Source organism: Equus przewalskii, chromosome 1 (genome assembly GCF_037783145.1).
Source record: "Equus przewalskii isolate Varuska chromosome 1, EquPr2, whole genome shotgun sequence".
Lineage (NCBI taxonomy): Eukaryota > Metazoa > Chordata > Mammalia > Perissodactyla > Equidae > Equus > Equus przewalskii.
The window spans coordinates 156,873,918-156,995,813 of record NC_091831.1 but is presented as its reverse complement, the minus strand read 5'-3'; the positions used below and the strand labels follow the sequence as shown (position 1 = coordinate 156,995,813).

General features: G+C 37.6%; 8 protein-coding genes, 1 long non-coding RNA gene and 2 pseudogenes across 10 annotated transcripts; 3 read left to right on the top strand and 8 right to left on the bottom strand.

Annotated features, from left to right (window-relative positions):
* Positions 1-5,901: 5,901 nt before the first annotated feature.
* Positions 5,902-79,537, top strand: LOC139077373 (uncharacterized). 2 transcript variants are annotated; one of them, XR_011529832.1, is made up of 3 exons: positions 5,902-6,008; positions 61,852-61,939; positions 77,505-79,537. It is a non-coding gene; the product is annotated as an uncharacterized lncRNA (long non-coding RNA). The 2 variants fall into 2 exon arrangements; XR_011529833.1 differs by lacking the exon at positions 77,505-79,537 and adding an exon at positions 65,862-66,466.
* Positions 13,030-14,111, top strand: LOC103559525 (olfactory receptor 11H6-like). The gene has a single exon (XM_008533166.2). It carries the CDS (start codon positions 13,045-13,047, stop codon positions 13,987-13,989), a length of 945 nt encoding a protein of 314 aa, XP_008531388.1. The 5' UTR covers positions 13,030-13,044; the 3' UTR covers positions 13,990-14,111.
* LOC139082797 (olfactory receptor 11H7-like) lies at positions 32,923-33,879 on the bottom strand. Its single transcript, XM_070615775.1, has one exon. The coding sequence runs from the start codon at positions 33,865-33,867 to the stop codon at positions 32,923-32,925; it is 945 nt and encodes a 314-aa protein (XP_070471876.1). The 5' UTR covers positions 33,868-33,879.
* Positions 37,987-38,910, bottom strand: LOC103559548 (olfactory receptor 11H6). Its single transcript, XM_070615858.1, has one exon. It carries the CDS (start codon positions 38,908-38,910, stop codon positions 37,987-37,989), a length of 924 nt encoding a protein of 307 aa, XP_070471959.1.
* On the bottom strand, positions 46,430-47,374 carry LOC103559524 (olfactory receptor 11H6-like). The gene has a single exon (XM_008533165.2). The coding sequence runs from the start codon at positions 47,372-47,374 to the stop codon at positions 46,430-46,432; it is 945 nt and encodes a 314-aa protein (XP_008531387.2).
* LOC103562235 (olfactory receptor 11H12-like) lies at positions 56,134-57,034 on the bottom strand (annotated as a pseudogene).
* LOC103559546 (olfactory receptor 11H6-like) lies at positions 58,184-59,152 on the bottom strand. The gene has a single exon (XM_008533189.2). The coding sequence runs from the start codon at positions 59,150-59,152 to the stop codon at positions 58,184-58,186; it is 969 nt and encodes a 322-aa protein (XP_008531411.2).
* LOC103559545 (olfactory receptor 11H4-like) lies at positions 77,717-85,034 on the bottom strand. The gene is made up of 2 exons (XM_008533188.2): positions 84,077-85,034; positions 77,717-77,727 (listed from the first exon to the last, which is right to left on the bottom strand). The coding sequence occupies exons 1-2, from the start codon at positions 85,032-85,034 to the stop codon at positions 77,717-77,719; spliced, it is 969 nt and encodes a 322-aa protein (XP_008531410.2).
* A 14,840-nt stretch (positions 85,035-99,874) lies between these two features.
* LOC103559544 (olfactory receptor 11G2-like) lies at positions 99,875-105,684 on the top strand (annotated as a pseudogene).
* A 4,818-nt stretch (positions 105,685-110,502) lies between these two features.
* On the bottom strand, positions 110,503-113,298 carry LOC103559543 (olfactory receptor 11H7). Its single transcript, XM_070584835.1, has one exon. It carries the CDS (start codon positions 113,284-113,286, stop codon positions 112,342-112,344), a length of 945 nt encoding a protein of 314 aa, XP_070440936.1. The 5' UTR covers positions 113,287-113,298; the 3' UTR covers positions 110,503-112,341.
* Positions 113,299-117,288: 3,990 nt separating this feature from the next.
* Positions 117,289-118,155, bottom strand: LOC103559542 (olfactory receptor 11H6-like). Its single transcript, XM_070615567.1, has one exon. It carries the CDS (start codon positions 118,153-118,155, stop codon positions 117,289-117,291), a length of 867 nt encoding a protein of 288 aa, XP_070471668.1.
* Between the last annotated feature and the right edge of the window lie 3,741 nt (positions 118,156-121,896).

The window sequence follows — 121,896 nt, the reverse complement described above, 5'->3', positions numbered from 1 at the left end:
AAATATTTCCTCTGTAACTTAAATTAAGAGCTACAACACAGAGATCAGGAAACTATGTTCTGTTGATCCCTTTAAAACTAAATCCACTAAATTTTCCTGCAGTCTTTCAGTGCAATGACCAGATGGTTGGTACTATGAAGGAAATGCCTTACATGACCTGATCATGATATGGAGTGACCTTAATTGATGTGGAAGGAAATCCAAGATAGCAGAAGTCATTTATTTGACTAATCTAGTCAAATTGTCCATTTCCATTCTGATTTCATTTTCTAAGACTGGGGAATTTAAAACCAGTGCAAATGTGAGAAGAGATTTTTTTATCATTAGTCTTTTGTTTTTCTTCTAAAAAAATTGGGATTTCTTGTGAGGAACCTCTTAAACCATTTCTTTAAACTATGACTCCTAGGGAAAGGTGACAGTGACCAATGAGAAAATCTTCACTGATGGCTACTGGGGCAGCTTGTAAGTGAACCTGATATTCAATGACACTTTATGCCATTTCCCCATTGAGCACTCTTGGCTCCCTTGTCAAATATTTGTTGACCATATACGTGAGGATTTATTTCTGAGCTGTTCATTCTGCTCCATTAGTCAAGCTGTCTGTTTTTATAGCAATACCATTCTGTTTTGATTGCTATAACTTTGTAGTATAGTTTGAAATCAGGAAGTGTGATGCTTCCAGCTTTGTTCTTCTTTCTCAGGATTGTTGCCTATTCAGGGTCTTTTGTGGTTCCATACAAATTTTAGGGTTTTTTTTTTCTATTTCTGTGAAAAATGCCATTGGAATTTTGATAGGAATTGCATTGAATCTATTAATAGCTTTGGGTAGTATGGACATTTTTACAATATTACCTTTTCTAATCCATGAGTACAGACTATCTTTACATTTATTGGTGTCTTCTTCAACTTCTTCCATCAAAGTCCTATAGTTTTCAGGGTACAGATCTTTCACCTCCTTGGTTAAATTTATTTCTAAATTTTTTCTTGTTTTTGATGCTATTGTGAATGGGATGGTTTTCTTTATTTGTTTTTCAGATGTTTCATCGTTAATGTATATAAATGCAACTGATTTCTGTATGTTGATTTTGTATCCTGCAACTTTACTGAATTTTTTGATAGTTCTAACAGTTTTTTTGGTGGAGTCTTTAGGATTTCCTTTATATAAGATCATGTCATTTGCAAAGATAATTTACTTTCTTTTCTTAAAAAAATTATTTATTCATTTGTTTATTTGCTAAGGAAGATTAGCCCTCAGCTAACATCTGTTGCCAACAATACCCATTTTTTGCTTGAGGAAGATAGCCCTGAGCTAGCATCTGTGCCAGTCTTCCTCTACTTTATATGTGGGTTGCCACCACAGTGTGGCTGGCAAGTGGTGTAGGTCCATGCCTGGGATCTGAACCCACGAACCTGGGCCACTGAAGCAGAATGTACCAAAGTTAACCACTACATCATGGAGCAGGCCCCCAATTTTCCCTGTATTCTGATTTGAATGCCTTTTATTTCTTTTTCTTGGCTGATTGCTCTGGCTAGGACTTCCAGTACTGTGTTGAAAGAAATGGCGAGCATAGACACCCTTGTCTTCTTTCTGATCTTAGAGAAAAAGCTTTCAACCTTTCACCCTTGAGTATGATTTTAGCTACGGGCTTGTCATACAAGGCCTTTATCATGTTGATGTATGCCTCTTCTGTACCCAATTTGTTAAGAATTTTTTTTTTATGAAAGGATGTTGTATTTTGTCAAATGCTTTTTATTCATCTGTTGAGATAATCACGATTTTTATCCTTCATTTTGTTAATGTATTCTTGAGGAAGATTAGCCTTGAGCTAACATCTACCACCAACCCTCCTCTTTTCGCTGAGGAAGATTGGCCCTGAGCTAATATCTGTGCCCATCTTCCTCTACTTTATATGTGGGATGCCTGCCACAGCATGGCTTGACAAGTGGTGTGTAGGTCTGCACCTGGGATCCGAACTGGTGAACCCTGGGCTGCTGAAGTGGAATGTGTGACCTTAATTGCTGCACCACTAGCCTGGCCCCTGATCCTTTTAATATATTGTTGAATTTGGTTTGCTAATATTTTGTTGAGAATTTCTGTATGTATGTTCATTAGGAATATTGGTAGTAGTTTTCTTTTTTTGCAGTGTCCTTATTTGGCTTTAGTGTTCAGGTAATGCTGGCTTTGTATGTCCCCTCAGCAACAATAATTTGGCAGCCATTCATGAGCAAAAGTGCCTTTTAGGGAGCTTTGGGATCCAGATGAGAGATTGTGAAACCCCAGTGGACCCCATGACCACGGAGGGCTGTTTTGAGAAGGCTGGCCCATGCTCAGGTGGCAGATTCACTGACCAAGGTCCTGCATGCAGATTCACAAACAGCCCCATCTGCCTGTGGACTTGGCTAAACCACATTTGGCATTGGTTCCACCACAAGCACCATCCACATAAGACCTAGCAGGAGTCATGCCCGTGTGTGCCCCAGGTAACAGTCCCGCCAACCTCAGTCCTGCTTTGGACCCTGAAGTCACCTGTGACCCAGCTCTAGCTCCTTTTAGGCATGAGTTGTGCCTGCCCAGGGACTGGGCAGTGGACAAACCTGTCCATGTCCCTGAGGCAGGCCTTCTGACCTTGGTCCAACTGCAGATCCTGAAATGGCCCCTAGCCCTTCTAGGCTATGGGCCAGGAGCACTCCTGCTGTCAGGTATCAAAAAGTAAAAATACTTAGGAGTAAATTTAACCAAGGAGGTGAAAGATCTGTATACTGAAAACTATATGGCATTGACGAAAGAAATTGAAGATGACACAAATAAATGGAAAGGTATGCTGTGTTCGTGGATTGGAAGAATTAATATTGTGAAAAAGTCCATACTACTCAAAGCCATCTATAGATTCAATGCAATCTCTATCAAACTTCCAGTGGCATTTTTCACAGAAATTGAAAAAATAATCCTAAACTTTTTATGAAACCACAGAAGACCCTAATAGCCAAAGCTATGCAATACTGTTCAGCCATAAAAAAGAGGGAAATTCTGTCATTTGAAACAAGAAGGATGAGCCTGGAGGACATTATGCTAAGTGAAATAAGTCAAACATGGAAAGAAAAATACTGTATAATCTCACTTATATATGGAATATAAAAAAGTTGAACTCATCAAACAACACAGTAGAATGGTGATTGCCATGGGCTAGAAGGTGGGGGAAATGGGGAGATGTTGGTCAAAGCGTACAAATTTTCAGTTATGAGGTGAGTATGTTCAGGGGGTCTAATGTACAGCATAGTGACTATAATTAAGAACACTATATTACACACTTGAAATTTGCTAAAAGAGTAGATCTTAAGTGTTCTCACCACATAAAAAAGGCAGCTATGTGAGATGACAGGTGTGTTAATTGACTTGAAGTGGCAATCATTTCACAATGTATACATATATTATCATCATGTTGTATATCTTAAAAAACTTGTACAAGTTAAATATGTATTGTTTTTATTTGTCAATCACACCTTGCTAAAGCTGGAAAAAAATGAAGGAGAAACATATACTTTATTATACAAGGAAAACTGAGAAAATTCACTGCCAGTAGACCTGTACTATGAATAGTGTTTAATTTTTTTCAAGCAGAAGGAATATGATACCAGGCACATAGATCCATGAAAGAAATGAAAAGCATTGGAAATGGAATAAAAGAAATATATATACAGTAGGAATATTTGGTGTGTTTATAGCATATGTAAAAGTAAAATCTATGAAAAAAATTGCCCAAAGGATGAGAGTGAGGGATTGGGAATATACAGGTGTAAATCCCTTACACACACACAAGGTAGTATAATATCATCTTAAGTTAGACTCTGATTAAATAAAGATGTATATTGCAAACCCTAGGATAACCATTTAAAATTTCTTAAAAAGAAATACAAATAATAAGGCAATAATGGAGTTAAAAGTAACTCATAAAACACAAACCAAAAGAAGACAGTAAAAGAGGGAAAAAAGAACCATATAGAATAAATAGAATCCAGTTAGCAGAATTGTAGATTTTAATCCAACCACATCAGAAATTAGGTTAAATATAAATGGTCTAAAGAAACCAATTAAAAGACTGAGAGTGTAAATTGAGGAAAAAAGCAAGACTCAACAATATGCCATCAACTAGAAACCCACTTTAATTGAAAATAATAGATTATAAGTAAAATACCAGAAAAAGATATACCATGAAAACATTAATCAAAAGAAAGTTGGAGTAGCAATATTAATATCAGACAAAGCAGACTTCAGAATGAGGAACTTCAGCAGGAATAAATAAGGACATTACATAACTTAAAAGGAGTCATGTTTTCCACGAAAATATAACAATACCAAATGTAGGAGGTACCTAACAACAGAGCTTAACTGATCAGAGTTAGTTAATTCCAGGAGTGAATTTTACTGTATATAAAGTAAAAATAAATAAATAAATTTCACTTCTGTAAAGTTTTAAAACATGTAAATCTAAACTATTTTTTAGTAGGTGAATAAAATTATAAAGCAAAGAAGTTTACAATAGAAGTTAGAGGGAGAAATGGGTATGATCAAAACCAAAAGGGACTTCCAGAGTTCTTGCAACACCCTGTTTCTTGTCTTCAGTAGTGGCTAAGGGGAGTTTGCTTTATAATTATTCATTATACTTTTCATTTATGTTTTATGCATTTTCTGCCATGTATCGTATTTTATAAGAAAATTGTAAAAAAAAAAATATTTTTTTGCTGAAGATTAGCCCTGAGCTAACATCTGTGCCAGTCTTCCCCTATTTCGTATGTGGGTGGCCACCACAGCATGGCTGATGAGTGGTGTAGGTCTGCACCTGGGATCAGAACCCATGAACCCTGGCCACGGAAGCAGAGTGTGCCAAACTTAATCACTATTCAACAGGCCAGTCCCTACAAATTTTAAAATAAAATCCTGGGGCAACCTAATTTAATAAATTTTTTGAAGTATCATGCTATGTAAAAGTTTGCTTCTCTGATTTATAGTGTCTCTATATAATCAGAACAATATAATTTATTTTGCTTTCTTTTTTGCCTTGGATTCTAGGATGCTCAGAGATGTGTTATTCTGAAATTGAAAGTTTTATGTATTCATCTGATGTGTTTCTTTCACTCACAGCATCTTGTTTCTTATATGTCATGAGCGTGCTCTGGTGTATTATATATTTTACTAAGCTTTTTAGTTCTTTATTGGGGAGTTCATGTATATCTACTATATTTTCTGACAGAAGTTTCAAAGCTTTTTTTTTTTTCGTAAAGACTTCATTTTTTTAGAGCAGTTTTAGATGTATAACAAACTTGAAAGGAAGGCAAAGATTTCCCATGTACGCCCTGCCCACACACAGCCATGGCCTCCTCCATTATCCATATCACTTACCAGATTTGTACATTTTTTACCAAGGATGAACCTACATTAACACATCATAATCACCCAAAGTCCATAGTTTACCTCAGGGTTCACACTTGGTGGTGTACATTCTACGGTTTTGGACAAATGTATAATAACATATATCCATTATCACGATAGCATACAGAGTATTCTCATTGCTCTAAAAAAATGCTCTCTTCTCTGTCTACTCATCTCCACCTCCCTCCTCCCGCCCCCAACACCTGGCAAGCATTAATTTTCTTTTCCGCTGGGTCTCCAAATCGGATTTACCAATGCAGGGGAAAAAAAGGAGGAGAAAAATGCAGACTCTTCAGGGCTGTAAATCACAGCGCCGCGCAACAAACACACAAGGAGCGCAGCGGCCTGGCGGTCTCCCCGGACCTCAGAGCAGCGGCGCTGAGAAGAGACGCCAACCTGCGGGCTGAGGCCCGCGCTCCCGAAGCCCCCGCCCCAGCAGAGCGCACGCCCACGCACGGGGACGTCAGCGTGCCCAGCTGGGCGCTCGCGTGGCGGCCTCGCGCCGGTGCCTGGGTCTGCGGCAGGAAGGTTGCGCTCTGCGCGCCGTTTGGGAGAGACGCCAGTGAGCCCGAGGTGTCAGGTGGGGCCGTCCGCGTCAACTCGGTGTTTACACTGACGATCTAGCGGTTTGAACACTTTAACGTTTCTTTGTCTCTCAGTCCGTAACATTCTCCTGAAGGGGACGTGGCAAACCCTGAGCCTTAGAGTTTCAATCCTGGGAAACCCCGCGGAACCAGTCCCTGAAGGGGTAGTTTTGCGCCTCCCCCCCCCCCCCCCCATTCATCTTTTTGTCTCCATAGTTTTGCCCTTCCAGAATGTGTATAGTTGGAATCGAACAGCCTGTAGGCTTTTCAGATTGCCTTGTTTCACTTAGTAATATGCATTTAAAGGTTCTCCATGTCTTATCAGGGTTTGATAGCTCATTTCTTTTTAGCACTGAATAATATCCCGTTGTCTGAAGGTACCACAGTTTACCTGTTCACCTGCTGAAGGGCATCTTGGTTGCTTCCAAGTTTGGCAATTAGGAATAAAGCTGCTATAAACCTCCATGTGCAGGTTTTTGTGTGGACATATGTCTTCAACTCCTTTGGGTAAATACCAAGGAATGCCATTGCTCGGTGGTGTGGTAAGACTGTGCTTACCAGAAATGGGTGAGAGTTCCTTTTGCTCCGCATCCTCACCAGCATTTGGTCTTGTCAGTGTTCTGGATTTTGACCATTCCAATAGGTGTGGGGGTATCTCATGATTGTTAATTTGTGTTTCTCTGATTACTTACGTCGTGGAACATCTTTTCATATGCTTATTTGCCATCTGTATGTCTTCTTTGGTGAGGTGTCTGTTAAGGTCTTTGGCCCATTTTTTTGTTGAGGTTATTTGCTTGTTGTTGCATTTTTAAGAGTTCTTCGTATGTTTTGGATAACTGTTCTTTATCAGATATGTCTTTTACAAATATTTTCTCCTAGTTTGTGGCTTGTCTTCTCATTCTTTTTATTTTTTTTATTTTTTAAGATTTTATTTTTTTCCTTTTTCTCCCCAAAGCCCCCTGGTACACAGTCGTATATTCTTAGTTGTGGGTCCTTCTAGTTGTGGTATATGGGGTGCCGCCTCAGCATGGCCTGATGAGTGGTGCCATGTCCACGCCCAGGATTCGAACTGGCGAAACCCTGGGCTGCCGCAGCAGAGCACGCGAACTTAACCACTCAGCCACGGGGCTGGCCCCTCATTCTCTTGACATTGTCTTTCACAGAGCAGAAGTGTTTAATTTTAAGGAGGTCCAGCTTACCAATTATTTCTTTCATGGATTGTGTTTGGTGTTGTATCTAAAAAGGCATCACCATACCCAAGGTCATCTAGGTTTTTTCCTATGTTATCTTCTAGGAATTTTATGGTTTTTCACTTTATACTTAGGTCTGTGATCTATTTTGAGTTCATTTTTGTGAAGGGTGAAAGGTTTTAATCTAGATTCATTTTTTTGCATGTGAATGAACGTTCAGTTGTTACAGCATCATTTGTTGAAGAGACTGTCTTTGCTCCATTATATTGCATTTACTCATTTGTCAAAGATCAGTTCACTATATTTCTGGGAGTCTATTTCTGGGCTCTCTATTCTGTTCCATTGATCTATTTGTCTCTTCTTTTTTTGTGTGTGAGGAAGATTGGCCCTGAGCTAACATCTGTTGCCAATCTTCCTCTTTTTCTTTTTTTTTCTGGTAAGGAAGATTGTTGCTGAGCTAACGTCCTTGCCGTTCTTCCTCTATTTTGTATGTGGGATGCATCCACAGCATGACTTGATGAGAGGTGTGTAGGTTTATGCCTGGGATCTGAACCCCTGAACCCTGGGCTGCCACAGCAGAGCATGTGAACTTAACCACTACCCCACTGGCCTGGCCCTAGTTTGTCTATTCTTTTGCCAGTACCACACTGTCTTAATTGCTGTAGCTTTATAGTAGGTGTTGAAGTCAGATAGTATCAGTGCTCCAACTTTGTTCTTCTCCTTCAATATTGTATTGGCTATTCTAGGTCTTTTTCCTCTCCATATAGACTTTAGAATCAATTTGGTGCTGCCCATAAAATAATTTCTGGTATTTTAATTATGATTGCATTGAATCTGTAAGTCAAATTGGGAAGAATTGACATCTTGATAATATTGAATCTTCCTATCCATGAACTTGGAATATCTCTCCATTCATTTAGTTTTTCTTTGATTTTGTTCATCAAAGTTTTGTGGTTTTCCTCATATAGATCTTGTGCATATTTATTAGATTTATACCCAAGTATTTCATTTTTTGAGTTGCTAATGTAAATGGTATTGTATTTTTAATTTCAAAATCTACTTGTTCATTATTGGTATATAGGAAAGCAGTTGACTTTTGTGTATTAAACTTGTATCGTGCAGCCTTGTTATAACTGTTTATTAGTTCCAGGAGGTTTTTTGTTGATTCTTTCAGATTTTCTACATAGATGATCATGTCATCTGCAAAAAACAAGTTTTATATCTTCCTTCTCAATATGTATACCTTTTCTTGTCTTATTGCATTAGCAAGGACTTCCAGTTTGATCTTGAAAATGAGTGGTGAGAGGGAACATTGTTGCCTTGTACCTGGTCTTAGTGGGAAAGCTTTAAGTTTCTCACCATTAAGTGTGATGTTAGCTGTGATAGCTTTCTTTAACTTAGGTTTTCTGACACAGTTCTATCTCCTTCTCCTATAGTTACTCCTAGCTTTGTTCATTTAGATTTAAATTTTTTGTTTACATAATTTGTATCATTTTTCAGAAAGGGTAGAGTATAAATGCGTATGTATATGCATGAATTGTTTTATTCATATATCTAAGAAATTGCAAAACAGAATAACAGAAATATTTCTTCCAGAGGAAATTTTGCATGAAGTTTAACGCAAAAGAAGGGAAAAAGAGAGGACTCACTTTTACTGAGTACTTACCATATTTTAGGTATTTTACATACATTATTATTTAGTTTTCACAACTTTATCTATTAGGATAGAACTAGTATATTTATAGATGAGATATCTGGAGCTTTATAAGGTTAAACAACATATCAAAGATCATACAGTTTAGTATATGACACAGCTATAATACAAATAGAGATCAGTCTGAGAAATGAACCAATGCTGTTTTCATACAACACATCATATTAATGAATTTAGCATAATTCTCAATAGTAATCAGGACCATTTAATCCCACATACATAACAAGATTATACTTGCTATTTATCTTCCTTATTACTACTTTATCAGTTTTTATTAAAATAAAATGAGGGGGTATTTCACAAGTTTCTTTCCTCATTAGGGAAATGCAAATCAAAACCACACTGGGATATCACCTCATATCTGTTAGAATGGCTATCATCAAAATGACAAGAAATAGCAAGTGCTGGCGAGAGTGTGGAGAAAAGGGAACTTTTGTATACTGTTGGTGGAAATATAAATTGGTACAGCCACTATAGAAGGCAGTATCGAAATTCCTCAAAAAATTAAAAATAGAACTATTATATGACCCAACAATTCCATTTCTGGGTATATATATATGAAGGAAACAAAATCACTATGTTGAAGAGATATCTGCACTACCATGTTCATTACAGCATTATTTACAATAGCTAAGACATGGAAACAACCTAAGTGTCCACTGATGGATGAATAGATAAAGAAAATGTGAGATATATATATATATGTGTGTGTGTGTATAATAAAATATTATTCAGCTGTAAAAAAGGAGCAAATCCTGCCATTTGTGACAACATGGTTGAACGTTGAGGTCATTATGCTAAGTGAAATAAGTCAGACACAGAAAGACAACTACTGTATGATCTCACTTATATGTGGAATCTTAAAAAAATGAATTCATCAAAACAGGGAACAGATTGGTGGTTAGTAGGGGAAAAGCAGGGGAAATGGGAGAAAACTAGTCAAAAAATGTATAAACTTCCAATTTTAAGATAAATAAGTTCTGGAGATGTGATATACAGCATGATGACTATAGCTAATAATACTGTATTGCAGATTTGAAAGTTGCTAAAAGAATAGATCTTAAAAGTTCTCAGCACAAGAAGAAAATTTTGTACTATGTATGGGGACAGATGTTAAGTAGACTTATTGTGGTGATCATTTTGCAATATATACAACTATCAAATCACTATGTTGTACACCTGAAACTAATATAATGTTATATGTCAATTATATCTCAATCAAAAAAAAAAGAAAACAAAAGGATACAAAAGTTTGAGTCATCTCTCTCAGCAATGCCTTACTTAAAAGAAGCAAGATCATGCCAACTTTTAGGGACATCGGCTAAAAACAATTTGGAATACCTAAAAGGGCTAGATGAGGAGGTATCTGCTAGACCTTTGACATTTCACCACATGCCCCATGGTTTCCCCTACTTGGAGCTGTTCACCATGAAATGGTATTTACTTACCAGTGTCATACTAGAATCACAGAGCTGGCCTGGGGGGAGAGAAAGCTTTTAACTAAAAAAGGGAGTAACCCTTTTCAAGCTATTTAGTGAGTCAATAGGAAAGAAAATGAGAAATCTGATGACATAACTCTGATATTGACAAATAAGAGAGTCCAGAACTTGCAGACGGACTGAAAAATGAATAAAATTGAATGGAAGGGAATAAGAAGAAAAACAATAATCTCATGTTCCAGCTAAGCTGGTGTTCATGCTGTACTGATTGCACCATAACAGAAACCTTTCTAGAGAACAAAATAAACACCTGCTCTAAGAGTAGTTGAGATGATCATTCACTGCTGGAGAAACTTCGTCCCAGAGGCCAACTAATGGGCTCCTGAGGAAAGAGAATATTTGGGATATGATTGACAATCTTCCCTCATAAATCCTCACTTTTTGAATTCACAGGAGACTGTATCCCTTAGGAGGAGGATAGGTTTCAGACAGCATAGGTAAGTCTCTCTTGTGCACCAAGTATGCCAATTTCTCTCCAAACCTTATTGGTGTTCAGCAGTGTAAGCCCCGTCTCTAGACTGGTGGCTACCAAGGATGCCATTCCCTCATCTTGCCTGCCTTTTGCTGTAGTGAAATTAGAGATTACAAGTCAAATCTGCCAGTTCTATGAGGAGATGGGTTCAGAAGAGATACAAGTAAAGGACTGTTGTTAGGTGTGCTTTTTAGCTTTGCCTTCTTTTGGATGGCTGTAGAAATAATAGCACCTGAAGTTACATGAATGAATGTAGAGAGACTCATCTTTACAGCTAAGAGCGCTGGGAATCAGGGAAGTGAGAGAGACGAGAGGAGGAAGGAGCCTCAATAGTATGTAAATTTTGTCCTTATTAACCAGGAGGTGCACCCAGTCAGAACCAGTTCTTTGGGGGAACAGTATGTTAGCAAAGTGACATCTGGAAATGACTGACAAAGTGGCTATGAGGAACAAGGCAGGAAAAAAACTTCAGCTCTTCCTGTTTTTAGCCACGTTTGGCTCTGCCACAGAGCAGATTGTGAGGAGGCAGAACGACAAGATGATTGAGCACTCCAGATTGGTGAGTTCACTCCCACATAGTTTACAAAGCCACTGACATCCTCATACACATTAGTCACCAGATATTTCTTGCTGCTTTCACTCTTTTCTCATGCTTTCTTTGGCTTCTGAGTTACTCTCAGTTCCTGATACAGAGGAATTATTCACAGCTTTGCTGTGCCAAACATGATCTATTCACAGACTGAAGAGGCTTACAGTTAAGTGTGATGTGGAAAATTCTGAATTTCTCTCATCTCTTGTTTCACTAATTGCAGTTGTCAAGATCATCCTTAAAGTAATGAAATGAAGTGATCTGAAAAGTAACACATTTTGTAAATAATAAATTAATAAATATTCTTAGCTAGAATCCTTAAGAAAAATATCTGGGTCTGTATTCTGTACTTATATTTTCCTGAATAAATATCATCACTCAGTCATGTCATTTTGGGTCACTTAGGTCCAAATGATGACTGTTGATCACTAATGGAGGGGATCCTAAAATAAATTGATACCAAATGACTGACAACAGGAGCTCAGGCTATTTCAATGGTTTTATTTTGCTTTTCTCACCATGGAAGTCACACAAGATCCAAGACTAAGTCTAACTCAGAGAAGGCAGTTTTCACAAAGATTCTCCATCCCCTTCCCAAAACAACTCCAGCCTTCCACATCTATAAAGGAAGGAGGCGACAGAGGAGTGGAGAAATAAAAGAGGAATCCTTGTTCAGAGAGACTCTTTCTGGCTCTCACTGTTTTCCTTGGTTCCCAGAGATTTCTGCTTGGGAGTATCTGACATTTGTAATCCTCTGCATCTATCCATAAACCAAAAGTGTAGAGGCCTTTCTAGGAATCTTGACACCTTGGGTAAAAATCTTGAGCTCCTTACATAATATACCAGATTCATTGATCACTTTTTCTACCTATAAGTAGAGTTTTAACCTAGACCAAGGCTTTAAAGAAGTGTTTTAATTCAACAGGTAAAAGATGGGGCCAAATTGAAAGCCATTATGTAGGTGTCTGGATGTTCAAACTTTTCTTGAGTTAACAAACTTTGATGAATACTGAAGAAAGGATGGCAAATTTGACATTTTTTGTCTCGGTTATCAGATGAGTTTAAGATGCCAACACTTATAGTTTCAATACCGATCCAGAATAAAAGTGAAATGCATAAAGGTTTCAGTGTATTATTTGTTACCTTTCTCCCTCTCCTCCTATGATGCCTAATATTTGTGTTCATGATTCCAAAGATCCAAGTATTTGATATTCTGTGTTCAATATTAAGAGTATTTTGTATCTTATTCTGTAGATACAAATAGATGGTTTTCATATGTATTTATACTTAAGTACCATTATTAATCTTCTCCAAGTTGCTTATTGCATAAGATCCTGCTTTTTACTGTGAGAAAATTCTGAAAGAGAAATGAGAGAGCCCAAAATTCAAAGTCTGATCATATCAAGCACTCTCAAAATTTTACAGTTTTCAATAGTATAGTTAATCATTATTATATAATAGAATAATAGGATCTGAGGGACTTAGGGATTTCTAAAAAGGAAATAGTCCTGAATTTTAGGAAATAAGGTAAGCTTTGTCATTTTTTCCTCTCCACCCTTTAGGAAACCATGAATATGTCAGGAGTCAACACGGTGACTGAATTCATACTCCTGAGTTTTCCCTGCTCCAGAGAGGTTCAGGTCCTCCTCTTCATGCTGTTCTCTGTGTCCTACATCCTGACTCTAGTGGGGAATGGGGCAATCGTCTGTGTGGTGAGGCTGGATCACAGGATTCACACTCCCATGTATATTCTGCTGGCCAACTTCTCATTCCTGGAGATCTGTTACATCAATACCACTGTTCCCAATATGTTAAAGAACTTCCTTTCTGAGACCAAAACCATCTCTTTCACTGCCTGCTTCCTCCAGTTCTACTTCTTCTTTTCCATGGGCACCACTGAGACCTTCTTACTGCCCCTCATGGCTTTTGATCGGTACTTGGCCATCTGTCGGCCTCTCCACTATCCTACCATCATGAGCATTCCTCTCTGCATGAACTTGGTGGCCCTCTGCTGGGTAACCGGCTTCCTCTGCTATCCGGTCCCTATCTATTTTATCACACAACTCCCCTTTTGTGGCCCCAATACCATTGACCACTTTGTTTGTGACCCTGGTCCTCTTCTGGCCCTGTCCTGCATCCCTGCTCCTGGAATTGAGCTTTCCTGTTCTATTTTGAGCTCTCTTATTATCTTCATCACCTTCTTTTTCATCCTTGGGTCTTATACTCTGGTTCTCAGAGCAGTGTTGCATGTCCCTTCAGCAGCTGGCAGACGTAAGGCCTTCTCCACCTGTGGTTCCCACCTGGCTGTAGTGTCACTGTTCTATGGAACCCTCATGGTCATGTACATCAGCCCAACCTCTGGAAATCCAGCTGGCATACAGAAGATTGTAACCTTGTTGTACTCATCAGTGACCCCACTTGTAAACCCACTGATCTACAGTCTCCGGAACACGGACATGAAGGCTGCCTTAAGAAAAATTCAAATGTGCACAAAAATTAGTCAAAGTGAATGAGAACTCATCAGTGCAAGATCAGAATGATTATTTTTTCCCTATCTGTATTCCTAGTTTAAAAGTAGGTCTTCATTCATTTGCAGCTAGAAATGCAGACACAAATTCATCTATTTCTGCCTAGTCAAGTAATGGACAAGAGTTCACCCAGTTAAAACAGACCTTGTCTTCAAATAAAGATTTGGTAGATGGTAACTTGAGTTAAATGACCTGGATGTCTGAACTTTAGCCTCTTTTCCTACCCTGACCTTCAAAAACTGCCTAGCCTTTTATCTGTGATCACTTACCTGGTCCCTGACCTTATGCTTTGTTGACCTCTATTAGGTGCATCCATTCTTACACTTGGTCTTTTTGGCATAAAGATCTCTGCTCTGCTCCTGCAGAAGAGTGGAGTTTTCACACTTGTTAAGCTCAGAAAAAAGGGAAATTAGTGCCAATCAAAATTGAGCCAAAATTTTTATTTAATTGGCATCCAAAAGACTAATAATGATCTAAAGCACTGTCTCTCAAAATTGTCTGTTTCATAATTATTTGGGGAGCTTTTTAAAAGAGCAGATCCCTGGACTTTTCTCCAAATCTCCTAGATCACAGTCTTTGAAGTGGACCTCAGAAATTTCTATTTTAATGTTAATCAGGTGATTCTGATGCACCTTGACCTTATAGAGCCACTGTTTTAAATAAATATGTGACATGGGCAGAGAAATGAAAATCTGATGTTAGTCAGGAAAAGTGAAAGAAGTTACAATGAGCACTACAAGTGACTGAAAAACTCATGACAATAGCAGTAGAAGTTTCGTTTCCTGCCTTGATTTCCAAGTCTTCCATTTATTAAACAAGGAATAGATTATATTCTTCCTACCTTTTCCTACCTGTGCAAGATAATTAAGATATCTGGAAATAGGTTTACATTTTAAAAGAAGTTTAGCATGTAGTGGCATTAGAATTTGGGTTAGTTTCATGTGAAGGAAGGTTGAGTTGAACACATAGCCCTAAAGAGGTAAAAGCAGACAGAGAGCAAAAGTCAGTGATTCTAAGATGCTGAGATTAAGACAGGTTCAGAGGCATTTGATGATAGCTTCAGGTTATTGGGCCAAACAATTGGTCAAATGTAAATTGATCAGTTGGTATGTGGGATTGGTGCATTTCATTCATTCAATAAACAATTATTTACCTGTTTGATGTGCCCTGAATTACATTTATGTAGAAGACAAAGTCCCTGCCTCTGTAAAACTTACATTCTAGTGAGGGAGACAGATAATAAGCACATGAATGCATAAACATATAATTCCCGAAGTTGTAAGTAATATAAAAAGAATAAAAGAGAATATAAATATAAAAGTTGTTGGGGTAGGATAGGGCATAATTTAGACCGGATGGTCAGAGAATGTTTTTGTGAGGAGGTGATATTTCAAAGTAAGAGTATAAGCCATTCAACAATCTAAGGGAATTAATTTCCATGTAAGTGCAGGTATAATTATGGGGTTTTCAAAGATAATAGAAGTTAATTTTGGCTATCCAGAGGAAAATGGTTTATGAGGGTGGAGAGGTAAGCATTATCAGATCATCTGGAACTTACTAGGACACAATAAAGTGTGTTTTATCTCAATGCTGAGGAAGCGTGTTCAATACTGGGTACTAAGGGGAAGTCAGTAAAAATTCCACCTTAATAAATCCCATCTTAGTAAATTCCGTACCTTCTAAGTAGTTCTTAACTTGGAATTACTTATTCACCAACATGTTTAACTAAAAATGCCTTTACTGTATTCTTCCTTGTTCCATCAAGGATTTGAAATATCCAACAAGCAACATAGAAAAAAAGAGAAAAATGAATTTAAGAAGAAAAAAGTAGAATGAAGGTTTGTGAATCATAAGATCCTGTGCTGGTAAAAAGTCAAGTCCCTGAATGTGTTATGAACTCCCTGTAAAGCAAAGTGAGGAATGGGAAAACATTATGTGTTGTATGATTTTAATTATCTGTGAAAACAAGACAAAACAAACCACAGGATCCTCAGGGGAAGCTAAATTACTGGCTCCTAGTTTTAAAATAATTTCTTTCATGGGGATTCATATATGAGGGAGTCAGAGATATATGAACAGTGGTCTCCCAAATAGTGTTTTATATATATATATATATATATCTGGTTCAGTAGAGCTGCTGCTTATGGCATTCCTCAATAAAATTCAAAAGCATTATGTAGAAGTATAACTCAATAGAAGAAATTCATCCCAGACCTAAGAATTATGGTCTAAATATCACCTTTCTGATGATCTCTCTTAACCCAAAAGTCTGACGCAAAATAACCTAAGAATAAAATTGAGTTAATTACATGCCTACCCAAGTCAAAGATTAATAACTCTTAAATTTGGATACCAAAGTTCTCTTCTGTCATGTAGAAGGTAACTTTGGAAGCGTTTTCACAAGAATGAAAGGAAATGTTGATATGATATATTTGCCTCAAGAAGTTTATTAGATTTCTTTCTCCACTGGAGGTAATTTTCCTATACAGGGCTCTCACACCTGTTTTTTCAAGAAGAGTGAGGGGTTGAAGGAAAGGGTGACCTAGAAATGAAAAAGAGGCAGGAAGTTTTGGGAAGAGTTATTTTTGACGTGATTGAAAGTTAAGGGCAAACCTTTCTCAGTACTGAATTGTTTGAAATTTGATATTAGTTTTCCCATTTACACCCTGTTAGATAGTGTAGTTAAAAGATCAAGTTGGCACATAAATATCGAGGTAATACATAATGTACCTGTACATATTAAACTATATTCTAACCAACATCCATTCCTGATGAAAGTTCTTATCAAACTGAGGATAGATAGAAACTTCTTTGATCTATAAAGAACATTTTAAAAAACCTATAGCTAATATCATATTTAATGGTGAAAGTGAATGCTTTCCCCCTAAAATCAGAGACAAGACAAGAATGTTTGCCCTCACCACTTCCATTCAACCTTGTACTGGAAGTGATAGTGCAAGCAGGCAAAGAAAATAAATAAATGGCACCCAGATTGCTAGAAAGAAGTAAGATTATGTTTCATTAGATGTGAAATGATCGTCTGTGTAGGATATTCAAAGAGATCTACAAATAGGCTGCTAGAACTAATAAGTGCGTTTTGCAAGATTTCAAGATACAAGAACCATACACAACTGTCTCATGTATTTCTATATGCTTGTACTAGTAACAATCAGAAACAGATATAAAAATAATGCCATTTACAATAGCTTCAAAAGTATTAGAGATAAATCTGATAAAAGATGTGTAAGACCTGTGCAATGAAAACTATAAAACTTGACTGAGAAATTAAAGATGTAAATAAATGTAAACATATAACTTGTTCATGGGTTGGAAAACCCAGTATTCTTAAGATATCAGATCTTACCAAAATCATCTGTGGATTCAATGCCATGCTAAGCAAACTCTCAGGAGGCCTTTTTGGTAGAAATTGGCAAGCTAATTTTCAAGTCCATAAGGAAATGCAAAGAACTTAGAGAAAATAAAGTTGGAGGAGTACCAGTACCTCACTTTAAGACTTATTATAAAGCCACAATAATCAAACCAAGGTGGCATTGGCATTAAGTTAAACAAATTGATCAATAGAACAAAATAGAGAGTCCAGATATAGACCAATATATATGGAATATTGATTTTCAACAAAGGTGCAAAAGCAATTCAGTGTAGAAAGGAGGGTCTCTTTAATAAATGGTTCTGGAATAATTGTATATCTATGTCCAAAAATTGAAATCAATATTTCAGTACTTCACAAAGTTCAGAGAAATTAACTCAAAATGGGCCATGGTCCTAAATATAAATCCTAAAACTTTAAAACACCTAAAAGAAAATATAGGGTAAAATCCTTGTGACCCTGACTTAGGCAAAGATTTCTTAAATATGCACAATCCATAAAAGAACAGTTTAATAAATTGGACTCCATTTATATTAAAAATATTTGCTCTTGGAAAGAGGACTATTAAGAAAATGAAAAGACAAGCCACAGAATGGAAGAAATATTTGCAAATCATTTATCTGTTGAATTTGCTTCAGAATATATAAAGAACACTCAAAAATCAATAATAGGAAAACAAATGACCCAATAAAAAATAGAAAAAAGATTTGAACAGACATTGAACAGAATGTATACATATGGCGGATAAGGAAATGAAAATATATTCAACATTGTTAGTCATTAGAGAAATACATGTTAAAACACAGTGAACTGTCAAATTATCAGTATATAAATAGAAGAATGACTAAAATTAAAATGACTGACCATACAAGTGTTGGTGATATAAAGGATATAAAGATGATATAAAGGAACCAGAGCTCTCACACACTGCTAGTGTGAATGTAAAATGTTATAAGCTCTTTGGAAAACAGTTTGGCAGTTTCTTAAAAAGTTAAGCATGCATCTATCATTTGACAAAGCCATTTCACCTCTAGCTATTTACCTAAGAGAAAAAAATGCATGTGCCAAAGACTTGTAGACAAATGCTCCTAGCAGGTTTATTTATAAGAACACAAAACTGGAAACAACCGGAATGTCCATCAACAGATGAGTGGATAAATTCCTCTTTGAGTTGAATCTGTTTGGGGATCCATTAGGTTCATGTACCTGGATGACCATACTTCTCCCAGATTTGGGAATTTTTCAGTCATTATTTCTTTAAATTAGATTTCTGCTCCTTTCTCTACTCCTCTGGGACTCCCATAATGTGCAAGTTGTTTTACTTGATGGAGTTCCATAATCCATATAGGCTTTCTTCATTCTTTTCCATTCTTTTCTCTTTGTCCTCCTCTTACTGGATAATTTCAAATGACATGTTTTTGAGTTCACGATTTCTTTTTTCTGCTTGATCTAGTTTGTTATTGATTCTCTATATTGAGTTTTTAATTTTATTCATTGCACTCTTCAGCTCCAGAATTTGTTTAGTTTCTTTTTGTGATTTCTATCTCTCTGTTGTACTTATTTTGTTTATGTATTGTTTTTCTGTTTTCATTGAGTGGTCCATCCATGTTCTCTTATAGCTTGCTGAGCTCCTTTAAGACAATTATTTTGAATTCTTTATCATGCAGTTCATGGGTCTCCATTTCTTTGGGGTCAGTTACTGGAAAATTATTGTATTCCTTTGAGGTTGTCATGTTTCCTTGATTTGCATTTTCCTTGGAGACTTGTATTACTTTCTTCACATTTGAAGGGGCAGTCACTTCCTTCAGTCTCTCCTGACTGGTTTCAGGAGAGTAATACCTCCGCTAATCAGTCTGACTAGGTATTCTGAGTCTAGCTAGGGATCCATTTTCTATGGATATGCCTTCTCCACCCTTCTTATTCTTTCTTGTGGGAGAATTCTTAAGATGGTATGCCTTTTCTCTATCCTGCACGGGCAGCCAGGTGCTGACAGCCTCCCTTTTTTCTCTAGGGCAGTGCCTTGAAATGCTCAAGTTGTGAGCCTTCTCCCAATTCCACAAAGTTGGGCTGGCTTTCTACATGTGCTTTCTAGCTGTCTGTAAATGTTCACCGTTCCCTGCAGAAGCACATGCCAGGAGCTGGACTTGGGGTTGAGAATGGAAGTGCGTGAAGTGTGTGGAGCATTGGAGGTCTCTGTGGGCTAGATGGGGGGGTGGGGTCTGTAGCTGAGGTGTTCTTAGAGGCTTGTGGGTGGGCTTCTTGAGGGAGTCCTTGATGCGATTAGTTGGGTGAATCATGAAGTGATTAGTAGTGTCCTTTTGATGAGTTCCAAGCCCTGGTTGCTGTGTTCCCATCCTCTCCATGAGTCCTTAGTTTTGCAGATCACCTCAGTATTCTGGGTGGGGTGAGAGAGAATTGGACCTCTTGGACAGTGCCCGACACAGCTTGGGGAGCTGGGCTGTCACTTTCCCCTTGCAGGCTGAGGGGCTGTCTCTTGACACTAAGCTGTGCTGCCTTGGGTGATAAGGGTAAAGTGAAACTGTTTTTCCTACCCTCTTCAATAGTCTGTTCTTGTTTTTTTTTGCTTCAGTGGTGTGCTGGAACTTCTCTGCTGGACTCTTGAACTCCCACAAAGGTACTTTTGTCTGTGAGTGACTGTCAAAAATCATTTTCTGTGAGATTATGATGGAGAAAACTCCTATTATTCCATCCTGCTGAATCATTTCCAATTTATCTATTTTTTATTTTTTACTTATTTATTTTTTTGGTGAGGAAGGTGGGGCTGCCGAAGTAGAGCTTACAAATTTAACCACTATGCCTCTGGGCCAGCCCCTGTCTATTTTTTACTTTATTGCTTGAGTTTTGGTGTCATATCTAAAAGTCATTGCCTAATCCAAGGTCACAAAGATTGAAATCTATTTTCTTCAAAGAGTTTCATAGTTTTAGGTCTTACATTTAGGTCTTTATTCCATTTTGAGTTAGTTTTTTTATTTCGAGTGAGGTAAGGATCAAATTATATTCTTTTGCATGTGATATCCAGTTGTCCCAGCACCATTTTTTGAGGAGACTATTCTTTCTCCATTGAATCATCATGGCACGTTGTTAAAAATTAATTGATTGTAGATATACAGGTTTATTTCTGGATTTTCAATTCTATTCCATTGATCTGTATGTCTGTACTCTACCTCTACTATCTTGACTACCGTAGTGTTGTAATAAGTTCTGAAATTGGAAAGTATGAGTCTTTTAACTTTATTCTTCTCTTTTCAAGGTTGTTTTGGCTTTTTTGGGTCTCTTCAGATTCCCTGTGAATTTTAAAATCAGCTTTTCCATTTCTGTAAAATAGGCCACTGGAATTTTGATAGGGATTTCACTGAATCTGTAAATCACTTAGAGGAATATTGCCATTTTAACAATATTAAGATTTCCAATCTATGAACATATGATCTTTCCTTTTGTTTAGATGTTAAATTTCTTTCACAATCTTATATAGTTATCAGTGTATAAGTCTTACATCATCTTGATTAAATTCAATCCTAAGTATTTAATTATTTTTGATGCTGTTGTAAATGGATTTGGTTACTTAATTTTCTTCTCTGGTTTTTCATTGCTAGTGTATAGAAATACAACTGATTTTTGTATATTGATCTTGTACCCTGCAATTTTGCTAAATTCATTTATTAGTTCTAGTGGGTTTTTTTTTGTGGATTCTTTGTGATTTTCTATATATAATTTCACGTTATCTGTGAATAGAGATGACTTTACTTCCTTCTGGTTTGGATGACTTTTATTGTTTTTACTGCCATATTGTACTCGCTAGAACTTCTAGTGCAATGTTAAATAGTCACTACTCAGCATTGTTGATGGAGTTCTTTAAGCAATTAGGGTGAATTGTGAAGTGGTTAGTAGTGTCCCTTTGATGAGTTCCAAGCCCTGGTTGCTCTGCTCCCAGCCTCTCCAACATCCCCCAGTCATGCAGGTCAGCTCAGTATTCTGGGTGGAACAAGAAAGTAGTAGGCCTCTTGGGCAGCATGCCACACAGCTGTGGAAACTGGGAAGCTTTCACATTGTTGTGAAAGCAAGCATCCTTATCCTGTTCCTGATCTTAGGGGGAAAGCTTTCAGTCTTTTACTGGGGAATATGATTTTAGCTGTGGGTTGTTTAATACATGTCCTTTATCATGTTGAGGAAGTTTCCTTATAATCTTAATTTGTTGGGTGTTTTTTATCGTGGAAGGGCGTTGGATTTATCGATTGATTTTTCTGCATGAATTGGGATGATCATGTTTTTTCCCCCTTCATTCTGTTAATGTAGTGTGTTACATTGAATGATTTTCTTATGTTGAATCACTCTTGTATTATTTGGATTTCCTATGTTGAACTGCGCTTGCATCGCACTTGGTGATGATGTCCTTTTATATACTACTGGATTCAATTTGGTAGTGTTTTGTTGAGGATTTTTGTATATATCTTTATTAGTGATATTGATCTGTGGTTTTAATTCCTTTTGATGTCTTTATCTGGTTTGGTATCAGGGTAATGCTGGCCTAAATGAGTTAGGAAGTTTTCTCTCTCTTTATTTTTTAGAAGAATCTAAGAAAGACTGGTGTTAATCTTAAGTGTTTGATAGAGTACATCACTGAAATGATATGTCCCTGGGTTTTCCTTGTTGGGAAGATTTTGATTCCTGATTTGATCTCTCAGCTTATTATAGGTGTATTCAGATTTTCTATTTCTTTTTGAGTGAGTTTTGGTATTTTGTGTGTTTCTAGGAATTTGTGCATTTTGTCTAGGTTATCTAAATTTGTTGGCAAATTGTTCATAGTATTTTTTTATAATCTTTTTTATTTCTCTAAGGTCAATAGTAATGTCCCCACTGTCATTTCTTTCTTTCTCTTTTTCAGTAATTTGAGCATTCTTTCCTTTTTTCTTAGTTCTGCTAAAGGTTTGTCATTTTTGTTGATTTTTTTTCAAAGCGCCAACTTTTGATTTCATTTTCTCCATTATTTCTCTTTTCTCTATTTTGTTTATCTTTGCTGTAATCTTTATTATATTCTTCCTTCTATTAGATTTCAGTTTACTTTGCTTTTCTTCTTCTAGTTATTTGATGTGTAAAGTTAGGTTATTGATTTCTGATCTTTCATTTTTTTATTATAGATATTTGCTGGTATAAATTTTCCTCTGAGAACTGCTCTCACTGCATTCTTTTCTCATTAACATAGATTTAAAATTATTGTTTTATGCATTTGCTTTTTACATCACATAGAAAAAAAGAAGAGTTACAAACCCAAAATGCAAGAATAATGGCTTTTATATTTATTTATGTGATTACTTTTGTCAATGTTTTTTATATCCTCATATGGCCTCAAGTTACTGTCTATTGTCCTTTCATTTTAGGGTTTAGGACTACCGTTAGCATTTTTTTTTGTAGGGCAAGTTTGGCAGAATTCTTGGTTGTTTTTATTTTTAGTTTTAGCACCCTAAATATGTCATCCCACTGCCTGCTGGCCTCTCTGGTTTCTTTTGAGAAATTTGCTGTTAATCTTATTTAGTATCCCTTGTTCATAATGAGTCACTTCTGTTTTTTCTGCTTTCAAGATTCTTTTGCTGTCTTTGTATTTGACAGCTTGATTATAATGTGTCTCAGTGTGGATCTCTTTGGGTTTATTCTACTTGGAATTCATTGAGCTTCTTGGTAGATTCATGTCTCTCATCACTGGGCAGTTTTCGATCATTATGTCTCCAAATATTCATTCCCTCCATTTCTTTCTCTGTCCTCTTCTTCTGGACTCCCATTGTGTGTATATTGATATATTTGATGGTGTCCCACAGGTCTCTTAGATTCTGTTTGTTTTTCGTAATTCTTTTTGTTTCTGTTTCTCAGACGGTAATCTCAATTGACCTGTCTTCAAGTTCAGTGATTCTTCTGCTTGCTCAAATCTATTGTTAAACCCCTCTAGTGAATTTTTCACTTTTGTTATTGTACTTTTTAGCTCTAGATTTTTTATTCTCTTGTATAATTTCTATCTCTTCATTGATGTTCTCTGCTTGGGGAGATTCCCTGGAATATATGGAAGCTCTCAGAGTCCTTATTCTTCAAAGTAACTCACTCTCCAGCTTTTCCTCCCAGGATTTTCAGTGTGTTTCTTGTTTGTCTCAATTCATATCCTTTGCCCTAGATGTCAGTGGCTGGTTCGTTTGCCTTTTAATGTTTTTGAGGAATTCCTTCCACCTAGCTGTTACTTTGCACTGAGATAGTTCCAAGTTAGATGAAATAAAGACATGCCCTCTGTTGTAGTCCTCCAGGGAGCCCTTAAACAGGTCAAAACTGAAAAACACCTTTTGAGAACAAGGTCAATTCTTCTTTCTCTGGAACCAGGAACATTTACTAGGAATATAGAGTGATATCTTTAAGACTGAGGCTGAACTAAGGAGGAGGGGATGTGGCAAGGGTAAGCTAAAATGCCACAAATCTCTCCTACCATGTTGTATTTGCCTTTTTCTTGATGAAACATTCACTTGGTTGCTTTAAATCTTTGATTATTTTCCAGAGTCCTCCTAAAGCTGATTCTGACAATTTTGGCCAGTTTTTTTTCAGCATTTCTGTAGAGTAATGGGTCTTTGGAGTTCCCTACTCCATCATTCTTATTTAGAGATAAATAAGTGGTAAAGCTGAAGAAAACCAAGGGAATGACTGACACTAAATTCCCCTTTCCCCTTTACTGCATAGAGAGACTGATGTATTTGGGGATAAGCTCACAGGAGGCTTCTAAAGTGTTGGTAATATTCCATATTCTTTATTTGGGTGAAGACAGGCACAGGCATTTCTTTATTTTCTTTAAACTTGCATATACTTTATGTAGACTTTTATGTATGTGTGGTATATTATATAATTTAAAAAAAGATTTGTGATAGATTATTATTATTATTATTATTATTATTATTATTATTTGTGAGGAAGATTGTTGCTGAGCTAACATCTTTGCCAACCTTCCTCTTTTTTTCTTGAGACTTTTTTTTTGAGGAAGATTAGCCCTGAGCTAACATCTGCCACCAATCCTTCTCTTTTTGCTGAGGAGGACTGGCCCTGAGCTAACATCCAGGCCCATCTTCCTCTACTTTATATGTGGGATGCCTGCCACAGCATGGCTTGCCAAGAAGTGTGTAGGTCCACAAGTGGAATCCGAACTGGTGAACCCTGAGCCACTGAAGCAGAATGTGCGAACTTAACTGCTGTGCCACCAGGCTGGCCCCACCAATCTTCCTCTTTTTGCTTGAAGACGGTTGTTGTTGAGCTAACATCTTTGCCAACATTCCTCTATTTTATGTGGGGGTGCTGCCACAGTGTGGCTTGATGAGCAGTGCTAGGTTGGTGCTCAGAATCCGAACCTGCAAACCCTGGTCCACCAAAGTGAAGCACGTGAACTCAACCACTACACCACTGAGCTGGACCCTTATTTTTGTTGTTAACGAGACCCTTCCCAGAACTTTTTTTAAATAGATTGCGCTATGTGAGAACAAGACACTTTAAAACAAGTGTATCTAGCAATAAGGGAAAAATTAAATAATGATTCATTTACACAAGAGGACAGTACTAAACTGTGACAAAGAATGAAGCATATCTATTTGTATTGACCTGGACAGAAAGCTACAAAATTTTAAGAGAATAAAAAACAAATATGAAATAGTTTGTATAATATAATCAGTTTAAAGAAATCAAAACCATGATATATGTATGCATTTACATGCTTGAATATGTATAGAAACTTTGACTGGTACTACACTTGTTATTGGTGGGAAGTGGAACTCTGAAGATGGAGGGTGGGAATATTTACCCTTACCTTTATACTCTTATGTATTGTTTGAAAATTTCATGGCAAGACTATTATTTTATAATAACACCACCTATCAAAATGTAGTTTTAAAAACAGATGTTGTCCTTAAATATTAAAAAATGTGAACAATCATTTAGTGGTTTTTTGACTAAAATATGTTTAATTCTAGTAAGGGCTGATTCAAGAACTAGCTCATTCATCCAATTGTAAAAACTATTCCTTTCCCCACATGCTTACTATGAGTCAGTCAGTTATCATGCTTGATGCTGGGGATAAAAAGATAAGGTACTGTCCTTGTCCTCAAACGCTTATAATCCAGGGGAAGAGACAGACACATAATAGACTAACCTCAAAGAGTCTGTGAGTACAATGATGGAATTTGACCTGGTGTATTCTAGATGCGTTACAGAGGGATACACAGTCCAGCCTGGGGATGTTTGGAAGGCTCTCTGGTGGGCGTGATGTCTGAGTTGAATCTTAATGAAAGAATATGTGTTTGACAGGTGTAGCTACATATTCAACATCTGGTAAATTTCAGCAGTAGGATACTTGTGAGCTGTGGAGTTTTATACCAAATATTGTCTGTTCCTCTTTCAGCTAATTAGTTTAGCTGAATCACTAAAATATTAGTGCTTGATTAAGGCCAAACTATGATGGATAGGTGAAGCTTGTCTTTAGTAGCTTCCTAAGCAGATTTTCTGATTCCTTTTCACCTTTTTTTAGGTCCCTTTACCTACCGTGAAGCATTGTGCTCTTTAGTTGTCCAAGAGGACTTTCAAAGAGATAACTTTTGGTCTTCAGGGGAGGGATTTCTTCTTTCTTAGACTACAGCAATGTTTAAACATTTGTACTTGTAACTGTTTAATTGGATGATTTGGACTTGGTAGGTTGTAAACACAAAGAAATTTTATTTTTTCTCATCATGTCTACTTAAGACACTTTCTGATGTTCTCTTTGTCTCCACCTGTGGATAATATCTTGGGGCAATATTATAGCTTCTCTAATTACTTTTAATATTAATACATTGTCTCCTTATCCAGGTATTGGAAATTCTAGTGCAATCTAGAACCAAAATTTTAATTTTTTTAAAGATTTTATTTTTTTCTTTTTCTCCCCAAAGCCCCCTGGTACATAGTTGTATATTCTTAGTTGTGGGTCCTTCTAGTTGTGGCATATGGGACGCCACCTCAGCGTGGCTCAATGAGTGGTGCCATGTCCGTGCCCAGGATTTGAACTGATGAAACACTGGGCCACCTGCAGCAGAGTGTGCGAACTTAACCACTCGGCCACGGGGCCAGCCCCCAAAATTTTAATTTTTTTATCCAAGTTAAAACATTCCTCAAGACTGAGTCTGACTCAGGCTTGATCTACTTCTTTCCTCTGCCCTTTCACTCCTCCTTTTCCACATAACTACAGTGCTTCTGGTTACTCTAAGTTTGAGGTGGGAGAGAAGTAAAGGAAGAAAGGCTTTTTCTTGAGTGGTATGTTGCCTTACGGGTTAGACAAAAGTTTGTATGTTGATTTTTCTCTCATGGAGTGCTATCTATTTTGGGGGACGGGGAGCTCCCTAAACTTCAAATGATATGATAAACTTCAAACTGATATGAACAATGCTTCATTGACTGGCAACTTATGACTTCTTTCATCCTTGGATTCTGGTGACAAACTCCATACAGGCTCACTTTTGGGCTCGCCTTATCTCTCCAAGTTGTACTTTTGGGTGGAATCCCTTTCAAGATGGTCCAAGTTGATTACCTTCCATGAGCTCTAACAAGAGTAAATGTGAATATTCTAAATTTGCTCTATTATTGGTGGGAATTCAGTTTGTTCCTGTATATCCCATTTCTTTCTGCTCTGCTCTCAGAGCTAGCTCTTTCACAATATTTACATTTTTTCCCAGTTATGAATCAGGGACAGTGCAGGTGTCCCTCAAACTCTAGAGGACAAGGTCGAGTTTTCAGAGTAGTTCTCTTGATATGATCACAATTCTTCTGATGGGGATTCTATACTAACAGCTCATCAAAGATATTCTTACTCAGGACTTCAATCAAACTCCCAGCCTCCCGTTGTACACTGTTGATGAGCATGATGAGCTAAGACTTGTGAAACTGACTTTACATTCTCTCAGTGTATCCAACATTGATGTGTGTGGTTTCTGCCAAAAATTCAGGAAGACAGGTATTTTATGTATGTCTCTTTCTAAGAAAGTGTTGGACAGCCATGTAAGACAATATCAATTTGATTCATATCTCTTAGAGTTGTGTGGACAGAGATTGTACACTGAAAAGTCAAAACCTACCTGGAGGTAAATATTAAGGTATTTCTTTTAACATTTACCTAATTTATTCTTTCAATATTTTAAAAAATTTTAAATTTATTTTTTATTGTGGTAACATTGGTTTATAACATTATCCAATTTTCAGGTGTACATCATTATATTTCAATTTCTGTGTAGATTACATCATGTTCACTACCCAAAGACTAATTACAATCCACCACCACACACCTGTGCCTAATCACACCTTTTGCCCTCCTCCCTCCCCATTTTCTCCTCAGGTAACCACCAATCTAGTCTCTCTCTCTATGTGATTGTTTGTTGTTGTTTTTATCTTCCACTTATAAATGAGATCATATGGTATTTGACTTTCTCCCTCTGATTAATTTCACTTAGCATAAAACCCTCAAGGTCCATCCTTGTTGTCACAAATGGCTGGATTTAATCGTTTCTTAGGCTGAGTAGTATTCCATTCTGTATCTATACCATATCTTCTTTATCCATTCATCCCTTGATGTGGCCACCTACGTTGCTTCCAAGTCTTGGCTATTGTGAATAATACTGCAGTGAACATAGGGGTGCACGTATCTTTATGCATTCACGTTTTCATGTTCTTTGGATAAATACCCAGCAGTAGAATAACTGGATCTTATAGTAGTTCTATCCTTAATTTTTTGAGGAATCTCCATACTGTTTTCCATAGTGGCTGCACCACTTTGCACTCCCACCAGCAGTGTATGAGAATTCCCTTTTCCCAACATCTTCTCCAACACTTGTTTCCTGTCTTATGGCCATTCAGATGGGAGTAAGGTGATAGCTCACTGTAGTTCTGATTTGGGTTTCCCTGATAGTTAATGATGTTGAACATCCTTTCATGTGTGCCTGTTGGCCATCTGTATATCTTCTTGGAAGAAAAGTCTGTTCATGTCTTTTGCCCATTTTTTAATTGGGTTGTTAGTTTCTTTGTTGTTGAGTTGTATGAGTTCTTTATGTATTTTGGATATTAACCCCTTTCAGATATGTGGTCTGCAAATATCTTGTCCCAATTGTTAGATTGTCTTTTTGTTTTGTTGATGGGTTCCTTTGCTATACAGAAGTTTTTAGTTTGATGTAGTCCCATTTGCTTACTTTTTCTGTTGTTTCCCTTGCCCAGTCAGACATGGTACTTGAAAATGTGCTGCTAAGACCGATGTCAAAGAGTATACTACCTATGTTTTCTTCTAGAAAGTTTCATGGTTTCATGTCTTACATTCAAGCCTTTAATCCACTTTGAGTTAGTTTTTGTGTATGGTGTAAGATAATGGTCTACTTTCATTCTTTTGTATGTGGCTGTCCAGTTTTCCAAACACCATATATTGAAGAGACTTTCTTTTCTCCATTGTATGTTCTTGGCTCCCTTGTTGAAAATTAACTGTCCATAGATGTGTGGGTTTATTTGTGGGGTCTTGATTCTGTTCCATTTATCTGTGTGTGTTTCTGTTTTGGTGCCAATACCATGCTGTTTTGGTTACTATAGCTTTGTAGTATATTTTGAAATCAGGGTGTGTGATACCTCCACTTTATTATTTTTTATCAAGGTTCATTTAGCTATTCGGAGTCTTTTGTTGTTCTATATAAATCTTAGGATTCTTTGTTTTATTTCTGTGAAAAACATTGTTGGAACTTTGATTGGGAGTGCATTGAATCTGTAGATTGCTTTAGGAAGTATGGACATTTCAACTATGTTAATTCTTCCAATCCAGGAGCACAGAATGCTTTCCATTTCTTTGTGTCTTCTTCGATTTCTTTCAATCATGTTTTATAGTTTTCAACGTACAGATCTTTCACCTCTTTGGTTAAATTTATTCCTAGGTATTTTATTCTTTTTGCTGCCATAGTAAATGGGATTGTATTCTTAATTTCTCTTTCTGCCACTTCGTTGTTAGTCTATAGAAATGCAACTGATTTTTGTATGTTGATTTTGTATCCTGCAACTTGACTGTATTCATTTATTGTTTCTAAAAGTTTTCGGTGGGTTATTTGTGTTTTTTGTATATAAAATCATGTCATCTGCAAATAGTGACAGTTTCACTTCTTCCTTTCCAATTGGGATCTCTTTTATTTCTTTTCTTGCCTGATTGCTCTGGCTAGAACTTCCAATACTATGTTAAATAAGAGTGGTGCAAGTGGGCATCCTTATCTGGTTCCTATTCTTAGAAGGATAGCTTTCAGTTTTTCTCCATTGAGAATGATATTAGCTATGGGTTTGTCATATATGGCCTTTATTATGTTGAGGTATTTTCCTTATACTCATTTTATTCAGAGTTTTTATCATAAATGGATGCTGTATCTTGTCACATGGTTTCTCTGCATCTATTGAGAAGATCATGTGATTTTTATGCTTCATTTTGTTACTGTGGTGTATCAGGTTGATTCATTTGTGGGGGTTGAACCATCCCTGCATTCCTGGAATGAATCCCACTTGATCATGGTGTATGATCTTTTTAATGTATTGTTATATTCGATTTGCTAGTATTTTTTTTGAGGAGTTTTGCATTGATGTTCATCAGTGACATTGGCCTGTAATTTTCTTTTTTTGTGTTTTCCTTGTCTGGCTTTGGTATCAGGGTAATGTTGGCTTCATAGAATGAATTAGGAAGCTTACCCTCCTCTTCAATTTTTTGGAGGAGTTTGAGAAGTGTAGGTATTAAATCTTCATGAATGTTTGAAAGAATTAACCAGAGAAGCCATCTGCTCCTGGACTTTTATTTTTTGGAAGGTGTTTGATTACTCTTTCTATCTCCTTACTGGTGATTGGTCTATTCAAATTCTCTATTTCCTCTTCATTCAATTTTGGTAGGTTGTATGATTCTGAGAATGTATCCATTTCCTCTAGATTATCCAATTTGTTGGCGTATACCTTTTCATAGTATTCTCTTTTAATCCTTTTGAATTTCTAAGATGTCCATTGTAATTTCTCCTCTTTCTTTTTTCTTTCTTTTGTTCAGTGAGAAAGATTGGCCCTGAACTTACATCTGTTGCCGATTTTCTCTCTTTCTTTTTCTCCCCAGATCCCCAGTACGTAGTTGTATATCCTAGTTGTAAGTCATTCTAGTTGTTCTATGTGGGATGTCACCCAGCATGGTTTGGTATTTATTATGGATTTCTGGTTTGTGATTACCATGAAGTTCATATATATTAATGTATGTGTATAGCAATCTTTATTAAGTTGATGGTCTCTTTGGTTTGACCTCTTTCTAAAAGCTCTACTTTTTTATTCCCCTCCTCCTACGTTTTATGTTTTTGATATCATATCTAACCTGTTTGTGTGTGTGTGTGTGTGTATTCTTTACCCTCTTTTCATTGAAATAGGTAATTTTAGTCTTTTGGCATTCATTTTATCTTCATAGGTGATTGATCTGCTACCTTTACTGTATTTTTGTCTTTACCAGTGATTTTATGACTTTTTTTTTGGGATAATTTTCTTATTCCCATTTGTGGTTTTCTCTTTCCCATTAAATAAGTCCCTTTAGCATTTCTTGTAAAACTGTTTTATTGTTGATAAACCCTTTAATTTTTGCTTGTCTGGGAAACTCTTTTCTCTCTCCTTCCTTTCTGAATGATAATCTTGCTGGGATAATCTTGAGTATTCTCGGCTGTAGGTCTTTTCCTTTCATCACTTATATCTATGTATTACATGGGTCAGCTTCTGATCTTGGAGAGGTGGCCTTATGTAAGAGATGCCTTATGAGGCCTGGCAGTATGCTTCCCTCTTGTCACCAGTTCCAAATATTCCAGGAGTGACCCCTGTGTGGGCTCTCTGTGTCCTTCTGTTGTGACAGGATTGCTCTTGCTGCAGGTGCCCAGGAAGTCTAGGCTGTCCCCCTGGTTGGCTGGTTGTAATACTTAACTGTATGTGGCTGCTATGGACCCTTCAATCCTTTTATTGGACATGGGGAGTCCAAGCACAGCTGGCTGCAAGGTCGAATAGCACATTCTTGTTGCAGTTTTTCTGTTAAGTGAGTAGGCCCCCAGTGTGGCTGATTGCTAGGTTCAGGGGCTTACAATTGCTGTAGGCCTCCAGCTTTCAAGGCTCTTGTCAGCTTTCTCAGGATTGTAGCTGAGTAGGCCTGGCCCCAGACATGGGAAGCACCCAATTGTTTCAGGCTTTGGAAGGTGGGGCCAATCCCTATGTGGCTGTTTGAGAAACACAAGACTTCTTCAGCTGACAAGTCTCACCACCCATAGGGCCACACACAGCATCAACACATTCCTGCCTCATGCACACATCCCTACCCCTGAAGCAGACCCAGTTGCCCCACTGCAGAGGTTCCACATACTCCACCAACTCCCCCATACACTTCACCTGCTCCTCGTGCATGCCCTGCCCTGCAGAGGCAGACTCCCTGGCCTGGCTGTAGAGGTTCTAGGCACCTTGCCTCTGCAGGCACAGAAGTTGCCAAGGGCTTGTTTTGGTGGGGCCAGTCCCTAGGGCAGAGTGCCTGGCCTGGCTGAGCTGGATTAAATTGGTGCTTTAGTTGAGTGGGGAAGACCCTGGGCTAACAGATCGAAGGAAGCATTCCAGTGGCTTCTGCCAGCCTCTGTGTCAGCACACCTGTACTAGGTCACAATAATTGCTGCTACCAATGTCTCAGTCCCTGGAGCAGTCTCACCACTCACTGATATGCACCCAGAGCCTATCAGGTGAGTCTCTTTTCACCAAAGGACTATGTACCTTTGTTTCTCGTGATTTTAGATTGCTTTCCAAAATGGGTACATTTATGTGTGGGCCCTTCAAGAGCCAGCTTTTTTCCCCTTATGTTGGATAGCTTTTCTGGTGGTATTCCCTGTTGTTATTAGTAGCCAGCAAAACCAGATATTGTGAGACTCATCTCAGTTGAGACAATGCTTATGCTTATAGTGGTGACACTCCCCTGCTCAGGTTCCTCACTCCTCCAGGGAAGGCTGCATATCTTAGTATTGCTCTCAGCCAGTCATGAAGTGCTGTGGCTTGTGAAGGTGGCTTTTTTCTCTACAGAAGGAATTTATGCCTCTTCCATCTCAGTCAGGACTGTTCCTTGTTGTGGGGGATTCTTTTTATCCAGTTTTAAGTCCTCTCTCAGGGGTAATTGTTCCCAGAGTAGTTGCAAATTGCTTGTGTCTGTGGGAGGATATGAGTTCAGAGTCTGCCTACACTGCCATCTTGACAACCCTCCAATATTAAGATTTTTATGAGTTATTTTTACCATGTGTTCAGTGGCAATCTCTTTCCACTGAAGCACATTTATGAAACTAAAACCACATTAAAATATGATCAAATACATGATGAATTTTGCTTTGCAGAAAAGGTCCATGAGATTCTGAATAAAACCAAGTCAGTTTGAGTTGGAAGATTATTCTTCCACTTGCATAAAGAGAGTCCTTGGGTTTTACAAAACCCATTCACAAGGTTTGGATCATTCTCATTCTACAAAAGAAATGACAGAGGGCAAATTTCATGTCCCTGTTGCGTAGGCTGTAGATGAGGGGGTTTAAAACTGGTGTCACTACAGAGTATATCAGTGTGATGATCTTATGCATAGCAACTGAGTTGCCAGAGGTGGGACTCACATACATCACCATTATGGTTCCATAGAATAGAGACACCACAACTAAGTGGGATCCACAGGTACAGAAGGCCTTTTGCCGCCCAGATGAAGAAGGAACCTGAAGCACAGCTCTGAGCACCAGCATATAGGACCCAAGGATGTACAAAATGGTGAGGATGATGATAAGAGAGCTCACAGAATGGAATACGTGCTCTATAATGGGTGTAGGTTCACAGGACAATGCCATGAGTGGGTCCACATCACACAGAAAGTGATCAATGATGTTGGGACCACAAAAGGGTAGTTGTGAAATGAATAAAATAGGAATTGAATGTCCAAGGAAACCAAGGAGCCAGCAAAGAGACACCAGAATGGCGCAGAGCTGCCCAGTCATGATGGAGGGATAGTGCAGTGGACGGCAGATGGCTAGGTACCGATCGTAAGCCATGACACAGAGGAAGAAGCATTCTGTTGTGCCCAGGGAAAAGAAGAAGTAGAATTGTGTGAAGCAACCAGAGAATGATATGGTCTTGGTTTTGGAAAGAAAATTGACCAGCATGTTGGGGACTGTACAGGTCACATACCAGATCTCCAGAAAGGAGAAGTTGGCCAGGAGCATGTACATAGGGGTATGGAGTCGGTGTTCCCACCTCACGGCACAAATGATGGCCATATTCCCAGTCAGAGTCAAGATGTAGACCAACAAAATCATTGAGAAAAGAATGATCTGCATTTTCCAAGGACCAGGAAAGCCCAACAAAACAAACTGTGTCACAGTAGATATCCTTGACTTATTCATGGTCTCCAGACTGTGGAGAGAAAACAGATATATAATGACAAGTCACTTTGCTTCCAAGGCATGTAGACATTTTTTTAAGACAAGGAGTTTGATTCATGTAGGCAAAAGTGTTGAATATACTAAAACAAGACTGAATATATCCTGCCCTATTCTGGATAACCCATTTGCCCCTGGTTCTTTGTAAATGTACTATTCCAGGCAGCTTGACTTTGTCAGTGGACAAAATCAGTTAAATTTTATCTTCATTTGATATAAAGAATTCTTGAAATAGAGGCACAAATACGTTGTCTTATATCTAATTTTTTTTCAGCGAAAGCTGTTCATATATAGCAGTTAGCGCTATTCACTTCAAAATGTGAGGATACCCATGCTATTATTTTAAAATAGATTTGAATCTGACACTTTTTACCAATTTGAATGTTTTGAGCTTTGACATTAAATCCGATTCTCTCCCTTTCTTTCTCTCTCTCTTGAGGTATTTCCATTAGGATGATTTATTTTCTATCATTTTTTTTCCCCAGGATACCAGAAGAAAGTCAACAAAGATGTTAAGATAATAACTCCTTTATATATTTTCCTATTTCCTATTTAAAGACATTCATATTGCACTACAACTGATTTACAATTTTTTTTAATCCTTTGTTTATAGTAATGAAACGTCACTATTATTCACTCCCTAATGATTAATTCACAATTATGATGCTGGCAATTTATAATGCTGCATATACATTTAAAATATATGTCATCAAGGATGAATATAATGTGAGATACCTATTGGAAAAGGAAATTAAAATCACCAAGCGATTCTCTTCTAAAGGTCTTCTTACTGCTGCCACAAGTTTCCCTTAAAATCCACTATTTGGAAGATTTTACTTTATCAATTTAAGAAATAGCCCAAGTTTTAAAAATAACAGAAAGCAAGGGAATCAAAGATGTTTCCAATATAATTATTTACCCATATTCCAAAATTTGCTCTTATTCTCCAAAGAAGATGTCTTTTTAAGAATCAAATACAACTCAGAGAAAAGAGCCCAATGATAGCTTTAACCTATTAGAATCTGCAGAAATTTTTTAACAAGATGCTTTTAAATTTTTTGACTAAGAGGAGAATTTTCCTTAAAAATATTTTAAATATAAATGGTATGTATAAAATATTTATAGTATTTACTGAACATAATCAAGTAGGAAAAAAGAAGCTTATATTCAGTGAGGTCATATTAAATAAGATAAATATATTTCTAATGATGCAGCTACTTTACAGACTCACTAAATTAGTAATGCATAAAGTGAATTATGAACCTACTCACCTGGAAGCAAATATAACCTTTCTATTGGGCTGGTTATGTTAAGGCAGGTTATAATCTTGTGAACAAAAAACCAAAAGACAAGGAAACTGAAAGATGAGGATAAATTCTTTTTAACTTTTAAAACTAGGATGATTATGAAGAGCTAATTAGCTTGCATTGATGATCATTTTGGTGAGACATTATGAAAAAATGGTTCCCCACTATGGGAACTCTGGCTTTCCAAGAAAAATGATGCAGAGATGCACTTACCCCTGGAATAGCAGCAATGACTTGAACTGAGATTCACAGACTTTGACTCAAAATCACAATGCACAAGATTTAGGTACATGTATTTGAGGTATAGACTACTCTCTTTTTTTGCTGAGGAAGATTTGCCCTGTGCTAACATCCATTGCCAATCTTCTTCTTTTTTTTGCTTGAGAAAGATTAGCCCTGAGCTGTCATCTGTGCCAGTACTCCTCTATTTTTATATAGGTCACCACCACAGCATGGCTGATGAGTTGTGTAGGTCTGCATCCAGGATTCAAACCCTTGAACCCAGCCCGCCAAAGCGGAGTGAGTGAAACTGAATCACTACGTCATGGGGTCAGCTTCTAGACTACTCTTTTTGATATTAAAATAAAAAAAAAAAACCGTCACAGGAAACCTCTTAGTCAGCTGTAGGGAAAGCATGGTAAATGAATTTCACAGATAATTTCCAAAATAATTGTAAGAAGCAGTTCCTAATGTATTCAATATTAAAACTCCATGTGAATCTTATTCCTTATACAGACCAATTTGATTTTACCCTTAAATTTTTTTTAATACCACCTCTTCTGAAGGTGCAGATGAGTAATGGAATGGAGAAAGAGAGGAGGGCTGAAAGAGGAGGGTAAAAAACCAAAAATCCCTATTTCCTTTCGGTTTCAGTCCTAGTGGATAGAGCTAGTTCCATACTGTTCTGTTCAAAATATCTATAAAAGTCATATAATTTCTGGTGCCCCAGCCACTTCCTGAGAAGGGAAAGACCTGTGGATGACTTTGGCACCATTTATTGTACTTATTTTGGAGAGACATGAGTGATCTAAATACTCTGAAAGATTTTCTTTTTGGTTCTTGAACTGAAAGAGAAACGAATATTCTTGGATGATCTCTTAAATATATTGAATGAACAAATGTATAGTTGAATAGGCCCACCTGTAGTGTATAATAGCAGCAATGTCCATCAGAGAAGATGTCTCCTGTATATCATGAAGCTTTCCTAGGACATCCTGGCGAGACCTATGATGGTCACAAAGGGGAGCTGGCAAAAATTCTCTCCTCCACTTGCTTTAATGTAGAAGCCCTGAGTGAGAGCCTCCTGCATGGCTTGTTTCACTTCCCCTGCACCGTAAGATTCTAGTGGCCTATTTCCTACAGTGTGTGTTGAAATTATGTGCTGGTCTTAATTTATGTGTCATTTTAACCACTGCTGAGAATTCTTATGTATCTCTTCATATGATCCTATAAGTTTCCATGCTTTCTGTAGGGATCTTCTTACTTCTTGCCTGGGGATTTCATTAATATTTCTGATAAGTTGGCCCAAAGGGATTATTAGAAATAATGTGTGCCATCAACGGGACTCTATGGTCACTGTAAGCTTGTGTTTCTCAAACAGGGTATGTGATTTTGTGGCATGGGATACACAAATACCCTAATTAAATGTCTTCCTGAAGGGACAGTCGTACTCAGAGAAGATAATTTTTTATTACAGTGAGTATGTATGTACTATGGACCAGAAAGTATAATTTGTGATATTTTTAAAAATAATACTTTGAATTTCAAAGAGACACTGTCCCCAGATGCTTCAGATTTTCTGACCACTGTTGACAACATGTTTTGGTGGTAGAAACGTTTGAGAAACACTGTGCTAGATTACTTCATCACCTAGCACCAGCAGGCCTATCTTCCTGGTATACCTAATTTCATTCTCAGTATGGCTATAACTGAAAGATTGTACTCTCATTTTAAGTAGATTGGCCTCTCAGCTTATGGCTTTCCTGTTTCAGCATGGAGTTTGGGCACAAAAATGGGATTTGTTCTTAGTATAATTTTCTCTGAATATTTTTCTGACTAAGACTTTGCCTATAGCCTTCTGAGAGGCATAAAATATGTTTAGGGCATTGTTATTCTACATTACAAGTGGTACTGGGGATGTCACAATTGATTTGGGGAGGAAGCGCTATGAGTAAAGATGCTCACTTAGGAGAAGGTAAAAGAAGAAGCTTGGTCATTGTGAAGTGCAGGGCTTAGACAGTGGGTCAGTTGGAGAGAAGGCTGAATGGAGCAGTCCACTGAGTGGGGGCTTTGAATGGTAAGAAGTGTTTGTACTTTATCTCTAAGTGCTAGAAGTCTGAATCATACTCTGTTTTTGATGTGAAAGCCTCAAACAATGGAAGATGTCCACTTCTAGGTGCTTTTTTTGGTGGCCTCTTGATTCATTGCCTTTCAGAATATTTATTTTCTGAATTTAGAAGATTGCACCCTCCCTTGAAAGGCTTCAGGTACATATGTACTGGATTCCTTCCACCAGCTAAGATTAAGCCAGCAAAGATAAATCACAGAAACAGAACATATATATAATAACACCATATAATTATTCAGTGAGATCACACATGTTTAAAATATTTTATTGAGGATTTATCATCAATGAGCTGAACTTGAACTGCTAAGGAACTGTGAGAAATAAGTCTGTCTTTACCTAAGTATGAGGCAGAACATGACTAATTCTCTATTGTTGTTATAAATAACTAAAGTCAGAAGTGACAAATTCTGCTTCTATTTCAAAGATGTCTCAATTTTGGTTAATTTTTAATCCCAGGACTTTCTTTAGGGCATCTTTCATATCTTTGTTTCGCAGACTATAGATTAGGGGATTTAAGAGCAGAGTCACTGCTGAGTATACCAAAGTGATTATCTTTTGCATTCCTGCTGGGTTCCCTGATGTTGGGCTCACGTACATCACCATAAGGGTTCCATAGAATAGAGACACCACCATGAGGTGGGACCCGCATGTGGAGAAAGCTTTAGTTCGACCAGCACCAGAGGGAACACGAAGCACAGCTCTCAGTACTAGAGTGTAAGATCCCAAAATGGAAAGGAAGGGTCCAAAGATAATGATTGAGTTGAAAGTGTAACGCATAAGCTCAGTGAAAGGAGCATGAATGCAGGCTAGTGCAAACAATGGGCCTGGGTCACACACGAAATGGTCAATGATGTTGGGTCCACAGAAGGGAAGTTGGGAGATAAGAACAATGGGGACTGGATAGCAGAGAAATCCACTCACCCAGCAAACACAGACCAGCATCACACAGAACTTCCCAGTCATGATGGAGGGGTAATTTAATGGGCGACAGATGGCCAGGTACCGATCATAAGCCATAACTGACAAGAAGAAACACTCTGTTGTACCCAGTGAAAAAAAGAAATAGAATTGGATGAAGCAACCAGTGAAGGAGATGGTCTTGGTCTCAGAGAGGATGTTGACCAGCATATTTGGGACAGTGGAGGAAATATACCAGATCTCTAGGAAGGCAAAATTTCCCAAGAAGATGTACATGGGCGTGTGAAGCCGCCTGTCCCATTTCACTGCACAGACAATAGCTCCATTCCCCAGCAGCGTCAGGAGATAGACCACCAGGATTAATGAGAAGAAGAAGTTCTGCATCTTCCTTTGACCAGGGAAACCCAGGAGGACAAACTCAGACACAAAATGCATTGTTGTGTTCTGGGATCCCAAAGCTGTTAGAGAAACAGAAGGAACCAAGGAGTGAATAATAACATTTGTAGGTTTAGTAATAAATTGCTTAAAAACGTACAAAGTATTTTTACGTACATTATCGCATTTAGTATTCCTAATAACCCTTTGATCTGTAGGGCGGTGTGCTTTATCCTTCTCCTTTACAGATAAGGAAATTGAAGTTAAGAGAGATTTAAGGGTTTACTTAAATGTGCAGTGCCATTAACTCCTAGATACCCTGGCCCATTTGGAGATCAGTTTGAACTAACTCCACTTCTTTTCAAATATTCTAAATTTGAATATGTTTTCTTTTGGAGACTGCTATTTTCTCTGGCTTGTTTCCCCCTAAGCTGCACTTGGGGGTGCTTTACATCATGACCGGGCTCTTGAGGTACTTTCCAGCTAGGTATTTCAATTTCTCTAGTATGTAAAACCATGTGCTATCGTTTTTGCTAGGAATTAAGCCCTGAACACCATAACTTCGCCATTCATCATCTTGCTGTTACCTAAATTAAATAATGAGTAGAAGGGTCACCTTAGGATAGCCTGAGACCAGAAAGATCTTTCTCATAGTGGCTGAATTAGGAGTTGAGAGTTGAGATGGGACTATAAACTTGGACATTTTGCCAACAACTTTCCTAAGGCTATTGGCCCATGCTTATTTCTATGTCCTAAAGTTTCCTGGGTAAATTTCAAGATACTTGGTTTGGTAAGCCACCATCAATATTTTAAATTTAGTAATATATTGACTACAAATGAAGGATAATTGACCATATTATTTATTGATGTCACTGTTAAGATACTCACAAAATTGCATCCTTATGCCATTTATACAGTCTTCAGAATGACAGAGGCCTGCTTCTCAGTATTTGATCAGACCTGGAGCAAACTCAGGATAAATCTTTTATTGTCAAGGTAACTTTGGGTATTTGTATTAACTAACAGTATTTTTAGAATGATGAAAAAGTTCTGTCTAATAAACACGATTTTTATGAAAATCTAAATTTTGTCCGTTATTTAGTTCAAAGAACTGTAATTATGATGACCATATGTATAAAAATTTCTCTGACAGTTGTAATTTCAAATACAATTCCCATAACTATACTTGTATTTGCCAGACCATGTGCTGTAATTCTTGGTTGGAAAATGTAGTTACTGGGCTTGCATTAAAAAAAAATTCAATTCTGAATTTAAATTGCAGCACATTATCCATTTACTTATTCATTTAGACATTTAGCAAATGTTTATTCACTGTTTGTTAAATTCCTTGTAGAGTACAAAGTTCTGGAGTACAATGGTAAACATGAAAAATAAAATTTCTTCCCTTTGGAACTTCTTGTTTATAAAAGCAACCAGGACTGCTACCTACATCTGTACAGTCATGTTTCTATGTGATGGGGGCTTCCGTGAACTATATGCTGTGGGCCTGAAAAAAGATATTTATTCCAGTTAGGAATAACTTAGATAAATCTATGTAGTGAGATTAGTAGCATGTAGCAAACTTTATTTGACATAAATGAGATATTTTGGGCTTTTCAAAACAGTAGACAGAGACATGAGACATGACTTATTCTACCCCCAGGTCAGGAAGTTCTTGGCACCAAGAAGAGAAATACAATTCCAATTCTTCGTTTTTGACCTGGACCCAGACCTCATAAGTCTTAACTCCCGCTTGGTCACTTGACTTCATAATGTCCATGACCTTTTTACATTTATGTTTCAGTGAAATTTTAGTTAGCCTTATAATACATAATCAGAAAAAAATGGATAAATGAACTTCACAGGTAATTTGAAATCTCACTGCATACCTTTCTATTGCTTCTCCCTCCAAAGTACATCTATTAGTAGCTCAAATGGTGAATTTAAATCCACCCTTTTCATCTTTCTCTTCACTTTAAGTGTTATAATAAATTAGTTGGAGAGAAGAAGAGGAACGAGGAGCCTGGATAATCCATTCTGTAGGAACTGAAAAGGAAGCCAGATCTTCCTCCATAACCACAACCACTTGCTTGGGATTTAAAGCCACTTTCCCAGGAAAGAGCACTTTTAAAATTATAAGTGCAGAGATTCTTCTTCTTATAAATGCTTATATTTTTAAGGTTAACCTGCAGATGAATCCAAGGGACAACAGAATCTGCTGGCCTACTTCTTTCTTAGTTTCCACTTGCCACTTGTCACTTTCCAACAACTGTGAAAAAATAAGAACAGCCTGCTTTAATTGCTCTTGCTGAAGGATATTTGCCAATCAAAACTTAGATATCAGAAGCAAAGTGGCACAAGACTCAGGTTGCATTCTAACTGAAGGAAATTTAATGCTCCCCCTTCCCCCAATATCCAAGACATTTGAGCACTATTTTCCCTAAGTGAGTTGTATACTGAGAGCTCTGTGATACCAAAGTGAGTCCTTATTGGGACTATATTACCCCTAGCACTCTTCTGAGTGTGTTGAGAGAAAAGAACTGCAGGGCTAACATATTGTTCGTACAAAGAACAAAGGAACATAGAATTAATGAATTTACAGAAGAACCAGCATGCTCTTAGTAGCTGACAGCAGTGGATGTACAGAGGCAGTGATGCACTGATGCAGGCAGAGTTTCTGTACATACCTGATGGTGTTTCTGGCTCCAGAAGGAAGATGTGAGTGAAACTCCAGTTACAAGACTGTTCTCATAATACAATCTAAAAGATCATTTGTGGATGGAGAGCAGTATTTGTGGCTCCAGAGTCTTGCTTCCTTTAGTATTCTGAACAAAATGAAATGTATCTTTCATGTCAGTGATTATTAAGAGTTTACAAGTCTCTCCTGACTAGGATCCACAGCTCCCCAGTGTGTTCACTGGGAGGCACCAATTCCTTGTGCACGTGTTTGTGTGTGTGCATCTAATCCTACTTATATTTGTTTATATTTCCTCCATCGGTTTGACTGTTGAGACACAGTGGTCAGGATAAATATCCAAGAGGGGCTAGGAAATGTTTCCTCTTTGTGGAGGGATCCTTCCTTTAAGGAAGTGATCTGCCTGGGGAGCAGGGTAGTTTAGAAGAGTGAGAGGGACATGTTAATGGGAGAGAAGAGAAGGAGAAAGAACGTGTGTGTTTGATCTTCTCTCCAAAATAGACCTGGTTTATTCTTGGTCCCATATATGTAAGCACTTAAATTAAACAAAATTGTCGTCTATACATATTTTACTTAATTTTATTATATTCAGCATAAGGCAAAGAATCTACTTTTTCAATTTTAAGTATAGCTTGAACACATTTAGTTGAAAAAATATAGTCTTCTATAAAAGTAGATTTGTAATGTTGTTGACTTACATGATGCAATATTAGTGAAAGTGAAAGTTTTGCACTGAAGTCGCTCAGAGGTGGGAAGTATGAAGTTTTTTCATTGATTTCAGGGGCAGGAGAACAAAGAAGATGAGGAAGAGAATTTGAGGGGGAGATGAATTCAATCATGGCAAGAGTTAAAGTAGAGAATATTACTGAGTTTAGGAGTGAGACTGTATAAGGACAGAGCAGGTTCTCAAAAATGTAGTCCCTGTCCTAGCAGTATTAACATCACTTAAGCACTTGTTAAATTGCAAGTTCCCAGGCTCCACCCTGACCTAGTGAGTCAGAAACTCTGAGTGTGGGGCCCAGCGATCTGCTTTAACAAACTTTCTGTGTGTTTCTGATGCGTGCAGAAATCCGAGAACCACTATGTAGATGATAGAGCATTAGAGTCTGGGTTAAGGATGGGTATGTTTGAAACAGCTTCTAAGTTTGAGGGGATTTCATTAAGGTCAGAAACTAATTGAGGATGGTTGGAGACAGGGTTAAAAATGGTATTTGTATGGAAAATTGGAACTTGAGGCTGAGTTATAGGTGATGTTGTATCTGTAAAAGCAGGATTGGATTCAAGAATCTGGGAGGCTTTGGGGGGCCGGCTCCGTGGCCGAGTGGTTAAGTTCGTGCGCTGCGCTGCGGCCGCTCAGGGTTCGGATCCTGGGCGTGGACATGGCACCGCTTGTCAGGCCACGTTGAGGTGGAGTCCTACATCCCACAACTAGAAGGACGTACAACTAAGATATACAGCTGTGTACGGGGGGGGTTTGGGGAGATAAAGCAGAAAAAAAAATAGATTGGCAACAGTTGTTAGCCCAGGTGCCAATCTTTGGAAAAAAAAAGGAAGATTGGCAACAGTTGTTAGCCCAGGTGCCAATCTTTAAAAAAAAAAAAAGAATCTGGAAGGCTTTGGAAAGAGGCCTGGAATAGGTAGGGAAATGGTTGAGGAGATTATTCAGACATATATGAAAGTGAGTGACCTGCTATAAAAAGAGAGCACTGGGTGTTGGCAGAGTTGAACCTAAAGAGGAAGAGTTGGGATAATAGATAGACAAGTAGGACACAGAAAATCTAGGTCCTAGCTTGAGTGTTTTCACTTATTAGCCATAAGAGATTGGTGGAGCTAATTTCTTTAAATATTAGCTACATACTCACCTTGCTTGTGTACTCCATAGGGCTGATAGAATGAGATGAGATAATAGTTATGAACATATTTTGTACATGTCTATATAGTCATAATATGATTAAATGTGGTTTAAGAGCCCCAGAAGTGGATCCTGACTTTCCTTTATCTCTTAAGTTTGTCATTGAAAACATCATTCTAGAATTAGAGTTTCTTTTATTAGGGTCTAAGAGGACTTTCCATTTGTTTTGGACAAGTGAGCTCCCTGGTTTGTCCCCTCCCCAAACATATATCCTCAAGGACAGATTACAAAGATACAAATTCCTTTAAAAAGAAACTTTTTTTTTTGGTACGCTAACATTGGTTTATAACATTATATAAATTTCAGGTGTACATGATTATATATTTCGACTTCTGGGTAGATTACATCATGTTCACCACCCAAAGACTAATTATAATCAATCACCACACACCTGTGCCTAACCACATGCAACCACCAATCTAGTCTCTGTTGCTATGTGTTTGTTTGTCGTTGTTTTTAGCTTCTACTTATGAGTGAGATCATATTGTATTTGACTTTCTCCCTCTGACTTATTTCTCTTAGGATAATACCCTCAAGATCCATCCATGTTGCCACAAATAGCTGGATTTCATAATTTCTTATGGCTGAGTGTTATTCCGTTGTGTATATACCACATCTTCTTTATCCATTTGTCCCTTGATGGGCATCTCGGTTGCTTCTGAGTCTTGGCTATTGTGAATAATGCTGCGACGGTTATAGGGATGCATGTATCTTTATGCATACTTGTTTTCAGGTTCTTTGGATAAATACCCAGCAGAGGAATAGCTGGATCATGTGGTAGATCTATTCTTAATTTTTTGGAGACTCTCCATACTGTTTGCCATAGTGGCTGCACCAGTTTGCACTTCCACCAGCAGTGTATGAGGATTCTAAGGTGAGATTTTTTATTAAGACTTCTTCTTAGTATATGGTATTGGGCAGGCTTCCCCAGAAATTCAGATAAAATATTATTTTTCTTTTTCCTATATATATTTATTTTTGATTGCAGTAACATTGGTTCATAACATTATATAAATTTCAGGTGTACATCATTATATTTCAATTTCTGTGCAGATCACATCAGGTTCACCACTCAAAGACTAATTACAATCCATCACCACACTCATGTGCCTAGTCACCTCTTTCACCCTCCTCCCACCCCTTTTCCCCTCTGGTAACCACCAATCCAATCTCTGTTTCTATGTGTATGTTTGTCATTGTGAAGCATTCTTTATTGTGGCCTAGAAGGTTCTAGGTGATCTGATCCTGCCTACCTCTTGAGCTTCATATATAATTTTCCTTCTGGATAGCGCAGTCAACCTTTTCCTGTTCTTTGAAAACCCCAAACTTTTACCTGTATTTACATGGGATTTATTCCCCTAGATCTTGGCATGGCACATTCTCTTGCTTTGAAATATCACCTCCTTACAAAGGCATTCTATGACCATCTGTCTAAATTATTCCTTATCTTACCACAACATTTTCTATATTCATACTCTTAATTTTTTGTTTTATTGAGATAAATTGACAGCTAACTTTATATTAGTTTCAGATGTGCAACATAATGATTTGATATATGTATATATTGCAAAATGATCACATCCTTCGCATCTAGTTAACATGCATCACCACACATGGTTAGAATTTCTTTCTTTCTCCTTTATTCTCTTTAGACTACTCATGACTACTGGAATTATAGATTTATGTGTTTACCTGCTTATTATCTGCCTCCCTCACTAGAATGTAAGTTTCACAGAGGCAGGGACTTTATCTTTTACATTAATGTAATTCAGGGCACATCATAGAGGTGAAAAGTGTTTATTGAATGAATGAATGAAATGTATTCACTTCAGATGCCAACCAACCAATTTACTTTTGAGCAAATTGTTGGGCCCATCACCTGGGCTGCCATCAAATTCCTCTGCGTCTGTCTTCATCTCAGTATATTAGAATCACCAGCGATTGCCCTCTGTCTGTTTTTACCTCTGTGGGGCTGTGTGCTCAACTCAATCTTCCCTCATGTAAAACTAAATCCAAATTTTAGTGCCACTACATGCCAATATTCTTTCAAAATGTAAACCTATTTCCAAGTATCTTAATTATCTTTCACAAGTAGGAAAAGTTAAGATGAATGTAATCTATTTCTTATTTTATAAGTGTAGAATTTGAAAACAGGAAAAAAAGAAACTTCTGCTGTTCTCGTGAGTTTTTCAGTCACTTATAGTACTCACTGTAACTTCTTTCACTTTTCTTAACTAATATAAGATTTTTATTTCTTTGTTTATGTCATATATCTATTTAAAATAGTGACTCTATAAGATCAGTCTGTGGACTGGTGCTGGTCTTGATGCATCAGAATTACCTGAGTAACATTAAAATAGAAATTTCTGGAGTCTACTTCAAAGATTGTGATTTAGGAGATTTGGAGAAAGGCCTAGGAATCTGCTTTTTTTAAGAGCTCCTCAAATAATTATGAAACAGAAAGTTTTGAGAGACAGTGTTTTAGATCATTATTAGTCATTTGGATACCAATTAAATAAAAATTTTGGCTCAGTTATGATTTATTAATTGGCACTAATTTCTTTTAATATGAGCTAGAAAGGGATGAATATTCTTCTTTTCTACCAGGAGCAGAGCAGAGATCATTTGGTCAGAAAAACCAAGGGTGAGAATGGAGATACTTAGTAGAGGTCAAAAAAGCGTGAATTCAGGGAACACGTAAGTGATCACAGAAAAAAGGATAAGCAGTTATTGGAGGTCAAGGTAGGCTAAAATTCAGAAATCGGGGGCATTCAATTCAAGTTACTATCTATTAAGTCCCGACTGAAGGCAAGGTCTAGTTTAATTGATGTACTGTTGTTCATTATTGACCTGGCATAAATGGATGAATTTGGGTCTGCATGTCAGGGTGCAAATGAATAAAGACCTATTGTTTAAGTGGGAATAGAAATGGGGAAAAATAATAATTCTAATCTTGGCCGATTCATAAGCTCTCATTTACTTTGACTAATTTTTGTGCACACCTGAATTTTTCTCAAGGCAGCCTTCATGTCCTTGTTTCGGAGACTGTAGATCAGTGGGTTTACAAGTGGGGTCACTGATGAGTACAACAAGGTTACAATCTTCTGTATGCCAGCTGGATTTCCAGAGGTTGGGCTGATGTACATGATCATGATGGTTCCATAGAATAGAGACACTACAGCCAGGTGGGAACCACAAGTGGAGAAGGCCTTACGTCTGCCAGCTGCTGAAGGAGCATGCAACACTGCCCTGAGGACCAGGATGTAGGACCAAAGGATGAAAAAGAAGGTGATGAAGATAATAAGAGAGCTCAGTATAGAACAGGAAAGCTCAATTCCAGGGGCAGGGATGCAGGACAGGGCCAGAAGAGGACCAGGGTCACAAACAAAGTGGTCAATGGTATTGGGGCCACAAAAGGGGAGTTGTGTGATAAAATAGATAGGGACCGGATAGCAGAGAAAGCCCATTACCCAGCAGAGGACCACCAAGTTTGTGCAGAGATGACTGCTCATGATAGTAGGATAGTAAAGAGGCTGACAGATGGCCAAGTACCGATCAAAAGCCATGAGGGGCAGTAAAAAGGTCTCAGTAATGCCCATGGAAAAGAAGAAGTAGAACTGGAGGAAGCAGGCAGTGAAAGAGATGGTTTTGGTCTCAGATAGGAAGTTCCTTAACATATTGGGAACAGTGGTGTTGATGTAACAGATCTCCAGGAATGAGAAGTTGGCCAGCAGAATATACATGGGGGTGTGGAGTCTGCGATCCAGCTTCACTGCACAGACAATGGCCCCATTCCCCATCAGTGTCAGGATGTAGGACACAGAGAAAAGCACGAAGAGGAGGACCTGAACCTCTCTGGAGCAGGGAAAACTCAGGAGTATGAATTCAGTCACCGTATTGACTCCTGACACATTCATAGCTTCCTAAGGGGTGAAGAGGAAAAAATGACAAAGACAAAAATGACGTTATTCCCTAATGCTCAGGAATATTTTTATTTAGAGATGCCTAAGTCCCTCAGATTCTATTATTCTATTAAATAAATAATGTAACTATATTGCTGAAGATTGCCAAACTTTGAGAGTGCTGGATGTTATCAGACTTTGAATCTTCGTACTCTCTCTTTCCTCTTTCAGTATTTTCTCCAATCCAGTAAAAGACAGGCTCTTATGTAATAAGCAATTGGAGAAAGTTAATGGCAGTACTTACAAATGTAAGTAGATATGAAAATCGTGTATTTGCATCTGTGGAATAAGATACAGAGAACCTTAATATTGAACACAGAGTTTCAAATACTTGTATCTTTGGAATTAGAGACACAAATATTAGGCATCTGAAGAGGAGAGGGAGGAAGGTAACAAATAACACACTGAAACGTTTATGCATTTCACTTTTATTCTACATCAGTGTTGGAATTATAAGTATTGGTGTCTTAAGGTCGTCTGATAATCTAGACAAAAAGTGTCAAATGTGCCATAATTTCTTCAGTGTTCATTATGGTTTGTTAACTCAAGGAAACTTTAAAAGTCCGGATATCTACATAATGGCTTTCAATTTGGTTCTGTCTTTTACCAGTTGGATTAAAATACTTCTGTAAAATCTTGGTCTAGGTTAATACTAGAAAAATACAGAAAAAGTGAGCAGTGGGTCTGGCATATTAATTAAGGACTTTTGCCTGAGATGTCAGGATTCCTAGAAAGGCCTCTATTCTTCTGGTTTATGGGTGTTGCCCCCATCCTGTTATAGATGTGGAAGATTGGAGTAGGTTTGGGAAGTGGACAGAGAATATTTGTGAAAACTTCCTTCTCTGAGTTAGACTTAGTCTTGGACATTGTGTGACTTCCATGGTGAGAAAAGCAAAACAAAGACAATAAAGTAACCTACAATTCTGTTGTCAGTAATTTGGTCTTAATTTAGTAATTTATTTTAGGACCTCCTCCATTAGTGAGGAACAGTCATCATTTGGACCTAAATGACCCAAAGTGACATGATCGAGTGACAGAATTTATTCAGGAAAATATAAGTGCAGAATGCAGACTCAGACACTTTTAATAAAAGTATTCTAGCTAAGAATATTCATTAATTTATTGAAAATGTGTTACTGTCCAGATCACATGATGTCATAGATTTAAGGATGCTCTTGATAATTGCAATTAGTGACACGAAAGATGAAAGAAATTCACAATTTTCCATGTCACACTTAACTGTAAGCCTCCTCTTCAGTCTATGAATAGATCATGTTTGGCACAGCAAAGCTGTGAGTAATCTTTCTGTAGCAGGAGTTCAGTGTAACCCAGAAGCCCAAGAAACCGTGAGGAAAGAGTGAAAACAGCAAGAAATATTTGGGGACTAATGTATATGAAGATGCAAATGGTTTTGTAAACCACGTGGGAGTGAACTCACCAATCTGGAGTGCTCTGTCATCTTGTTGTTCTCCCTCTTTGGAATGGCCGATCGTCTGCTCTGTGGCAGAGCCAAACATGGCTAAAAATAGGGAGAGCTGAAGTTTTTTTCTGCCCTGCTCCTCATAGCCGCTTTTTCAGCCATTTCTAGATGTCACTTCGCTAACATACTGTTCCCCCAAAGACCTGGTTCTGACTGGGTGCACCTCCTGATTAACAAGGACAGAATTTACGTACTACTGGGGCTCCTTCCTCATCTTCCTCTCTCTCATTTCCCTGATTCCTAGCCCTCCTAGTTGTAAAATGAATCTTCTTACATTAATTCATGTAAGATGAAGTGCTATTGTATTTATAGCCGCACAAAATAAGGCAAAGCAAACAGGCACACCTCAGAGCTGTCCTATACTTGTATCTCTTCTGAATCCATCTCCTCATAAAACTGGTAGGTCTGACATGTAATCTTCGGTTTTCACTGCAACAAAAGGCAGGCAAGATGGAGGGCATGGCATCCTTGGCAGCCAGCAACCCAGAGGGGGGCTTACATTTGGACACTGATATTGGCTTGGAGAGAAATTGGTGTATTTGCTGCATAACAGAGACATATGTTTGTTGCTTTGTAACCTATGTCTTGTTTTTCCAAAGGTATATAGTCTCCTAAGAATTCCAAAAGTGGGAATTCATGAGGGAAGATTGTCCATCATATCCCAAGTGGTTCGTTCCCTCAGGAGCCCATTAATTGGCCTTTGGGACCCAGTTTCTACAGTGGTGATCAGATTAGCTCATGCTAATTCTTAGAGCAGATGTTAATTTTGTTCTATAGACAGGTTACTGTTATGATGGTGCAAACACTACAGCAACACCAGCTTAGCTGAAGCATGAGGTTTTTGCTTTTCTTCATATTCCTTTCATTCAATTTTATTCATTTTTTTTTGTCTGTCTGCAAGTTTTGGACTCTCTTATCTATCAGTATCAGAGTTATGACATCTGAATTCTCATTCTCTTTCCTATTGACTCATTCAATGGCTTGAAAAGGGTTCTTCCCTTTTTTTTTTGTAAAAAGATTTCTCTCCTGGGTCAGCTCTGTGCTTTTAGTATGACAGTGATAAATAAATTACCATTTCATGGTGAAGAGGTCCTGGAGCAGAGATGGTGGGGCATTTGGCGAAATGCCAAAGTTCTAGAAGCTACCTTCCCATCTTCAGGTTATTTCAAACTGTTTTTAGCAGATGTCCCTGGAAGTTGACATGATGGTTGAAATTTTCTTGCTTCTAAGTAAGGCGTTGCTGAGAGAGATGACAAACTCTTGGACTCCTTTGTTTTTATTACTTATATGTGCATGTGGGTGCACATGCATATGAGTATCTATGTACTTAGATCAGATATTTAACAACATTTTTCTTCTATTATTGGTTTAGAGCCATCTCTAATGAGACTTAACTCTTGTTCATAACTTACTATTCCCTATGTCCATAGCACTCAGTGCGCAAAAAGAATTTTTTGGGTTATGACCTGAACTTGCTTATTTTATAATCATTGTTTCTGTAAAGTAGAAATGTTTTTGTTTTTTAAATGGTAGCAGCACTTTTTCAGTCATGAATATTGATATCTTAAGATGCACAATCATCCAGAATTATTTATTCATTGCAAGCTTTTGGTGTTTGAAGGCGTGAAGAGAATTTTCTTCACACTAAGTTCTCCCAAAATTATGATTAGACAGAAAGAATTTATATAACTTTCGTAAGGTGGATGGTGCTGTGCCAGATACTTGAACTGAAGTATTAAGCTACAGAATTTAACAGGAGGGAGTTGAGGAGCGCTTTTGATCTTTTAAAAAAATCTATGTATATGTTCAAATACATAGTAAAGTTCTCCCTCTTGGTGAGGAAAGAGATTTGTGAAATATTCCCTTATTTTATTTTTTCCAGTTTTATTTAAGTATAATTATCATATTACATTGTGTAAGTTTAAGGTGTAAAACATAATGATTTGGTATACGTATATATTGTGAAATTATTACCATGCTAAGTTTAATTCACATCCATAACCTCACATAGTTACAAAATTTTCTTTTTCTTGTGATGAGAACTTTTAAGATATACTCTCTTAGCAATTTTCAAATATGCAATTAAAATATATTGTTAACTATAGTCATCATGCTGTACTTTACATCCACAGAACTTATATGTCTTATAACTGGAAGCTTGCATATTTTGACTACCTTCACTCATTTCCCCCACCCTCCACCCCTGGTAACCACCAATCTGTTCTCTGTTTCTATAACTTCTTTTTTTTTAAGATTCCACATATAAGTGAACTTCGTTTTTTTTAAGATTCCACATATAAGTGAGAGTGTACAGTATTTGTCTTTCTCTGTCTGACATATTTCACTTAGCATAATGCCCTTAATGTTCAACCATTTTGTCGCAAACAGCAGGATTTCCTTCTTTTTCATGGCTGAATAATATTTTATTATATATATACACATCACATTTTCTTTATCTATTCATCCATCAATAAACACTTAGGTTGTTTCCATGTCATTATGTTACATTACACTATTTCCATTGTAAATAATGCTGCAATGAACTGGTGGTGCAAATATGTTTTTTTCCCATATACCCCCAGAAGTGGAATTGCTGGATCATATGGTAGTTTTACTTTTAATTCTTTGAAGAACTTCCATACTGTTTTTCATAGTGTTTGTACCAATTTACATTCCCATCAACAGGGAAATGTACATTGCATTCCCTTTTCTCCACATTTTCATCAGCACTTATCTCTTGTCTATTTTATTATTATTATTATTTCAAGGAAGATTAGCCCTGAGCTAACATCTGCCACCAATCCTCCTCTTTTTGCTGAGCAAGACTGGCCTTGAGCTAACATCCATGCCCATCTTCCTCTACTTTATATGTGTGGTGCCTGCCACAGCATAGCTTGCCAAACAATGCCATGTCCTCACTTGGGATCCAAACCGGCGAACTCCAGGCCGCTGAAGTGGAATGTGTGAACTTAACTGCTGCACCACAGGGCCAGCCCCTGTCTCTTGTCTTTTTGATAAAAGCCATTCTATCTGGTGTGAGGTAATATCTCATTGTGGTTTTGATTTGCATTTCCCTGGTGATTAGTGATGTTGAGTATCTTTTCTTGTACCTGTTGGCTATTCATATGTCTTTCTTGGAAAAATGTCTCTTCAGGTCATTTGCTCCTTATTAATAAGGTTATTTGTTTATTTTTCTATTGAGTTATAGGGGTTCTTTATATATTTTAGATATTAATCCTTTATCAGATATATGGTTTGCAAATACTTTCTCCCATTCCATAGGTTGCCTTTTCATTTTGCTTATGATTTCCTTTGTTCTACAGAAGCTCTTTAGCTTGATGTAGTTCCACTTGTTCTTTTAGTTTTTGTCTTGGTTTTGTTGCTTGTAGTTTTGGTATCATATCCAAAAAAATCATTCCCAGTATTACTCTGAAACCAAAACCAGACAGAGATATCACAAGGAAAGAAAACTACAGAGCAATATTCCTTATGAACATAGACAAAAAAATTTTTCAAAAAAATGCTAGCAAACTGAATCCAGTAATACATAAAAAGGTTTATATATCGTGATCATGTGGGTTCTATCACAGAAATGCAAGGGTGGTTTTGACTTGAAAATCATTGTGTGTGTTATTTAATATATGAATAGAATAAAGGACAAAAATATTTTATTATCTCAATAGATAAAGAAAAAAGATTTTACAAAATCCAACATTCTTTCATGATAAAAATCCTAAAAAGAGAAAGAAAACTAGGAATAGGAGGGAACTTCCTCAACCTGATAAAGAGCATCCATAAAATACCCACAGTTAACCTTACACTTAGTGGTGAGGTAGTCAAGGCTTACCCTCTAAGATCCGGAACAAGACAAGGATGCCTGCTTTTGACACTTATGTAGAGCATTGTACTGAATGTTCTAATACACAGCAAGAAAAATAAATACAAGGCATCCTGATGCCATTTACAAATAGCATTAAAAGAATAAAAATATGATAAATTAATTTAACAAAAGAAATGCAAGACTTGAGTACTGACAACTGCAAAACATTGTTGCAAGAAGTTACAATAAGGCTAAATGAATAGAATGAGATCCCATGTTATTGGATTGGAAGATTTAATATTATTCAAGTCTCAGTTCTCCTCAAACTGATCAACGGTGCAATTCCCAGTGCAATCCCTAGCAAGTACCAGCTGCTTTTTTTTTTTTTTTTTGCAGAAATGAACGAATTGATTCTAAAGTTTACAAGGAAATGCAAGAGAACCAGAATAGCCAAAACAGTCTCAAAAAAAAAAAAAAAGAACAAAGTTGGAGGATTCCCATTCTTCGATTTCAAAACTTATCAGAAAGATACAGTAATCAAGACCGTGTGATACTAGCATAAGGATAGATATGCAGGTTTCGAATTGAGAGTCCAGAAGTGAATCCTTATATTTAAGGTTTTATTTTCAACAAAGGTGTCAAGATAATTCAATAGGGAAAGAGCAGTCTCAACAGTGAGACAACCGTGTATCCACATGCAACTGTGTATCCACATGCAAAAGAATGAAGTTGGATCCTTATCTCCCACCATATACAAAAATTATCTCAAAATGGGCCATATACTTAAATGTAAGAGATAAAACTATACAACTCTCTGAAGAAAGCACAGGCATATACATTTGTGATATTGGCTTAGGCAATGGTTTCTTAGATATGGCACCAAAAGAACAAGAGACACAAACATAAAAATAAATTGGACTTCATCAAAATAAACAATGTCCATGCTGCAAATGTCACCAAGAAAAGGGAAAAGCAACCCAGAGAATGGCAGAATGGGAGAAATTATTTGCAAATCATATATCTGATAAAAGACTTGTATCCAGAATATTTTAAAAACTCTTAAAACTCAACAACAATGAAAAATAAGGAACTAAGCCAATGAAAAATAGGGCAAAGAATTTGAATAGACATTTATTCAAAGATGATTCATGAATGGTCAATAATTACATGAAAAAATGCTTAATATTATTAATCATTAGAAAAATGCAAACCAAAACCACAGTGAGATACTACTTTGTACTGTCTAGAATGGCTAATAAATAAATATATAGAGAGAATAACAAGTGTGGCCAGAATGTGGGGAATTTGAAACCCACGTAATTGTAGGTAGCATTATAAAACAGCGCAGCAACTTTGGAAAACAGTCTAGCAGTTCTTTGAAAGAGTTACCATATGACCTAGCAAGTTCACTCAGGTATTGTTATGGACTGAATTGCATCCCTCCAAAATTCATATGTTGAAAGCCTGACCTCCAATGTAACTGTATTTGGAGACGGCCTTTAAAGAGGTAATTGAGGTTAAATGAAGTTACAAAGGTGGGACCGTAATCCAATAGGACTGTTGTCCTTAAAAGAAAAGGAAGAAACACCCCTGTTCTCTCTGTCTCTCTTTCTCTCTCTCTGTCTCTCTGTCTCTCTCTCTCTCCCTCTCCCTGCAACATAGAGGAAACACTATGTAAAGACACAGTGAGAAGGCAGATATCTGTAAGACAAGAAGTGAGGCTTCACCAGACACCCACTCTGCTGGCACCTAGATCTTGGACTTCCAGCCCCCCAGAACTGTGATAAAATAAATTTCTATTGTTTAAGCCACCAAGCCTGTGGTATGTTGTTATGGTAGCCTCTATGGACTAATATGGGTATATATCCAAGAGAAATGAATACATGTGTTCACATTAAAATGTGTACATGAATATTCATAGTATCAATGTTCATAGTAGCCAAAAAGTGGAAACAACCCAAGTGTCCACCAATTGATTGGTGCATAAACAAAATGTGGTATTTCCATACAAAAGAATATTATTTGACAATAAAAGGAATGAAGTACTCACACATGCTACAACATAGATGAGTTGTTCATGGATGAACAGTATGCAAAGTGAAAGAAGCTAGCACAAAAGGCCACACATTGTATGATTTTATTTATATGAAATTCCCAGAATAGACAAAATCCATAGGGACCGAAAGTAGATTAGTGGTTGTCAGGGGCTGAAGGGAGACGGGAGTAGGGAGTGACTGATAATGGGAATGGGATTTCTTTTTGAGGTGATAGAAAATATTCTAAAATTTGTTAGCAGTGATGATTGCACAACTATGTAATAAACTAAAAAATGCTGCATTGTCCACTTTTGAAAGGGTGAATTTTATGGTATTTTTATGGTATATTTCAGTCAAGCTGTTACAGAGCGAAAAAAAAAAAAAGGATTAGAAAAGTTTAGTTCCATCACTGGGTTGTGGTCTTTTTGAGGATAGGAAAGAAATATTGCTAATCTGGGTCACTCCAAAGGCTAGTACAGTGCCAGGTAATATCTTAGACTTTACCTTTCATCTGAGGAGATTTTTCCATTGATTTGATTTATCATTTAATGATTGGTCCAACCAGTTCAAGAAAACCTCATATTTGTCTAGGAAAATTCTTTTCATTTCATTCATAGCACATATAAAATACAGATTGTTACAGAGTTTGTATAATTTCTTTAGACACTGTTCTGGCTGTCAAGAATGATAGAATCTGGGGACTGGCCTGGTTGCATAGTGGTTAAGTTCATGCACTCCGCTTTGGTGGCCCAGGGTTCGTGGGTTGAGATCCTGGGTACGGACCTACACACAGCTCATCAAGCCATGCTGTGACGGCATCCCACATATGAGAAATAGAGGAAGATTGGCACAGCTGTTAGCTCAGGGACAATTTTCCTCAAGCAAAAGAAGAGGAAGACTGGCAACAGATATTAGTTAAGGGCCAATCTTCCTCACTACCCCCCAAAAAAGATAGAATATAGTGAGGAAATATGAACAAATATATTTGTTTTATTTAAATTGACATTATGGATGTTTTTGTGTTAGGCATTGTGTTGGGTTATGGAGTTACAGAAATTAATAAAGCACAGAATGCTACTCTTAAAAAATTCACAATCTAATAAGTATGGGGAGGCATGTGGAGAAAGATTTGTGAACAGCTAACTGTAATACAAGAAAAAAATGAATGACATATTAAATAGAAGTACAAGTAATGTGCTATGGAAGAGGCAATTAATTGTGCCTGGGGAAAGTCTTCACTGATGATCTGGCATTTAGGATTTTGAACTGCCTTCTTCAAAAAATTCACATCTACTTGCTAGTTTCCCAGCTGTTCATTAACAGGAAGGTCACAGTCTAAACGCATCTGGGAATAACTCACCAACATCACAGAGCAGTTTTAGGAACCTCCTAGAACTTTCTTCAAGGCATTCTTCATTTCTTTATTCTGTAGTCTATAGATCATGGAGTTGAAAAGAGGGGTCAAAACTGAGTAGAACAGAGTTGTGAGCTTCTGCATGTCCTCCTCTTGTCCTGACCTTGGGATCACATGTGTCATCATGACAGAGCCATAGAATGGAAACACGATGGCCAGATGTGAGGAGCAGGTGAAGAAGGCCTTCTTCTGGCCAGTAACTGAGGGCACCTGCATCATGACCCTCAGCACCAGGGTGTAGGAACCAATACTGTAGAAAAAAGTGGCAAAGATGAGGAGGGAGCTCGTGGTGCCACATATAAGAACAGTCCCTGGGATTGGGATGCAGGCTGAAGCCAGGGCCAGCAGAGGACCTAGGTATGCAGAACGTCATCAATCACATTTGGATCACAAAATGGTAGCTGGGTAATGAGTATCACTGGGATCAGAAACCAGAGAAAACCCAGCAAAAGATGACCAGGCTGCTACAGAACTTAGTAGTCATGATAGCTGGGTAGTGTAGGGGTTGGCAGGTTGCCAGGAACCCGTCATAGGCCATGATGGAGAGAAATAAGCATTCGGTTGTGTCCAGTGAGAAAAAGAAGTACAGCTGGAGCAGGCACCAAGCAAAGGAGATGGTTTTGGTCTGGGAGAGGAAGTTGGTCAGCATGTTGGGCATGTCAGAGTTGACATAGCAGATCTCCAGGAAGGAGAAGTTGGCATGCACAAGTGAATCTTGTTTTTTGTGCTCCTATGGAACTGTGCACAATTTCATTAGTAGATGAGATTGTGCCCTCTTAGAGTAAGACTTATTTACTAAGATGCAATATGATAATTTCAGGCCACTTTGAAAATTTACTGGAGTAACATACTTCATTTCAGACATTGGCCATACTATCTTATTTCTATCCTCAGACTCACACACACTGTCCTCTCTACATCGCTAGTATTCGTTCTAATACGTACAGGGAGAAAAGCATTTTAAAAATAATAAAGCACTTAAAATATGAGTTATTGTTGTTTCATTAAGTTTTTTCCAGGTAATCTAGTTTCCAGGTTTCACCTCTGTTCTGTTTCAGTAATTTATTCTTTTGCATTAAGTGCTCCTGTGGTACAAAGATAAAGAAGGAATATATTAAGTTATAAGAACCTAACGCAACCCAAAAAGTAACCAGTTGGAGAAAGCTATTTTCTCCAGATAAGATCCTGTTTGAGAATTAGGTTGGCTGAGAAGAAATTTTTTGACAAGCCCACTTGAGGAAGAATCTCAAACCCCAAAGGGCCTTCATATGGTCAAAATTATTCTGAATAAGAAAGGAAAGATGTTCTGGTCACTCTTGTGGGTAGTGGAAAGAAGATGAGGAAGGAAGAAAAAGAGGCAGAACCAGGTATAATATGAGAGATTGAAAGGGTGTTCAGCACGGTGGCCTTTCCTCTGATTTTCCCTAACTCTGACCTGTAGTCAAGTTAATAAACCTACACTAAGCTGGATTGAGTTTGGTTTTGGGTAAAATATTGAAAGGAATGGCTCTCACATCCAGATTGTTGTGATCAAAATAAGACAGCTGGTGGATTCACGATTGGGAGAGGAGAAGCATTCATGAACATGTTTGTATGGTGTGTGCGTGTGTGTGTGTTTATGTATGTGTGTGTGTAGGGAGACAGTGGTGGGGACTCCCGACATCTAATTACTATGAAACAGGGACTCAGAGGCAAATTTACCTAAATTTGCAAAGGATAGGAGCTGACCAGTTGACTTCTGGGTTATTTATGTTTTTTCCTTCAAAATGCCCGAGAATGTCTGACATTTTCCTGTTTCCATGCTATACACACAGGAATATTAATATAATAAAGCCTAGTATGAATGATTTATGCAAGTTATGGTAAGATCTTATTTACTATTTGCTTCACTGAAATGCATCCTTAAAAATATTCCGGGGAATATAGGGAACAAATTTACTTACTTTCAAATTTACTTAAGAACATTAACCTCCTATAATTTTATATCTCTGTATGTCATACGTATCTGTGGATTCTAGTTCTTCAGAGGCTGTCTTTGACCCAATCTTATAACCCTAAAAAGTTTTCTCAGGGCCTCCTTCATCTCCTTATTCCGAAGGCTGTAGATCAAGGGATTGAAAAGTGGAGTCATCACAGAATAAAATAAAGTTACAATTTTCTGAATCCCTGCTGAATTGCCTGCTGTTGGGCTCACATACATCACCATGATGGAGCCATAGAACAGGGACACCACGGCTAGATGGGAGCCACATGTGGAGAATGTCTTACGCCGGCCTTCTGCTGAGGGGACCCTCAACACAGCTCTGATCACCAGGGTGTAGGAGCTGGTAATGAAGAGGAAAGTGGAGAAAATTAGGACTGAGTTAAAGATGGCACAGGTGATCTCAGTGGCAGGAGCTGGCACACAGGAAAGCTTCATAAGGGGTCCTGGGTCACATAAAAAGTGATCAATAGTATTAGGGCCACAAAAAGGAAGCTGAGAGATGAGATAAACTGGGAGGAGAAAACAGGAGAAGCCACATATCCAGCAGTAGGCTCCCATTCTGATGCAGCGTTGAACTGTCATGACAGTGGGGTAGTGCAGGGGCCTGCAGATAGCGAGGTACCTGTCAAAGGCCATGGCAGACAAGAAGAAGGTCTCAGTGGTGCCCATGGAGAAGAAGAAGTAAAACTGGAGGAAGCAGCCAGAGAAGGAAATGGAGTTTCTCTCAGAGAGAAAATTGGCTAGCATATTGGGGACAGTAGAAGTAACATAGCAAATCTCTAGGAAGGAAAAATTGGCCAGCAGGATGTACATGGGGGTGTGGAGATGGTGGACACACCACACTGTACAGATAATGCACAGGTTTCCCGTTACCGTCAGGAAATAGATCACAGAGAAGAGTGAGAAGAGGAGGATCTGAGTCTCCCAGGTACAAGGGAATCCGAGAAGAATGAATTCAGTCACAGGGTCAGAGTGATTATTCCCTCCTGGGCTTTTCATTTCTTCTTTCCTGAAACTGCAATAACAAGACATTACCATGTTACAAATGACTCTACAGAAGTTTTCTCATTAAGATATTCTCTCAATTTCTTTACAATTCAGTTAGCAGCATAGTTTTAGATTACTTAAAGATTTTCAGCATTATCATTAAATGACACCTCCGTTTACTCAGTTGCACAGGCCACAAACTTCGGCCACACCTTACCACCCTTCTCAGTACTCTACATCCAAACCATCAACAAAGCCTCCAGGCATCATGTTCCAAACATTCGGAATCTGAACAATTTTTGGCATTCCCATCAGCTTTCACCTTGGTCAATGCTACCATGAAATTCTCACTTAAACTACTACAGAAACCTCTTAAATTGCCTGTTTCCGTTTTTTATAGGTTAGAGACTATTACCCACCCGTTAGCTAGACTGATAGTTTTTCAAAAATCTGATCATCTCATCTACCTGTTCTCAATCCTTTAAACATGCAAAGTAAACCCCAAATTCCTTACCACAACTTATATGGCCAATGAGGCCTTCCCCCATGCCCACATTTCCCACCATTCTTCCCTCTACTAACGCCACTCCAGCTGTGCTGATAAAGTAGTCCCCCCTTATCTGCAATTTCACTTTTGTGGTTTCAATTACCCACAGTAAACCACAATCTGAAAATATTAAATGGAAAATTCCAGAAATAAACAATTTATAAGTTTAAATTGCATGCCATTCTGAGTAGCATGATGAAATCTTGCCCCATCCTGATCTGTCCTGCCTGGGGCATGAATCTTCCTTTTGTCCAGCAAATCCATGCTGTGTCTGCTACCTGCCTTTTAGTCACTTAGTAGCCCTCTCTGTTGCTGGATCGCCTCTTGGGGTATGGCAGTGCATGTGTTCAAGAAACCTTTATTTTACTTAATAATGGTGCCAAAGCACAAGACGAGTAATGCTGGCAATTGGATATGCTAAAGAGAAGTCATAAAGTGCTTTCTTTAAGAGAAGAGGTGAAAATTCTTGATTTAAGAAGGAAAGAAAAAAAATTGTATGCTGAGCTTGCTAAGATCTACAGAAACTTTTTGTATGGTATGTTGTTAATAATTGTCCTATTTTTTTTATTAGTTGTTGTTAAACTCTTACACTGCCTAATTTATAAATTAAACTATCATAGGTATATATGTATAGAAAAAAAATAGTGTATATATGATTCAGTGCCATCTTTGGTTTCAGGCATCCACTGGGAGTCTTGGAATGTAGCCCCCCAGGATAAGAGGGGAACACTGTACTAGATGCCAAGTGTGGCTCTCATCAAGGCCTGGAATGTCCCTCTCCTTCCCTTGACAGTATTCACATCCCTTAATTTGTCACTTCTTTCAGATTTCTGGTAAAAATCAGAGACTCAGAGAGGCCTTCCCTAATTTAGTCCATCTTTGCGACTCTGTTTCCCAATCCTGCTTCAGTTTTCTTTGAAGCACATGCCACTACCTGGCATTGTATTATAAACTTAGTACGTATTTTCTATCTCAACCACCTGAATATAAGAGGAGGACATTATTTTGCTCACTGATGTGTTCCAAGAATCTAGGATGATGTCTAGTATATTATTTGTGCTCATTAAATATTTATTGTTTCAATTAATGGACATGCCCTAATAGTAACCAATTAGGAAACAATTGCTTGTAGTCAGGGAAAACAGTGAAAAAAAATGCAAAGACTAGAATCTCCAGTTTGCTGAAAACAAAAGCAGGGCAACAAGGAATTTATTTGTTATGGGGATACACCCTCTGTCCAAGCAAACAGGAGGATCTCCATGACAGGAGCCTCCTCAGGACGACTGCGTCGAAGCTGCCTCTCTCTTTGAATCATTTCATTTATCTTTCTTTATGTCTCCTTCATCCACTCTGCTTTGTTCCCTGTGCTTTGTTAGTGTTGTTAAATTTGTATCACACTTGAAGGGTGTGTGTGTGTTTATGTGTGTATGTGTGGACACACGCTGCTTTTTACTGTCTTCTCTCTCAGTCTGTTTCTGTACCTAATGGTCCATATCCTTAAATGATTTTATGGAATGGCTTTTATAATCTCTTCCTCTTACTTTAAAATAGGTAAGTGAGCTGTTTTAGATTTCTCCCTCTTAAAGAAAATGTGTCTATTGTCTGTAACTGACATTTTTTTCCTATGTTGTTGCCAAATGTTCTTTAGTAGAAAAATGTTCTTCTCTTACTGCCTGATATTTTCTTCTGTTCCACATTCAGGGTCAGGAAATCTGGTATATGTCACTTGAATAAGTAATAAGGTATAGAATAGATTTTTTCCCAGCCCATGTGGTTTTGTGGTTCAGCAAACATCTCAATTTCAGTAAAAAATTATTATTCTTATTAAATATATTTACTTATATATTTATAAATAAAATACATATAACCTAACATTTATTTAGACCAGTTCTGATGCTGGAGACTATGTTATATAATCAAGAATCTAACCAATTTCCCTTATGAGGAAGCTATTCTAATTTACATTTACTTATGGAGAAAATACAATATACGATTAGATGAGTGAAAAAGAAGTAAAAAATACATCTCAAAGAAATCTGAACTGCACTTTACCTGAAGCTGTGGTATGAGAATTACAGAATCTGGTGGAGGGCAGATGTCCAAATTTAGGTCTCTCTCTCCTGGAGTATGCAGTCAGCCTCAACTCCTTGTTCTCTCATTTCAGCAGGAGCAAGTATGCAGCAAAGCCAAACACAGTGATGCTCACGTCCAAGCATCTCAGAAGGCCTCTAAAATGGGATGAGTGTTGGAAGGTAATTTTATCAAGTATAGCAGTTATTTGAAGCCCACACAATGGCCATAACACTTAAACAGCTTGAAAAGTAGTTACATGCAGTTATAAAGGGCACTATGGTCTTTCCTGATTTGAGAAGGACCAACTACACTCCTGTCTCTAAAGGAGAGTATATAGCAAACACATTCTGAGCTGTGGCTATTCTGTCGACAACCCATCTTGGGGATGGTGATCCAGAGCACTCTGTGTGTGCGCTCAGGCCTTACCACTGAGCTACAGTCCCGTGTACACTTTTTAATAAACAAGCCAAGGTTTGTTTCTGACCCTGTTGGATTACCCTGTTTTTCCCAGTGGCCTCATCTAGGGATAACAATAAGAAAGTTTTGGCCAGATCTCAGAAAGTATTTCTTTAACTGAGGTCTAAATTGGTTCAACCTCTAGGGGAAAAGGGAAAGATGTTGAGGCCTGGGTCTAAGCTGAAGAATAAGTTGGCCTTAAGCCTTGGATCAGAATATTAAATACAGCATATCTTGTAGATATTGTGGGTTCAGTTCCAGGCCACTGCAAAAAGGGAATATTGCAATAAAGCAAGTCACACAAAATTTTTGGTTTCCCAGTTTACATAAAAGTTATGTTTACACTATACTGTAGTCTATTAGGTGTGCCATAGCATTATGTCTAAAAAACAATGCACATACCTTAATTAAAAAATACTTTATTGCCAAAAATGCTAAACATCATCTGTGCCTTTAGCGAGTCATAATTTTTGGCTGGTGGAGGGTCTTGCCTTGATGTTGATGGCTGCTGACTGATCAGAGTGGTTGTTGCTGAAGGTTGGAGTGGCTGTGGCAATGTCTTAAAATAAGGCAACAGTGAGGTCTGCTGCATCTATTGACTCTTCCTTTCATGAACGATTTCTCTGTGGCATGCGATGCTGTTTAATAGTTTTACCCACAGTAGAATTTCTTTCAAAACTGAAGTCAATCCTCTCAAACCCTCCTGCTACTCCTTTATCAACTAAGTTTATGCAATATTCTAAATCCATTATTGTCCTTTCAATAGTCTTCACAGCATCTTCACCAAGAGTAGTTTCCATCATAAGGAACCACTTCCTTTGCTCATCCATAAGAAGCAACTCCTCATCCATGAAAGTTTTATCATGAAATTGCAGCAAATCAATCACATCTTTTGGCTCTACTTCTAATCCTAGTTCTCTTGATGTTTCTACCAGATCTGTAATTACTTCATCCACTGAAGTCTTGATGCCTCAAAGTCAACCATGAGGTTGGAATCAATTTCTTCTTCCAAACTCCTGTTGATGTTGATATTTTGACCTCTTCCCATGAATCTCTAATGTTCTTAATGGCATCTAGAATGGTGAATCCTTTCCAGAAGGGTTTCAATTTCCTTTGCCCAGATCCATCAGAGGAATCAAAATCTATGGCAGCTATAACCTTACAAAATATATATCTTAAATAATAAGACTTGAAGGTCAAAATTACTCCTTGATCCATGGGCTGCAGAATGGACGTTGTGTCAGCAGGCATGAAAAGATTAACCTTGTACATCTTGATCAGAGCTCTCGGGTGACCAAATGCATTGTCAATGAGCAGTAATATTTTGAAAGGAATTTTTTTTCTGGGAAGTAAATCTCAACAGTGGGCTTAAAATATTCAGTAAACCATCTTTTAAACAGATGTGCTGTCATCCAGGCTTTGTTGTTTCATTTATAGAGCACAGGCAGGGTAGATTTAGCATAATTCTTAAGGGCTCTAGGATTTTCAAAATGGTAAATGAGCATTGGCTTCAACTTAAAGTCACCAGTTGCATTAGCCCTAACAAGAGAGTAAGCCTGTCCTTTGAAGCTTTGAAGCCAGGCATTGACTTCTCTCTAGCTATGAATATATAAATAGAGGTAATGATAAAATCTTGTTTGAGTCTAAAGAGATCAGACAGAGAACTCTTCATAAGTTCTGGGTCTCATAATTTAAGAAGTACATGGGCAAATTGCAGTGAATTTTGAGGAAAACAACTTAGAGGGGCTTAGAAGTATGGAAAATGAGTAACAGAGGATGGAGCTGAGATATTGAAACTGGAGAACAAAAGACTATCAGAGGAAAGGAAGGGTGATGATTCAACAGAAGAAATCACTTTGTCCCATTTAATCATTTAATTGGAGGAGGAATACAATTTTCAGAGTTGGGAAGAGGAGACTTGGGGGAGTAATTATAACACAATAGATATTCTTTTAAAATCCTTTCTGGGTCATTTTAAACTCAGGATTCCCTGATTCCCATGGCATGAGGGATGCTTGGAGTCAATAAAATGTCCACAGGTCTGCCAGACTCTATTTTAATATGTATGACTAGAACCTATTTAGTGGACTGCACAGTTGGTGGGGGAAAAAAAGCTAGGAACCTACGTTATGAACTTGCTTTTCCTATATGTCTTTTTCTTTTCTGCTTCTATAGTCATTTGTCTAGGACCCAGTAAATTTCTGAGACCACGTATTTATATTTCATAAAGGGGAGTTGAAAGCAGACAGTAGAAGAGCCTAACATTTTTTTAAAGGTCCCTCCGTATCAAGTTCACTCATGAACAAGGACATTAGGCATTTAGCCTCTTTTGCAGCATATCCTGGCCTTTGAAGTGTGTTTTCAGTCATGTTGGAGTCACATGAGCTGATTGATTGCTAATGTATAAAAACAAGGACACAAAGGAAGAATTCTGCTATGTGTAAAGTTCCTTGATGGATTCCCCAAAAGATTAAGTCTATAAATCTAGTACCAACTCATGATCAATTAGCAACAATTGTTACGAATAATTATTAGGTATTTTTGACCAGGGTTGTTTTGCTGGTGTTGTTGAAATTTCGTTTTAGGCGTAATCATCTGCTCGACAATCTAACAATTGACCCCTTGGATTATATGTTAAGAATGTTTTTCTTTTCTTTCTTTTTCTTTTTTTTCCGGTGGAACTTATGTCAGTGTCATATTTCCTCCCTTTCCTTTACCCTCACATCTAATTCATCACAATTTCTGTTAGTTTGTCTCCAAAATAAGTCTCATGACCACTCACTTCTCTCTAGTTCAAGCTGTTATCTTTTCTCTCCTGGACCACTGTGATACTGTCCTAATTGGTTCATGTTTCCACCCTGGCCTCTGCAACCTGTTATCCATGCCACAGCCAGAGAGACTCTTCAAAAGAGAAAATCTGATCAGTCCCTACCCTTGAACACAGACTTTAATTAGCTTTCCAATAGACTTAGAATAGAATAAAATCTCCAAACTACAGTCTTTGATTTGACCCCTCTTAACTTCTCCAACATCATCTCATGATTCTATTAATCAAATACACACACAAACTCTTTCTGTCTCTCACACACACACATATGCACATATACACACAAATATACATTCTGTTGTGCAAAGGAGGCATACATTCCACTAACATAAGCACTGCAAATATAAAATAAGGTTTCACAAGCAATGGATAGTAGGGTGTACACTATCCTCTGTGCTCTCCTGATCCCACTGGGAGCTGTGTGTATTTGGACTATACCCCACTAGCCAGCATTTTAGCAGAGAGGGACCTGCTTCTGTAATGCTCTACACCAGGGGTCAGCAAACTTTTTCTTAAATATTTTATGTTTACAGGACATATAGTCTCTCTCACAATTACTCACTTCTGCTGTTCTGTGAAAGCACCCATATACAATACCTAAATGAATGCACATTTCTGTATTCCAATAATACTTCATATCCCCTGAAATTTAAATTTCATGTAACTTTCATGTGTCACAGAATGTGATTCTTATATTGATTTTAAATTTATATTAAAAAATCTAAAAATTCTTAGCTCACTGCCATACAAAACCAGGCAGCAGGCCAGATTTGGCCCATTAGTCATAGTTTGCTGAACCTAGCTCTATGCATTTACAGGGACAGGAAAGCAAGGACCATCCATTTGACTGTGGAACAATGGAAGCTTCTTGGTCCAGCAAGGAGAGGACCTCTATAAGTCAGCGCCTGGAATCAGCACCTGGAATCAGCTTGTTCTTCTGCTGACCTAACTGATCTGTTGGGCCAGCTTTCAGCTAAATTACAAAATGAGTATCCAAAACCCTTAGGTTTGCCTCTCTCTCTCTCTGTCTCAACACACACACACATAGACACACACACACACACACACACACACACACACACACACACACACATCATGCATGCAAACCTTCCTTTCTCCACACAACAGTTCAGTAATATAACATTGGCCTTCTTTTAGTTCCTAGTTCACCTATTTATGATAAAAACTTGTTTCCTTGTTTCCTTTTTTTCTGTCAATCTTCTCTTCATTACCTAAATTAACTACTTGTGCTAGAATCCTAGTCTCAGGATTTACTTCTGAGGAGACCAACAAAGACTCAGGGGCAGGTACATTATGGCCTAACCACCATTTGTAACTGTTTAGATTAGCAAATTTTTCAAGTTTAAAACAACCAGTTAAACATTTTTTTTCCAATTAAACATTTTTGCATCTTAAATATTAATTCTGTCAGATGGGTGCTCTTTGTTATAATGGTTTCTTGAAGAGTATTATTCACTTTGTTCGGAAAGGTGAATTGTGCAAGTTTGTGAAACAGAAACATCAACAACAATTTAACACTTCAAAATGTCTGTAAATATCTCATCTACCTGAGATATTTTTTCATATTTCCTACCCCACCACTTTTTAGAAGAAAGTACAAAACATTGCTGCTTTACCTAATTCTGCTGTTTCCTTTTCATTGCTTATAATATTCTGGAAAAGATTAGATTGTGGGCAAGTATTCTGTTTTCCTTTACGCTAATTATGAAACTAAACTAGTACAGCTCCTCAGTTTAGTGTTCACGAATGAGCTCTGGTCAACACCTTAAAATAGTTTGTTTTATTTTCCTTATAAAACAAACAAACAAGAACTTTGAGTAGACTCAGATGAGTACTTGACAGTTTGGATTCAGTTTCCTCCTGTGTTCTGCAGCTCATTCATGTTCCACAGCAGCCAGTTTTATTTTCAGATATCAATGTTATTTTTAAAGCAGAAGTTTACTTTTTTATAGAATTCTGATGGCTTTACATGTTCTTAAAGGAATGACTTGTCTTTTGGGAATCTATTTATATTTAGCCCATTGAGTTTGTCACTTTACTGTCATATAAAAGCCTATTAGGCATAAAAAATGGTCAGAATACTTATATTTATGAAGAGGTTAAGACGCTTTTGTTTTTAGTGCCTCAAGATCACTTTTAAAATCTGCTTTTATTTTATTGCTTTTCTTTTTTAAAAAAATTATTTTATTGAGGCCATATTGGCTTATAACATTGTGTACATTTCAGGTCTACATCTTGTATATTAATTTCTGTATAGGCTGCATCTTGCTCATTACCAATTGTCTAGGTTATATCAGTCACCATATATATGTGTCCCCTTACCCCTTTTGCCCTCCTCCCCATTCTTCCCCTCCGGCAACCATTAATCTGTTCTCCTTAGCTATGTGTTTGTTTATTTTCCACATATGATTGAATCATACGATGTTTATCTTTCTCTATCTGGCTTACTTCACTCAGCATAATAGCTTAGAGGTCTGTCCATGTTGTTGCAAATGGCACGATTTTGTCTTTTTTATGGCTGAGTAGTATTCTGCTGTTTATATATATATATATATATATATATACACACACCACATCTTCTTTATCCATTTATTCATTGATGGGCACTTGGGTTGCTTCCAAGTCTTGGCTATTGCAAATAATGCTGTGATGAACATAGAGATCCATAAACCTCTGTGAATTGTTGATTTCTTGTTCTTTGGATAAATACCCAATAGTGGAATAGCTGGATTGTATGGTATTTCTATTTTTAATTTTTTGAGAAATCTCCATACTGTTTTCCATAGTGGCTGCACCAGTTTCCATTCCCACCAGCAGTGTATGAGGGTTCCCTTTTCTCCACATCCTCTTCAACATTTGTTATTTCTCGTCTTGTTAATTATAGCCATTCTTTATGTTTGATTTTTTTCCAAAGGTTGGCCCTGAGCTGACATCTGTTGCCAATCTTCTTTTTTTTCTTTTTCTTCTTCTCCCCAAAGCCTCCCAGTACATAGTTGTTTATTCTAGTTGTAGGTCCTTCTAGTTCTGCTATGTGGGATGCCAGCTCATAGTAGAACTAGAACAGTGCTAGGTCTGCCCCCAGGATCCAAACTGGTGAAACCTTGGGCTGCCAAAGTGGAGCGCATGAACTTACCTACTCAGCCAGGGGGTCGGCCCAATTATAGCCATTCTGATGGGTGTAAGGTGAAATTTCATTGTAGTTTTGATTTGCATTTTCTTAATAATCAGTGATGTTGAACATCTTTTCATGTACCTTTTGGCCATCTGTATATCTTCTTTGGAAAAATGTCTGTTCATATCCTCTGCCCATTTGTTGATCGTTTGTTTTTTTGTTATTGTGTTGTATGAGTTCTTTATATATTTTGACAATAGCCCCCTTGTTAGATATATGATTTGCAAATACTTTCTCCCAGTTGATTTTTTCTTCATTTAAGTTTATGGTTTCCTTTGCCTTGCAGAAGATTTTTAGTCTGATGTAGTCCTGTTTGTTTATTTTTTCTTTTCTTTCCCTTGTTTGAGTGGACGTGGTATTCAAAAAGATACTGCTAAGACCGATGTCAAAGAGCGTACTGTATATGTTTTCTTTTAGGAGTTTTATGGTTTCAGGTCTTACATTCAAATATTTAATGTATTTGAGTTGATTTTGTGTATGGTGCAAGAAAATGGTCTACTTTCATTCTTTTGCATGTGGCTGTCCAGTTTTCCCAACAGTATTTATTGAAGAGACTTTCCTTTCTCCAGTGTATGTTTTTGGCTCCTTTGTTGAAGATTAGTGTCCATAGATGTGTGGTTTTATTTCTTGGCTTTCAATTCTGTTCACTTGACTGTGTGTCTGTTATCCTGCCAGTGCAATGCTGTTTTAACTACTATACGTTTGTAGTATATTTTGAAGTCAGGGATTGTGATGCCTCCAGCTTTGTTCTTTTTTCTCAGGATTGCTTTGGCTATTCAGGATTTTTTGTTGTTGTTTTATATAAATTTTAGTGTTCTTTGTTCTATTTCCATGAAGAGTGTCATTAGGATTCTGACAGGGACTGTATTGAATCTGTAGATCTCTTTAGGTAATATGGAATTTTAACTATGTTTATTCTTCCAATCTACGAGCATGGGATATCTTTCCATGTCTTTATGTCTTGGATTTCTTTCAATAATGTCATAGTTTTCATTGTGTAGGTCTTTCACCTCTTTGGTTAAACTTATTCCTAGATATTTTATTCTTTTTGTTGGGATTTTATTTTTGACTTCTCTTCCTGCTGGTTAATTATTATTGTATAGAAATGCAACTGATTTTTGTATGTTGATTTTGTACCCTGCAACTTTGCTGTAGTTGTTGATTATTTCTAATAGTTTTTTGGTGGATTTTTTAGGATTTTCTTTATTTAGAATCATGTCGTATGCAAAGAGCAAGAAATTTACTTCTTGCATTCCAATTTGGGTTCTTTTTATTTCTTTTTCTTGCCTAATTGCTCTGCCCAAAACTTCCAGTACTGTGTTGAATAAGAGTGGCGAGAGTGGGCACCTTTGTCTTGTTCCTGTTGTCAGAGGAATGGCTTTCAGTTTTTCACTGTTAAATATGATATTGGCTGTCGGTTTGTCATATATGGCCTTTATGATGTTGAGGAACATTCCTTCTGTACCCATTTTATTGAGAGTTTTTATCATAAATAGGTGTTGGATCTTGTTGAATGCTTTCTCTGCCTCTATTGAGAGGATCATGTGATTTTTACTCTTCATTTTGTTAATGTGGTGTATCACATTGATTGATTTGCAGATGTTGAACCATTCCTGCATCCCTGTAATAAATCCCACTTGATTGTGGTGTATGATCCTTTTACTGACTTGTATTCGATTTGTGAATATTTTGTTGAGGATTTTTGCATTGATATTCATCAGCAGTGTTGGCCTATAATTTTCCTTTTTTGTATTGTCCTTTCTGCTTTTGGTATCAGGATAATGTTGCCCTCATAGAAGGAGTTAATAAGCTTCCTGTCTTCTTCAATTTTCTGGAATATTTTGAGGAGGATATGTATTAGGTCTTCTTTGAACGTTTGGTAGAATTCACCAGGGAAGCTGTCTGGCCCTGGATTTTTATTTTTGGGGAGGTATTTTATTACTGTTTCAGTCTCCTTAGTGGTGATTGATCTATTCAAATTCTGTATTTTGTCTTGATTAAGTTTTGGGAGATTTTATGATTTTAAGAATTTTGTTCTAGGTTATCCAATTTTTTGGTATATGGCTTCTCATAGTATGTTCTCTTATAATCCTTTGTATTTCGGTGGTATCAATTGTAATTTCTCCTTTTTCATTTCTGGTTTCATTTATTCAAATCTTCTTTATTTTTATCTGAGTGTGTCTGGCTAAGTGCTTTTCTTTTCTTTTTTCTTTTTTAAAGATTTTATTTTTTTCCCTTTTTCTCCCCAAAGCCCCCTGGTACGTAGTTGTATATTCTTAGTTGTGGGTCCTTCTAGTTGTGGCATGTGGGATGCTGCCTCAGCGTGGCTCGATGAGCAATACCCTGTCCGCGCCCAGGATTCAAACTGACGAAACACTGGGCTGCCTGCTGCGGAGCGCGTGAACTTAACCACTCGGCCACAGGGCCGGCCCCCAGTGTTTTTCAGTTTTGTTTATCTCTCAAAGAACTAGCTCTTAGTTTCATTCATCCTCTCTACTTTTTAAAAATTTTGTCTCTACTTAATTTATTTGTGCTCTGATACTTATTATTTCCCTCCTTCTACTGACTTTGGGCTTTGTTTGTTCTTCTTCTTCTAGTTCTTTTAGCTGTAGTTTAAGATTACTTATTTGAGTTTTTTTTGTGGTAGGTCTGTATTGCTATAAATTTCCCTCTTAGTACCACTTTCTCTTCATCCCGTAAGAGTTGGTATGTTGTGTTATCATTTCCATTTGTCTCTAGGTATTTTTTGATTTTTCCTTTGATTTCTTCATTGATTCAGTGGTTGTTCAGTAGCATGTTGTCTAGTCTCCACATATTTGTGACTTTCCCATCTTGTTTTTGCAGTTGATTTCTAGTTTCATAGCATTGTAGTTGGAAAAGATGCTTGATACAATTTCAGTTTTCTTAAATTTATTGAGGCTTGCCTTGTTTTCCAAAGTATGGTCTGTCTTTGAGAATGGTCCATGTGCACTTGAGAAGAATGTGTATTCTGCTGTATTTGGAAGGAATGTTCTCTATATATTCATTAAGTCCACCTGGTCTAGTGTTTCATTTAAGGCTACTGTTTCCTTGTTGACTTTCTATCTTGATGATCTATCCATTGATGTTCTTGGGGTGTTGAGGTCCCCTATTATTATTGTATTGCTGTCAATTTCTCCTGTTAGGTCTGTAATAGTTGCTTTATAGACTTTGGTTCTCCTGTGTTAAGTGCATATGCATTCATAAGTGTTATATCTTCTTGGTGGAATGTCCCTTTTATCATTATTTACTGCTCCTCTGAGTCTCTCATTATCTTTTTTACCTTGAATTCTGCTTTGTCTGATACAACTATGGCAACACCTGCTTTCTTTTGCTTGCCATTTGCTTGGAGGGTCATCATCTGCCCCTTCACTCTGAGTTTCTGTTTGTCCTTAGAGCTATGTTTCTTGCAGGCAGCATATTTTTGGGTCTTGTTTTTAACTCTATCCAACTGCCCTGTGTCTTTTGATTAGTGAATCCTATCCATTTACATTTAGAGTGATTATTGATATATAAGGGCTTAATACCACCATTTTATCTTTTGTTTTCTGGTTGTTCTATAATATATATTTTCTTTTTCCTTGTGTTTTTGACTTCCACTTCAGTTTGGTGGTTTTCTGTAATCTTTTTCTTAGTTTTCTCTTTATTTATAATTTGTGACTCTGCTCTTATTTTTTGTTTTGTGATTACCATGTAGTCTGTATAAAAGATCTCATAGATGAGATAGTCCTTTTCTGAAAGCCTCTTATCTCCATTAACCTATGCAGATTCCATTTTCTCTTCCCATTTTATGAGTTTATTATCGCAGACTATTCTTTTCTGTGTTGTGAGTTTGTGACCAAATTGATGTGATTATAGTTAATTTTGATGTCTTCTTACCCTTTATCCATTATATTATAATTGTTTACTATCCTATTCTGATATAGAACTGCAATTGTCTGATTCTGTCTGTATGTTTATTTCCTTGCTCAAAGCTTTTACACTTGTGCCTTTTTGTTTTTTGGTGGATAGAGTATTCTTGGCTGATAGTGTTTGTCTTTCAGTATTTTAAATATATCATTACACTCTCTCTTAGCCTGTAAGGTTTCTGCTGAGAAGTCTACTGAAAGCCTCATGAGGGTTCCTTTGTAGACTATTATCTTCCCTCAGGTTGCCCTTAATGTTCTTTCTTTGTCATTGACTTTTGATAGTTTTAATATTATATGCTTTGGAGAAGATCTTTTTGCATTGACGTAATTAGGAATTCTATTAGCCTCATGTACTTGCATGTCCAGTTTTTTTCCCCAGGTTTGGGAAGTTCTACGCTATTATTTCTTTGAATAAACTCTCTGCTCCTTTCTCCCTCTCTTCTCCTTCTTGAATACCTATTATCCTTATGTTACTTTTCCTAATTGTGTCAGGCATTTCTTGTAGAATTTCTTCATTTTTTAAAAAAAGCTTAGTTCTGGTGCTGGCCTGTTGGTACAACACTTAAGTTTGTATGTTCTGCTTTGGCAGCTCAGGGTTTGCCAGTTCAGATCCTAGGTGCAGACCTATGAACTGCTTGTCAAGCCATACTGTGGCAGGCGTCCCACATATAAAGTAGAGGAAGATGGGCACAGATGTTAGCTCAGGGCCAGTCTTCCTCAGCAAAAAAGAGGAATATTGGTGGCAGATGTTAACTCAGGGCTAATCTTTCTCAAAAAACATCTTAGTCCTCTCTTCTCCTCCACCTCAATCATTTCTAGATTTCTATCTTCAAACTCACTAATTCTCTCTTCAATATGGTCTGCTCTGTTTTTAATGCTTTCTACTTTACTTTTCACCTCATTAATTGTGTTCTTTATCTCCTCAGTGTTTCTGTTTTTTTTCTTAGAGTTTCAGTGTTTTTGGTAAAGTCGTCCTTCTGTTTGTTAATTTTATTCCTGTGCTTGTTGAACTGTCTTTCTGAGTTTTCTTGTAACTTGTTGGGTTTCTTCATGACAGCTGTTTTGAATTCTCTGTCAGTTAGATTGTAGTCTTCTGTGACTTCAGGTTTGGTTTCTGGAGAGTTGTCATTCTCCTGTTCTCTTGTGTTACTGTAGTTATTCATGGTACTTGATGAATTGATCCTCTGCCAGTGCATTTGTGGTAGTAAACACCTTTCTTATTTGGGTACGGCTTTGGTTATTTTGCTTCTAAAATGCTTCTGGTTACATTTGAGGGCCTACACATTCCACCTTCCACTGCCTCTGTTAGAGGCATTGTCAATGTCATCCTTGTGCCACTTGTGCTCTAAGGTTGCTGGTCCCTTGCTGCTTTCAATGTCTCTGCAGACTTAGATGTTGCCACTGGGGTCACCAGGCTGCGAGCACATCTGCTGCTTCTGGGGTTGCCTGGGTCTTGTGTTCCCCCGCTGGCTTTCTTGGGCTAAGGTGCTGCTGCCATGTGTACCTCCTGTGCTGCTCCTCCTGGGTTATCTGGGCATGCTGGTCACACCACTGCCAGGTGTGCTGGTCTTACAGGTGTCCATATTGCTGTTGGGGGTCTGGGTTCTTGTATGCAGCTCCTGTTACTGGTAGAGCTGATGTTGGGAATGCCACCACTGGGGGCTGGGTCTCAGGTCCCACTGTGGTTCCTCGAGCCTTAGTTAACAGGTGCCACCTGCCACTGCTGGGGGAGGGGCTGGGGCTAAGCCGCAAGTGTTGCAGCTGGTTGTATAGACTGATGTGCACCAGTGTGATTTTTGAGACTTTAGTTCAGGGCAGCCTGCTTCTGTCAGGGAAATCCATGTTTCGATTTCTGTCCCCACTACTGGAAAGACTGGTTCCACTGCTAGGGGAGGAGGAAGAGTCTGGGTTGCCAACACCACTCTGTGTCCTGAAGCCTCAGGATGTGTGCACCACCTGCTACCCCTGAGGGAGCAGGGGCCTAGCCCCAAGTAAGTGTTGCCATTGTTCATGCAGCTCTGGTTTCTGGCATGCTCAGTGTGCTTTGAAACGTCAGGTCAGGGCACCTTGCCCCTGCCAGAGAAATTCTTGCCTTGGATGTTTTCTCCACTTCTGGAAAGACCAGCACCACGGCTGGGGGAGGAGGTGGAAGGTGGATTGCTGGCTCTCTTCTGTGTCCTGAAGCCTCAGGATTCTTATGCCACCCACCACCACTGAGGGCATAGGGTCTACAGCCTCTGGTTGCTGGAGGTGGCATGTGCTGGTGTGCTCTAAAACCTCAGATCAAGGCATCTCACCCCCACTGGAGAAATTCATGTTTAGGATGCTTTCCACACTCTTAGAAAGACTGGTGCCACTGCTGAGGGAAGGGGATGGGGTGGGTCACCAGCTCAGTTCTGTGTTCTGAATGCTCAGAACACGTGTGCTACCTGCCACCACTTGGTAGGTGGCAGGGTCAAAGTCATGAGTGCCATGTTTGCCTGCAGCTTGTGTTTGCTGGTGTGCACAGAGTGTGAGTATCCACATTTGGATTGCCACTGCCAGAAGAGGTGAGGGGGCTGCTACCCTAGTTCCACTGTCTCCTGAAGGTTCAGTCCACCCACCTTCAGATATATAGATGCATGGATCACTTAGACATTCTGGTGTGCTGTGCAGGGAGTCCTTTGTTGGTCACTGAATGTCTGACTGGTTGTAACTTGGAGGGGAGAGACAAAGGGAATGACTCACTCTGTCATGATGCTGACATAACTCTCCCAGAATATATATATTTTAAAATATAAAAAATGCTTCTCGACTCACTCCTGTTAAATTCTGTAGTTTAATACTTAAGTTCAAGTATCTGGCACAGCACTATCCACCCAGTGATAAATACATGAAAAACTATAGAATATATTGGAGTATTTGAGGAAGTCATTTGTTTTAAAACTAATTCAGCCTGACCTTGTTTTCCCAAAATGGCCTGATGTGGCCAATTGAGCATGCATTGCATATCTATTTTAAATATTTACTGTGTCCCAAAGACAAGAAAAATGCCCTTAAAGATAAGAATATAACTTCCCCCACATTTGTATTTCTTTAATGATAAGTATCTCTCCCTAAACTAAGAATTAATTTTTGACCTGCTGCGCTCACTTTGTGACCACCCACCTTGTGACCACAGACCTGCTGTGTTCACTGGATTGCTGTGCCGGCAAAGAAATCTCATGACTATTGTAAAAGGGACATTCCTATCATATGTGATAAAGGCTCTTTGATGGTATATAACTGCACTGTACACCCTACTTCTTTGGAGTGCTCCCTTCCTTTGTGAAAGGACATTCTGGGACATATGGTCCTCAGAGTTGGCTCAAAGTAAACTCACCCCAATTTTGATTTATAGATTGGTTACAGATTATTTGCATTGACACCACTGAAAGTTAGAAGCTTGCTTCCTAATCATAATTCTGGCAAAGACTTAGTGTCAAGAAAATTCTCTATTGTGCCCCCAAAGACAAAAGCTTTCAATGAACAAACTGGATGATGGCACATCCTAGGAAATCAATTTTCATGACTGAAAAAGTGCTGCTACCATTTAAAATACAAAAAAATTTCTACCTTACAGGAAAACAAGGAATAACCCCCCAAATTTTTGCTCATTGAATGCTATATACTCTATGCCTCTACTTTGTCATGTAAGCCCTGACAGTTGGATTTTCTTTTTGTAATGCAAGTACCTGACTTAAGCTTTGATTGCCAAGGCATCTATTTTAAAAAGGCATCCACCTCAAAGAGGTCTATTTGAAATAAATACACTATTAGCCATACACTAGATAAATCTCCAGGTTGCCTCCCCACACTGAGGCTCCTATGCTATGGAGATCTTGGTTGATTTTAATAACTGATATTTGGGCTTCTTTTTTCTGTTCCTGTACTTTAAATTCCCACTCTTATGTTTTATATTTCCCAATAAAGAATGAGCCCACAAATCCCTACACCCTCACCCTCAAACCGATAAAAGCCATCCCCAGGCCCATGTCCTTTCTCTCTCTACTTGTGACCTCACTGTGTGGACCAACGTGTGCCTTGTTCAATCCAGGGCCTGTAAGTAAGTTTCCTAATGGTTGTTGTTGAAGGGCATCTTGTACTCATAAGAAGAACCAAAAGGGTCAGTTCAGTCTAAACATTGGTTTGGAAAGGGGAGATGTCTGTGATAAGCTCACTAGGGCCCAGGTGAATGCACCCAATAGCATTACTATTGATATGCTGAGACTGACACAAATAAGTAGTCAGTAATAGTAGTCAATTATAAATTATTAATAAGAGTCCAATCTCACTAGAGATGGCTACAAACCAATCATAGAAGAAAAACCTTGTTAAATACCTGATCTAAGTGCATGCAAACCAGTGTGCCCATGCACACACACACACACAAGTAGTGAAAACCAATGGTTCCATGTTATCTACTTAAAATAGACTGTTACAAATATGTTGTTATATGGAAGCCTCATGGTAACCATAAAGCCAAAACCTAATAGATACACAAAAGAGAAAGAGAAAGGAATCTAATCATGCCACTAAAGAAAGTCATCAAACCACAAAGGAAGAGACCAAGAGAAGAAGAAAGGAACAGAGAGGAAATATAAAACAGCCAGAAATCAATTAACAAAATGGAAATAAGTACATACCCATCAGTAATTACTTTAAATGCAAACACACTAAATTCTCCAATAAAAAGACATAGAGTAGCTGAATGGATGAAAAAGCAAGACCCACTTATATGCTGCCTACAAGAGACTCACTTCAGGGGCTGGCCCCGTGGCCGAGTGGTTAAGTTCGTGCGCTGCGCTGCAGGCAGCCCAGTGTTTCGTTGGTTCGAATCCTGGGCGCGGACATGGCACTGCTCATCAGACCACGCTGAGGCAGCATCCCACATGCCACAGCTAGAAGGACCCACAACGAAGAATATACAACTATGTACCGGGGGGCTTTGGGGAGAAAAAGGAAATAATAAAATCTTTAAAAAAAAAAAAAAAAAAAAAAAAAAGAGACTCACTTCAGATGTAAAGACAGACTGAAAATGAAGGGATGGAAAAAGATAGTGTATGAAAATGGAAACCAAAAGAAAGCTGGTGTAGCTATAATTAGACAAAATAGACTTTAAACAAATACTGTAATCAGATACAAAGAAGGGCATTACATAATGATAAAGGGGTCAATCCAACAAGAGGATGTAACATTTGTACATATTTGTGTGCTAACATAGGAAAACCTAATGTATAAAGAAAATATTAACAGACTTAAAAGGAAAAGCAGACTGCAGTACAATAATGTAGGTAATTTTAATACCCCACTTTCATCAATAGATAGATCATCTACACGGAAAATCAAGAAGGAAACATTGGCCTTAAAAGGCAAATTGGACCGGATGGATTTAACAGATATGTGCAGAATATTCCTTCCAAGAGCAACAGAATACGCATTTTTGTGAAGTGCACGTGGAACATCCTTTTACTTTGAAACAAAGTTGAACATAAATCTGAAGCAAAAAGAGCTGTTCAAGTGTTTTCTTAGAGTTTCATGTGTAGAAGTCCAATAAAAAGCAGGTAAGAATGGAACTGTGGGGTGAGGTTCTTGAGCCTGTCTGCTTTTGCTGCTTTCAGGGAAGTGCTGCAGAACTCTCAGGATTCTGTGAAATGTTTTGAAAACCATCACCTAGCTCCTTCTAGAACACATTCTGCTAGGTGACATCTAGATTTGCTGAACAATTCAGCCCTTTCCCCGCTTGAGGAACTCTGGTTCACTCAAAGTAGTTTTTTTTTTTTTTTTGATGAGGAAGATTCACCCTGAGCTGACATCTGTTGCCAATCCTCCTCTTTTTTTTGCTCGAGGAAGACTAGCTTGAGCTAACATTTGTGCCAGTCTTCCTCTACTTTGTATGTGGGATGCCTGCACAGCATGGCCAATGAGTGGAGTGGGCCTGCACCCGGGGTCTGAACCTGCAAACCCGGGACACTGAAGCGGAGTCCACTTGGCCCCAGGGCTGGCCCCTCAGAGTATTTCTAAATGTTGAGCAAATCTGTCTCCTTTATTACTTCTGCACATTGATCTTGAGATTCCTCTTTGTTGAAACTACCCCAAATAAGTCAAATTCCACTTCCATTATGGTGATGGTGGGGCACCTAAATAACTGTTAGCAGCCATAGATCATTTATCAAAACCTATACATGTTTTTTTTTGGAGGCCTCCATTTTCTCTGGTGTGTTTCTCTCTAGGCTGCACTTAGTGGGGCTTTACATCATGGCCAGGCTCTTGGGGTACCTTGTAGCTGGGTATGTCAATTTCCCTAGTATATAAAAGCATGTACCTTCATTTTTGCTAGGAATTAAGCCCTAAACACCGTAACTTGTCCATTCATCATCTTGCTTTTACCTAAATTAAATAATGAATAGAAGGGTCACCTTAGGATGTATTGAGACCAGAAAGATCTTTCTCAGATTGCCTGAATTAGGAATTGAGCATTGAAACAGAACTAATAAACTTGGATATTTTGAGGCAAGACTATAAACTTGGATTTTTTTTTTGAGGAAGATTAGCCGTAAGCTAACATCCACCGCCCATCCTCCTCTTTTTTTTTTTTCTGAGGAAGATTGGCCCTGAGCTAACATCCTTGCCCATGTTCCTCTACCTTATACATGGGACACCTACCTCAACATGACTTGATAAGCAGTGCATAGGTCCACACCTGGGATCCGTACTGGCAAACCCTGGGCCACAGAAGTGGAACATGCGAGCTTAAACGCTGCACCACCGGCCCAGACCCTTGGATATTTTTGCTGATAACCTTTCTGAAACTGTTGGTCCAGGCTTATTTCTATGTCCTGTAGTTTCCTGGTTAAAGTTCAAGATATTTGTGTAAGTCACTCTCGAGATTTTAAATTTAGTAATACATTGACTACAAAAGTAGGATAGTTGACCATATTATTTATTAATGTCACCATTAAGATACTCACAAAATTGTATCCTTATGCTATTTATACAATCTTCTGAGAACAGGAGGCCTGCTTCTCAGTATTTGATCAAACCTGTAGCAAACTCAGAAGATAAATGTTTGATTGCTGAAGTAAATTTGGAAATTTGTATCGATTAACAATAGTTTTAAAATGAGGAAAAAGAGTCTAACAAACATGATTTCTATGAAAATCTAAATTTTGTCCAAGTGATTTAGCTCAATTGACTATAATTATGACCATATGTATTCAAATTTCTAGGAGAGTTGTAATTTCAAATATACTTCCCAGAACTATACCTGTATCTGCCAGACCACATGCTGTCGTTTTTGGTTGGAGAATATAGTGCCTGGGCTTGCAATAATAAAAAGTTGAATGCTGAATTTAAATTGTAGCACATTATTCATTTAGTTATTCATTTAACTTAGCAAATGTTTACTCACCATTTATTATATTCCTAGCAGTGTGCTAAGTTCTGGTGCACAATGGTCAACATGAAAAATAAAATTCTCCCCCTTTTGGAACTCCTGGTTTATAAAAGCAATCAGGACTGCCACCTACATCTGTACAGTCATGTCTGTATGTGACAGGGGCTTCCTTGAACTGTATGTTTCACAGCATGCCCACCTATATGCTGTGGGCCTGAAAAAGATGTTTATTCCAGTTAGGAATAACTTAGATAAATCTATGTAGTGAGGGCATGATAACAAACTTTATTTGCCAGCATCGACATATTTTGGGCTTTTTAAGACAGTAGGCAGAGACATGAGACATGAATTGACTTAGTCTAGTCCCAGGCCAGGAAGTTGTTGGCACCAAGAAGAGAAATATAATTCCAATTCATGGATTTTGATCTGGATCCAGGCCTCATTAGTCTTAACTCCCACTTGTTCATTTGTCTTCATAATTCCACGACCTTTTGACATTTATGCTGCAGTGAAGTTTTAGTTATTTGTGGAATACAGGATCAGAGAAAATGGATAAATGAACTTCACAGGAAATTTGAAATCCCGCTGCATGCATTTCTACTGCCTCCACCTCCAAAGTAAATCTATTAGTAGCTCACATGGTGAATTTATATCCACCTTTCTCATCATTCTATTCACCTCAGTGAGTAACAGAGGAGCAATTGGAGAAAAGAAGAGGAATGAGGAGCTTCAGCAATCCGTTCTGTATGAACTGATAAGGAAGCAGGATCCTCTTCAATCCCAATCACTTGCTTGAGATGTAAGCCACTTGCTCAGGAAAGAGCACTTTTAAAATTATAAGTGCAGAGATTCTTCTTCCTATAAATATTTATATTTTGAAGGTTAACCTGTAGATGAATCCAAAGGACAAGAGAATCTTCTGGCTTACTTCTTTCTCAGTTTCCACTTGCCTCTTCTCACTGGCCAACAACTCTGAAAAAATAAGGACAGCTTGCTTTAATTGCTCTTGCTGAAGGATATTTGTCAATCAAAACTTAGATATTAGAAACAACGTGGCACAAGACTCCGGCTGCATTCTAACTGAAGGAAATTTAAAGTTCCCCCAAAATATCCAAGATGCTTGAGCACTATTTTCCCTAAGTGAGTTGTACAGTGGGGGCTCTGTGATACCACAGTGAGTCCTTAACGTGATTATATCACCCCTGAGCACTCTTTGCAGTATGTTGTGAGAAGAGAATGTCAGGCCCTAATACATTGTTCCTACCAAGAACAAAGGAACCCAGAATGAACGGATTTAAAGAAGAACCAACATGCTCTTGGTATCCGACAGCAGTGGGTGTACAGAAGCAGTGAGGCAGGCACACTTTCCTTACGTACTGGTGGTGTTTCTGGCTCCTGGTGGTGTTTGTGGCTCCTGGTGTTTCTAGCCATAACACAGTCCTCATTACACAGTCTAAAAGCTCATTCATGGATGGAGAGCAGGGTTGGTGCCTCTGAGACTTGCTTCCTTTATTATTCCTAACCAAATGAAATGAGTATATCATGTCAGTGATTATTAAGAGTTTACAAGTGTCTCCTGAATAGGATCCACAGCTCCCCAATGTGCTCACTGGGAGGGACCTAGTTCCCTGTGCATATATCTCTGAGTATGCATATAATACTGCCTATATTTAATTATATTTCCTCCAGTGGTCTGACTAGTGGGCCACAGAGGTCAAGATAAATATTCAAGAGAGGCTAGGAAAGGTTTCCTCTTTGTGGAGATATCCTTCCTCTAAGAAACTGATCTGCCTGGGGAGTGGGGTTGGGCAGAGGAGTGAGTGGGACAGGTTAATGGGAGAGAAGAGAATGAGAAGGAATGTGTGTGTGTGTGTGTGTGTGTATGAGAGAGAGTGTGCATGTGTGTGTTTGATATTCTCTCCCAAGTAGACCTGCTTTATTGTTAGTCCCAAACCTGTAAGCACTTGAATTAAAAAAATTCTTTGTCTATACGTATTTTACTTAATTTTGTGATATTCAACATATGGCAAAGAATCTCCTCTTTTCAATTTTAAGTATGGCTTGAACACATTTCTTTGAAAAAATTTAGTCTTCTGTAAAAGCAGATTTATAATGTTGTTGACTTACATGATGCAATATTAGTGAAAATGAAAGTTTAGCACTGTAAATGGCTCATCAGTGGGAAATATGAAGTTTTTTCATTGATATCAGGGCAGGAGAACAAACAAGATGTGGCAGAGAACCTGAGGGGGAAATAAATTCAATCACAGCAGGAACTCAAGTAGAGAACACTACTGAGTTTACGAGTGAGGCTGTGTAAGGACAGAGCAGGTTCCCGAAAATGTACTCCCTGTACTGGCAGTATTAACATCACTTGAGAACTTGTTAAAATGCAAGTTCTCAGGCCCCACCCTGACCCACTGAGTGAGAAACTCTGAGTGTGGGGCCCAGCAATCTGTTTGAACAAACTTTGAGTTTGTTTCTGATGCATGCTGATATTTGAGAACCACTGTCTAGATGATAGAACATTAGTGTCTTGGTTAGGAGGGGTGTGTTTGAAACAGCTTCTAAGTTTGGAAGGGATGTCTTTAGCATCAGGAATTAATTGAGCATGGTTTGGAGACAGGGTTAAGAATGATATTTGTAAGGATAATTGGCACTTGAGGCTGAGTTATAGGTGGTGTTGTACCTGTAAAAGCAGGATTGGATTTAAGCATCTGGAAGGCCTTTGAAAGAGGCCTGGGATAGGCAGGGAAATGGTGAAGATTATTCAGGCATCATATGAAAGTGAGTGACCTGGGTGGTAGCAGAGTTGAACCTAAAGAGAAGGAATTGAGGTCGTAAATAGAAAACTAGGACACAAAAAATCTAGGTCCTAGCCTGAGTATTTTCACTTATTAGGCATTAGAGTTTGGCAAGCTAATTTCTTTAAATATTAGCTACATACTCACCTTTCTGTGTGCCCATAGAGCTATATGAGAATGAAATGAGATAATAGATATGAAAATATTCTGTAAATGTCTATATAGTCATAATATGATGAAATGTGGCTCAAGAACCTCAGGAGTGGATTCCTAACTTTCCATTATCTCTTTTCATGAAAACATCATCCTAGAATTAAAATTTCCTTTATCAGGGTCTAAGAGGACTATCCATTCCTCTTGGGCAAAGGAGCTCCCTAACTTTTCCCCTTCCCCAGATATATAGTCTCAAGGACAGATTACAAACATACAACTTCCTTTAAAAATAAACAAATTTTTTTATTTGACAACCAGAAATAAGAGTTTTAAAATGCCCATTCCTCTCTCTAGTCCATTGTCGACGAAAGAATCCTGTGGATGGCCCTTTTATAATACAAATGGGACCATGTTACTCCCCTGCTCAAAACTTTCCAAAGGTTTCCCATCTCATGCAGAATTAAATGTCCTTTCTATGGCTTACAAGATCCTGCACAATTTGGCCCTCTGTTCGTTCTCTTTGACTTCATTTACAATACTCTTCCCCTTAATCTCTATACTCCAGCAAACCAACCTTGCTGTTCTTTGATCACGATCCTGCCTTCGGATCTTAGAGAAAACTTTCTTTCTTCTGTCTGAAATGCTCTTCCCTGACCCATCTACATGGCTCGTTCCCTCATCTCCTTCAAGCTTTTCCTCAAAAGATGCCTTTTCAGTGTGTCCTTCCCTTATCCTCCTATTTAAAATTTCTGCTCTTTTTCCTACATTTCCTGTCCTTTTCCCCCTTTCTCCATAGTGCTTATCATTCTCTGATGTGCTATATATTTTACTTATTTTTCTATTGTCTATCCCCCACTAGAAAGTAAACTGCACATGGACAGTGGTTTTTGATCGTTTTGGTTACAGTGTATCTCTAGTACCTAGAAGAGTGCCTAGAACATAGCAAATGCTCAATGAATCTTTGTGGAAGGAGTTAATACTATTTTATATGATGTTAAAACACATATCACTTACATAAGCAAGAAATTTTGTCTGTCCCTAATCTGGAGTATACTCAACCATGAAGACCCAAGGGGATAGGAAGGTTGTTGCTACTAAAACATTTAGGTATGTATCCATTAGGCCTTTAAGTTAGATTCTTTATTCACTTTTAAGAATATTGGACTGTCTTAAGAAACGCCTTGAGTACACCAATGATGATTCACCTGAGATTACTGCTCTTGTTCTACCTTCCACCCCATCCCCCCAAAATCAGAATGAAAACCATGTGAAATAGCACAGATATAATGCCCTCATATCACTGTCTACTGGAGTTATTCATGTTGAAAATATTGTTAGTACCTTTGGAATGTAATATGACTCAACTATAGTTTAACTCTGCGCGGGTTAGTTGAGGAATAACACATTGAGCGACCCCACTGAAAAATATCTTCTTTAAAGTCCACATTGGAGAATTACAGCACTGAATCAAGTTTTTATTGATTAATCTTTTATGTCTAGACAATGATTTGCTTAGTGTCATGTAAATTCATTTATGCTCATTTTATCTTCAGAACTTTCTTCAGTGCAGCCTTCATTTCCTTGTTTCGTAAGCTGTAAATCAGAGGGTTTAAGAAGGGAGTTACCACGGAATAGAACAAAGTCACGATCTTCTGCATTTCAGCTGGGTTATCAGTTGTGGGGCTCACATACATTGCCATAAGGGCCCCAAAGAATAAGCACACCACTGTCAGATGTGATCCACAGGTGGAAAAAGCCTTCTGTTGACCAGCTGCTGAAGGGATTTTTAACACAGCTATCAGTAAAAGGGAATAGGAGCTAAGGATGTACAGAAGAGTGAGGATGATAATGAGGGAGTTCAGGACATAGAAGATGATCTCAGTGACAGGAGCTGGGGCACAGGATAGAGCAATCAATGGGTCCATGTCACACACAAAATGATCAATGGTGTTGGGCCCACAGAAAGGTAATTGAGAGAGCTGCACAGTGGAGACAGAGTAACTAAGGAACCCAAATACCCAGCAAAGAGACATCAAGATATAGCAGAGTCGTTGGGTCATGACCGTTGTGTAGTGCAATGGGCGGCAGATAGCGAGGTACCGATCATACGCCATGATGCAGAGGAAATATGTCTCAGTTGTGCCAAGGGAAGTAAAAAAATATAACTGGAGGAAGCAGCCAACAAAAGAGATGGATTTTGTCACTGAGAAGATGTTGACTAACATACTGGGCACAGTGGAGGTAATGTACCATATTTCAAGGAAAGCAAAGTTCCCTAGGAGAAGATACATTGGGGTGTGGAGCCCTTGGTCCAACCTCACAGCACAGACAATGGCCCCATTTCCCATCATGGTAAATATATAGATCCCAAAGAACAGTGAAAAGAGGAAACTCTGCATCTCCTGACAACCAGGGAAGCCTAGGAGGACAAACTCTGTCACAGTTCTTGTCGTTGACTTGTTCATGCATCCCAGGGCTGCAGAGAAGACAGAAAACATCATTATATGAACTATTTTGTTTCCTGAAAAACTTGTAGGAAACCTATGCAATGTACATATCATGGAAATTTTGCAATTAGTTTGTAATAACCCATCCATTAACTCCTAGGTCTTATTTAAAAGCCACCAATCAACAATCCTGGTGATCCCAAATTGCAAAACTTGGATTCATAACAATGGAATCTGTACATTATTTTGATTTTCTGTATCAGTGGATTAGGTTAAAAGAATTCTCTCTTTCCTTTGAAATTTTGGAACCTCAGAAGCACTACCCTCTATGAAAGGCAGCAAAGTGGTTATCAGTTTGTATTTCTTTTTCTCACCCATGGTGGAATTATTTCTAATAGAACAGATTTTTGTCTGAGTAAATTTTTTAGCTGAGTATTAGGAGTGGAATAACTATTTTTTTGAAATCTCTCCCCAAGTAGAAAGTACTTGGCATACTTCTCAGACACTATAGAGCTGTATGTGTCCATTCTTCACTCTGAGCTGTTCACATCAGAATAATTTTCTCTCATAACGTATCAGTGCATTATAAGTCTTATCATAGAAACCAAGAGTACATTTTTTTTCTAGGGAATATTTTTCTAGGGAATAGAGAGTTAATAATTAGCTCCGAATATTCCTTGAATTGACTTTATGCTGTTATTTTAAACTCCCCTAATTTGTCAATTGAATCTCTACCATGCTAACCAAATGAGGAATTTTAAATCGTTATACCGTAAATCTCTCTCTAAAACAAACAATTTGTTTAAAAAATATACGGTTCAGCTACTTAAAAGGATTCACTTTTATGTTGTCCACATATCGCAGATGATGGGTTTCAACATTTCTGACTTCAATCTCACCTGCCCACCAGCAGGAAACTCAGAATCTTAGTAAGCTCAATTACCAAAAATCAGATAGAAAAACAAAAAAGAAGACATTACGTAGATCTAAATTTTGCAAAAGTGCAATTCTTGCTGGACACAAGTGTTTTCTTTCATTTTGGTTGTACATAACCGTATGTAAAAAATATTCAGTAAGCCTTCTCCAAATGCAAGGATAAATTTTAACATTAGGTTATTAAGTACAACATTTCAAATAATCTAAAGTGTTTATGTCTTATTACAGTTATTAAATGTTTCAAATTCCATATACTACATTTGCCTTTTAAAAATAAAATTTACTTCAAAATAAAAATACGCTTTTTGGTTTTTATAATGAAGAACATGAAAAATATAGAAACAGACAAAAAATCTCACTTCGCAGAATAAACAAATTTTAACTCTCTGGGGAATTGCATTCCTCTCTTCTTTAAAAGTTAAAATAAGATTTTTCAACATACGTTGTTTTATAACCTGTTTTTTAACTTAACATATTTTAGTCTTTTTTCCATGTCAAAAATATAGCTCTACACTATCAATTCAATGACTGCATTGCCTTCCACAATTTAATCAATTCCCTGGTGATAGATTTAGACTGTTATCAATGTTTTGTATTATAATAAGCACTGTTTTAATATTTTTAAGCATACATCTTAATATACTTGACCCAAAAGTAAGCTAAATGATTTAAAAAATTAGATGAAGCAATGTATTATGTCCTAGCTTTTGATGGTGAAGATTTTAGATATCCTTTTGATACCTATTTTTCACTAAAGTCATCAAGTCAAACCCTGTTACATATAGGATAAACTCCTGCTTAATATTTCCATAGCATTTTATATATGTATCTACTAGAGCATGTGCCATACTGACTAAATCATGTGTTTCCCTGTGGACTGAAAACTACATAGCTCTTGAATGATGTTAAATTTACCTTTCTAATCTCAGTTGACTGAGTTTCTGGTGCATGTTAGGCACTAGTTGAATGAGTTAATGTTGGAATGACTTTCAACTTGCCAATGCCGTCACCGAAAAGCTAATCTGCTGAGTTTATGAACATCACCACCACTGAGCACTCAATCAGAACATCACTTGGCAGAGTGTTATGTGACTCTGACCAAGCTTGTAGCAAGGTCCCTTTAAACCCATGGCCCACAATCTCTCCTTGCCTCATATCCCTGTCATGCTTTAGTGTCTATTCTAAATATAAGCTTCTCTAGTCATTTACCTTTCTTTACATTTTCAAACCTATAATCACCATTGTGCTCAGTACTCTGATTCCATCTTTTCATTCTTAAGAGCTCTCTCCCCTGTTGTACTTGCTTCTTGGTGAATGGCTCCACTCTCCATTTACCAATCCATTTAGCATTTGCTAAAGCCAGAAACTCGAGAGTCATTCAAGACACTTCCTAATTCTGTCACTTCCCATATGTAATCAATCACCAAATCCTGTTGATTTTCTCTCCCGAATGTTTTTCAGATCTCTCCTGGGCACATAGGAGATTAACATAAATGCTTTCTTTATTTGGATGGTCCATTAGTGGAATGCAGCAGCTACACATATAACCTGGAAAGAAAAATGGCCCTCTTTAGGAAGGGCTGGGAATGTAGTTTTAGGAGGAAAGCATGTGGTTTGGTGAGGAAGGAAGAGATCACCCACTCTGGCAAACTATGTGTTGACATACCACAGCTGGATCAGGTTCACAAATGATTGACTCAATCCAATAATACATAGCTCAGTAGTCCTGTTATATCACTGTATTTAAAGGAAAATAAATGATAACATCACATTGATTTGGATTCAAATACCACATGACATACTGTGTACTCTTGGGCAAGTTAACACCTATTTTTCAGAGCTCTTGTGAAATTACTGTTGAATACATATGCCTAGTATAGTTTCTGGAATATACTAGTACCTGAAAAATTTATAGCGGTTGTTGTTAATAATGATCATACCGACAAATATGATTACCAAGTAACTAGGATAAATTTTTTCAGTGTAATTGTTTACAAACCTAAATGAAAGACAATAAATTTAAGTGAATGTGAGAGACTAGATTAAAAAGTCACTCAGTTCCAAAGTATCATACAAAAAGCTATGGGAAGCTCTCTTTGGTTGCTCAGGTTTATTTTGCTGACTTTCTTATACATTCTGGCGCTTAAAAATACACAGCTTTGTCTGATATAAAGGAAGGAAACATTAAAGCATAGTTGTGTTGATTCAAGATACGGAAAGTAAATGATTAAAGGAAGGGTATTACATTACTTCTGATGTACATAAGAGTAAGTGGGAATAAGTTATATTAATTGGGGGCATTGTGGAAAATGAGTTATGGAGCGCAACGCTAAGCAGTCTTCTAATAACAAATTATGTAATTTATCAAATTTCTGGATAATGAGGCATTACTTTGTGAATCATTAGGCAAGAAAGTTTCAGGGATCATTAATCTGAAGGAGATCTGAGTAGCTGGGCACTGGAGACAACAGTTCATATAACGTAACTTATTATGTTACTAGAGATACTGTGGATGAAATCACATATCGAGAAACATAAAACCCAGAGAAGTTTCAAAAATATATAAATATTAAAATGGGATCCCATTGGAGCTATTGTCCATTTGTAGATGTCTTAGAAAAAATGCAGTGAGCCTAGACAGAGAGAAAATTGACTTACCCTTCATGATATGGTAAGTGGACAAAGCTGTCAATAAACACTGAATCTATATCTTCTCATTGATGCTTCTCTTTCCTTTATATGGAATCAAAACCCAGGGGCCTGACCCTGAGAATTCTGGCATTTATAAAGTAAGCTGCTGAAACTCTCTTTCTTGCCTTCCTGAAGTGCCCAAAAGAAACAGTTACAGCAATAAGGTACTTCTGTTGGGCAGTAGGATAACCAGTGAAAAGAAGCACAGCCTTATAATCAGTCCTTGAGGTGTGGGCCTCAATTGACATATTGGTGTTCTCATCAAGGGCAATATAAGAGACCTCAATCAACCCCAGGCACCCAGATCTTTCACTTGCCTCGGTCAGCCGAGGAAATCCAACAGGTGAATTTTATATCTTGATTATTTTTGCTGTAGAGCAGCTGAAAGCAGTGAGGTATGAACCTCATGAGGAGACTTCAAAAAAGGGGTACAAGTGAATGAAGGGGAAGGGAGTATGTTGAGACTCCCAAGGGTGCAATTTAAGTTTCATCTTAGAGATTATTGTGAAGTCTTCAGTCTCCCCTTGGGCTGGTTTATAACTCCCTCAAGACTTCTTGGTGTAACGTCCTTTCCTTATCCATGGTTTTCAAATCTTTTAGGTTAAATTGGCTCCCAGAGCGAAGGCAGGAATAATATCTTAAAGGCAATGGGGAGATGTCTCTGTGGATTTCCAGAGATTTTTTTTTTTTCCAGGAAAATCTTTTTCACTGTGAAATATAGAGAATGTTCACAAGGTACTCTGTTTATACTCTGTGTTTTCTTCACAGATTTGGTATCTGTAAACCTTTGCTTCCAGTCCTTAATTACTGATAGACTATATGTTTCCTATTTGTCGTTTCTGTTCTTTGTTCCTTTATTTCTTCTTGTTTTCTTTTGGGTTATTCAAGTATTTTGATTTTGATTTTTCTCTATTATCTTTTTTTGATGGTTTTAAAATAGTTTTTTATTGTGGTAAAATATACATAACATAAAAATGACCATTTTAACTATTTTTAAATGTTCAGTTCTGTGGCATTAAGTACATTTACATTGTTGTGCAACCATCATTACCGTCCACTCCCAGAAATTTTTCATTGCCCCACACTGAAACTCTGTACCCATTAAACAATAATTTCCCATTCCAGTCTTCCTCTGACTCTGGAAACCACCATTCTACTTTCCATCTCTGTGAATTTAACTACTCTAAGTACCTTATAGAAGTGGAATCACACAAATTTTGGCCTTTTGTAGTTGGCTTATTTCACCTAGCATAATGTCTCCAAGGTTCATCGATGTTGTAGTCTCTGTCAGAATTTCCTCCTTTTTTAAGGCTGAATAAGATTCCGTTGTTGGTGTTCACAGCATTCTGTTTATCCATTGTTGTGTTGAAGGATACTTGGATTGCTTCCACCTTTTGGCTATTGTGAATAATGCTGCTATGAACTTGGGTGTTCAAATATCTGTTTGATTTCCTGCATTGAGTTCTTTTGGGTCTACACCCAGAAGTGGAATTGCTGGATTATGTGGATTATAATTCTACACTTAATTTTTTTTTTTAAAGATTTTATTTTTTTTCCTTTTTCTCCCCAAAGCCCCCTGGTACATAGTTGTATATTCTTCATTGTGGGTCCTTCTTGTTGTGGCATGTGGGACGCTGCCTCAGCATGGTTTGATGAGCGGTGTCATGTCCGCGCCCAGGATTCGAACCAGGAAACACTGGGCCGCCTGCAGCAGAGTGCGCAAACTCAACCACTCGGCCACGGGGTCAGCCCTACACTTAATTTTTTTGAGGAAGTGCCATACCATTTTACATAGCGACTGCACCATTAGCATTTCTACAAGCAATGCACAAGTGCTCCAATTTCTCCACATCCTTGCTATTTCTCACTTTCTGTTTTTGTTTTTGTTTGTTTTGATAATAGCAATTCTAATGGGTGTGAAATGGTATCTCATTATAGTTTTGAATTCCATTTCCCTAATAATTAGTGATCTTGAGAGTCTTTTCATGTGTTTATTGGCCATTTGTATATCTTTTTTGGAGAAGTCCTTTGCCTCATTCAAGTTTTGCATATTTTTAAATTGTTGTTCTTTTATTATTATTATTATTATTTACTATGGTAGCATTGGCTTATAACATATAAATTTCAGGTATACATCGTAATGTATTTTGATTTCTGTGTAGATTACATCGTGTTCACAACCCAAAGACTAATTACCATCCATTGCGACACACATATGTGCCTAATCACTCTTTTCGCCCTCCTTCCTCCCCACTTCCCCTCTGGTAACCAACAATCCAATCTCTGTTTCTATGTGTTTGTTTGTCATCATTTTTATCTTCTACTTATGGTTAAGATGATACAGTATGTGACTTTCTCCCTCTGACTTATGTCGCTTAGCATAATACCCTCAAGGGCCATCCATGTTGTCACAAATGGCTGGATTTCATCATTTCTTATGTCTGAGTAGTAGTCCATTGTGTATATATACCACATCTTCTTTATCCATTCGTCTCTTGATGGGCACCTAGGTTGCTTCCAAGTCTTAGCTATTGTGAATAATGCTGCAATGAACATAGGGGTGCATGTATCTTTACGCTTTCGTGTTTTCATGTTCTTTGTATAAGTGCCCAGCAGTGGAATAGCTGGATCATATGGTAGTTCTAGTCTTAATTTTTTGAGGAATCTCCATACTCTTTTCCATAGTGGCTGCACCAGTTTGTACTCCCACCAGCAGTGTATGAAAGTTCTCTTCTCTCCACACCCTCTCCAACACTAGCTGTTTCCTGTCTTGTTAATTATACTTATTCTGATGGGAGTGAGGTGATATCTCATTGTACTTTTGATTTGCATTTCCCTGATAGTTAGTGATGTTGAACATCTTTTCATGTACCTGATGGCCATCTTGATATCTTCTTTGGAGAAATGTCTGTTCAGATCTTTTGCCCATTTTTGAATTGGGTTGTGGGTTTTTTTGTTGTTGAGATGTATGAGTTATTTATGTATTTTGGGTATTAACTCCTTATCAGATATATGGCTTGCAAATATCTTCTCCCAATTGTTAGGCTGTCTTTTTGTTTTGTTTATGGTTTCTTTTACTGTGCAGAAGCTTTTCAGTTTGATGCAGGCCAATTTTTTAATTTTTTTCTGTTGTTTCCCTTGCCTGGTCAGACATGGTATTTGAAAATGTGCTGTTAAGACTGATATTGAAGAGCATACTGCCTATGATTTCTTCTAGAATTTTCATGGTTTCAGGTCTTACATTCAAGTCTTTAATCTATTTTCAGTTAATTTTTGTGTATGGTGTAAGATAAGGGTCTACTTTCATTCTTTTGCATGTAGCTGTCCAGTTTTCCCAACACCACTTATTGAAGAAACTTTCCTTTGTCCATTGTATGTTCTTGGCTCCTCTGTGGTAAATTAGCTGTCCATAAATGTGTGGGTTTATTTATGGGCTTGCAATTCTGTTCCATTGATCTGTGTGTCTGGTTTTGTGCCAGCATTAAGCTATTTTGGTTACTATGGCTTTGTAGTATACTTTGAAATCAGGGAGTGTGATACCTCTAGATTTGTTCTTTTTTCTCAGGAATCCTTTGGCTATTCAGGGTCTTTTGTTCCATATCAATTTTAGGATTCTGTATTCTATTTCTGTGAAAAATGTTGTTGGAACTTTGATGGGGATTTCACTGAATCTATGGATTTCTTTAGGAAGTATGGACATTTTAACTATGCTAATTCTTCCAACCCAAGAGCATGGAATATCTTTCCATTTCTTTGTGTCTTCTTCAATTCTTTCAACAATGTTTTATAGTGTTTGCTGTACAGATCTTTAACCTCTTTGGTTAAGTTTATTCCTAGTTATTTTATTCTTTTTGTTGCAATTGTAATGGAATTGTATTCTTAATTTCCCTTTCTGCTACTTAGTTGCTAGTGTATAGAAACACAATTGATTTTTGTATGTTGATTTTGTATCCTGAGACTTGACTGTATTCATTTATTATTTTTAACAGTTTTTTAGTGGATTCCTGAGGGTTTTCTATATATAAAATGATGTTGTTTGCAAAGAGTGACAGTTTCACTTCTTCTTTTTCAATGTGGATCTCTTTTATTTCTTTTTCTTGCCTGATTGCTCTGGCTAGGGCTTCCAATACTGTGTTAAGTAAGAGTGGTGACAATGGGCATCCTTGTCTGGTTCCTATTCTTCGAGGGATAGCTCTCACTTTTTCTCCATTGAGAATGATATTTGCTGTGGGTTTGTCACATATGGGCTTTATTACGTTGAGGTATTTTCCTTCTATACCCATTTTATTTAGAGGTTTTATCATAAGTGGATGCTGTATCTTGTCGAGTGCTTTCTCTGCAGCTGTTGAGATGATCATGTGATTTTTATTCTTCATTTTGTTAATGTGGTGTATCACATTGATAGATTTGCAGGTGTTGAACCGTCCCTGCATCCCTGGAATGAAACCCGCTTGATCATGTTGTATGATCTTTTAAACATATTGTTGTATTCAATTACCCCCACCTTAAGACATATGGCTATGTGGGTCTCTCAGACGTCCTATTGTGCTGTGTAGGTATACTCTGTTGGTTAATTAATGTCTTTTAGGTTGTATTCTATGGAGGAGAGACCAAGGGAATAGTTTACTCTGCCATGATGCTGACATCACCCCTGAGATAGTCATTTTTCTAAAACCTCTTATCTCCATTAACCTAAGCAGCTTCCATCCCTTTCCTCTTCCCATTCTATGTTTTTTAAATCACAGATTATTCTTTTTTGTCTTGTGAACAAATTGGTGTGGTTATCATTATTTTTGATACTTTCTTTCCCTTTATCCCTTATGTTATAAGTAAGAGTTTACTAGCCTGTTCAGATAGAGAATTGCAATTTTCTGATTTTTTCTGTCTATCTATCTCCTTGCTCACAGCTTTGTATACCTTTGCCTTTTTGTTTCAGGTAGAAGAGCTTCTTTCAACATTTTTTGTGAGCTGGTCATGGTGATGAATTCCCTCAGGTTTTGTTTGTCTGGGGAAGGTTTTAATGCTCTGTCTGATCTGAAGGATAATGTTTCTGGACATAGTATTCTTTGCTAGTAGTTTTTGTCTTTCTGTGTTTTGAATGTATCATTGCACTCGCTCCTAGCATGTAAGTTTTCAGTGGAGAAATCCACTGAAAGCCTGATGGAGGTTCCTTTGTAGTTATTTTCTTCTCTCTGGCTGTCCTTAATATTCTTTCTTTATCATTGACTTTGATAGTTTTAATATTATATGCCTTGGAGAATGTCTTTTTGCATTGAGTTTATTAGGAGTTGTATTAGCTTCATGTGCTTGCATGCCCAGTTTTCCCTAGGATTGGGAAGTTCTCAGATATATTTCCTTTGAAGAAGTTCTCTGCTCCTTTCTCTCTCTCTTCTCCTTCACAAATACCTATTATCCTTATGTAACTTTTCCTAATTGAGTCAGTATTTCTCATAGAATTTCTTTGTTTTTATAAAATCTTAGTTCTCTCTCCTCCTCTGCCTGAATCATTTCTAGATTTCTGTCTTTGAACTCACTAATTCTCTCTTTCACATGGTCTACTCTTCTACCTGAAACAAAAAGGCAAAGGTATACAAAGCTGTGAGCAAGGAGATAGATAGACAGAAGAAATCAGAAAATTGCAAATGCTTTTTACTTTATTTTCACTCTCATTAATTGTATTCTTCATCTCCAGTATTTCTGTTTGTTTGTTTGTTTTTTGGATTTCAATCTCTTTGGTGAAGTACTCCTCCAGTTTGTTAATTTTATTCCTGTGCTCACTGAGCTGTCTTTCTGAGTTTTCTTGTAACTCACTGAGTTTCTTCATGACAGCTATTTTCAATTCTCTGTCAGTTAGATTGTAATCCTGCCATGTCAGGTTTGGTTTCTGGAGAGTTGTCATTCTCCCTTTATCCTGCTGTGTAACTATAGTTCTTCATGGTACTGATGAACTGATCCTCGCTGGTGCATTTGTCATGGTAACCATCTTTCTTATTTGGGTATGGCTTTGGTTACTTTTGTTGTAAGCTACTTCTGGTTGTATTTGAGATCCTGCACCTTCCACCCACCTCTACCTCTGCTAGAGGCATCATCAGTGCCCTCTTTGTGCCACTAAGGTTGCTGGTCCCTTGTTACTTTCAGTGTCTGTTCAGACTCACGTTTTGCCACTGGGGTCACCAGGCTGCAAGAACATCTGCCCCTTCTGGGGTTATCTGGGTCTCATGTTCCCCCACAAGCTCACTGTGTACTCTCCCTGGTCTGAGGTGCTGCTCCCCTGTGCACCATCTGTGCTGCTCCTGCTGGGTTATCTGGGGGTTCTGGCAGCATGACTGCCAGGTTCACTGGGTTCATGAGTGTCAGTGTTAGTTCAGGGGCCTGGGTTCATGTATGCAGTCCATACTGCTGGTAGAGCCGGTGTCAGGGATGCCGCCACTTGAGGCTGGGTCTCAGGTTACATATTGGTTACTGAAGCCTCAGGTAACAGGTGCCATTTGCCACTGCTGGGGAAGAGGTAGAGACTAAGCTGCAAGTGTTGCTGCTGGTCCTACAGTCTCTGGTCACTGGTGTGCACCAGTGTGCTTTTTGAGTCCTCTGGTCAGGACGCCCTGCTTCTGTTGGGGAAATACATGTTTTGATTGCCAACCCAGTGCTGGAGAGACTGGCACCACAGCCAGGAGATGAGAAGAGGGCTGGACTGCCAGCACTTTTTGTGTCCTGAAGCCTCAGGATGTTTGTGCCACCTGCCACCACTGGGGAGGGGGCAGGGACCTAGCCACAAGTGCCATGTTTGCCTTTGCAGCCTGTGTTCACTGTATACATGCTGGCGTGAGTGTCTCAGTTTTGGATCACCTCTGCTGGATGAGGGGGAGGGGGCTGCACCCCTTGTTCCACTGACTCCTGGAGGTCCAGTCCACCCACCTTCAGAAGTACAGATCTGTGGATTACTCAGGCATTCAGATGTGCTGTGCAGGGAGTCCTTTTTTGGTTATTGGATGTTTGATTGCTTGTATCTTAGAGGGGAAAGACAGTGGGAATGACTCACTCCACGATGATGCTGATGTCACTCTTCTTCAATATATTATTTTTCAGAAGATCAAAAAGGTCTCCCAACCCACTTCTGTTAAATTCTGTAGTTTAATACCTAAGTTCAAGCGTCTGGCACAGCACCATCCACCCACTGAAAGTTAGACACTTGCTTGCTAATCATAATTCTGACAGAGATTTGGTTTCAATAAAATTCTCTATTGTGCTCTCAAATACCAAAAGTTTTCAGTGAATAAACTGGATGATTGCACCTCTCAGGAAATAAATTTTTCAACTGAAAACATGTTGCTACCATTTAAAAGATGAAAACATTTTTCCTTAGAGGATAAATGCTGAGAAAATGAGCAAGTTCAAGGAATAACCCCCCAAAGCTTTTTTGCTCATTGAATGCTATGTAGTTGTCATGTAAGCCCTGACAATTGGCTTTTCTTTTTGTAATGCAAGTACCTGACTTAAGCTTTGATTGCCTAGGCGTCTATTTCAAAGAGGCATCCAACTCAAAGAGGGCTATTTGAAATAAACACATTGCCAGTCCTACACTAGATAAATCTCCAGGTTGTCTCCCCACAGTGAGCCGCCTTTGTTTTAGAGATCTTAGTTGATTTCAATATTTGGGCTGCTTTTTTTTCTGTTCCTATGCTTTAAGTTCCCACTCTTCCATTTTAAATTTACCAGTAATGAGGGAGCCCACGAATCCCTAGACCTTCACTCTGAAATCAGTAAAAACCATCCCCAAGCCCAAGCTCTTTCTCTCCCTACTGTGACCTCACTGTGTGGACCCATGTGTGCTTGCCCACTCCAGGGCCTGTAAGTGAGTTTCCTAATGGTTGTTGTTGAAGGGTGTCTTCTAACCAGAAAAAGAACTGAAAGGGTCAGTCCAGTCTTAACATTGGTTTGGAAAGGGGAAATGTCTTTGAGAATCTCATCAGGTTCCAGGTGAATGCACCCAGGCATTTCTAGCTGAAAGGATTACTATTGATATGCTGAGACTGACACAAATAAGTAGTCAATAATAGTAGTCAATTATAAATTATTAATAAGAGTTCAGTCTCACTAGAGATAGCTACAAACCAACAGTAGAAGAAGAACCTTGTTAAATATCTAATCTAAGTGTGTGCATACAAATGTTCCCATGCACACACACACAGGCACACACAAAAGTAATGAAAACTAAGGTTCCACATTATCTTCTTAAAATTGACTGTTATAAATATAAGTTGTTATATGTAAGCCTCCTGGTAACCATAAAGCAAAACCTATAGTAGATACACAAAGGATAAAAAGAAAGAAATCAAAGAACTGAATAAAGTCACCAAACCACAAAGGAAGAGACCAAGAGAAGAAGAAAGGAATAGAGAGGAAATGTAAAACAGCCAGAAAACAGTCAATACAATGGCACTAAGTACATACCTATCAATAATTTCCTTAAATGTAAATGAGCTAAATTCTCCAATCAAAAAACACATAGTGGGTGAATGGATAAAAAGCAAGACCTGTTTATATGCTGCCTACAAGAGACTCACTTCAGCTGTATGGACAAACACAGACTGAAAATGAAGGGATGGAAAAAGATATTCCATGAAAATGGAAACCAACAGAAAGCTGGAGTAACTCTACCTATATCAGAGAAAATAGACTTTAAACAAAGGTGGTAATCAGAGACAAAGAAGGGCATTACATAATGATAAAGGGGTCAATCCAACAAAAGGATATAACATCTGTAAATATTTGTTCTCCCAACACAGAAGCACCTAATATATAAAGAAAATACTAACAGACCTAAAGAGAGAAATAGATTGCAAAATAACAATAGTAGGAAATCTTAATATGCAACTTTCATCAATAGATTATCTAGACAGAAAATCAATAAGGATACATTGGCCTTAAATGGCAAATTGGACCAGATGGATTTAACAGATATGTACAGTATATTCCTTCCAAGAGCAACAGAATACACATTTTTCTCAAGTGCATGTGGAATATTCTCCAGGATAGATCATAGGTTTGCCCAAAAAGCAAGTCTTAGTAAATTTAAGAAGATTGCAATCATATCAGCATCTTTTCTAACCACAACAGTATGAAACTAAAAATCAATTACAAGAATAAAATTGGAAAATTCACAAATATGTGGAGATTACACAGCAGGCTACTGAGTAACCAACAGGTCAAAGAAGAAATCAAAAGAGAAAAAAATTCCTTGAGAGAAATGAAAATGGAAATACAACATACCAAAACTTTGGGAAGCAGCAAATGCAGTTCTAAGAGGGAAGTTTATAGCAATAAATACATCAAGAAACAAGAAAAAACTGAAGCAAATAACCTAACCATATGCCTCAAGGAACTAGAAAGAGAAGAACAAATGAAACCCAAAGTTTGTAGAAGGAAGGACATAACAAATATCAGAGTGGAAATAAATGAAATAGAGACAAAAAGACAATAGAAAACATCATAGAAACTGAGAGTCAGTTTCTTGAAGAGATAGACAGAATTGACAAAACTTTAGTTAGGCTCACCAAGAAAAGAAAAGAGAGGACTCAAATAAAATTAGAATTAAATGAGGAGACGTTACAACTGATACCACAGAAATACAAGGGATCATAAGCTACCTCTATAAACATTTATTTACAAACGAATTTGACAACCTAGAAGAAATGGATGCATTCCTGGAGACATACAACCTACCAAGACTGAATCACGAAGAATCAGAAAATCTAAACGATCAATTACTAGTAAGGAGATTGAATCAATAATCAAAAACCTCCCAAGAAACAAAAGTCCAGGACCACATGGCTTCACTAGTGAATTCTACTAAACATTTCAAGAAGAATTAATAAAAATCCTTTTCAAACTCTTCCTAAAAGTAGAAGAGAACACTTCTAAACTCATTTTACAAGGTCAGCATTACCCTAAAATGAAAACCAGATAAGGATACTGCAAGAAGAGAAAATTACAGGCCAATATCCCTGATGAACATAGATGCAAAAATCTACAACAATACCTTAAAAGGATCATACACTGTGACCAAGTGTGATTTATTTCAGGGATCTAAGTGTGGTTCAACACCTACAAATAAGTCAATGTAATATGCCACAGTAACAAAATGAAGGATAAAAATCGTATGATCATCTCAATGTATGCAGAGAAAACATTTGATAAAATTCAGCTCCCATTTGTGATAAAAAAATCTCAACAACTGGGTATAGAGGGAATGTATCTCACCATAACAAAGGCCATATAAGACAAGGCCACAGCTAACATTATAGTCAGTTGTGAAAAGCTGAACACTTTTCTTCTAAGGTCAAGAACAAGACAAGGATGCCCACTCTCACCACTCTTATTCACCGTCGTATTGGAAATCCTGTCCAGAGCAATTAGGCAAGAAAAAGTAGTAAAAGGCATTCACATTAGAAAGGAAGAAGTAAAAACTGTCACTGTTTGCAGATGAGATGATACTATATGTAGAAAACTCTGAAGACTCCACTGAAAAACTGTTAGAACTAATAAACAAATTCAATAAATTTGCAGGATACAAAATAAATATACAAAAATCTGTTGCATTACTGTATGCTAATAATGAACTAATAATACTAGAAAGAGCAATTAAGAAAGAAATCCCATTTACGATTTTAGCAAAAAGAATAAAATACCTCAGTATAAAGACCTCAGTATGAAGACCTATACACTGAAAATTTTAAGACATTAATTAAAGAAATTGAAGACACAAATAAATGGAAAGATATCACGTGTTCATGGACTAGAAGAATTCATATTGTGAAATGTCTATACTACCCAAAGCAATCTACAGATTCAATGCAACCCTAGCAAAAGTCCAATGGTATTTTTCATACAAATAGAACAAGCAATCCTAAAATTTGTATAGAACTGCACAAGACCCTGAATAGCCAAAGCAATCTTGAGAAAGAAGAACAAAGCTGGAGTCATCACACTTCCTGTTTTCAACTATATTATATTATATATAATAATATATATATTATATATATTATTATATCATATTATATTTCAACTATATTCCTGTTTTCAACTACAGTAATCAAAACAATATGGTATTGGTATGAAAACATACACACAGATCAATGGAACAGAATAGAGAGTCCAGAAATAAACCCACACATATAGGGTCAATTAATTTATGACAAAGGACTCAAGAATATGCAATGGGGGAAGGACAGTCTCTTCAATAAATGGTGTTGAGAAAACTGACAGCCATGCACAAAAGAATGAAACTGGACCACTATCTTACACCGTACACAAAAATTAACTCAAAATGGATTAAAGACTTGAATGTAAGACCTGAAATTACGAAACTTCTGGGAGAAAACATGTACAGTAAGCCTCTTGACGTCAGTCTTGGTGTTGATTATTTTGGATCAAACACCAAAAGAAAAGCCAACAAAAGCAAAAATAAACAAGTAGGACTACATAAAACTAAAAAGCTTGGAGATATAGGAGAAAATATTTGCAAATCATATACTGTTGACCCCCTTTATCTGCAGGGGATACATTCCAAAGCTCCAAGTGGATGCGTGAAACCACAGACAGTACTGAACTTTATTCTGAACCTGATACCATTAGCAGTTTAACTGATCATTGAGATGGATATTTAGGGCTGGCCCTGTGGTGCAGTGGTTAAGTTCACCTGTTATGCTTTGGCGGCCCTGGGTTTGCTGGTTCAGATCCCTGGTGAGGACATGGTATGGCTTGGCAAGCCATGCTGTGGTAGGCATCCCACATATAAAGTAGAGGAAGATGGGCATGGCTGTTAGCTCAGGGCCAGTCTTCCTCAGCAAAAAGAGGAGGATTGGCAGCAGTTAGTTCAGGGCTAATCTTCCTCAAAAAAAAGAAAAGATATTTAGTGACTTGTGGGTGGACAGCATATACTTTGTGGATACATTGGACAATAGTAAGATTCAGTCCCAGGTGGGATGTAGCAGGATGGCATGAGATTTTGTTACCCTACTCAGGACTCTGTGCAATTTAAAACTTATAAATTGTTAATTTCTGTAATTTTCCATTCAATATTTTTGGGCCGTGCTTGATGGTGGGCAACTGAAACTGTGGACTGAAGAACTGCAGATTAGGGGAGGCTAATGCATCTGGTAAGGAGTTAATATCCAAAATATAAAGTCGTCATACAACTTCATAGCAAAAAATAATCCTATTATAACTGGGCAGAGATCTGAGTAGACATTTTCCCAAAGAATACGTACAGATGGCCAACAGATACATGAAAAAAATGGTCAACATCACTAATCATCAGGAAAATTCAAATCAAAACCACGAGATATCATCTCACATCTGTTAGAATGGTTATTATTAAAAAGTTTTGTATAACAAGTGTTGGCAAGGATGTGGAGAAAAGGGAGCTTGTGTTCACTATTAGTGGGAAGGTAAATTCATGCAGCCATTATGGAAAACAGTATGGAAGTTCCTCAGAAAAATTAAAAATAGAACTGCCATATGATCCATCAATTGAACTCCTGAGTATTTATCTGAAGAAAATGCAAAACTAACTTGAAAAGACATATTCATCCCCATATTCTTTGCAGCGTTATTTACAATAGCCAATTTATGACAACAACCTAAGTGTCCATTAATAGATGAATGGATTAAGAAAATTTGGTTATATAAACAATAGAATATTATTTTGCCACAAAAAAGAATGAAATCTTGCCATTTGTGACAACCTGGATACACTTGAGGGCATTATGCTAAGTGAAATAAGTCAGACAGAGAAAGACAAATACTGTATGATCTCACTTTTTGTGGAATTTAAAAAGAAAAACAAAACACCTGCCTCCCCTCAAAAAAACCCCAGGGAACAGAATAATGGTTGCCAGAGTTGGGTGATGGCGGGGAGGTGCATGAAATGGGTAAATGGAGATCAAAATGTACAAACTTGCAGTCATAATATGAATATGTCCTGGAGATGTAATGTATAGCATCATGACTATAGTCAATAATATTGTATTGCACATTCAAAAGTTGCTAAGAGAACAGATCTTAAAAGATCTCATCACAAGAAAAAAATTTTGTATGATGTATGTGACAGATGTTAATTAGACTTATTGTGGTGATGATTCTGTGATATATACAACTATCAAATCATTATGTTGTATACTTGAAACTGATATAATATTACATGTCAACTGTACTTCAATCAAAATAAAGAAAACAAAATAGTCCAAAAGTCTGTATCATCTTTCTCAGCAATGCCTTACTTAAAAGCAGCAAGAAAATTTCAGGGATATTTGCTAAAAATGGCTAGGAATAACCTAAAGGGCTAGATGGGGAGGTATCTTCTAGAACTTTGACATTTTACCACATGCCCCATGGTTTCTGCTCATGCAAGTTGTTCACCATGAAACGATATTTACTTATCAGTATCATACGAGAAGCACAGAGATGACCCGGGAGAGAAAGGTTTTAACCAAAAAAAGGAGCAATATTTTCAAGGAAAGAAAATGAGAAATCTGATGACATAACTCTGTTGGTAAATAAGACAAATAAGAGTCTCAAACTTGCAGACAGACTCAAAAGGTGAATAAAATTCTGTGTAGAGAAAAAAGAAGAAAAACAAAAACCTGAGGTTCCAGCTAAGGTGGTGTTGCTGTAGTGATTGCACCATAACAGAAATCCAGCTATAGAAAAAATAAACATCTGCTCTAAGAGTAGCGTGAGATGATGACCTACCACTGGAGAAACTGAGTCCCAAATGTTAATGTGCTCCTGAAGGAAGAGAACATTTGGGATATGATTGACAATCTTCCCTCATAAATTCTCACTTTTGAAATTTACAGGAGATTATATCCCTTAGAAGGAATAAGATGTAGATTTCACAGCAACATAGATAAATCTCTCCTGCGCACCAATTTATCAATTTCTCTCCAAACCAATATTGATGTCCAAATGTAAACCCTCTCTCTGGGCTGCTGGCTGCCAAGGATGCCATGCCCTCCATCTTGCCTGCCATTTGTTGCAGTGGAAACAGAATGTTACAAGTTAGACATGCCAGTTCTATGAGGAGATGGATTCAGAAGAGATACAAGTATAGGACTTGTATACAAGTACAGTTCTTAGGTATGCTTTTTAGTTCTACCTTCTTTTGTATGGCTGTAAAAACAGTAGCACCCGCAAGTTGCATGAATTAACGTAACGAGATTCATCTTTACAACTAAGAGGGCTGTGACTCAGGGAATTGAGAGAGATGAAGATGAGGAAGGAGCCTCAATACTATGTATATTTGTCCTTATTAACCAGGAGGTGTGCCCATTAGAATTAGGTCTTTGGGGGAACAGAATGTTAGCAAAGTGACATCTGGAAATGGCTGACAAAGTGGCTATGAGGAACAGGGCAGAAAAAACTTCAGCTTTCCCTGTTTTTAGCCATGTTTGGCTCTGCCACACAGCAGATAATCAGCCATTGCAAGGAGTGGGAACAACAAGATGATTGAGCACTCCAGATTGGTAAATTCAATCCCACATGATTTACAAAGTTATTGGCATCCTCATAGACATTAGTCACCAAATATTTCTTGCTGTTTTCACACTTCCCTCATAGTTTCTTGGGCTTCTGGGTAACCTCAAATTCCTGCTAAAGGAGAATTATTCACAGCTTTGCTGTGCCAAACGTGAACTAGTCACAGACGGAAGAGGAGCCTTACAGTGAAGTGTGATGTGGAAAATTCTGAAGTTCTCCCTTCTCTTGTGTCGCTAACTGAAATCATCAAGATTAACTTCAAAGCTATGAAATTATGCTACCTGGAAAGAAACACATTTTATAACTAATAAATTAATAAATATTCTTATATAGAATCCTTTTAAGAAAGTGTCTGGGAATGTATTCTGCACTTACATTTTCCTGAATAAATATCATCCCTCAATTATGTCACCTTGGGTCATTTAGGTCCAAATGATGATCGACCCTCATTAACGGAGGGGATCCTAAAATAAATTAATACGTTGAGACTAAACTATTGACAACAGAATCATAGGTGGTCTTATTGTCTTAGTTTTTCTTTTCTCACCATGGAAGTGACATAACATCCAAGACTGTCTACCTCGGAGAAGGAAGTTTTCATGAAGATTCTCTGTCCACTTCTCCAAAACAACTCCAACCTTCTACATCTATAATAGGATGGGGGCGACAATGGATGTGCGGTTGTAGGAGAGGAATCCTTGTCCAGAGAGATAATTTATGACTATCACCATTGTCCTTGGTTCCCAGAGGTCTCTGTTTGGGAGTATCTGACATTTGTAATCCTCTGCATCTATCCACGAACCAGAAGAATAGAGGTCTTTCTAGGAATCCTGACACCTCAGGTGAAAACCTCAAAATCCTTACATAGTATACCAGACACACTGATCACTTTTCTACCTATAAGTAGAGTTTTAACCTAAACCAAGGTTTTAAAGGTGTATTTTAATTCAGCAGGTAATAGATGAGGCCAAATTGAAAGCCATTAGGTAGGTGTCTGGATGTTCAAACTTTTATTGAATTAACAGGCTTTGATGAACACTGAAGAAAGGATGGCACATTTGACACTTTTGTCTCACTTATCAGAACACTTTAAGACACCAACACTTAGAGTTTGAACACTGATCCAGAATAAAAATGTAATGCATGAAGATTTCTGTGTTTTGTGTTACCTTTCTTCCACTCATCTTCAGATACCTAACATTTGTGTCTCTAATTCCAAAGATCCAAATATTTGAAATTCTGTGTCCAATATTAAGGGTCTTTTATACCTTATTCTATAGATACAAATACATGGTTTTCATATCTGCTTACACTTGTAAGTACCATTATTAACCTTCTTCATGCTGATTACTGCGTGAGTTCCTGTCTTTTACTGTGAGAAAATTCTGAAAGAGGAATGAGAGAGCACAAAATTCAAAGTCTCATCACATCAAGCACTTTCAAAATTTGTCAGTCTTCAGCAATATAGTTAGATTATTATTACTTAGTAAAATAATAGAATCTGAGGGATTTAGGGATTTCTAAAAAGGATTCCATTCCTGGAGACTAAAGAATAAGGTCATCTTTGTCATTGTCATTTTTCCCTCTCTACCCTTAGGAAGCCGTGAATATGTCAGGAGTCAACACAATGACTGAATTCATACTCTTGAGTTTTCCATGCTCCAGAGAGGTCAGGTCCTCCTCTTCATGCTGTTCTCTGTGTCCTACATCTTGACACTGATGGAGAATGGGGGTGTCGTCTGTGCAGTGAAGCTTATCACAGGCTTCACACCCCAATGTATATTCTACTGGACAGCTTCTCATTCCTAGAGATCTGTTACATCAACCCCACTGTTCCCAAATGTTAAAGAACTTCCTATCTGAGACCAAAATGATCTCTTTTACTGTCTGCCTCCTCCAGTCTACTTCTTCTGCTCCATGAGCACCACTGAGACCTTCTTACTGCCCCTCATGGCGTTTGATTCGTACATAGCCATGGCCTCTCCAGTATTCTACCATCAGGAGCATTCCTCTCTGCATGAACTTGGTGGCCGTCTGCTTGGTAATAGCCTTGCTCTGCTATCTTGCCCCTGTCTATTTTATCACACAGCTCCTCTTTTGTGGCTCCAATACCATTGACCACTTTTTCTGTGACTCTAGTCCTTTTCTGGCTCTGTCCTGTATCCCTGCCCATGGAATTGAGCTTTTCTATTCTATATTGAGCTCTCTTATTATCTTCATCATCTTCTTCTTTATCCTTGGATCCTATACCCTGGTTCTCAGAGCAGCTTTTTGTGTCCCTTCAGCAGCTGGCAGACATAAGGCCTTCTCCACCTGTGGTTTCCACTTGGTTGTAGTGTCAATGTTCTATGGACCCCTCCTGGTCATGTATCATCAGTCTGGAAATCCAGCTGGGATACGAAAATTTGTAACTTTTTTCTACTCCTCAGTGACCCCACTTGTAAACCCTCTGATCAACAGTCTCTGGAACAAGGCCATGAATGTTGCCTTGAGAAAAATTCAAATGTGCATGAAAATTAGAGTGAATGAGAGTTTGTGAGTGCATAAAGATCAGAAATATTATTTTTTCCCCATTTATATTCCCACTTTAAAAGTAGGTCTTTAGTCACCTCTACTATCTTGATTACTGTAGCATTGTAGTACGTTCTGAAATTGGAAAGTAGAAATCTTTTGACATTGCTCTCCTTTTTGCATGATTGTTTTGGCTTTTTTGAGTCTCTTCAGATTCCTTATGAATTTTAAAATCAGATTTTCCATGCCTATAAAAAAACCACTGGAATTTTGGTAAGGATTTCATTGAATCTATAGATCACTTTGAGGAATATTGCTATTTTAGCAGTATTGACTTACAATCTATGAACATATCTTTCCGTTTAGATCTTACATTTCTTTCACAATGTTTTATAGTTATCAGTGTATAAGTCTGTATCATCTTGATTAAATTCAATCCTAGGTATTTAATTATTTTTGATGCTATTGTAAATGGATTTGCCTTAATTCCCTTTTCTGATTATTCACTGTTTGAGTATAGAAATACAACTGATTTTTGTACATTGATCTTGTACCTTGCAACATTGCTAAATTCATTTATTAGTCTGTTTTTTTTTTTTTTTGGTGTGGATTTTTTGTTATTTTCTATATAAAGTTTCACGTTATCTGTGAATAGAAACAACTTTACTTCTCTCTTTCCAGTTTGAATGACTTTTGGGTCTGTTTTATTGGCAAATTATACTGGCTAGAACTTCCAGTGCAATGTTGAATACTCACTGCTCAACACTGCTGATGAATTCGTTTAAGCAATTAGGGTGCATCATGAAGTGGTTAGCAGTGTCCCTTTCATAATTTCCAAGTCCTGGTTGTGCTCCCTGCCTCTCCATAGTCCCTTAGTAATGCAGATCACCTCAGTATGCTGGGTGGGACAAGAACGAACTAGGTCTTGTGGGCAGCAATCCACACAGCTGGGGAACTGGGAAGCTTCCACATTGTTGTGAAAGCAAGCATTATCTTTTTCTTTATCCTGGGGGAGAGCCTTCAGTCTTTCACTGTTGAGTGTGATGTTAGCTGTGGGTTGTTTATAAATGGCCTTTATCACGTTGAGGAAGTTTCCTTCTAATCTTAATTTGTTGAGTGTTTTTAGAATGGAAGGGCATTGGATTTGTCTATTGATTTTTCTACATCAATTGAAGAGGTCATGTTTTTACTTCCTCATTCTATTAGTGTAGGGTATTACATTGATTGATTTTCTTACGTTAAACCACTCTTGCATTACTTGGATTTCTTATGTTGAACCATTCTTGCATCCCACTTGGTCATGGTGTATAAGCCTTTTAATATGCTGCTGGATTCAATTTGGTAGTGTTTTATTGAAGATTTTTGTATATGTATTCATTAGAGTTATTGGTCTGTAGTTTTATTTTCCTGTGATGTCTTCTTGTTGTTGGTTTCAGCGTAATGCTAGATTCATGAAATGAGTTAGGAAGTGTCCTCTTTTTTATTTTTGGAAGAATTTGAGAAAGATTGGTGTTAATTCTTCTTGAATGTTTGGTAGAGTACATTACTGAAGTGATATGGCCCTGAGTTTTCCTTTTTGGGCAGATTTTGATCACTGATTTGATCTTTCTAAATATTATAGGTATATTCAGGTTTTCTATTCTTTTTGAGTCAGTTTTGGTAGTTTCTGTGTTTCCAGGAATTCATGCAATTTTCTTTGGTTATCTATCATTTTGACATATAATTGTCCATAGTATTCTCTTATAATCCTTTTGTATTCTGTAAGGTCAATAGTAATGTCCCCACTGTCAGTCCTTTCTTTCTTTTTCAGTAATTTGAGTATTCTCTGTTTTTTTACTAGTTCTGCTAAAGGATCTTTTCAAAGAACTAACTTTTGCTATCATTTATTTTCTCTATTATTTTTCTCTTCTCTGTTTCACTTATCTTTGCTCTAATCTTTACTATTTTCTTCTTTCAATAGGTTTCAGTTTACTTTTATTTTTTCTAGTTATTTGAAGTGTAAAGTTAGATTATTGATTTCAGATCTTTCTTTTTTTTAATGTAGATGCTTACTGGTATTAATTTTCCTCTGAGAACTACTCTCACTGCATTGTTTTCCCATTAACATAGATTTAAAATTATTGTTTTAAGCATTTGTGTTTTACATCACATAGAAGAAAAAAGAGTTACAAACCAAAAATACAAGAATACTGGATTTTATATTATTTTATATAGTTACCTTTACCAGTGGTTTTTATATCTTCATATGGCTTCAAGTTACTGTCTATTGTCCTTTATTTCAGCCCTTAGAACTCCCCTTAGATTTTTTTGTAGGGAGCCTTGCCAGAATTCTTGGTTGAATGTTTTTTCTTTTAGCATCCATAAATATGTCATCCCACTGTCTTCTAGCCTCTCTAGTTTCTGATGAGAAATTGATTGTTAATCTTATTTAGTATCCCTCATTCATAATGAGCCACTTCTCTTTTTTGGTGCTTTCAAGATTCTTTTGATGTCTTTGTATTTGACAGTTTGATTATAATGTGTCTCAGTGTGTATCTCTTTGAGTTTATTCTACTTGGAGTTTATGGAGCTTCTTGGATATGTAGATTAATGTCTCTCATCATTGGGCAGTTTTTAACCATTATTTCCTCAAATATTCATTCTGTCCCTTTCTTTCTCTTTCCTCTTCTTTTGGACTCCCATTGTGTGTATATTGATATATTTGATGGTGTCCCACAGGTCTCTTAGACTCTGTTGGTTTTACTTAATTCTTTTTCTTTCTGTTTCTCAGACAGGATAATCTCAATTGACCTGTCTTCAAGTTCAGTGATTCTTCTGCTTGCTCAAATCTATTGTTGAACCCCTCTAGTGAATTTTTCCCTTTTGTTATTATATTTTTTAGCTCTAGAATTTTTACTTAGTTCTTTTGTATAATTCTATCTCTTTATTGATAGTCTCTGTTTGGGGAGATTCCCAGGAATATGTGGATGCTCTTCAGAGTCCTTATTCTCCAAAGTAACTCACTCCCCAGCTTTTCCTCCCTGGATTTTCAGTGTGTTTCTTGTTTGCCTCAATTGATATCTTTTGCCCTGGGTGGCAGAGGCTGGTTCATTTGCCTTTTAATGTTTTTGAGGAATGCCCTTCACCTAGCTGTTTCTCTGGCCTTGAGAGAGTTCCAAATTAGGTGAAATAAAGACAAGTCCTCTGTTGTAGTCTTTCAGGGAGCCCCTAGACAAGTCAAAACAGATAACTTTTGAGAATAAGGTCCATTCTGCTTTATCTGGAAGCAGGAAAACCAACTAGGAACATAGACTGGCATCTTTAAGAATGCTGCTGAGCTGAGGAGGAGGGGATGTGGCAAGGTAAGTAAAAATGCCACAAAAATCTCCTAACATGTTTTATTGGTTGGTTGCCGTAAATCTTTGATTATTTTCCAGAGTTCTCATAAAGCTGATTCTGATAACTTTGGCCATTTTTAAGTGTTTCTGTAGAAGAATGGGTCTTTGGAGTTCCATACTCCATCATTTTAATTTAGAGATGAATAAGTGGTAAAGCTGGAGGAAAGCAATGGAATGATTACTACAAAATCCCCCATTTCTCTTTGCTGCATAGAGAGACTTATGTGGTTGAGGCTAGGCTCATACGATGCTTCTAAAGTATTTGTAGTATTCTAAATTTTTTATTTGGGTGAAGACAGGCACAAATATTTCTAAGTTTTATATTCTTTAAACTTACCTATATACTATATAGACTTTTATGAATGTATGGCAAATTATATAATTAAAAATATTTGCAATACATTTGTTATTGTCTTTAACATGATCCTTCCTACAACTGGTTTTTTTAATAGCTTGAACCAATGTGAGAAAACACTTTAAAGCAATGTGTATCCAGAAATAGGGGAAAAATCAAATAGTAATTCATTTACACAAGAGGACAGTATTAAACAATGAAAAAGGGATGACATATATCTATTTATATTGACCAGGATAGAAAGTTACAAAATTTTTAGAAAATAAAAAGCAACCATGCAATAATCTGTAGAACATAATCAATTTAAGGAAGTTAAAACAGTTATATATATGTATATACATTTGCATGCTTGAATGTGTGTAGAAATTTTATCAATACTAAACTTGTTATTTGTGGGAAGTGGTACTGTGAAGATGGAGGGTGGGAACCTTTACCGTTAACTATACTCTTATGCATTGTCTGAACATTTTGTGACAGGCATATATAATTTTGTAATAAAACACATATTAAAATGTAGCTTTAAAGACAGATAAATTCCTTAAATACTAAAAAATGTAAACAGTTAGTGGTTTTGTGACTAAAATATATTTAATTCTAGCGAGGGTTGATTCAAGAACTAGCTCATTCACCCAATTCTAAAAACTGTTCCTTTTCCCATACTTATTATGAGTTAGCTAGACGTTATCATGCTAGATGCTGGGGATAAAAGATAAGATACTGTTCTTGTCCCCAAAAGGCTTATAATCTAGGGAAAGAGACAAAGACACATAATAGACTCACCTCAAAGGGTCTGTGAGTACAATGATGGAATATGATCCGGTGTATTCTAGATGCACTATGGAGGGACACATAGTCTGGCCTGCGGATGTTTGGAAGGCTCTTTGGTAGAAGTGACATGTGAGTTGAACCTTAATGAAAAAATAGGTGTTTGACAGGTGTAGCTACATATTCAACATCTAGTAAGTTGCAGAAGTAGGATACTTGTGAGCTATGGAGTTTTATACAAAATGTTTTCTGTTCCTCTTTCAGCTAATGAGTTCAGTTGAATCACTAAAATATTAGTGCTGAATTATGGGAAAACTGTGGTGGATCATTGAAGCTTGTCTGTAGTAACTTTTTTTTTTTTTAAAGATTTTATTTTTTCCTTTTTCTCCCCAAAGCCCCCCGGTACATAGTTGTATATTCTTCGTTGTGGGTCCTTCTAGTTGTGGCATGTGGGACGCTGCCTCAGCGTGGTTTGATGAGCAGTGTCATGTCCGCGCCCAGAATTCGAACCAACGAAACACTGGGCCGCCTGCAGCAGAGCGCGCGAACATAACCACTCGGCCACGGGGCCAGCCCCTGTAGTAACTTCTTAATCAGATTTCCTGATTCCTTTTCCCACCCTTTTTAGGTCCCTTTACCCATCCTGAAGCATTGTGTTCTCCAGTTGTCCAAGAGGACTTTCAAAGAGATACCTTTTGGTCTTCAGGTGAGGGTTTTTTCCTTTCTTAGGCTACAGCAATGTTTAAAAATTTGTACTTGTAACTATTTAACTAGATAATTTGGACTTGGTAGGGTGCAAACACAAAGGGACTTTACTTTTTTCTCACTATGTCTACTTCAGACACTTTCTGACGTTCTGTTTGTCTCCACCTATGGATAATGTTTTGGGCCAATATGATAGCTTTTCTAATAACTTTTAGTATTAATACATGGTCTCCTTATCCAGATATTGGAAATTCTAGTGCAATCTAAAACAAAAATTTTAATTTTTTATCCAAATTAAAACTTATTCCTCAAGACTGGGTCTGACTCAGGTTTGATCTACTTCTTTCCTCTGCCCTTTCACTCCTCCTCTTCCACATTACTACATTGCCTCTGGTTACTCTAGGTTTGAGCTGGGAGAAAAGTAAAGGCAGAAAGGCTTTTCCTTGACTTTTGCCTTATGGGTTTGACAAAAGTCTGTATGTTGAATTTTCTCTCATGGAATGCTTTATATTTTTGGAAAAGGGGAATTGCCTAAACTTCAGTTCTCTGATGTGAGCAATGCTTCATTGGCTGGCTACTATGACTTCATTCTTCCTCTATTCTGGTGACTCACTCCATATAGACTCACTTTTGTGGTTGCCTTACCTCTTCAAGTAGTATTCTTGGGTAGAATCCCTTTCAAGATGGTCCAAGTTGGTTGCCTTCCATGAGCTCTAACTAGGCAAAATGAGGGTATTCTAAATTTGTTCTATTATTAGTGGGAATTCAGTTTGCTCCTGTTATAGCCTATTTCTTCTGGTCTGCTATCAGAGCCAGCTCAGCTACTGGATTTACATTATTTTCTATGTATGAATCAGGGACAGAGAAAGTGTCCCTCAAGCTCCAGGCAACAAGGTTATGATTCTGAGTGGTTCTCTTGATATGATCATCATTTTTCTTATGGGATTGCGTACTAACAATGCACCAAAGATATTCTTACTCATGGCTTCTATCAAACTTCCAGCCTTCCCTTGTACACTGTTGTTGAGGATGAGCTAAGAATTGTGAAACTGGGTTTACAATCTCTTAGTGTATCCAACATTGATGTGTGGAGTTTCTGTCAAAAATGCAAGACAGCAAGCATTTTATGTGTTATGTGTCTTGTTAACAAAGTGTTAGACAGCCATGTAAGCAAATAACCAATTTGATTCATATCTCTTAGAGTTGTGTGAACAGAGATTGTACATTGCAAAAGTTAAAACCTTTGTGGAAGTAAATATTAGATTCTTAAGAGTTATTTTTACCATGTGTTGGGTGGCAATCTCTTCCTATGGGAACAGATTTATGAAACTAAAAGCACATCAAAATATGATCAAATACATGGTGGATTTTGCTTTGCACAAAGGGTCCATGCTGGTTGTGAATAAAGCCAAGAGACTTTGAGTTGGAAGAAGATTATTCTTTCACTGGAAGAAAGAGAACCATTGGGTTTCACAAAACCTGTTCATGAGATTTGGATAATTCTCATTCTACAAAAGACTTGATGGAGGGCAAATTTCATATCCCTGTTGCGTAGGCTATAGATGAAGGGGTTTAAAACTGGTGTCACTACAGAGTATATCAGTGTGATGATCTTATGCATAGCAACTGAGTTGCCAGAGGTTGGACTCACATACATCACCATTATGGTTCCATAGAATAGAGACACCACAACTAAGTGGGATCCACAGGTAGAGAAGGCCTTTTGCCGTCCAGATGAAGAAGAAACCTGAAGCACAGCTCTGAGGACCAGTGTATAGGACCCAAGGATGTACACAATGGTGAGAATGATGATAAGAGAGCTCATAGAATAGAATACATACTGTATGATGGGTTTTGGGGCACAGGACAATGCCATCAGTGGGTCCATATCACACAGAAAGTGATCAATGATGTTGGGTCCACAAAAGGGTAGTTGGGAAATAAAGAAAATAGGAATTGAATATCCAAGGAAGCCAATTAGCCAGCAAAGAGACACCAAAATGGTGCAGAGCTGCCCAGTCATGATGGAGGGATAGTGCAGTGGACGGCAGATGGCTAGGTACCGATCGTAAGCCATGACACAGAGGAAGAAGCATTCTGTTGTGCCCAGGGAAAAGAAGAAGTAGAATTGTGTGAAGCAACCAGAGAATGATATGGTCTTGGTTTTGGAAAGAAAATTGACCAGCATGTTGGGGACTGTACAGGTCACATACCAGATCTCCAGGAAGGAGAAGTTGGCCAGGAGCATGTACATAGGGGTATGGAGTCGGTGTTCCCACCTTACTGCACAAATGATGGCCATATTCCCAGTCAGAGTCAAGATGTAGACCAACAAAATCATTAAGAAAAGAATGATCTGCATTTTCCAAGGACCAGGAAAGCCCAACAAGACAAACTGTGTCGCAGTAGATATCCTTGAATTATTCATCGTCTCCAGACTGTGGAGAGAAGACAGATAGACGATGCCAAGTCAGTTTGCTACTGGGGCATGTAGACGTTTTCTTAGGACAAGGAGTTTGATTCATGCAGGCAAAAGTATTGAATATTCTAAAACAAGACTGAATATATCCTGCCCTATTCTGGATAAGCTGTTTGTCCCTGATTCTTTGTAAATGTGCAATTCCAGGCAGCTTGACTTTGTCAGTGGACAAAATCAGTTAAATTTTATCTTGATTTGATATAAAAAAATCTTGAAATAAAGGTACAAATGGTTTGTCTTATAGTTTGTCTTATATCTAATTTTTTTTTCAGTGAATGCTGTTCATATACAGCAGTTAGTGCTATTCTCTTCAAAACATCAGGTGACGCATACTATCATTTTAAAATACATTTAAATCTGACAGTTTTTACATATTTGAATGGTTTGATCTTTGACTTTATATCTGATTCTCTCCCTTTGTCTCTCTCTCGAAGTATTTCCACCAGGAGAATTTTTCTATCATTTTTTCCCCAGGATACTAGAAGAAAATAAACAAAGATATTCAGATAATAAACTCTTTATATATCTTGTGATTGCCTATTTAAAGACATTTATATTGCGCTATAGCTCATTTACAATTTGGTATTTAATCCTTTGTTTTTAGCAGTGAAAAGTCACTATTATTCACTCATGTGATTAATTTCACATGACAATTTATCATGTTGTATACATTGAAAATATATGTCATTAAAGGTGAATATAACATACCAGATTTGTTGGAGAAAGAAATTAAAATCACCAAGAGGTTCTCTTCTAAAGCTTTTCTTACTGCTGCCACAAATTTCCTTTAAAATTCCTATTTGGAAGATTTTACTTTAATCTTTTTAAGAAGTAGCCTCAATTTTCAAAATAACAGAAAAATGAGAATCAAAGATGTTTCAAAAATAATTATTTATCCATATTCCAAAATCTTCCCCTTTTTCTTTAAAACACAATCACCAAAGAAGATGTTTTTTCAAGAATCAAATAGAACTCAGAGAAAAGAGCACAATGATAGCTTTAAGATATTGGAAGCTGTAGAAATTTTTTAAAAAGATATTTTTAACTTTTTAGTCTGATAAGAGGAGAATTTTCCTTAAAAATAATTCTGATAGAAATAGTATGTATAGAATATTTATAGTAATTACAGAATATAATCAAGTAGAAAAAAGGCCCTTATATTCAGTGAGGTCATATCATATTAAATAAGATAAATTATATTTCTAATGATACAGCTGTTGCAGGCTCACTAAATTAGTAATGCATAAAGTGAACTATGAACCTACCCATCTAGAAGCAAACATAACCTTCCTGTTGGGTTGGTTGTGTTAAAGCAGGTTATAGTTTTGTGGACAAAAACCAAGACAACAAGGAAACTGAAAGATAAGGATAAATTCTTACTAATTTTTTAAGCTAGAATGATTATGAAGAGCTAAACTAACCTGCATTGGGGATCATTTTGGTGAGACATCATGAAAAAGTATTTCCCTCTATGGAAACTCTGCAGGAGACTTCTCTTCTCAACAAGGCAGGAAAGCAGTGATGCAGAGGGCAGCCACTTACCCCTGGAACACCAGCAACAATGACTTGAACTCAGATTCACAGACTGACTCAAAATCAAAACGCACAAGCTTTAGTTTTATCTATTTGAGGTATAGACTACTCTTTTTGATGTTAAAAGAAAAAAAACTTCACAGAAAAACCATTAATCATCTATAGGGAAGGTGTGGCAAATGAATTTCACAGATAATTTCCAACATAATTGTAAGAAGTAGTTCTTAATATATTTACCATTCAAATCTATGTGAATCTTAGTCCCCATACACACTGATTTGATTTTACGATTAATTTTTTTTTAATACTACCTCCCTGAAGATGTAGATAAGTAATGGAATGGGCAAAGAGGAGAGGGCTGAAAGAGGAGACCAAAAAATATATCCCTATTTCCTTTCAGTTTCAGCCCCAGTGGATAGAGCGAGTCCCATACTGTTTTGTTCAAAGTATCTATAGAAGTCATAACATTCGTGGTGAGCAAGCCACTTCCTGAGAAGAAGAAGCTCCGTGGATGACTTTGGCACCGTTTAGTGCACTTGCTTTGGAGAGTATGTGTTCCATGATCTAAATACTTTTGGAGGTTTTTTTTTTTTTTTTGGTTTTGTTTCTTGAGCTGAAAGAAAAACCTATATTCTTTGATAATCTCTTGAACATATTGAATGGACAAATGTAGAGTGGAATAGGCCCACCTGTGATGTATAATAGCAGTATGTCCATCCGAGAAGATGTCTCCTGTATACCATGAAGCTTTCGTAGGTCGTCCTGGGAAGACTTAGGGGATGGTCAAAAAAGGGATGTCACAAAGATTCTCTCATTCACTGAATTTAATATGGAAGTCCTCTGTGAGAGCTTCCTGCATGGCTTATTTCACTTCCCATTGCACCATAAGGTTCTAGTAGCCTATTTCCTACAGAGTGTGTTGAAACTATGTGTTGGTCTTAATTTATGTGTCATTTTAGCCACTGTTGAGAATTCTCAAGTATCTCTTCATGTGATCCTATAAGTTTCCATGCTTTCCCTACTTCTTGCCTGGGAGTTTCACTAATATATCTGATAAGTCAGCCCAAAGGGATTATTAAAAATAATGTGCTCCATCAACTCTGGGGGGACCCTATGGTCTCCTTGAGCTTATGTTTCTCAAACAGGTATGTGATTTTGTGCCATGGGATACACAAAGCCCTTAATTAAATGTCTTCCTGAAGGGAGAGTTTACTCAAGGAAGAAAAGTTTGTATTACACCAAATATGTATGTACTATGGAGTAGAAAGTATAATTTGTGACATTTTTTAAAATAAAACTTTGAATTTCAAAGAAATATTGTCTTCAAATGCCCTATGTTTCCTGATCACCTTTGCCAAACATGCTTTGGTGGTGGAAATGCTTGAGAAACACTGTGCTAGATTACTTCATCACCTAGCACCAGCAGGCCTATCTTCCTGCCCTCCTCGCCAATTTCATTCCCAGTATGGCCTTAACTTAAAGGTGTGCTCTCATTTCAAGTAGATAAGCCTCTCAACTGATGGCTTTCCTGTTTAGCATGGAGTTTGGGCACAAAAATGGCGTTTGTTCTTGGTATAATTTTCTCTGAATACTTTTCCAACTGAAGCTTTGCCCTACAGCTTTCTGAGAGACGTAAGATATGTTTAGGGCATTGTTATTCCATATTACAAGTGGTATTGGCATTGTCACAAATGATTTAGGGAGGAAGCACTGTGAGTAAAGATGCCCGGTTTGGAGAAAATGTATTTAAGGTAAATAATAAGGATGCTCATTGTGTAGTGCAGGGCTTAGACAGCGGGTCAGTAGGAAAGAAGGCTGAATGCAGCAGTCTATTGAGTGAGGGTTTTGAATGGCAGGAAGAAGAGTTTGTGCTTTATCTCTAAGTGATAGTAGTATGAAGCAGACACTGTTTTTTTTTTCTGTGTGTGTGAAAGCCTCAAACAATGGAAAATTTCCATTACTAGGTGATCATTTTGGTGGCCCCTTGACCCATTGCCTTTAAGAATATTTATTTTCTGAATTTAGAAGATTGCACCCCCTTGAAAGGCTCAGTTACATATGCGTTTTATTCTTTCCACCAGCTAAGATTAAGCCAGCAAAGATACTTCACAGTAAAAGAACATTCGTATGATAACACCATATAATTACTCAGTGAGTTCATGCATGTTTAAACTATTTTATTGAGCATTTATTATTGATGAGCTGAAATTGAACTGCTAAGGAACTGTGAAAAATAAGACTCCCTCTACTTAAGTATGAACCAGGACATGACTTACTGAAGCCATTCTCTATTGTTGTTATAAATAACTAAAGTCAGAAGTGACAAATTCTGCTTCTCTTTCAACAGTGTCTTGGTTTTAGTTAATTCTTTATCCTAGGAATTTCCTTAGGGGATCTTTCGTGTCTTAGTTTTGGAGACTATAGACAAGGGGATTTAAAAGCAGAGTCACTGTCAAATATACCAAAATGACAACCTTCCGCATTCCTGCTGGGTTCCCTGATGTTGGGCTCACCTACATCAACATAAGGGATCCATAAAGTAAAGACACCACCATGAGGTGGGACCCACATATGGAGAAAGCTTGAGTTTGATGAGGTGGGACCCACCTGGAGACCAGCACCAGAGGGAACATGAAGGACAGCTCTGAGTACCAGAATGTAAGATCCCAAGATGGAAAGGAAGGGCCCAAAGATAATCACTGAGTTGAAGGTGTAACAGATAAGCTCAGTGGAAGGACCAAAGATGCAGGTTAGTGCAAACAAAGGGCCTGGGTCACACATGAAGTGGTCAATGATGTTGGGTCTACAAAAGGGAAGTTGGGAGATAAGAACAATGGGGACTGGATAGCAGAGAAATCCATTCACCCAGAAAACACAGACCAGGATGACACAGAACTTCCCAGTCATGATGGAGGGGTAATGCAGTGGGCGACAAATGGCCAGGTACTGATCATAAGCCATAACTGGTAAGAAGAAACTCTCTGTTGTACCCAGTGGAAAAAAGAAATAGAATTGGAGGAAGCACTTAGTGAAGGAGAAGGTCTTGGTCTTAGAGAGGATGTTGACCAGCGTGTTTGTGACAGTGGAGGAAATGTACCAGATCTCTAGGAAGGCAGAGTTTCCCAAGATGTACATGGGCATTTGAAGCCGCCTGTCCCATTTCACTGCACAGACAATAGCCCCGTTCCCCAGCAGGATCAGGAAATAGACCACTAGGATTATTGAGAAGAAGTTCTGCATCTCTCTGACCAAAGAAAGGAGGACAAACTCAATCATAAAATGCATTGTTGTATTTTGGGATCCCAAAGCTGTTAGACAAACAAGTAACCAAGGAGTGAATAATAATGAACATTTGTATGTTCTGCTAACTGATTGCTTGAAATTGTACGAGGTATTTTTACATATGTTATCTTAATTGGTTTTCCTAATGGCCATTGGAGCTGTAGGAGGTGTGCTTTATCCTTCTCTTTTACAGATAGGGAAACAGAAGTTCAGAGATTTAAGGGGTTTACTTACATGGGCAATGCCCTTAACTCCTAGATACACTGGCCCATATTGAGATTGGTTTGGAACAAACCCTACTTCATTTCACATATTCCGTATTCAAATATGATTTCTTTTGGAGGCCACCATTTTCCCTGGATTATTTCCCCCTAAGCCCACCTTAGGAGTGCTTTACATCATGGTGAGGCTCTTGAGATACCTTGTGGCTGGGTACATTGATTTCTCTAGTATATAAGACCATGGTCTTTCATTTTTTTCTAGGAATTAAGCCCTAAACACATACATTATCCATTCCTTATCTTACTTTTACCTAAATTAGATAATGAATAGAGGGGTCTCCTTAAGATGTGCTGAGACCAGAAAGATCTTTCTCATATTTGCTGAATTAGGAGGTGGGAGTTCAGACAAGACTATAAACTTAGATATATGCTAACAACTTTCCTAAAACTATTGGTCCAGGCTTATTTATATGTCCTAAAATTTCCTGTTTAAAGCTCAAGATATTTGGCTGGGTAAGCCCATGAAAATTTTAAATTTAGTACTATATTGACTACAAATGTAGGATAATTGACCATATTATTTATTAATATCACTCTTAAGGTACTCACAAAATTGCATCCTTATGCCATTTATACAATCTTCAGAGAGAAAGAGGCCTGCTTACAGTATTTGATCAAACCCGGAGCAAACTCAGAGGATAAATGTTTTATTGCCAAGGTAACTTTGGATATTTGTGTTGATTAACAATATTTTTAGAATGATGAAAAAGATTCTCTTTAATAAACATGCTTTTAATAAAAATCTAAATTTTGTCCGAGTGATTTAGTTCAATGAATATTATTATGACGACTGCATGTATCAAAATTTCTAGGACAGTTATAATTTCAAATATACTTCCCATAACTATACCTGTATTTTCTAGACCACATGCTGTCATTTTTGGTTGGAAAATATAGTTACTGGGCTTGTAATAAGAAGAAGTTGAACCCTGAACTTAAATTGTAGCACATTATTGGGGCGGCCTGGTGGCACAGCGATTATGTTCACACGTTTTCCTTTGGCGGTCCAGGGTTCCCCAGTTTGGATCCCAGGTGCGGAAGTATGCACTGCTTGTCAAGCCATGCTGTGGCAGGTGTCACACATATAAAGTAGAGGAAGATGGGCATGGATATTAGCTCAGGGCCAGTCTTCCTCAGCAAAAAGAGGAGGATTGGAGGTGGATGTTAGCGCAGGGCTAAACTTCCTCAAAAAATAAATTGTAGCACATTATCCATTTACTTATTCATTTAGGCATTTAAGTATTGCTTATTCACTGTTTATTATATTCCTAGCAGTGTGTTAAGTTCTGGGGACAATGAAAAATAAACACGAAAAATAAGATTCTTTCCCTTTTGGAACTTCTGCTTTATAAAAACAATCAGGACTGCCACCTACATCTGTACAGTCATGCCTCTGTGCGACAGGGGCTACCTTGAAATATGTATTTCACAGTATGCTCACCTATATGCTGAGGGCCTAAAAAAGATATTTATTCCAGTTAGGAATGACTTACGTAAATCTATGTAGTGAGGATAGAAGTATGATTGCAAACTTTATTTAACAGAAATGAGATATTGTGGGTTTTTCAAGACAGTAGACAGAGACATGAGACATGGATTGACTTAGTCTGCCCCCAGGCTAGGAAGTTGTTGGCATCAAGAAGAGAAATATAATTCCAATTCATGGGTTTTGACCTGGATCCAGACCTCATAAGTCTTAACCCTCACTTGTTCATTTGACTTCAGAAGGTCCAAGACCTTTTTACATTTGTGCCGCAGTGAAGTTTTACTTATCTGTAGAATACAGCATCAGAGAAATATGGATAAATGAACTTCACAGGTAATTTGAAATCCCACTGCATGCATTTCTATTGCCTCCACCTCCAAAGTAAATCTATTAGTAGCTCAAATGGTGACTTTAAATCCACCTTTTTCACCTGTCTCTTCACCTCAATGAAGAACAGATGAGCAGTTGGAGAGACGAGGAGGAAGGAGGAGCCTGGGCAATCCATTCTGTATGAACTGATAAGGAAGCCAGATCTTCCTCTATAACCCCAACCACTTGCTTGAGATTGAAGCGACTTTCCCAGGGAAGAGCACTTTTAAAATTGTAAGTGCAGGGATTCTTCTTCTTTTAAACATTAATATTTTTAAGATTAACCTGTAGATAAATCCAAAGGACAAGAGATTCTGCTGACCTACTTCTTTCTCGGTTGCCACTTGCCAACAACTCTGAAAAAATACGTTTGCTTTCATTGCTCTTGCTGAAGGATGCTTGTCAATCAAAACTTAGCTATTAGAAAGAAAGCGGTATAAGACTCAGGCTGCATTCCAACTAAAGGAAATTTAATGCCCCCCTAAAATATCCAAGATATTTGAGCACTGTTTTTCCTAAGTGAGTTGTATAGTGGTAGCTCTAGGATACCAGAATGAGCTCTTAATGTGATTATATCAACCCAAGCACTCATCAGGAGTGTGCTTGGAGAAGAGAACTGCAGGGCCTAACTCGTTCTTACAAAGAACAAAGGGACCAGAATTAATGGATTTACAGAAGAACCAGCATGTTCTTATTATCTGACAGCAGTTGGTGTACAGGAGCAGTGATGCACTGATGCAGGCAGACTTTCCTTATGTACCTGATGGTGTTTCTTCATCTAAAAGGAAGATATGAGAGAAACTCTAGCCACAAGCCTGTCCTCGTTACACAATCTGAAAGCTCATTCAGGGAATGAGAGCATTACTGGTGGCTCCAGAGACTTGCTTCCTTTAGTATTCTGAACCAAATAAAATGTATTTTTTTCATGTCAGTGATTATTAAGAGTTTACAAGTGTCTCCTGAATAGGATCCACAGTTCCTCACTGTGCTCACTGGAAGGCACCTAGTTCCCTGTGCATGGATCTCTGTGCATGCATCTAATCCTACCTATATTTGGTTATATTTCCTCCAGTGGTCTGACTAGTAGGACACAGTGGTCAGGAATAACATCCAACAGAGGCCAGGAAAAGTTTCCTCTTTGTGGAGATATCCTTCCTCCAATGAACTGATCTGCCTGGGGAGTTGGGTAGGGGAGAGATGAGAGTGGGACAGGTTAATGGGAGAGGAGAAAGAAAAAGAACGTGTGTGTGTGTGTGTGTGATTTTCTTTCCAAAGTAGACCTGCTTTATTTTTGGTGACAAACCTGTAAACACTTAAATTTAAAAAAATCTTTGTTTATACACAGTTTACTTAATTTAGTTGTATTCAACATAAGGTAAAGAATCTCCTTTTTCAATTTTAATTATGGCTTGAACACATTTATTTGAAAAAATTTAGTCTTCTGTAAAAGCAGATTTATAATGTCGTTGACTTACATGATGCAATATTAGTGAAAATGAAAGTTTAGCACTGTAAATGGCTCAGTGGTGAGAAATGTGAAATTTTTTCATTGATAGCAGGGCAGGAGAACAAAGAAGATGTGGCAGAGAACCTGAGGGGGAAATAAAT

Excerpts from the sequence above, each read along its gene's own strand:
- LOC103559545 (XM_008533188.2), bottom strand. The coding sequence starts at position 85,034 with ATGATGTTTTCTGTCTTCTCTGCAGCCCTGGGATGCATGAACAAGTCA.
- LOC103559546 (XM_008533189.2), bottom strand. The coding sequence starts at position 59,152 with ATGAAAAGCCCAGGAGGGAATAATCACTCTGACCCTGTGACTGAATTC.
- LOC103559548 (XM_070615858.1), bottom strand. The coding sequence starts at position 38,910 with ATGCATTTTGTGTCTGAGTTTGTCCTCCTGGGTTTCCCTGGTCAAAGG.
- LOC103559524 (XM_008533165.2), bottom strand. The coding sequence starts at position 47,374 with ATGAATGTGTCAGGAGTCAATACGGTGACTGAATTCATACTCCTGAGT.
- LOC139082797 (XM_070615775.1), bottom strand. The coding sequence starts at position 33,867 with ATGAATAAGTCAAGGATATCTACTGTGACACAGTTTGTTTTGTTGGGC.
- LOC103559542 (XM_070615567.1), bottom strand. The coding sequence starts at position 118,155 with ATGCATTTTATGATTGAGTTTGTCCTCCTTTCTTTGGTCAGAGAGATG.
- LOC103559525 (XM_008533166.2), top strand. The coding sequence starts at position 13,045 with ATGAATATGTCAGGAGTCAACACGGTGACTGAATTCATACTCCTGAGT.
- LOC103559543 (XM_070584835.1), bottom strand. The coding sequence starts at position 113,286 with ATGAATAATTCAAGGATATCTACTGCGACACAGTTTGTCTTGTTGGGC.